This window comes from Grus americana, chromosome 1 (genome assembly GCF_028858705.1).
Source record: "Grus americana isolate bGruAme1 chromosome 1, bGruAme1.mat, whole genome shotgun sequence".
Classification (NCBI taxonomy): Eukaryota; Metazoa; Chordata; class Aves; order Gruiformes; family Gruidae; genus Grus; species Grus americana.
The window spans coordinates 77,597,525-77,719,420 of record NC_072852.1 but is presented as its reverse complement, the minus strand read 5'-3'; the positions used below and the strand labels follow the sequence as shown (position 1 = coordinate 77,719,420).

At 41.0% G+C, this 121,896-nt stretch overlaps 1 protein-coding gene across 1 annotated transcript; it reads left to right on the top strand.

Annotated features, from left to right (window-relative positions):
• Positions 1–2,947: 2,947 nt before the first annotated feature.
• On the top strand, positions 2,948–116,416 carry EFCAB6 (EF-hand calcium binding domain 6). Its single transcript, XM_054817097.1, is given in 29 exon segments — positions 2,948–3,089; positions 4,838–4,992; positions 4,994–5,119; positions 6,245–6,333; positions 8,612–8,675; positions 15,628–15,764; positions 27,627–27,745; positions 28,710–28,864; positions 32,152–32,300; positions 37,853–37,970; positions 43,641–43,811; positions 46,226–46,386; positions 50,123–50,290; positions 57,559–57,730; positions 62,785–62,899; positions 65,833–65,966; positions 67,114–67,349; positions 71,518–71,611; positions 73,793–73,911; positions 75,480–75,707; positions 85,715–85,870; positions 90,022–90,217; positions 93,446–93,634; positions 102,858–103,070; positions 106,524–106,751; positions 108,620–108,797; positions 109,633–109,814; positions 112,330–112,479; positions 114,916–116,416. Coding segments are annotated over 29 exon segments (4,467 nt in total). The 3' UTR covers positions 115,039–116,416.
• Positions 116,417–121,896: the final 5,480 nt, after the last annotated feature.

Here is a 121,896-nt window from a genome sequence, read left to right as displayed (position 1 = left end):
GACCGTTTAACATTGCCTAGCGGGTCACCAGTGAGCCACACTTACGAAACTGTTGCATATGCCGTGCAATACTATCTCTGTCTGATTGTTATTTTCCCAGTTAGCTTTTCTCTTTATACTTACAGTATAGTTTGCCTCAGATTTCCTGGTGCGGAAAATTAATAATAGCTCTTCATAAAACAGAGTAATTAGTGTAATGAGCTGGTGTCTGGTACATGCATTTTTCTCCTGCAAAAGCCTAAAAGTCTAAATAAACATCTAAGCAACTGTACTGCTTAATAAAATAGCAGGCTTTCTTAACTAAAAGGTGGTGTTTTTAAAGATTTTTATTTTAATGAGCATAGCCTTCAAGATAATGGTCAAAACTATTTCCAGAGATAATTCTGTGTTATTTAGTAAAAAAGTCAGTCTACCACTCTAGTCTCCTACTCTAAACTGCATATCTGAAAGTGCTGACATAGGAGATAGTAACGACTAAAACAACAGTGTGTTACGAACATTATTCTCATCCAAAATCCAAAACACAGCACTGTACCAGCTACTAGGAAGAAAATTACCTCTATCCCAGCTGAAACCAGGACAGTATCTGATAGTATCCACCCCTTATTCCATACCATCTATGTCATGCCCAGGTCCTATACTTCCCAATACATTCCAATTAATCACCATCACTTTTCCTGTCTTTTTGATATGTACACACAGATATCATTCCCTTAGTCTATGGGCCATCCCTCTAAAATGTCTGTTGAGTTAATTTAGTCCATGACTCTTGGGCTCCATCTGTCATAACAGTCTCTCAGGGCAGGAGAGATGGTGTGTGATGTTGGATTGTTGCATGCTGCATCTGGAGCTTGCGGCTGGTGTATCTGGCATGGCCCGTGCCCGTCGTCTGCATGTTGAAGATGTCAATCTCAAGGAAGTTGCTGGGTGCTCATTGCTGAAGCCAGTTCCAGTCTCATCACCTCTGCACCTTGCTCAATTTCATCAAAGTTCATTCTTCATTAATCTGGGTGATTCTTACTGCAATACCATTGTTATCGCATATAACAATCATAGTAGTGATGACATATAGTATTATGTAGCAATTAACATCATACAATTTAAATCATTGGGTATTCTCACCCAAAATCAAATCCCCTTGAGGTACACATTGGACTGTCCCATCTGTCTGCATTACCTTCCAAGTGCACCCAGGTCTTTGAGCAAAAGCGATCCCATGGATGGGTTTTCCTTTGCCTGGGGCAGGAGTAGCCCAGGCTGTCTTCCCTAACGTGTTCTTTATGTGCACTCCAGGGACTTTATCCTGTTCTGTGGTTTGCAGAAGTTTTGATTGGGCAGGGCCAGCTCGATTGGTAGATCCCCTCATGTTAAGTGACCAGGTGGCCTTTGCTAAATGTGTATCCCAATGTGTAAGGGTCCCACCACCCATTGCTCTCAGTGTAGTCTTTAACAGCCCATTGTATCATTTGATTTTCCTGGAGGCTGGTGCATGACGGGATGTGATACACCCACTCAATGCCCACGTGGCTCTTTGGTCCAGGTGTCTATGAGCTTGTTTCAGAAGCGAGTCCCATTGTCTGTCTTAGCTCTTTCTGGGGTGCCATGTCACCACAGGACTTGCTTTTCAAGGCCCAGGATAGTGTTCTGGGTGGTGGCATGGGGCACGGGATGTGTTTCCAGCCATCTGGTGGTTCCTTCCACCATTGCAAGTACATAGCACTTGTCTTGGCAGGTTTGTGGGAGTGTGTTGTAATCAATCTGCCAGGCCTCCCCATATTTATATTTCGGCCATCATCCCTCCATACCAGAGAAGCTTTAACCGCTTGGCTTGCTTGACACAGTGCATGTTTCACATTCATGGGTGACCTGTGCGTTAGTGTCCATGGTTAAGACCACTCTTCAATCACGAGCCCATCTATATGTTGCATCTCTTCCTTGATGGCCTGAGGTGTCATGGGCCCACTGAGCTATAAATAATTCACCCTTATGTTGCCAGTCCAAATCCACCTGAGCCACTTCAATCTGAGCAGCCTGATCCACCTGATGGTTGGTTGGATGTTCCTCAGTGGCCCAATTCTTGGGTACCTGGGCATCTACATGACGTACTTTTACAATCAGTTTCTCTAGCCGGGCAGCCCAGATGGGTTTGCCTCTGCACTGCCAGTTGCTCTGGTCAGATCTGTTATCTCAACACTTTGTGCCCCATGTTGGGCACCAAAATGAACTGTCGTGGTTTAATCCCAGCTGGTAACTACGCACCATGCAGCATCTCACTCACCCCTCCCCCCTGGGGAAAAAACTTGTGGGTTGAGATAAAGACAATTTAATAGGATAATAAAGGAAGATAACAACAATAATAATAATATGTAAAAAAAGTGATGTACAAACGCAACTTGCCCACCACATGCAGAAGGGAAAAAAAACCCTGATGCCCAGCCTGTTTCTGAGTAGCAATCCCACCTCCTCCCAGCTCGCTTCCCCAGTTCTATCCAGAGCATGCTGTTCTGTTGTCAGGAACATCCCTGTGGCCAGCCTGGGTCAGCTGCCCTGGCTGTGCTCTCCCAGCTTCTTGTGCACCTGGCAGGGCATGGGAAGCTGAAAAGTCTTTGACTTAGTGTAAGCACTACAACTACCCAGCAACAACTAAAACCAGCAATGTGTTTTCAACATTAGTCTCATACTAAATCCAAAACACAGCACTATACCAGCTACTAGAAAGAGAATTAACTCTCAGCCAAAACCAGAACATCAGCACAACCACAGAAATTGTCAGCTTCTCTCATCTGGTCACTGCTAGTCAGCAAGAACTATCTCAGTCAATTTTTTTATCAGCAAACTAGATCTCGTGTCAAGAAATGAGGTTTTGTCTCTCTTGTTGCTGTTGCCAGTCACACTGTCCTATATTCTGGTGTTTTCTCATAATTCTGCTTTAAACCCAGGGGAGACCATGGCCAGAGTGACAACTGCAGAAGACCTCAGTGCCTTGCACCCCTCCTCTCAAGGCATCACATTTACACCAGGACCTCATTCTACACAAAACGGAGCATCGTTGTGTGGCAGCAGGCGGCGCTCAGTTAAATTGGCTGCAGGTTTGTACTGAAGTCTGAGTGTTCACTGTCTTGAGACTTTAACTTGAAATCCTTCTATTGCTCAGAGGAGAAGCGCTGTGTAACTTGCAGGTGGCATCATCCTCTTGGTCCTTTCTGTCCTATTGTTTGTTTGGGGTTCAGTGGTGCCTTTCAATGTAGCAAGTTGCAGCGGCCAAGGAGCCCATGTGCTATTTACGGTTTGGGACACATTTTTCTCACTACTTTGAGAGAAGTTGTCTGTCACAGATACACTGTGTTTGCTGGATCCTGTGGACATGAACAAAATCAATCTAGTTCTACTGATGGAGAGAGGGTTGAAGAGGGAGCTATGGCCCTTCTCACCCAAATCTTGTTCCTCCTGCTTGTAGGTGAGGAAACAGGGTCTTTATTTTCTTCCCTTCTCTGAAGTCCACTGGAACTTGAGAGAGAGATGCCTTCTTTGGACCACTGTCTCACTTCTGTTCTGAAGTCACTACAAGATCACTGTTTCCAATTATAGCACATTACCATATTTGATATACATCTTATCCTTTGGGAACTCATTTGAAATGACTGTACACTTACCACAGAAAGCTCATTTTCTGGAGCAGTAAGATTTATAGTTTGTTCCAATCAAGTATGAATTTGCTGTTAATCCCAGCGTGGACATTCCTCTTGCAAGTAATTTTTAATTATTATCATGCGAGACTTCCTCCATTATGGTTTATGTCACTTTTCCTCCTCTCCTTGCCACGTAGTTTTAGATTTAGGGTTGGATTCACTGTAGGAGTAAGCTGTGACAGCTCTATTGATTTCACTGAAGCTGTATCCAGCTGTGAATTTGAATGCTGTCTTTTGTGGGAATGGCTTGAAGTTGAAATGAAATGTGTAAGGCATCCACGATTGTGTACTTTCTTTGTAAGGAAGGGATGAACATAAGAAAAAATTTGGCTCTCATAAAACTGCAGCAAAGCTGTAAAGTAACAAAAAGCTCTATTTTGCCATCGTGCTTTTTGTAAACAAAGCTTCTTCCGCAGGCGGTTATGTTTTGTTTAAGAGCAGATCCTATACTGAAGTTTGGAAAAAACATAAATGCCTATGAACTAGCCCCAGCGTTCAGATTTGTGTACAAAACCTCCTTTGATTCAAATGGTAGGTAATTAAATGCTCATAGCTGTGGCTGAATTTGGCTCATTATGAACCCAAAAGAAACATTGGGCCAAATCTTTTGGTCCTTGTTTAGTTCTTATTCAGGTCTAATGAGAGCCAGAGGTGTCTTAAGTAATGTTAGGCATCCCTGAACACTATATTGCACAGTCAGGTACTTCCACTCTCTGTTACTGGGTGTGTTTTTAGTGGGAAAGGGGCTGGCATGCGCTAAAATACTTACCAGCCACAGAAACCGTAAACAGACAATGGATGTTGACCCCACTACTACAGGATATCTCTACCCAAAGCTCAGTAACTGAATAAAGTCTCTAAATTTTACAGGGCAAAGAGATCCTCTCTGTAGTTTGAAGTGGGAGGGCTGCTGTCATGGAACATATCTATGCACCGTAACTTTGTTTAATGTTTTTTAACTTTTAAAATTTAAGTGTATATTCTGACTTATTGTTTTGGCTGTAGTAGCAGAAGGATAAATCCCGGAATATTTTGTTTAAATACTTACAATTTGGTTTGGTTGTTTATTGCTTTCAAATCAGTGGACAAACAATAACCGATTTACTTATATATTTCTGGAAATTAACTGAATCGTGTTGAATTCTCAGAAAAATATGTGACTCTGCCAGGCTTAGAAGTATCTGATGACTGCCTAATATATTTTACAGCTACGCCTGTGAGCTCTGTCCCAGATCCCACATTATTCTCCTGGGACATTGGGCAGATCTTACTTCAAAAGACAGCTGAAAAAGAAGATGAACTGAAAAAAAGCATTTCAGATGCTTGATGTTGGTCGGACCCTGACAGTCACAAAGGGTGAATTCAGGAGAGTGATTGAAACTTTCCTCTTCCATGTAACAGAAGCTGAATTTGATGCTGTGCTGGCAGAGGTATGCTACGTCATTGCTGTTTATAATCATTTAGAGGCTGTTCCTATTTACGTCAAGGGCAAAATTTCGATGGGAGCAGGTTCCAGACCAATATTATTGAAAAGATGCTAGATATGGTCAAAACCTTCTGTGAGTAGTTCAAGTGAAAGTCATAGAAAACTTGCAAAAGTAATGTGAGCTAAACTTGACAATTGGTGTGTTTACATAAGGACTTTGTGTGGCATGTCTCACTATTTGAAAGAGTTGCAATTTACCAGCAGATTTTGTGATTTAAAAAAAAAAAAAAAAGGAGCTCACAGCTTAAATTCATATACATGTGGTGTTATGGATATGGATAGCTTAGGTTGTGAACTCTTGAGTCAGACACCAGCTGCTTTTTGTCTGGATGGGGAGTTTCTTGGCTCACTTTTGGTGTTTGCTACCTTATAAACCATCATCAGATTGGACTTGAAGGAATATTGGGTGTTTAAATGATATCGTGACTGACTTATCAAAAATAGAGGAGGATTGTGATGCACAATCTGCAATGGCATTATTGTATGCTTAAATTTCTGTCCTAAAAGTGTAGATTTTATATATTATTTTTCTAATGTATTTGACTCGTTTGTTTAATTTGGGTGAACTGTTCTATTGCATTTGCATTTTAAACTAATCAGTCTGTAATGGGTTAAGCTATTTCAGCTAAGATTGATGTTAAATTCTTTGCTAATACTAAATTGTCATTAGGGGGACACATAAACACATGAAACACATTAAATACTATTTTGGAACAAGAGAAGGATGCATCAGTGAGGCTGATGAGAATGAATATACTTTCATAGATACATGTGAAAGATCATAGAGCTAGAGAGTTGAGAAATCTTTATCTTACATGATGGAAAGGCTTGTAGGTTGTAACTTTTTGTCAGGTGATTTACCAGATATTAAATTAGTGCTATGCTTAATTCTAGACAAATTGCTGAGAAGTAGTAATGTATAATACACAAAACAAAAGCAAGATTATAAGATAAATTTAATTTTTGCCGCTTAGGAAAAGAATAAATGAGTAATGCAAATGAAGTATTTAAAAATATCTGATATCACTATAGGAATTATTCATGTATATCCATGTATATTGAAATACAGATCCCAAATATTGGCAAAGTTACTGTGCCATATCTTGACTTCCTGACAAAGTTCACTAAAGTTGCCAGAAGTACCAGCACGCTCAAAGAGTAAGTAAGTGTTCCATATTATGCGGTCAAATTGCTCCTAAATTGTAGTCATGAATCACTTGTGAGTTGTCTAGCTCTCAAGGCAGAATCTAGCTGCTAATGTGAGCTTCTAGTGGGACAGAGATATGAGATTTTTTTTTTTTCTAAAAACATTTTTTCTGTATGTGTAATTGGTGTAGTTGCTATAGGAGTGTTGCCTGATTGCCAAAGGGAAGGGAGTGGTCTGCTAAGCCACTGATCTGCTACTGAACCTTTAGGACTAATCAGTCTGTTCAATAAATTAACAATGAAAGTTATTGTGTATGAAAGAAATTATAGCTGATTCAGTTTAATGGGGATTTGAAAACATGCCACTCAGCTTGACATGTCTTTAAGCGAAACATAGAAGCTTAGCCAAGGGACCCAGTAATGGGAAAGTTATAATGTTTCAGGATTCAATCCTTTAGGAGTAAATAATTCACATTCGTCTTCGTTTCCAGTGCAAGTAATTTTTCAATAATAAAGTTGAGAAGACACCAGCTATGTGTGAACTTGTATTAAGTTAGGATTTTTACCTTCAATGTAGCAAAATGGAAAGTAGAGCCATGCTCTACATAAAAATAAAAATTAACCACCGCCACCACCCCAAATCTGTGCTCTCACAGTAGCTTTCTTAGTGGAGCACTAAATATTTTTCAAACACTCCTCCCCACCCCCCAGGGAAATATAAAGGGTGAAATTCTGCAAGGGGATCTGCAGGGAAATTCCTTTTCCTTCAGTTTGTCCTGTGGGTTTGTATGATCTGGCCTTCAATAACGAGTTGCCTCCAAAAATATTCTGTAAATTCCTGACCAACTTTGTTCCCAGCAATTGCAAAGCTAAGAAAACTCTCATACAAAGAGAGAATGAAGGAGTGTAATACTAAGGATACAAAAATGGGATTAGGACTTTGAAAGGAGGCAGGAGGAAGAAGAGGAGCAGCAAAAGAAAAGGAGAAAAAGGGAGGGACCTAAGCCACTTTCTCCCAGAGAGACAGGGGAGCTTAAAAAATTCTAATTAATTAGTGAAAACTAATTAAATAACAAATGAGGGATCTTTCCCGGAATAAAAGGTTAATCTTTTCTTTATTACATGCAATATAATAAAACGGTAAAGCTTTTTGTACGCTTGGGGTTGGATTTTCTTCCAGTGTTCAAGGAGAATATATAAGATGCTGCTCTTGATTTCCTTTTAAACTCACTGAAATGTGCAAAGTAAGGATCAGGCTTAGACGATCTTGTCTTTCGGCCAGCTAATTTGTTAGCGAACTTCTCCGAGACTGTGTGCAGCGTCCGGGAGCACGAGTCCTGGTGTTTGGGAGAGCCATCAGGCCCAGCCCGATGTCATTTCACCGCTGGAGGGCAGTCCGGGCGCTCTTTTCCAGGAGTTCTGCCGGGAGGCAGGAGCAGAGCTGCTTTCTCTCCCTGTTTAAAACTCAGGCAATTCCTCTAAATTCCGAGGCTGAAAATGAGGGCAGAGCTTGGCTTCTAGGCCTTCATCGCACAAATAAAGATATGGATAAAATTGCACGAGGCTTTTCAGAAGCTGAAACCAGAGAAGGATGTGCAGAGAGTGGAATTTGGCACGTGCAGAACCCACTAGTGAAAGTAAACTTGGCTGGTAGTTGACTCTAAAAATGACCCGCTCTGGTGCTTGATGCAAGTCAATAGGATGAGGAAACAAAAGCAAAAGCAAGGCGATGTATTTTTAGAAGAATTTTAAAGGATACTGGTAACAAATGGATCTCAGATTTCTGCTGGGGAGGGGGGGAGGAGGAGACATGCTTGTTGTTCTCTGAAGAACACTTGATGGGAGCAGAGGAGAGGGGAGAACTGGCACTGTAACTTCTGTGACCTTGGGGCTCTCAGATACTCTTGTCATCCCAAGGGCCAGATCAAGCTGCTAATATCTCTTCATGTTCCTTATGGCAACCAAAAAAAAAAAAAAATCCCTCAAGAAAAAATATTTTACAATAACAATCATCCCGCTTGCGGTAGAGGAGCAGCTGTCACATCTCTGTTCTGCTCAGAGATCCAGATTTGCAGTGATTTTCTCCAGGAGCAGTGCAGAGCTGTGAAGAACAGCCACAACAAAGGCAGGATCAAGCCATTTTCTTGCATTTGTAGTTGTTCACAAGCTAGAACAAAACTCTCCCATTGATGTCCATAAAGTGGTCTTCAACAGTACTGTGATGCACCTGTGGTTTATGTTCATCGATGCACTTGTGATTTATTTTCATCTTTATTATATTTATTTTCAGGTTGAACAGCCATAGTCACCAAACAATGACATTAAGTCAGCTGGAATCCCTGCTCAAGGAGAAAGTATGTTGACCAGGGTAAAAACAGAAACCACATGCTGGGGTAGTAATTCATTTCAGATAAGTGGATGTTGCTCTTGATGCACTGATATCACTTTAGTAACATGTTTAAAAGGCTTTTGCCCTGTTGTTGTATCAAAAACATCTGGTCATATTTGTATGCTTAGGTTTTTTGTTGTTGTTTTGGGGGCTTTTATTATGCTAAAGTACTAAGTAGTATTTTAAAAGCCCCTCTTTCCACACTGAATCCCTTTTTAGCATCAAAAACCTAAGCACTTTTCTCTTTCAAGCAGTCTTGCAACAAATCTCTGGTGTAGAACTGGCACAGTCCCACTGTGATTTTATTTCTTAGTTACTGGGTGCTTGCGGCTTGAGTAACAACACTTGAATTATTTAAAAAACTGGTTTCTCCTTGGCAGTACAATTTCTGTAATTGTTTAGTCCTTTGCAAGACTGGTGTAAAACATTCCGTCACATCAGAAAAACGGCATTTTAGGCATTTTGTACTCTTTTTACTTAGAAGTATCCAGCCACCTGAGAGCTCAGTCTACTTAAACCTGAACAAAAATTTGAACAGCACAAAACCACTTTTTTAAATTGAGGAGGAAGTGGTGGTGTGACTATGGGAAAGCTAGATTTTTATTATTTTATTTCTGCACAAACTGAGCCATGAAAATCTGTTTATCAACATCACGATATTTTATTATATTTGGGCACTTGCAAGTTAACCTAATGTCACATATCACATGTAATAATAGTTATTATTTACAAAGACACAAAAGAGTATTCCATGCCTTCTAGAGCACTGTGTGACAGTCTGTTGGCTCTACCCTAAGACTGTTCATAGAAGAAGAAATACATTAAACATAACCTGATGTAAATTCCAAGGAAAATCCAACCTCCTGCTGTGCTTGGCATGGGCTTGGTCTGTAATTTGGGAAGGGGAAATAAAATCTTTCTGATTTCACAGCTGTTATTGCACCTCAGGGCTGCAGTTGTATTTGCAACCCATTTGCTTCTCTTCCACTGAGTAGGACATCTGAATATATCCTCACTCTAGTCTGAATAAAATATTAACATATCGCAAGGCTGTTAGGACAGATTGTATCCAAGACAATCTTTTCTCGCTGTAGAAAAGCCTATCAATCATAACTTGGTATAGTTGTTATTAATGTCATAGCTTTTATTCATTTGGCTATATGCAGCTAACTGAAGAGTAACGTTTACATTTTCATGTTAAGCGTTTCCTATCACAAAAGAAACTGCTGAAATGTCATCTTATTATAGAATTTATGAATTGAAAATAGCCTCCAAAGTCCTAATTAGAGGTCTGGTATATTTAATTTACAAGGTTCTATGTTATTTTTCTTTAATGGCATTGTGAAACAGAGCTGCTACGTATATTTCAGCACATTAACAGAAAACATCATTAACTTAAGGCAAGGTTACTGCTCTATATATATCCCAGGAACAATTCAGTTAAATAAGTACTGCAAGATATGTAAATGCATGATGTACACAGATAATTACTCAGATACACTTAAGAGTTCATATACTCTTCTAAATATTTATCTGTAATGTATCACAGTGGTTATTCCCAAGCCAGACCTTATTCTGCTTTTGTTTGGATGCACTTCATCAGTCAAGGCTACATTTATATTGGTAACTCTGACTGTGTTTTGAATTTGTATGTGCATGTTAAAAAACAAAACAAAACAAAAACCAACCAAACAAAAAACCAAAAAAAAAAAAAAGTGAAAGAAAAAGTTCCTAATGTCCTCCATAGAATAAGGAATAGTAATTTTCTCCTCGTATAGGCAGAAAACCACATTTGGACCACCTACCACATGTACCTCTATTTAGACATCATAACTAGTATAATGGCCAAGATCAAGAAAAGCAGCAGGTGGTTCAGAGCATCTTCTAGTCGGTGAAAAGACATAGGGGAACCAAGACCTGAAAGGAGGCCTTGGATTTCTCATCGCTGTCCTGCACTTAGAAACTTCAGCCGTGCTGACAGATCACTTAATCAAATGATCCAGGGCTCATTTCCTTTCTAGATAAGCTAGGAAAATATTTTTGAGTATTTCAAATGCCAGGGCAAACCTCTAAGTTTATTTTTGACTATAGACGTCCTTCTGTCATTTCAAGTCAAATGTAATAAAATTTTACTCCTGAAGGTCACTGTCTTGGGAAAAGCAAGTTTAAAGAAAAGGGAAAAAACCCAAACCTGATCAAGAAAGAAAAGTAGCAGCAAACTGTAGAAAAATGGCCACAATGTGTAGGAACCCCCAGTGCTGCCTCCTAAGCAAAGAACTTGGCCCAGGAAGGAGGGCCAAACGCTGAACAGATGTCTGCCTGGGAATAGGAATGATGGAGCTCTTTCCTACTGACTCAGTGAGTGTTCAAGGAAGTAAGGCAGCAACATAGCTGGGTCAGTTATGCATTTCTTTATGTGCTGCGGGTAAAGGAACCAGAACTTTCATACCATGCCACAAGTCCAGACCCTTCTTTTCCACGTTCCTGGCCGGCTGGTGCCCTGGCTGCATGCTACTGCCCTGGCGCAGCAAAGGCCTGTTCAATAAAGGGCAGCTTGTCTTCTAAGCACCCAAATTTTTCTTTATGGGGTGCAATTTCACTGACTCGGCTGCTAGGACTCCAAAAATAGGGACAGGATTTGTTCCCCAGTAATACTTGCAAAAGGACATGGCACCATAGCAAGGAGCCTCAACTTCAGTGACACAGTGTTCCTGAATGTTAAAAAATAAAACTTTGTTCAAGAAGAGCTTGCAACCTGAAACACTTTTTTTAATGACAGTAAAAGGACTCTCCCGAAGTGAGTCAGCCTTAAGAAAGGAATCCAGCAATTATGAAAAAGGAAGAACTAAAACTCAATTTGTCGGAGTGCAAAGATGGCTCTGTACTGCATGTGTGCATCCATTTCATAAGGAGGTCTTTCACTCAATAGTTGGCCAGTGGGAGTGGGCATATTATATTAGATATGTTCAGACCCCAACTGTTTCTCTTTAAAGATTACTGAAGTACTGGGATTGATTCGCATTTACAATAGGGCTCTTCATGTAAAGCGCAATGTAAAGGGGACTGAAAATTGATTTATTTTGTGTACTCATTGCACAAATTTCAAGGTCTCTAAAAATTGCTAATGGCTATTGTAGAGGGCTATCAATATGAACAAGCATCAGGCCCATAGATATTTTCCTCACTCCCCCTACTTTTATCTCCCCTCCCCCATTAATTTTTGATTTTATGTTTATGAGGATCTGAAAATAGTCTAATTCTTTTCTATCTGGTTTGGGCCTATCTTTACCAGCTGGTAAATAGGAAATGTTCACTGTAGGAAGCCAATACTCTGCAGAGTGTAAACAGATGGAATCAATATAAAGTGACAAGTTAGACTATGCTACTGAGAATACAGAGCCAAAACTAAGAGCATAACAGTCACGATACTTATTTTGTTCCAATTCATTTGGTACTGAATAGCACTTCATATATGCACAGCTGTGTCCTTCCGTTTTTTACTTTCTTTCTTCTGGTTTGATGATGACAATTTCAAAGAAAAACTTTAATTAAAGATTTTACACAAAATGGCCCAAAGTAGAATATAGGGAAAATGAGCACTGATGTGTTTATAGCAAGAGAAGAATATTTTTCAGGCATTTATTTTCTTTCTTTATTTTTTAACAAAACAAACAAAATCTGATGTGTGTATCTCTCTGCGTGTAATATTCTAGATTGATAGATTTTTGCAGATTGAAATCTTCCATTTGGTGGTAAGGTATATAACCGCAACTCTAAAAACTTCCCCATCATCCCCTTCCTTCCCCCCGGTGCCTGTTACAACAGGGTGCCACGAAGGGCAGGAAATCTGAAGTGTGCATCTCTGCACGGGTGTGCTGGCCGAAGGGAAGGGCACAGTCAGACAGGGACGCTGCGACAGACTGCTGTCAGACTGTCCTGAGACAGACTGGAAGCAGACCGACTGAAGGTCTTCCTTTTCCTGCCCTGGCCAGCTTGCCTCACGTGCACCTCCTCCGCTCTCGAGAAGGGTGTTTTGGAGACCGTGGATCCGATGGGCGGTCCCTTCAGGGACGGTTAGCGGGGTGGTAAGCTTCCAAGCTGTCCTGTGTTGCAGGGTTTGCCTTGAAAGCACATCTGAGCTCTAGTCCTTTTGCCAGAGAGAGTGCCAGGTGTTATACCACGGGTTTTTCTTTACTAATTTATGCATTTTTGACACATTTTCACAAAAATGGAAGAAGGTGGCATGTTTTACCACTCTGTCCCCAACTTATTCCTTACAGCATATTTCTTAATGCTGCCATTAAAATTTTGCTATTTTTGCTTTCTTGGCAAATAATTACCCCAGATTTCCCATATGTTGTTTATTAGGGTGACTGTACAGCTCTAATGAGGGGCAGCAACCACAAGTTTGAACACAGATTTTGCTTCTGATCCTCATGTCAAGGCCAAGCAGCTTTTGTTTCCTGCAGAAGAAACACTGGGTCTGTCCCAGTCTCCTCCACGCATATCGCCCCAGACAGGCAAGCCACGGGAGCGCATCTGTGCAGAACTTCTCTGCCTCCTCATCCAGCCTGCTGCCTTCTCTGCAAAGCCCAATTCTTCTCCTAGCTGTAATGCTAGGGGCCCGTTGGTCTCAGGGACTCCCTAAAACCTCTCTCAGACTCGTTCAGCACCAGAAAGGTGGTGTATGTTATTGCAGGCAGAATTCAGGAGTTTGGTGTGATGGGAATGAGTGAAAACCCCTTTCCAGATTTCCTTCCCACCCTTGCCAAATACCCCAAGCCACCAAGTACCATAAAGGCTGCGAGAGGGAAGCAACGCATGACACAGGTGGCACCTTATGTGCCCAGATCCATGGGAGACACAGTTGCTGAGGAAAATACCTTGATATACAGTGACTGGCAATACTTGTGTGGGTAGCAAAATGAACTTCAGTGATTTGTGGCAGGAAATTGTCTCACAGTAAGCTGCAGCCTGCATAAGGGAGTGTCGGGAAGTTCCTCCCGTTGCCATGCCTGTAGAGGATGTGTTTTCAATGGATATCCTTTGTGCTTCTGAAGTATAAGAAAATATTTAAAATATTCATTGTCCTCCTTCCTCCCAAGGGATCCCCAAGTGCTTCACATGCATAAATGCTGCCGAAATGCAGTCACTGCTGGGGTGGGGAGAAGCAGCCAGCTGGCATGTGTCAGCGACAACAGAGAGCGTTATGCCAAAGACACTATGGCAAGGCCCTGTGCTTGCTAAAAGTGCTGTGATATCACTAATACTCCGGAGAACAAACAGGAACATTGCTTCTGGTGTCTCCGTTGAAAGATTCTGATAGCATGAACTGGTTGGTACGTAGCTTATCTAACCTGTAAGGACAAATGGTCGTATCAAGCTGGCAGAAAAATATATCATTGGTGCCAGGCACCACACTATCCAAACCTTTGCCTCACTCATTGAATAATACATTTCAGTTAAATCTGATGGCAGAGAGAAATGAACCCAGATTGCTGCATTTCTTTCTCCATGAAAAGCTTGGAGTTGTGGTGGAAATGTTTTGGCAATCGTGGCAATAAGAGAAATCCCAGCCTACTCTGGTGAAGTCTAATCCTTTCTTCCAATTTGAATTTCCTTTGTTGTTTTATATCTATCACTATAGGAAAGGACTTTTTTTTAAATGAATAAACTTCTTCATGTCCTTAGCCAGAAAAAAAGCTTTTTTTAGGAAGAGGATATTCCACCCTTTTTTGCCAGGCAGAGTTGCCAAGGAGTAGTCAAATGTGCCCGATTCATAGCTACTTACTTTGGGCAACCTTTGCTTTACATCAGTGGATGGTTATAGCCATAAACAGGCCTGTTTGCTCTGCATAATGCTCTGTAGTGAGAGTACGAGGCTTGGAATCTTGATTCTTTTAGTTAAAACAAACAAAATATGAAATCCTGACTGCATTGGAATACCAACTTCACTGTGATCAGGATTTTCTCCACGGACTCTCCTCCTCCTTACTCCTGGTAGCACTGCAGAGCATATGCAGCTGAGCTGCACTTAATTCTGTCTCAGGCAGCCGTGTTCGAATGAGTGAGTAAGGAGCAGTGGCAGAATCTTTATTATTGCTCCTATTATGTGAGCCAGAAAGAACACAGCCTGACTTTCAAATCCCCACTTGCATTTGCAGAAATAGCAGTTAAAAAGAGTGATATTTTTAAACAAGGTTTTATTCTTGTAAGCTGAGCAAATTCAACACAGAACAGAGTAAGCATGGAAGCCTTCAGTACTACATTTATTGTCAATTTTCAGTTTGTAAGCTTACTTTGAGGTTCAGGTTGCTGAGATTTTAACAGACTTGGAGAAGAGAGATGCAATTGCTAGAATGCTAATATATTCATCAGTTTGTCCCATATATATATATATGTATACTTTTTCTTTCAACCCCTAAATCTTCTTGATTTTGGTAATTTTTGAAGTGAAGTGGAAGAAAAGAATGCTTTGGTATATGTAGAACAAATAATTCACTGACATTCTGAAGTTTACTGATACTTATGAAATGTATACCTACCTTGATCTTTGATATTTGGTTTCCAGCAAATCTCTAGGTTTCAGTCATTGAAGGAAATTCATCCTCTGCCTATTGTTTAAAAAATATGAATTGTATCTGAAATTCATTGTTTTGCCTAAAAGAGTTTTGAAGTTTACTAGTGCCATTTGAAGAGGAAATTGCCTTAGACATTGAGTAAATGCAAAATATTCATTTCTTATGGAGTGTTATTGTAACATTTCCTACTGTGCTGGGGAAGGTTGTCCTGTATTATCAAAATAGGTATAAAATGGCATTTTGTATTATATGTTAGCAAAGTTTTGCAGTGCTTGCATTTGTGTCAGTTGTGTTAGCATTGGTTTCTTGTTCATTGAAATCACCTGTAATTTGTAGATTGCAAAGAATGTGAAAAACATTATCAGGTGCTGCAGACTTTTTGACTACAGCCGTGCAGGATGGATACAGAGGCACACACTAAGGCAAATTCTTGAGATCACCTGTTTTAGGATGAAGGATTCAGAATTTGAAAAGTAAGTAAAGAAACAGCCATGATTTTTCTGTGAGAGTAATAACATTAAATGATGGGGCCTTTGTGATCTTCTGAATGACAGTGGCTGGGGGCTGCTTGCAGCAAGCTAATTTGCCAGTTTATCTTCTGTATGCAAGTTGCAGCCTTCAGCCTTTCTCTGAGTAAATGGATGCAATAGTATGCAAAGATAAATATGTTGGTAATTCATTCCAAAGGGATGAGTCCTGCATCAGAATTAATCCCAATCAGCTTGATTTTCAGGATGGGGGTTAACATACTAGAGGGACAATGTGGGACTTCCCTTACCTGCTGTCTTACAGAGTGACATTGGGGGTGAATGCTCTTGGTCTCACACCCAGGACAGGGTTGAGGAGTGCATGGAGATGCTAGTGCCTACTCCACTCTGAAAGCTGAACAGAAGAGATAGTGAGAACCCCAGAGGCTCTTCCAGAGGAAGAAGTAGTGAAGAGAGGAAAGGATTTCCTTACTCTGCTTATAAGAGGTGTTAGGACAGTCTGTTGCTCCACCTCTTCAGTTTCTTTGGCTGATGTAGGACATACAGCAGACCTTTTTGAAATATTATTCAGCAGAACCAATGTACCAAGAGGACAAAGTGTGTGTGTAGGACATACCTACAGGAGTCAGGTCCTCCTCCTTTTCACAGCTGATTTGAAATTGTTGGCTTCTGAATGAGAAAGTACCTTCCCACTCCTGCTGAGATCAGTGAGCAGAGAAAGCTGAGAGCCATTGCCTCTCACTGGAGACAAGATCCTGACAACCAGGTGACTAGTGAAATCTTGCCTTTGAAAAAAGGCAACAACTCTGATCAGCTGTTTTGTGCTTTTGCTGAATTTCTGCAGGTAGTTTGAATATGACTGGGTTTTTGCCCATGGGGTAGAACAACACTGTTATTTGAAATAAAATGGTACCATGGCACATCTTGACATCCTGTGCAACTTGAGGTGGTGAACAGGGAAATGTTGTATCATGGGTACTATGATCTGCTTACTCTCCCCTTAGCATGGTTTTCATATTCAAGTGATACAGTAAAATGGAAACTCAGAGACTGCCTCCAAGTAGGGTGAAGCCAGAAAGCAAGGAGAGGCTTGATTCAGTGACCCAGTCATCTAGGCCTGGCAGCTGGTTCACAGCAGCATCAGAAGAAACACTTAACCTTTTAGGGCTCTAGTTTGCACAGCTGCATAAGGGAGTAATACTTGTTTACCCCAGAGGTATGATGTGAACCTTGATTAATGTTTGTATAGCATTTGGAAACTAGATTGCTCTGCTTTTCAGTGGAAGAACAATGGGTAAGTATTAATATTGGCAGTCCATATGTACTTCAGATTATAGAATTGTTTAGGTTGGAAAAGACTTTTAAGATCATGAAGTCCAACTGTTAACCTAGCACTGCCAAGTCCACCTCTAAACTGTGCCCCTAAGCACCACATCTACACATCTTTTGAATACCTCCAGGGATGGTGACTCCACCACTTCCCTGGGCAGCCTGTTCCAATGCTTGACAACCCTTTCAGTGAGGAAATTTTTCATAATATCCAATCCAGACCTCCCCTGGCACAACTTGAGACCATTTCCTCTTCTTCTATTGCTTGTTGCATGGAAAAAGAGACCAACCCCCACCTGGCTACAACCTCCTTTCAGGTAGTTGTAGAGAGCAATAAGGTCTCCCCTCAGCCTCCTTTTCTCCAGGCTAAACAACCCCAGTTCCCTCAGCTGCTCCTCACAGGGCTCGTGCTCTAGACCCTTGACCACCTTTGTGGCTCTTCTATGGAGACGCGCCAGCACCTCAATGCCTGTCTTGTAGTGAGGGACCCAAAACTGAACACAGTACTTGAGGTGCAGCTTCACCATTGCCAAGTACAGGGGGATGATCGCTTCCCTAGCCCTGCTGGCCACACCATTTCTGACACAAGCCAGGATGTTGTTGGCCTTCTTGGCCACCTGGGCACACTGCTGGCTCATATGCAGCCGGCTGTCGACCAACACCCCCAGGTCCTTTTCCACTGGGCACCTTTCCAGCTGCTCTTCCCCAAGCCTGTAGCATTGCATGGGGTTGTTGTGACCCAAATGCAAGACCTGGCACTTGGCCTTGCTGAACCTGATAAAATTGTCCTCGACTCATTGATCCAGCCTGTCCAGACCCCTCTGTAGAGTCTTCCTACCCTCAAGCAGATCAACACTTCCACCCAACTTGGTGTCTGTCATCTGCAACCTTACTGAGGGTGCATTCAATTCCCTCATCCAGGTCATTGGTAAAGATATTAAAGAGAACTGGCCCCAGTACTGAGCCCCAGGGAACACCACTTGTGATGGGCCACCAACTGGATTGAACTCCATTCAGCACAACTCTTTGGGTCCAGCCATCCAGCCAGATTTTTATCCAGCAAAGAGTACACCCGCCCAAGCCAGTTTCTCCAGGACAATGCTGTGGGAAACGGTGTCAGAGGCTTTACTGAAGTCCAGGTAGACAACATCCACAGCCTCTCCCTCATCCACTAAGTGGGTCACCTTGTCATAGAAGGAGATCAGGTTAGTCAAGCAGAACCTGCCTTTCATAAATGCATGCTGACTGGGAATGAACGCCTGCTTGTCCTGCACATGCCATGTGATGGCAATGAAGATGATCTGCTACATAACCCTGCCTGGCACTGAGGTCAGACTGACAGGCCTGTGGTTCCCCGGATCCTCCTTCTGGCCCTTCTTGTAGATCGGTATCACATTTGCTGACTTCAGATCAACTGGGACCTCCCCGGTTAGCCAGGGCTGCTGATAAATGATGGAAAGTGGCTCGGTGAGCACTTCCGCCAGCTCCCTCAGTACCCCGGGGTGGATTCCATCTGGCCCCATAGACTTGTGTGTGTCCAAGTGGTGTAGCAGGGCGCTGACCATTTCCCCTTGGATTATGGGGGCTTCATTCCGCTCCCTATCCCTGTCTTCCAGCTCAGGGGGCTGGGTACCCAGAGAACAACTGGTCTTACTGTTAAAGACTGAGGCAAAAGTGGCACTAAGGACCTCAGCCTTTTCCTCATCCTTTGTCACTGTGTTTCCCCCTCCCCGCATTCAATAAAGGATAGAGATTCTCCTTAGCTCTCCTTTTGTTGCTAATGTATTTATGGAAACATTTTTTATTGTCTTTTACGGTAGTAGCCAGATTAAGTTCTAGTTTGGCCCTTCTAATTTTCTCCCTGCATAACCTCACAACATCCTCGTAGTCCTCCTGAGTTACCTGCCCCTTCTTCCAAAGGTCATAAACTCTTTTTTTTCCTGAGTTCCAGCCAAAGCTCTCTGTTCAGCCAGGCCTGTCTTCTTCCCCACCAGCCTGTCTTTCAGCACAAGGGGACAACCACCTCCTGCACCTTTAAGATTTCCTTCTTGAAAGATGTCCAGCCTTCCTGGATATGATGGATCCAGTGTCCCTACTAGTTTGTACCAACAGAAGCTGTACCAGAGCTTGCTCTCTCAGAGCAGGGATGTGGGGATGGGAAGTAGCTGGAGCTTTGACTGCAGTAGGGGTTGCAGGAAGAAGGATGGCCCAAGCATGATGGGGTAGGAGAGTGATATCCAAAGAGCATGTGAAATATTTCTTTAGTATCTTTGCCGATGGGTTCCTGTGAAATTGTGCTTATAAGGCACTATGATGGAAATGTTGAAAGAGGTCAAGTGATGACGGAGCCTGTGAATTGATGCCAATGACATGCAGGGAGATCAGCTACAAACCGCCTTAAACCAACACGAATCTCACGTTACATACTCTGTTGCCAAAGAATGTTTAGTGTCTTATGATTTTGAATGACTTTCTGTGGATTTTGGAGTCTATGAAATCAATCAGGAAATATGGCTGGAGATACTATTTGCTGGATAGGGACCTAGAAGAAAATGAAGCAAATTAGGATGGTACTTTATTGCTTTAGGGGTTTTTTGTGTGGTTTTTTTTTATTATTTGGAATTTTTTTTTTTTCATTTTGAGCAACTTCCAAAATAATTTTTGTTAGTTCATATTGCCTGGCTACACCATTTCACTTTGTGTATTTTTTCTGGTTGGGATACTTTCCAGAATTAGATATCAACAAAACCAATTAAATAATTTGGTACAGGCAATTATAGAACAGAAGCAATACTCTTCTAAAGCAGGCAATCAAAAAACCAAAATGATGCTTTATTTGACAATAAACCTTGTGTTTGGCATTGCAATCTGAAAGGTAATAAATCTATAAAAATGTTACTACATCTCATAAGTGCTGAATAATAAAAAAGAACACAAATTTTTATTTTGGGGGTTTAAAGCTCTAAAATGATGAAGTTTTATCAGGAAAAACTGAAGCTTAACAAATAAAAATAATGGTACCAAGTCACCTCTGTATGAAAGAATATCAGAAATAATACAGAGATAAAATGTAACATTTATTTTATTTGCTCACTGATGGAATATCACACAAACAACTGAGATATTCTTTTGAAGAAGCCTAGTAAAATTGAGAATGTTTAAATATACCTGAACTGTACCTGAATATCTTATTATGGATGAAACTTAAAGCAACTGAAAGTGTATTCACTTCTCAAAGTATAAGTGCAAGATAATTAATGTTCATAATACATTTAAGTAAGCATATTAATTCCCTAGTCAAAGGAATAAAATGCTTTTCAAAGTGTGGTTAAAATCATGGGTCAAATTCACTTCTGTGCTGTAATTTTGCACTGATCCAGTTAAACCTCCAGGACAACATAAAATAGATGACTATACGCTGCTTCTCTGTTTTCACATTTATTAATGTACAAAAGCTATACCTCCTGAAATCATCATGCCCTAAAAGAACATTCTCCAAGTGAGCAACTTAGGTCATATTGACTGGGTTTATTTTGTCTGTTGGTTGGGGAGGCATGGGCAACCCAAGAAATTTAAATCTAAATGTCCTTTGCTGTTTTTCAAGACATGTCCTTCACTGTCTTTCAAGTATATCCTCTTGAATTCCTCATAATTTGGGAAAGCACAATACTTTCTTTTTTGCATGTTGGGAGCCTTATTGATTCACTTGACCACTCCAAAATTCTGCAACACTGACAGCAGTGATAATGGCTGAGAAACAGGAAAAAATCAAAGTGAACAGGAAAACATCTAAATACAACACAGCGGATTTCTGGAATGCCAGTGGAATATTTAGATTCTCGAAATCACCATCCAGGAAATTCCTTGACAAAAATCTATACCCTCAGTCTAACAAAAATCATTGGGCTTTGTAGGTGGTTTTTTTAGCATGTCAGGGGGTAGATAAGCAGGCAGGTGAAGTAAATGCTAACTATCTTTTTAGATTGTTTAGGCCAGGTTGGATGGGGGTTGAGCAACCTGTTGTAGTGGAAAGTGTCCCTGCCCATGGCAGGGGGGTTGGAACTAGATGATCTTTAAGGTCCCTTCCAACCCAAACCATTCTGTGATTCTATGATCTATCCCCCTTTTTTCCCCCTCAGCTCCCCTCCTCAGGCAAAAGCTTGGAATGTCATATTCCAAATCCAGCAGGTTCATCAGAAAGCAATTTTCTTCTATTTTTGAGGTTCCCAATGAGGTTTCTATATATCTGAAGGCCCTCTGCTTCAAAGCTGTGGGTCCAGGGATGTTCTAGGGTATCGGATGCTCAACTGGCTGCTATGGCATGTTTCTTTGATATCTTTGTCTATCACATTTCTCTGGACAATATAGCTTTCATAGCATGGACCTATGCTTGTGACTTTTAGACAAAATGCACCTCATGTGATAGGGCCTGGACCCCTGCTGTCCTTTAGGTTTCTCATTTTGAATTACAGTATACTATAATCCACTTAAAATGCTTCTTTCTACATCGATCTTGGGGGAAAAAAAGAAAAAAAAAAGAAAAAACAATATTGTTCTTTGGACCGAGTTCTGCCACCACTTTTCTTCCTGATGTCCCTTCACAGTGTGGTCTCCTGAATTGATTTCTGGTTTTGGACTCTGCAGCTCTTTCTGATTCAAGCCAAAGCCTGCTGAATATTTGCCTTGGATTGATTAACAAATATTTTATCCCATAATCCTGTTATGTTTGTTCTGGGACACAATGTCGAGTCTCTCAATTAACTTTAATGGACTTTGGACCAGTCCTGTAATTATTAGGAGGACTTTTTCTGTCAAGATCCTGACATAAGGCACTGCCCATACATATCTTTTGGGCTGGGGACACTTTCTGTATAGTCAGGAGAAAATATTAATTTTCAGAGATGTGTTTTGGATCCACAAACTCTGCTAGAGAGCCCTGTTTGCGCTCATAGCATTTCTTTCAGATAGGCCAGCCCAGCTCCAAAGAGACAAAGCAATTGCATTACCTCACCAAAAGGATATTAAAAATTTTCTGAAAAAAACCCAGTAGTCTAACAGTTCTGAAGCCCAGTCACTGCTAGGATGAAGTAAAACCTTTTTGGATGGACCCCTCCATCTAAAGATTTACTTGATTATGTGAAAACTATAACTCTCCTTAAGACCAGATCCCAGGTCTTCAGCTTTCAGGATTTCATGGTTGAGCAGTGTTGTTCATTTAGTCCTAATGGTCAGGAAAGTTATTCAGGTTTCATACCAGGTCTACGTACTCCAGGTTTGTGGGAAAAACCACCTATGAAATACATATATACACCTATTTCCTTAATATCTCAATGATGGCCTGAATTCATTGCACCCAGGCAATACAAACCTTCATTGTTAGATAAATGATTGAAAACATAGGAACAAAAACCTTCTGACTTCTTCCTATATGCGATAAGTGGATTTAATTTTAAAATCAGGGAAAGAAAAGGGATACGGCAGCAATTTTTAAATATTGAACTTAAAAGCTTTTTCTTAAAAGTCACATGCTCAAGACGAAGCTGTCCCTAGGCACCGTTAATGTACTCATGTGGCAGTTATGCAGCAAATAACTCAAGGTTATTTTCTTTGCCAGCAATTTCAGAGCAAATCCTTGTGTAAAGAATGATTTCTTTTCCTTGAACAATGGGCTGGATTCATAAAAAGTATAATGGGTACATTTGTTTGTTTTTCAGTTTTAACAATTAGGAGGTATTCGTATGTGTGTAAAAATAGAAAGTAGGAAAATAATGAATAGTTGTACTTATAATTAGCATATTTTGATACTTAGGAAACCAGAAGCCATTTCTAGGCTTATTAAATGTGCATTGTCAGCTTCAAATTTTTGAAAATTACTAACTAAAGAAATAATTTCAGATGAAGTGTTGCTTAAGGAATATATACTGAAATTAAAGGCAAACCCGGGCTTGAGAATGTATAGTACAATTCTTAGCTTTCTTGTGCCTGTTTGTGTAATAGACTTATCAGCACTGAGATATGTGCTAGCCTTCTAGCTTTTAAGCAAAACTTGTGCAGAGATCTCCCATTGTGGATCTGGGTAGTCCAGCTGTATTCATGCCACTGATTCAAGAATATTACGGCTAGACAAGACTGGATGCTTCAGCCTATCAGAGCCAAAACTGGCAGTAAAATTAAGGTAGTGTGGTGGGTTGACCATGGCTGAAGGCCAGGTACCCACCAGAGCTGCTCTCTCACTCCCCGCATTCACTAGACAGGGGAGAAAAGGTATAACAAAATGCCTGTGGGTCGAGATAAGGACAGGGAGAGATCACTCACTAATTGTTGTCACGAGCAAAACAGACCAAACTTAGAGAGGGAATTCATCTAATTTATTACTAGGCAAAACAGAGTAGAGGAATGAGAAATGAAATCAACTCTTAAAAACACTTCCCCCCACCCCTCCCATCTTCCCGGGCTCGACTTCACTCCCAGCTTCAACCTCCTCCCCCCTCAGCAGCACAGGGGGACAGGGAATGGGGATTACGGTCAGTTCATCTCACGGTGTTTCTGCTGCTTCTTCATCCTCAGGGGGAGGACTCCTCTCATTGTTCCCCTGCTCCAGCATGGAGTCCCTCTCACGGGGTGCAGACCTTCAGGAGCAAACTGCTCCAGCGTGGGGTCCCCCACAGGGTCACAAGTCCTGCCAGCAAACCTGCCCTGGCGTGGGCTCCCCTCTTCACGGGTCCACCGGTCCGGCCAGGAACTTGCTCCAGCGTGGGCTTCCCCACAGGCCACAGCCTCCTTCAGGTGCCTCCACCTGCTCCAGCGTGGGGTCCTCCACGGGCTGCAGGTGGAATCTCTACACCCCCTCATCCTTCCTCCATGGGCTGCAGGGGGACAGCCTGCCTCACCATGGTCTTCACCACGGGCTGCAGGGGGATCTCTGCTCCGGCGCCTGGAGCTCCTCCTCCCCCTCCTTCTTCACTGACCTTGGTGTCTGCAGAGTTTCTCACATCTTCTCATTCCTCTCTCCGGCTGCAAAAGCTCTCTCTCTCTAAGTGTTTTTCTTCCTCTTAAATATGTTATCACAGAGGCGCTGATTGGCTTGGCCTTGGCCAGCGGCGGGCCCGTCTTAGAGCCGGCTGGCATTGGCTCTGTCAGACACAGGGGGAGCTTCTAGCAGCTTCTCACAGAAGCCACCCCTGTAGCCCCCCCGCTACCAAAACCCTGCCACGCAAACCCAACACAGGTAGCTGGGATCTGTGTGCTCTGAAAGACCGTGTGTCTGCAAGAACAGGGTTTAGAGAGCATCTGATCCACCGCCCCTTGAATGTAATGAACATATTGTCATTGTTTTCAACTGGTTTCAATCTAGTCCTTCCATCTTGCGTGTCTAGAGGAAACAGTGATCAAATTTAAGCAGGTATTGAACATAAGCAGGTACTGGAATTTTTTTTTCAGATGATAGCCTATGAATTGGTTTAGGTTATACAAATAGGGAAATAAATAGGGAAGTTAAGGAAATAAATAAGGAATTCATTTAATGACAGGAAGGGCAGGGCAATCCAAAGGCTAACTTAAAATACCTGAGACTCGCTGCCCTTTCTAGTAACTGAAAAGATATTAGCATATCCAGAGAGCAAGCAGATGAGGAGACCATAATTTAGGATTTCTGAATCATCCTGTGGTAGTGCTTGTTTTCCTCCTTCCCTCTACAGAGGATGGAAGAGACTGCTGTCAGTGTTTAGAGCTAGTCTTTGGGAATGCATTCCTTGGTCAATAAATCTATGAAAGCAAACTAATCATTGCGATGATTAGGACCGATAATTTGTTTTTTAAGGCATATTAACATAGATCAATCAAGAATGATGCTACATAATTTGTGTTCTCTTCATATGCCCAGATGAGGGCAACAGCAAGTCTCCTATTCATTTTTATCATGAAAACAGCAGGCAAAAGTGCAATTTTGAACCAGTAATTAATTCTGTATTTTTATTTGTTTATTAAATGGGATTGACTTTCCAGCCTTGATATATGCGGATCCATAATAAGCCATTTTGTTCAAAACAGCAGAAATTGCCCGAGAGTAACAGTAGAAAGTTCCTATGGGAAGCAATGCAACTGTTTTCATGTGCCAGAAAACAGAGTACCCCACGGGTTGCTGAAAACTGTCACTAATGTAGGATAATGACTGTTCCTGTTCTGTAGTAAGACCATGGTAATTTGTGTATGTATCTGGTTTTTGTTGTAGGTTGTGGTTTTTTGGTAGATCAAAAACTGAGCTGTAAACAAGAGAGAATTTCAGACACTACTAAATGTACCAAAGTATCATTCCTGGTGCTGAGATTTACTATTAACCTGATCTTTCTCATGGCATTTTTGTAAAACAGAACTGTCAGTCCCCAAATAATCCAATCACACAAATGTTTTTGAAGTTTTCCTTTTATTTTGAATGTATGCATGAAAAGTTTGTTCAAAGTGGAACTGAATCTATCCATTTTATTATATGTGTTTCTATCGCACTTCACATATGTCAGAGTACTGTCTGTATATCCATTCTGTATTTCCATATGTACAACTCACAGCTATCATAATCTTAATCCCTTTAAAATTTCCTTGAAAATAAGTTAGCAGATAATCCTCACCCTCTAGTACGACACAAAGAGAAGGCTCAAGGGGAAATAGGATGTTGGGGAATTGTTGGGGAAAAGAAGTGAAGTCCTCCATGAATTATGCATATACCCATGGCTTACATGCATCAACAACAGATGTGTGGTTTATTGTGATAACCAGGGTAGCCCCATGGATTGGGCAGGACTACAATTCAATTTTTACAAATGGGAAACTGAGGCAAGAGACAAGTCAATGACTTCCCAAGTTCATTAAGTAAATTTAATATTGTGATTGGGAATTCCTGTCTTTCAGTACCCCACAAAAGTAAAGGAATTATGATGATCCTAGCAGCTAATCATTCCTTCGCATTTTGCCATACAACCCAAAGAATACGGAGGAAAATAGGGTATGTCACAGTGCAGGTCTCTCTTCTTGTCCCAAATGGAATTGGCAACTGACTAACCAGGTTCTCTTTATCACCTAAACGGTCCCATAAATTGCAAGTGGAATTTGGCCTGCCTTACCCCCCATGTTGATGTAAGTAGTGGATTATAAATGGGTGGTATTTGTCTTTTTTTTTCATAAGATCTTGGCTTCTACTATGAGGCTTTCCAAAAGAATTAATGTCCCAAAGATGTCTGGAAAAAATACTGAGCAGAAATAGAACTTTTATTTTCATATATTGTCAAAGTGAAAACCAGAAACACAGCTTCACATCAGGTGCTCTCATTCCCAGGATGTTGGAAAATTGTGCAAAAAAAAAAGCCACAATCGAGATTCAAGAGATGATGTGGATGCTTTAGAGCTTAATGTTAGCAGACAATCTGTTTAGCCTTTGAAAAAAGAGGTGACTACATCAAATGGTGTAGTGTCTTTGCTAGACAGACAAATTGAAATGAAAAAATAAGACAATGAATTCTTCTGTTATTAGTCCTCGGAATAAATTAATCAGTACTAAGTGGATGCATTTTTGTCAGACATGCTTTAGTCAAACATAAGTTTTATTGTATTTAGATGCTAATTACGGGGCTAAATGCAAAGGAAGTTGAGAGAAACTTAGTTGCCTGTGATACACAAGATGTTCTATGGTACAATTTTAGCTTCAGACTTTATGGATCCTCTTTATACAACAGAATTTTAATTTTCATTTTAAAAACTACATCTTTCTAGGTTTCATGATTAGGAAGATAAAATATGAGCATGAGTCACACCAGTGATTTCTGAAGGGGAATGGAAATAAATCCCACAGTAACTTGTGATAAACTGGTCCTGCATTCTCTAACAAACTGTCATTCTGAAAGGTGAAAACTGATCATTTTTTCCAAGCATTTGGATATGATCCAAGGATGGCAAGTGTAAACAGTATTAACAACTTCACTGCCGATCAGGGGAAATATCTAGAAAATAACCGATCGCAATCAAAGATTAATTTCCAAGCTGTGGAAGTTAATACCATGTGGAAATGAGTTCTAATTGCAAAGCGCAGTTCCTACTTAATCCAAATGAAGCTGCTGCAAATTTTCCAGCCTGCTATAAAATCCAGGCAACTTGCTACAGAGTTTAGGTATGACTTATCATAAGTTTCACTGGAATTTGTTTAAGAATATCATAATATTCTTATATTATTAAAAGCAGAATGTCCTTGTGCAGATATATTAAGATTAATGTTCATGTAGGTGGCCAACCAAATGGCACTGTATATAGGATTTGAATGATATTATGCAGGCTCGCATACTATAGACAATCTTGGGCAGAGGAAAGGGATCAAAGAAAAATGTAGTGGGGAGGTAGAAAAGAGTAATTAACTGCTTATTTGTCTTTCACATATTGTGTTTCTAAAGATTTCATAAATTTCCTATTTCTTCAATTCACTACAAGTATGATCTAGAACAGCTGCATTCTCTACAAATATCTCTTTTTCTCTAGGCTGTGGAACCGTTACTGTGTTAGAGAATCTAATATGATGGATTATAAAGAATTTCTGAAGAATTTTGGCATAAGTACAGACACAGTTAAAGAAAAAATCACAGAAAATGAAGCTCCAGGTACTTGCTCAGAAAAGGAGTGCAAACTTGGGAACTTTTCCTCTTTCCAATTATATCAATAGAAATATTTCTTTCTGCCTTGATGGATCTGGTTTGCAACCTTGTAGAACATTGATATCCTCTAATTCTCAGCAGATGCAACTAGGAGAGGGGGGAAAGAAAGCGATTTTCCTTTGGCCTGGGAAATTCTACCAATTGTGTGTGAAAACTGCATTTAAAATCAGAAGGTGACACATTACATGGGCCAAAAAATAAAATCACCATTACAAGCTCATAAACCCCAGACAAAGAATTTGTTATGGCAACTTGGAATCTTGTAGCACTTGGGAACCTCCGTTTTCACCCGGTATTCAATCATACCGAACTTCTCAGGTGATCTTTGTAACAAAGAACTTGCATTCTAAGAAAGTGACAAGATAGTGAACTTGGACGGGGTGAGGACTTCAAGGTGAGAGTAAGACACTTTTTGTCACCATGACAGGGGTAGTTTCAAGCATAGCATAAACCTAACTTATTGGGGTACTAGGAATGTCTTTGTAGGTTGACCTTTCAAAATCAATAGGCACGTTTATTATCAAAGGCCTATAAGGACACCGTCTTCCATTTCCTGAAAAAATACTTTTGGTAGTGGATCATTCTGGAAACATAGTGACAAAAAGAGGGAGTTATTTTCGAGTAGTAACTTCTGATATTAAATGTAATAAAGTTACCTGTTAAGATTGTACATCATGTGAATTATGTTTTAAAAGAAATATGAAATTAAAAACTAAAATGCACAGATTAGCATAATTTTAAACATGATCAAATTTGAAATACAAGAAAATACAAGAAAGTTGTATTTCAGGATTCGTTTAGTCTTTTTGTACATAAAGATTTATTCAAACAGCCTTTAAGAACTTTAGATGGCTTTATTTCTTTGAAGCTGACAAAGCTGCGGACTTGGCTAAATTGGTTTTCTTAACAGCACTAATCTGCCAGAAAATAAAAGAGAAGGAACAGAAGCCGAAAAAACTTCTTCTGCAGTCTTCACCAGCAAAACTTTTTCTACAGCCTTCACCAGCTGAGCGTGCTGTGACAGAGTGCAGTCTGGATAGCACTGAAAGGGCATTTAGAGAAAAGGTAAGGGGGTGCCATTAATACTTCTCAATACTTCAACAGCTGGAGAAGCAGATCCAGGCATCACAGGAAAAGAAAATAGCCAGGCTTTGAGCCCAGTTAATTATACCAACTTCTTTTATGAACAAATACTATGCACAGGGTTTCTTGTTGGCTTTTAAAGCCAGATAGCAGAAGCAGCAGTTCTGTTTTATTTTGTGTGTCCCAGTCTTCCTTATTAGATTCACAGTATTAAAAACGTATGTATTAGAACTACAGATTCCTTAGGCTGAAAGAAAATGAGAGTGCATCAAAGCTTGATGGCTAAGGTGTTTCCTAATATGAATTGCTAGATTGCTCTGTCTGATCAAAGTAAGTAATGACTTACACTGAGTAATGACTACTTATCATTGTCTGACAATTATTTTCTGGCCTGCATGAAATAAATTATTAGTGGATAGGTGCTACTGCAAAAACACTTTTTTTTTTAACATGTGGTGGCAAGCTCTCTTTGAAGATCAGGTCTGAGAATATCTAAGGAACCTGAAGGTGCACAAGTCCATGGGACCTGAGGAGTTGCATCTGCGGGTCTTGAGGGAACTGGCGGATGAAGTGGCCAGGCCACTCGCCATCATATTTGAAAAGTCCTGGCAGTCCGGCGAAGTTCCCGCCGACTGGAAAAGGGGGAACATAACCCCCATTTTTAAGAAGGGTAAAAAGGAAGACCCAGGGAACTACAGGCTGGTCAATCTCACCTCCGTGCCTGGCAAGATTATGGAGCAGATCCTCCTGGAGACTATGCTCAGGCACATGGAAAATAAGGAGGTGATTGGTAACAGCCACCATGGCTTCACTAAGGGCAAATCGTGCCTGACAAACTTGGTGGCCTTCTATGATGGGGTTACAGCGTCCGTGGATAAGGGAAGGGCAGCTGACGTCATCTACCTGGACTCGTGCAAAGCATTTGACACTGTCCCGCATGACATCCTTGTCTCTAAATTGGAGAGACATGGATTCGATGGATGGACCACCTGGAGGATAAGGAGTTGGCTGGATGGTGGCATTCAAAGAGTTGTGGTCAATGGCTCAATGTCCAAGTGGAGAACTGTGATGAGTGGCGTTCCTCAGGGGTTGGTACTGGGACTGGCACTGTTCAACATCTTTGTCAGTGACATGGACAGTGGGATTGAGTGCACCCTCAGCAAGTTTGCCGATGACACCAAGCTGTGTGGTGTGGTCGACACGCTGGAGGGAAGGGATGCCATCCAGAGGGACCTTGACAGGCTGGAGAGGTGTGCCCGTGCGAACCGCATGAAGTTCAACAAGGCCAAGTGCAAGGTCCTGCACGTGGGTCGGCGCAGTCCCAAGCACGACTATAGGCTGGGCGAGGAATGGATTGAGAGCAGCCCTGAGGAGAAGGACTTGGGGGTATTGATTGATGAGAAGCTCAACATGAGCCGGCAGTGTGCGCTTGCAGCCCAGAAAGCCAACCGTGTCCTGGGCTGCATCAAAAGAGGCGTGACCAGCAGGTCGAGGGAGGTGATCCTGCCCCTCTACTCCGCTCTGGTGAGACCCCACCTGGAGTACTGCGTCCAGCTCTGGGGGTCCCAGTACAGGAGAGACATGGAGCTGTTGGAGCGAGTCCAGAGGAGGGCCACGAAGCTGATTGGAGGGATGGAGCACCTCTCCTATGAGGACAGGCTGAGAGAGTTGGGATTGTTCAGCCTGGAGAAAAGGCGACTCCGGGGACATCTAATTGTGGCTTACCAGTACCTGAAGGGGGCCTACAGGAAAGATGGTGAGGGACTGTTTATGAGGGAGTGTAGTGACAGGACAAGGGGTAATGGGTTTAAGCTGAAGGAGGGTCGATTTAGATTAGATGTTAGAAAGAAATTCTTTACTGTTAGAGTGGTGAGGCACTGGAACAGGTTGCCCAGAGAGGTTGTGGAGGCCCCATCCCTGGAAGTGTTTAAGACCAGGTTGGACGGGGCTTTGGGCAATGTGGTGTAGTGGAGGGTGTCCCTGCCCGCAGCAGGGGGGTTGGAACTACATGATCTTTGAGGTCCCTTCCAACCCAAACCATTCTATGATTCTATGATTCTAAGCTTAGAACAGAGAGTGGAGCTGGAACAGACATGGCAAATGGCCTCTCCTCGTGCCCTTAGATGTGATTTTAACTGAAGAGGGTTGGGGAGTGTGATGGTGGAACGTAACTGTGTTCCACCTGCTTTATGGGAAGGTGAAAAGAAACAAAACTTACCAAAACTGACTCTTGTGCCTTCATGTCATGAAAATCCTGATTCTCTAAGAAAAGAGAAGCTGATACTGTGCATCAAGACTGTATATTCTACCACAAGCTCAATTACACAGACCTGTAACTGTGTTTCCTCAGCCTTGGAAAGATGGGAAGGAGGGACAAACAGGGCTCCAAGGACATTCAACATGTTGACCTTTTTCATCTTGTATATCTTTGTACGAAGGTTAAGGCCTGGATTGGAAGCACAGTTTATCTCACCTTACAAGCCTTCCCAGTCCTTGATGTTTATTTTTGGCTTCCTAAAGTCTCTCTATACATTACCTTTACACTGTGATTTCGGCAGTTTTGAATGAACAATAATCAGCTTAGAAGCAGATGGGGTACTTGTCAAAAAATGGTGTGTGGGGGAGAAAAGCCCCAGGGATGCTTGCGGTATTCAACAACCCAGTGTGAGCTAACATTTCAGAAAAACAAACCAGTCTTCCTATTGTTTCATGAGCCTTATCAAAATCTGCAGTAAGTCAACTTTCAGGCATTTTACAAGTCCCATAAGCAAAAACACATCCACATAGCTCCTTTGCAACAGCCCATGAATTAAAAAAATAACCAAAGAAATGTGTGATATGTTTATACAACAGCTATGTTAACTATTCCATGTCTTCTAACACTTTCCAGTATTCATTATGCTAACAACCCCTTTTAATAAAGGGAACCTTGATACTGGGTTATGCAATGGATGGTTTTAAAGTCACGTTAAGGCAGGTGTTATCAAGCAGGCAGATCCACCAAGTATTTTTAGCTCTGAATTTTGAGGCAGAGTTATTATTTGAGAAACTTGTCTGACTTGTCATTTGAGAGCGTGTGATTGGGAATACTGTTTTGTAGTGAGCTTATTAATTAAACATCTGACGGTCAGAGCATGCCAGGGTAACCTATTTGATCAGTTCACAGAGAAGAAGATTTGAAAAGGTCTTGTAAAATATGCATTATTGTTTTAAAAGCTTCATGAACTTGATTTTTCTGAACAAAACACTATAAATTGTATTCATTACAGCTGCGTTCAGCCTATCAGGACATTGAAAAAGCCTTCAGAGCAATTGATGTCAGTCGGAGTGGATTTGTGTCTTTGGATTACTTGAAGTCAGTCATAAATGGCTTTATATTTCCTTTGCCAAATGAAACTTTTCAAGAGCTAATGAATAGGTAAGAATCATACTATTTTCTTAGGGGACGTTTTTTAGCACTGCTGCCTTATAACTTTATTATTGCTTTTTGTGACTACCATCATTAATTCATCTTACTTGTGCCTGTGTTGCAGTATGTATGGCACAGTATGTGAAAGCTGATGTAGCTGGGTATAAAACCAAGTTTTTTGCAGCAAGGTACATAAGTTTAATGGAGTAGAAGCTTTAAGTTACTGCTTTCTTACTTCTATTTGCTCACAAATTTGTATTTAATTTCCTAAAGGGAGCATTACTGTCTTGCATTCAAATGACTAGTGATGTGGGATGGTGTGAATTTGCTGGAAGAGCAGCTTCCCGACTGTTAGCACCATATTTGCATGGTGATAGTGTGACTCTACAAGCCTCCCCTTTTTAAATATGCTGGTGTGGCAAGGAAAAGAAAGGAAGAAGCAAAACTAATGTCGATGAATGAACTAATGCTGAAAGCTTTCACTCTGCACTGCTCATTGTCAGTCAGTGAAAAAGAGAACTGAAGGGACACTTCTGTGCTGCATAGGAAAGCAATTTCATACCCAGAAATTTGAATTTAAACTAAAATGAGGCAAAAATATTTTGAACCTAGGTTTTGACATTGTAAATATTTTTATTAAAACTGCTGTGAAGGTTGAGAAATCATGCCAACTACTGGATTCAAATCAATGTACTATTTAACCAGGCATCTTGGTAGCATTATGACCAAAACTCAAATCATCTTGTGTAAAGAAGATAAATGGATAGAAAATATTTTCCAGCCCAGCTTCAATGATCTCAGCAGAGGTTAGGCCACAGGACATTTTCCAAAATATGATTTCCTGGACATGATCACTTCAGCTTGTGCTAACTAGCTTCCTAAACTCATATTTCCTTTTAAAAGCCAAAATATCATAGGAATGGATGTTTCTGTGGCTTTTGGTTAAATCTAGACCAGAATCTTTCCTGATTAATCTTTTGTACTCGGAAACAAAAAACTGTGAGAAGAAAACTGCCAGAATATACTTTATACTTGTTGGCAACAGTGCCAAGGGCATATGGCCAGTCAAAGAGAAAGGAAGAACAACTTAACTCTTACACAGCATTCTTACTCCAAAATATTCTTGAGCTTACAACAGGACAAGGCGCTCAAATCATACCGTGTGAGGAGGTCAGTAATCAGATCATGCATTACTGCTTAATGATTCCACAATTTATAGTTTATCCATTTAAATTGTTGGAAGAATAGAATCATCCATGTAAATAATCAGTTGAGTTATTTTTTTCTTTATATGCACTAGTTAGCTGTAAAGAGCTCAGTGCAGATATATGTTTTACAGCAGCAGGTGCTGTATGAGAGTGTCATCTGCAGTAACCATATTGCTTTGTGCATTCAGCAGATAAATCTGATTTGCTTCTAGTCATTCACAGTGTGATATAACAATGATCAACTATTACTTTGTCAAAAAATTGCTATTATAGGTTTTTTTTCAATTCATGTCACTTGCTAGTTTAAATCTTAAAGTAAATCTTGCTCTTAAGAGCAGTTGCATAATGGAAAGATTTCTGCATGTATTCTTCCACTGGAGCTTTCTCTAGCACTTGAAAAATATAGTGACATTTTAATGATGCTGTAAACAGAAATGTTCAGGCCTATGTATGCCATATCTCTTAGGTGATATTTCTCAGATAATGTAATTCAAAAGATCCACCAGGTGAATGGAACAACAGCAAAAGTTCCTCATAGTCATCTAATACTAATAATGAAGTAACTTCATTGTAGCTGATAATAAGTGTAATAGTAATTGATGAGCAAGGGACATGATTTCAAGGTTTTTAAGATTCTGTTTAAATAATATGACATGAGATGTGCTAGGGACTAGGGAGCTGTTTATAAGAAATAATACATGACAGCATTTTATGGTTGTCTGAGGTATTTACATCTCATGGGCTCCTGATACAAAATTCAGGGCCTATTGAAGTTCATCCAATTTTGCCTTAGACTTCAGCTAGGATTTCATCCTTGACTGGTTTAAGACCAGATTACCCTCACACTTATCTCTCAGTATATGTCCCCACTGCAACAAGATCAAATACATCAGAGGCAGACCGTTGAGGTGTACTTCATTCAAAGGACATCACTCATCTGAATCCCGAATTCCCTGAATTCCATCACTTCTACTCTTGAAAATTCTTTTGCTCAGAAGTAAAACATGGTGAACTTGAGATTATATAAAGTGTTTCATAAACCGAAGGAATCAATTTCACAGTATTTCAGCATTCCTACCTGGGAAATATTTTGATTGTGTTTTGGAGCTTTGCTGTGGATTGTATCCCTTCACAGGTAGAGGGCTGTGAGTGAAGGTATCCTTCTTGGCAGCTGGGAGCAAATCATGCATGACCAGTATGAAGGCTTTGCCAATGGAGGGCCTAACTTCTAAGACTCTTTTCTGGTGGTGGCTGCTGGGATTTCTAATTGCTGACTTTTATTTGTGTTATGAGGTAAACTATTGTGCTCAGGTGATCAGGACTTTGGTGAACATAAGTTAAATACACAAGGACAGTTTTCAGCAGCAGAGGTAGTTTTAAACTTTTTGTGTTACCGTCATGCTTCATTTCTTTAATTTATGATTTGTATAAAAGTATTAGATGCTAAGGCACTGATGGTTGAAAATTTCTCAATGGGTAGTATTTTGTAAAGGATCAGTACGGGATGATATATCACATGGTTTTATCAGGTGTCCATGTTGTTATAGCTCTAATCAGTCAATTCTTCTGGAAGTATACACTTTTGTACTTGGACATAACCATAAGCATACTTCCAAAAAGCCATGCAGAATTTATTTTTATTACTTTAATTAGTTAGCTGGCCTACTATAATAGATAAAATGCTGGATTACCACTCTCAAAAGGTGCACATTTTTTCTGACCCTACTGTGGAAGATTTCTTCCTATGCCTCAATTATTCCACCTATGGCATCTAAACACTGTACTTATTGCCCTTTTAGCACAGCTTGAAATCTGAGGGCCAGTATTATAACCATAAAGAGGGATCATTTTAAAGTAAAAACAAAATATGGCAAAATGCTTCCTCAGTGTTTATTCCCACTGACTTAGCTCTGTCTGAATAGGGTTTTCTTCAATTACATCCATGAAACTTAATGCTGGGGAGTTCCTCCTCCTCCACTGCAAGGGCCTCATTCATCCCTTTCAATGATAAAACCCACAAGAGAAAGTGCTGCGTTGGCCAGCTACGGGTAGAACTGGAAGAGCTCCGTGATCCATTACCCCTCTGCAGAATGGGGAAAAACCACTGCACCTTGTGGACTGATCAGCGGCACCACAAATCATAGCTAGCAATGCCAGACTGTCACACACCCGCATTAGTATTTCTTCCTAGGTTCCCTTCAGCTCTCCGGATTTTGGCAATTGTCACTGCCAAAGTCTGAGAGGCGACTGTAGGGCTTCTGAGCGAGGAGATGGAAGTGGAGAGGTCTGTTGCGCTGATTGACGCAGCTTTGGCTGGTTGCTCATATTCAGTGCAGAATTGCTCTCTACAGTGTGATTTGAGTGATTTGGTAGACCATAGACACTTGAGTGTGAAGGGATCTCAGTTGGGGGCTCAAAATAACAGTTGTTATCTTGGCCTTAATTTTAAAGATCATCTGTTATTTCATACTGTTTGTTTCATATTCATTTATCCAAGACAATAATCAGATATGAAATATCTCTCCTTCCCACAGCTTTTTCTAATAACCCACCCCTCAACAGTATTGTTGGCAAAGCCCCTCCCTGCGGGGAATGAAATGGCTCCCCCGGTGACACCTGAATGCCAGCACTGCCTCTGTCTTCACTTACCTTGAGTCGTTGGTGCTTGGTCCTTCCCAGCCCCTCTTCTGGGCTCTGGTGCAATTGTGCTGCTTGTGCTGTGGGAGATGCTCGGCCCGCGAGCCTCTGAGCCATGGTGCGTGCGTGCTACTTGCAGGCAGGACTGCTGTATAAAGTCAGGTTCCCTCCCTCTAAATACCCTGTGCTGTCAGGTTGCAGTCGGCCAAAGCCTGAATGCTGTGATTCTTGTAACTTTTGGTTTTAGCTTTGTTGGCTGAGCTTGAGAAACTGCCGGGTAGTCCAAAAAGTGGAGCTGTTCTGTAAAAGATCCAGGAAGTCTTGCATACCTCTGACTGCATTTGGTAATTTTTTAGCTTTGTCCTATGCATCCTGGATTAGAAAATGCTCTAAACACCATCTGCCACCATTTTAAGGAGCATTAGGAGTTTTAAAAGCTTTTCTGAGATGACTCGAGTAGCGAGTCAGCATGTTTCTGATAATATGTGAGGGATGTAATTGCATACAAAGCACCGCCTGAAGTAGGATTGAATTTAGCCATGCTTGTTGGAGCTTTCTGCAGTGCCATTGAAACTGAATGGGAGATGTGCCAATGATTTGGGGGGTCATAGGATCAGGTCCTTATTGATTTTTAAAGTCATTATTCATGGAATATGATACTAGTTAACTTCCCAAGATTTTTAACATAGTTTAACACTTCCAGTACTTTCGAAGTTTTCAAATTTGGATACAGTGAACATCATAACATTTAGAAAACCCCAACATACTATTCCCCTTAGTTAGCTTCTGTACTGTTATGTGTAAATAATGAGAAGGGATGCATTAAATACTATCTCATTCTAGACATCTGTAATGTGAATGTCTACGCCTGAACTGCTCCTCCTAGACTGCATTTTATAGTCACTGGAGAGAAACAACGGGCAGGATTCATCTAACCAGTTTTAGATGTCTACTTTAGGATGAGATGAATCCTGTCCTGAAAGTGCCTGTTTCTCGCCAATGACTATAAAGGGAACTTAGAGTGACTCGCTCAGGTGCAGGCACGTACATTTGGTTAGATGAATTCTCGCTTGGGGTCTAGTTCTTCCACAGCTAGACATTTGGATTTGAGAAAATAAGTTGGCTCAGTTTGCATATTTAGTAACAAAGAAAAGCTATGTGAGCTTACTCTAATTATGGATGTTGCACACATTGATATTATAATGATGATGTGATGTTCTAATTAAAAATTCTTCTTGGAACGTAGAGTGTTTTTATAAGAAAATCTCTTAAAACTGTTTTCTTTCTTTTTAAAAAAAAAAACAAAAAACAAAAAACAAACAAACAAACCAACCAGATTTGGACTGAAAACCAGAGGTAAAATTGCTTGGCAACAATTTTTAGAAAAATTCCAGGAACCTGGGAGCACCTTTGAAAGCAGGCAGAAAATTCCTATGAGAAAAAAATATAAGTAGGAAGTTCCTTTTTTATGTGAGTTACCTGTGGTATACATATTTATTGAAAATGAGAAGTGTATCCACTCAATGGTTGCCCTTGATTAAATTCAGTTAGAAAATCTTTTGGCAATGCTTTCTCCAAGTGCACTGTTATTTTGAATCTTATCAGACCCTGAGTCTTAATGAGGTGATTTATTCTTCCTGCTCTGAGAAGAACATAGTGAGCAAAAGAGAGTGAGACATGAAAGCATTGCATAGACTGTCTTTTTTCCTCTTGCAGAGTAAATCCAGCTAGAGGAGACAAAGCTTTCTCCAGTGACGCTGTTCTCCAGAAGCCGCGCAGATACATCCAGGATGCTTATCCCTCTTTAAAGCAGGCATTCCTTACACTTGATGAAGTAAGAACAATTATCTTTAGGTGTTGCCTTGGTTAATTACTCTTACAGCTAAATATTTGTGTCTCATATCTGCTTCAAAGTAATCTCATGGTTGCCAGTCTTTGTTTTCTGTTACAGCAGCACGCAGAGTCTGTTTTTCAAGTTTCTTTAACATAGATATGTGCAACCAGGGACTAAATAATCTGTAACAACCTCTCTGATAAAAAAAAAATTATTGACCTCCTACAATTTCACTAGAAGTCATGTTGGCCAGTTCTTTAATCATCCCTGTGGCTGCCTTTGAACCCCTGCTAGTTTTTCTGTATATTTCATGAAATGTTATGACAGAAATGAGAATTGGTGCTTTCATAGAAGTTGCATTGGTACCAGAAAAATAAATAATATAACTTCTCAGATACTGCTAAGTGTTCCCCTGTTTCTACATCCAAGGATTGCCTGCATCCCTTGTGCCCAACACCATACTGGCAATTTATTTATGCTTTGATTATATATTATGACCTGCAAATCTTTAAGAGTAACTGCTCCTTATAATTAAGATTCCTCTTCTATTCTGACATATTTTCTCCATTTCTCATTGTAGGACTTTATTAGAAAGCTTATCCTTTGCTGGTGCTTATTCTCCTCAGTCATGCTGTGTCAGTAGTTTGTTCTCTTCATTGTTTTATCATTCCATTTGTCTTTCAGTCAGCTAATGTTTTAAAGTTTTGGGGGTTTTTTTTCAGGTTATTTGCACACATGTGTATGTATATATGTATGTAAATACATATACAGAGAGCGAGCGAGCCGTGTTTACTCTGTTTATCCACACTCACACACACACAGACACATGTGTGTGCATAAAAAGGATGTAGAGCACAAGGCTAGAAACAGACCTACTTGAGAATGGGTTATTATCTAGAATTCTATTTGGAGATTTCTGTTGTCTTTCACACTTTTTGGATATCTGCCATTTGCATCCGTAGCGTTCTCATCTCTTAGTCAAAATAGCGTGCCGCTGGGCATGAGTAAGGATTGCAGCAAACTGCCCCAGGACAGCAGCACAGGCAGGACCCCGGTGCCTGTTTTGCCTCTGTCAGAGTCCTGGGCAGCCCTGTTAGCTGCTGCTTCCGAGAGAGGGATCCAGATGTGTCACTTTGCAGCTGTTGACATCCCTATGTTGACTGGTACCATTGGTTATATCTGTGTTGGGCATTATATCTCGATTACGCAGGGTTCATCTCCAAACCTGGCGCTGCGTTCCCTCTCCGCGCTCTTCCTCCTGCTCAGGGCTGTCTCTGTTGCCTACCGCAGTCTGTCGTCAAACGCGGCAGCTCCCAGAAAAGCTGATTTCCTTATTGGTAAAATGAAACGCGATACCTACTGGCTTTGACACTTAAAGAAGAAGGGATGCGGTGAAAAATGTTCAGTCTCATGTGATCAACACAAGAAAAGTCTTCCTGGATGTCATATTTCCTTTTCACACTAAGGTCTGCATAGTAACATTTAGCAAATACTATTCTCCTACTCAGCTACTGCATGCGATAGTTCAACAGAGCAGTGATGTCACCGGTGAACTCATTATTAATGTCTAAACATGTGTGAATTTATAACTTTCCTAAATATTTACATAACTGTGTGAGTGGGTTTTCAGCTGTTATGAAAAACCCATGTAAACCAAATAAAGACATTTCCTCATGTCTTAGAGTTAACAAAACTAAGTTTCTTGCTCTTTTTTTTTTTTTTTTTTTTAGGAGATAGAAATAGATTTGAACTTGAATGTCTTCTGTTCCAGGACTTAAATACATTCATGTTCTTATCTGAAAGTTTTTAATAGGTATATGCAGCATGCTTCTGATTCTGCGTCACATCACTGCCCAGCACACAAGCAACTGCCTGCTCCCTTTTTCTTCCAACTGACTTTTTTTTCTGAATTGTTCTCAATGTGTTGGAGTTTAAAATGCTACTGGTCCCTACCTGTTATTCCATATTCTGAAAACAAAATCCCAAACTAGTAGCAGTGCTTGCTAACACGCAAGCTAGAAATAGAATGCTCCCTGTAACTATACTACAAATTTGACGTTAAAATGTTGAATCAGATTGATTTTTTATAAAAGGATGAGAGAAGCACCCTTTGATGTTCCTTTGTAAGTCTCGCAATATTTTGTGATTCAGTTTAAAACTCAGATCCTAGGAAAAAATATTTATACAAGTGTTTCAACACCAAAGAATTAATAATAAAACAACTTCACTAGCCTCCTAGAATGTTTTCAGAAAGTTTCTCCGTATATTCTGAAACACTGAAACAAAAAGGCATTAAAAATAATTTGAGTGGGCAATGTTCAGTATAAATTAGTTGAGCTTTTTTATTATTATTAAATTATTATTATTACTATATATTCTTATTTTTCTACATTCCACTATGTGGAATGCATTGTTTGATAGTTCTTATTCTTGGTCATGTGTAGTGTCCCAGTCACTTAAAGCACTGGCATTTGTGTCATTTGAAAGAACTATGATGTCACAACTTCAGAGTCATATTGTTGCATCTCCTGCAAATTTAGAAATTTAGAATTGCAGTATCAAGTTGTAATTTTTCGCCTGCGTTATTTAATTGTTTTTATTCTAGTCTCTTTTAAAAAGAGATTGTTCATCTCAGGGCAAGGAGTTCAAGTAGTTTTGGAAAGACTCCTAACTTAAGTTCTTATTTAAGTGCATCAGATTCATAAGAGAAACTAAAATGTTTTCTGTCCTGTGCTGAACCTAGCATCAGGTAAACTTCAGTGTTCCCAGCACTGTACAAGGTTTAAAGGAATACAGCTAATGGTTGTAATATTATATATTAATACTACAGAACATGAATACCTATTTATCATGACATGCTGAAGGAGACCAATTGGTTGTGATTGACATGTAAATTAAAGATAGACATTAAAATGTGCAGGATAAGGCTACACCTTAATCTGCGACACAGCATTTTGGAAAAGAAGGGAGATGTCGTAAGAGTGTACGTCCAAATACGCTGCTTAGCAATGAACATACATCGCCGCAGTCCCTGTGCACACAGGAGAAATTACAGACAAGGCAAATCTCTTTTGATGAGGGGATAAAATCCGTGTGATAGGTAAAGTTAATGAGAATCAGAACTGTGCAGTAATTATTATAAGATCATATTATATAATATAAACAGAGAGTGTTATAATGTCTTTGTCAAGGGTTTATGTTTGCAGTTTGTCACCTGACGGGTAGACTGTAGCTTATGCGTGACACTGACAATGTTGAGCCTACTGCTGCATAGTTCACTCCAGTTCCAAAAGTAACTTCTGACTTTTTCTAGACTTCCGTGCTTCGTGCTGGAATACGAGCTTTTGACAAAGAACTGTCTATCCTTACCAGCTCTGTGGCCCTCACGATGTACAGAACTGCACTAAAATGCCTTTCTGTCAGTTTTGATGGAATGTCATGATATGTATGTCCTGTGCACCGGACTGTGTGATCAACCCTTCAGTGGGCAAGCTGGATTTTTTTTATTACTTTGATTTGCTACATATTGCGCTTCTTAAATTGTAGACTCTGTATTTCTGAATTGAATGAGCAAATAATAGACTGAAAAAATTAAAGCTCTCAGTCTGGTTGACACAAGCAGAAGGAGCACTGGGCATATCTTCAGAAGTAGTATTGGCATTTTTTATTAGATGGTTTTATATAGATGATATATCACAATTCCTTTCTAATATAATTACATAAAAACTGTTCTTTTTAGCTCTGCAGTATTTCATCTATATACATGTATATATGATCACAAAAAGAAAGAATTCAGCTAGCAATTTATAGGAAAAGAAATCAGTTTCATACATTGCATCACTGTAGATAATAACACCTACAGCATTCAGGCCATGATTCAGTAAGGCACTTTACTACATGATTTTGATTCATTTACTGAACTGGTGCATTACTGAATGAAATTTTTAACAAAGGCAGAGGTATTTGAGATAGTGGAAAGACAGGCTGAAGAAAGAACTATTTAATCCCCAGCTTCTAGAAGTTCCCACAGTGCAAAAAACCCCAAACATGTAAGAATGGTTTATATTTATACATAACATCATGATTTTTTTTGTTGGAATAGACCAGTACATCCCCAGTCGCATCACTGGTGCTGGACTGATTTAGATAACGATGTGGGCAATAAAATTAAATCCTTTTGAATAAATAAAATTAAACTTGCAAGGTGGCCAAATAAGCAAACGCAATCTGCTTAATAAATCCTGATGTAGTATATCTTAACTTTCCCATATTATCTAAGGTTTGAACAAAATGTAATTTATTTTTATCGTAACAGATATTTAATCTTCATGGGTAAGACCTAGTCATTCTGCACAATTGTTTCTTGTGAAGTACAAGCTATCTTTGTAGCTTCAGTACCAGATTCCCTAACTTGTTTACTGGGGGAGGTAGGTATATTATCAGGTTTTGCTTCCATATGATTTAATGCAGTGACAACAGTCTCTAAAGAAAATTCAAATACCAGATAGTAGTTTCACAAGGCCATTATCTTTTGATTGCAAAACTTTAAAGTATTTCCCAGACCAACTGATGAAGTAAATAATTGCTCATCCTCTATATTATTACTGCCACCCTGGATCTCTGTGGGGGACTAAAGGGAAACAGAATTTTCTTAGGGTGAATTTTATGAACAGAAAGATATTTGTCTAGTGCTTAGCCAGGAAAACCGAATCACTGAAGGAACTATTTACTCCTAATTTTTCTGTTATTGTTCCAAAGCCTTTATTCCACTCTTTCTTCTTCTTTTCCCCCATTATCTTTCCTCAGGTTTCTTTAGAGAAAATAAAGAAACAATTAAAAAAAAAAAGTAAAAGTTCAGGAACAAATTTAAAATTATAAAATGCAATAGACAGTCATAGAAAAGAGTTGGTATAAACCCATATTTAAAACTCTCCTACATAAATTATGGATATTCCTTGCCATGGGAACTGAGAGAAAAACTATGCCTTAAGTGTAGTAAAATAAAAATATCCTGATTCTATCGCATTCTGAAGCTAATCATGAAGAAAACCCTGCCACAGATGAGTGAGCACTGATAAATGTAGGCTCATGTGCTATCTATGACTATGCCGAGAGCTATATTAGAATCTACGAACAGACATCATTTGATGGACTTTTGCACAGACTTAAGGCAATGTTTGGGGTACATGATAGCAACAACTTTTAGACTCAACTTGACTCAACTGAGTCACATCCACTCAGACCCAGCAACTGTTCAGTCAGACACAATTTTGTGTGAACATTGATTCCAGACCAGGTAAGGAACAAAATGCAGCTGATAAACGGACCTCAATGTGAGCTGATCTGTGCAATGCAAGGTTACATATCCATTCGTTTGTGGCATAGTTTACCATCAAACTAAATAATCTATCCCAAGGTAACAGAAAGGCCATTGTAGTTTCATTCCCATAGTTTTAGTTTTCCATCCAGGAAACATTGCAATTGTATGTTCACTGAGAACTGAAGTAAAAGTACTAGATTCAGTATACGCAGACTATTGAAGCAGCAACAGAGCTCTCAGTTACTGTAGGTCAGGATGATCTAGTAGTGTAGAACGGCATGTTGGAATCAGCATTGCTATAGTAAACGTTTGCTCTTTTTTATGCATGCTTTTTTTTTTTTTTGTCTTAGAAACGAGATGGAAAGATCACAAGAAATGACCTTTGTCATGTTCTACGTAACTTGGTACTTCAAATGAAAGATAAAGACTTCCAGGAGTTAATTGAGATACTTGATCCACAACAGACTGGATACCTTGACTACCATGAATTTTTATACTTGTTTGAAGAAAAGGAATCAGTAGTGAGTGTTTACTTTTAATTCTCTAATCATAATCTCTTTTATAATGGCTGTGCAAAATGCTGGATTGTGTTTTGGTAAAATGTTATGCTCTGCGTACAGTTTTTATCAAAGTTAGTAAGTTCACATTCTTTCCAGCAATGGAATAATCATAATCAGCACTTCTAGACTCTTCTTTCTGAAGCATCAATTGGAGAGCAATCTCACGGTTACTAGAGGCTTTTGAAAACTCCAGCAGAATCACTAGTTCACCCATGTGTGTACAGCAGAGGAGGAGTGGCAGTAGTACTTCTTAGCTTTCAGTTGTCAGATCTGTTTTGCTGATATTTTGCTGTTTCTTGTTTTATCTATTATTCTTTATAATATACATTCATTCAAAATATATGCTATATACTACACAGACGTTGCATATTTTCCTGGGTACAGCTTTGACACCTTCTGAATTTGCAGTTGTCTTATAATGTTTTCCTTTAGAACCATTCACTGAAGGTACAGAGAGGTTATATCCTGCAACACATAGTCAATATTTCTGTGCAGTATGTCTGTTTCCTTTGACAGAAATAAGTCACTACTTTTTTGCTTGCTGAATTTCAAAGAAATAACCTAAGCTGCAGTTTGCAAATCTACTTCCTAATCTTAAGAAGCTGTTCATAATTTTTCATAATTTTCAATATCAAACCTCTTTTAGGTTTGCATTAGTATGTCAACTGACTAACTTCATATTTAGCTTTGTCTCAGGTAGTCTGGATAGTGGTTTTGAGAGATATCAAAGGAGAGCAGTAGCGTCGAGAGAGATACTAGACACACAAAAAGAAGGTCCCTGAATGAAGAAGAGCCCTGAATGGTGTGCATTGCTTTGAAATGCTTTGATGTTAGGAGCTGAAACAGGCTGCTTTCCACTCTGATGGCTCCAACAATAGCAACATTTGATGCAGCAGCTCAAGTCCCTTCCAGCTGGTTTTGAGTAGAATAATGGTCCGGGTGAAATTCTGGGGCAAAGTTTAGTAGTTGTAAAATTAACATGCTGGGGGAAATGCAAATGCTGACAGTGCCTACGTGAGCAACGGATGTGCACACTATGTGGAATTTACAAATTAAGCTGGTTAGGCTTATATTAGAGATGTGCACAGAGAAGTGCTCATTTTTGTCATTTGAAATAAGCATCCCAAATGAGTAAGTGCTAGTAGGAGAGAAGGCAGGTAAAGGGAATGTTAAACATCACAGACCATTGTCACCCTGGGATGAAATACCACCAGGGATGACACAGTAGCCACACACGACCCTAGTGGTTGTGGTTTCAGACTTTAAGAGTGATTCTGCTCTGAGGAGTAGGTATCTTCTGGACTCTGTGGTTGGGCTCGTACCCAGATCTTGATGAAAAGCAGCTGCAAGGAAGTCTGAGTGTCTGGGAATCCTTTTGGTTTGTGTCCTGAGTGGTGATGCCAGCTCCATCAAAGTGGCTCATCCTGTGGAAGAGGGAGATTACAGGTTGTACAAATGAAAGAGGACAATTTTTTCAAGAAATCTCTTCATTTTTATCAATTCTTAGGAATAATTTCATCAGAGGAGTCTGAAAAGCAGCAATGGTCAGAACCAGGATCTGGAACCAATCTAGGCCCCCAGCCAGCTAAGACAAACAAAGGGGCATCTCTACCTCCTTCTTTTCACCTGAAATTTTGCATAGTACAGGGCTTGGTCAAATCCACAATTATGCTGAGATTTTCTGTCAGAATGTGATCCTGTGTTTGTTTCTTCTCAGAACCTTCTGGTTTTAATGCACTCAATTTACAAATGAAAAACACTTTTATTCTAACTGCCAGTGCTACAGACAGATCCTAAAGCAGGTTCAGTAAGCCAGATTTCATCATTATTTTCCCCTGTGCAAGCCCATTGTCTTCAAGTTATGCCCTGAGTAAGCTGAGTGCCACTTGCAATTCATTCAGTCCTAGCGGATTTTGTTTTACAGGACTGAGGGGAGAAACAACAGCAAAAGCTCCACGTCATTATCAGTCAGTAGACATGACTCCTCAGTCACTTAAAGAAGCAGATCTATGAAGTGAGGTACACGCTTTCTTGCCATTGGTGTTCAGAACAAACATTTTCAAGGGTAAATTTTGGGCCTGATGTTGCATCATGCTTTGAAATTATTACACTAAAATTGTTTTAGTTGAACATAACTTTGTTTTAAAACAGATGGTTCACGAATAGCGTAATGGAACAAACCACAGAAAGAACCCTGCTCTTGTTGTTCTAGCCTATAATACTGTAAGTGATAATTGATTTTCAGTAAATGTTGGTCTTCCAACTTCAGGTTTGTCATTTTAGTACATTTTTTCATGTGGTAACACTATCGTAGCTTAACCTCAGGGATGCTTTTTTTTTTTGTTTCCTGCATGACTAATGCATTTGATTGTTAGGTGGAGGAGATCCTTTCACATAAGATCACAGAAAACTGGAAAGATTTTCATAAGGCCTTGCAGTCCTATGATCCTAAGTCTACTGGCACTATTAACAGAAGTCATCTAAGGAAAGTCCTACAGCTGTGTTGTCCCTCTTTGTCAGATCAACAATTTATGAAGTAAGTTGATGATGTGTGAGTTGTAACAGATTTAAGGTAATTTCTTTTCTTACCATATCTTTCTCCCTGTCTTTTAATATGACATCTGTAGTTGGAGGCATTAAGTATTTTGGTTTGCCTTAAGCATATGGAAAAGAAAAGGTCAGTGGAAGAGACGCCCCATTCCTCATGTGATCGGCTTGTAAATCTCTTATTTATTTTCATAACAATTCCATGTTGGAAACTCTTGTGAGTTTGATGTTATTTCAGCATTTCAAAGGTGAGACAAGCTTTTTCTACAAAGGAGCAACTGATGTGCTGGAGCTCTAACACATTACCAAACATTATTTAGTATTTCCAAACACAATGTAATACAAAATTAATTAAATTAATGTTATGTCTTTCCTCAGTAGACTATTGTTGTAAAGAACAAGGAATTGAAATTTAATATTGTCAACATGAAATCTCATTTTCAATAGGAGTAGGGTCCCCAAAGTGGGGAGTCAAAAGAGCTACAAGCATGGAGAGCACAGGGTCAAAATATCTAAGTCTATAGAAGAGGGAATTGTATTAGGTATTTTATTGCAATAACATTTCAGTCAGGTTATAATTGGGTCTAATCTACTCTCTCAGGAGCTCTAGTTTTCTCTGCTTACAGGCAGTGACTTTCAGAAAGATGTGGAATTCTTTCCTAGCTTTGAAAACATAATAGGAAAATCAAAGAAATCAGTTCCAGTCTGACCCTTACAACCCAGTGTCCTGCTGATCATTGTGTGTGAGGAGCAAACACAACAGCATCAATAGGAAATGGCTTTTGGAAAGTAATCTTTGATACTGAAATATGAATGAGCATGAGCGTGATCAGTAAAACCAATTCTACTGTATGCATTTTCCTTTCTATAAATGTCTTAGAGAAAACTTTGGGTGCTATGCATTGGGTTCATAAAAGTCACGTTCCCAGCACAGTGTGTTATAACTATGTGCTTTCATCATCTGTCAGTTTTATAGCTCTGTGTTTTGTAGTACATAATCAGTGGTCATTGATCATGAACAAGTAATTATCCTTTGAATTACCTGGGACTCGGCAGTTATACAATTTTCTAAATAATGTTTCTACCGTTATTTGTGTCAATGAGAGATCTGTACTATAAGAAAAGTCAGGAATTACAGCCACTTTGAATTGGAAACTGGTCTTTACTTGAAATTCTAAACATTCCCTATAAGAAAATAATATAGAGTAAAGCAATGACAGACAAACTGTTAAGGTTGAGTTCATTCATCATTGTGGTCAATGGCTGTTTTGCTTTTGTTTTAAAAGGATGCAAGAAAAGCCTTGTAAGATCAGTCGAGTGAAATGCTGAGCACTGAGGCTGTGTTCTAGCAAAGCACAGGAAGAAGTGGGTGTAATACTTGTAGGATTTCCGTTACAGTGAACATTGAGCACGTTTGTGTATTTGCATTATTGAACCATGGCATTGCTGAAAAGTGTAGGTATCTGTTTAGCAAAATGAGATTTGCAACACTATAGATGGGATGAGTCTTTTTATAGGAATAGCATCTAAAATACACATCTAAAAGATAAGGTTTGGATTCCATTGTCAAAGACATTCAGGGACATGTACTTTTGCATTGGCCATGTTCAGTTCATGAAAACAGGGTCTCATTAACTCCGTATTATTAATTCTTCTGTAGTAAACATTTCTAAAGGCACCTGTTCTTAGCAGTATCATCCGTCAGGGTCATGTTCTAGAGAGCTGATGACCACACTGGAGAAGAAACTTAATTCTTATAATAAGATGAAGAGAGAATTTATACTCAACGATGCAATAGGTGGCCTACTTGATTGGAGAAGTGTTTGGGTTTAAGATAAATGAATAATGATATAGCTAATTAAATTAGAATGGCTCATCCACAGGTGAGGAGATATTTTGAAAAACCTCCTTTCTCGTGATCTACTTTTAGAGTTGTCATTCTATGATTTAGCAGACTCCTTAAAAATCTGTTTTGACCCGCTTCTTTTCATCAAATCTCTATTTCTTTGTTTCAAATGTGGCATTAATTTTTATGTTAATCTTATTTAAGACCATCCTAAGAATATGTTGTGGATTATGCAGAGAAACAGTGGATGGCACTGTTCATTCGCTGCTCTGAAGTGGTAAGAAATGCCAGGTTTAAAAAGGCTGTATTTTAAAATAATAAGCAAAAAAAAAGTAATTGACTCCTCTAAATGCATACTCACTGGGCTTAAGACTACCACATCTGTGCTGGGAATGTCATAACCAGATTGGGGATTTAGCACGGGTGCTTTAAGGGATGCAAGGTTTTTGAGTAAAAGGTGATGAAGTGACTGAATTACATTCTGAATTCCAGTGGTTCAGCTACATCAGTCTTATTTATTTGAAATGATACTTCTGCTTTCGGGGGCTTCTACTATAATTGGACTTTTGCATTGATGTGACTCATCCTGAGGCACTTGAGGACAATACCGCTATCGCTGCAGCAGAATAGCTGGCATGCTTGTCCCAGATGGCTTCCTGTGAGATGACATTCAGACTGGGGAAAAGAGGGAACAATTTTTAAGGGCATTTGGAAGCCTTTTATGGATTACACTCACAAAGCAGATGTTGCTCTGCAGTGTTCACAGCCATTTTCTGTGTGAAGGCTACACTTGTTTTAGCAGAGCAGGGCTTCACAAATAGTAGAAAATGGAGATTCTTTCCCCTCCCTCTCACTCCCCGACACTTTCTCCCCTGCAATGTATATGACGTGCATTAGATTTCCAAAAAGAAATGAAAGCTTTGATTTCTTTTTTTTTTTTTTTTTTTTACCAGAAGGAAGGCATTGAGGCACTTTATATGTTAAGTTACAAGTGTTTTTTACCACAGGTATTTTTTTACTGTCATTCTAAATAGAACAGGCACTTGGGGTAAGCAGAGTGCAGAGAATGCCATGCGTCCCCAGCGCAAGGACAGGAGCCTTCTGCTTTCATCCAGGAATGTCCCAAAGCTTTATGGACATGAATGAAATCCTGGAAGGCTGAACAGCTCAGCGAAGCAGTGACACAGTGATGACAAGGGCTCTGATTCATGAGCTCTGCTAATTTATACAGCAGTGATTTAAGAGGGTAATTTAACAAGCCCAGGGAACTACCGACTCGACCTCTTTGCTGGAAGTTACCCTCAGAATAACAGAAGGGGCTGAACAAACAGCTCCTGGGCTGCTAAGGTTCACATCCAGGAGTATTAACTTAGGCTGCCAGTGATTTCATTTTATTCATATGCCAGGCAGCAAGTTAAGGTAAACAAGGGCTTTCATTCATGGTTTCTGACAGATTTAGTTGTGCAGTGGCTGTGATCTTAGCTCCCTCTTCCACCAATGCAGCTGAATTTGATAGGTCAGTGTCGGGTGATCCAAGCTTCTTCCAAGTGTTCACTATATAATTCAGGCGTTAATTACGCAGGGTATTCACAAAGGGTAACTGTAGGTAGGGGAGGCTTGTGTCCTTAGGCTCCTTCTAGAGTCAATGGAAATCTTCCAGGTAATGATACAGTGTTTAAGTGAGGTTCCTGCTTTCTCTGTAGGCTGCAGAAGGAGCCTGGAAAGACTAGTTTGCAGTGGCTAAGGATAGCCTTCTGAAGAATGCCCTTAACTGTATACAGAAAGGAAATGTGTTACTTTGATCGTCTTTGCCTTAAGACATTTGTATTATGCATTATTCTTAACCTCCCAAATTATTTTAAATTCTTATTTTATCCAGGTTATGCTATAAATACAAGGATAACTCTTCTGATGGAATCTTTTACAAGATGCTTTTGGATAACTTAAAAGTTGCTGTTCTTTCTGGTGACTTAAATGGTATCAGCTCACATATATCAAAGGAAAAACAACAAAGAGAAGAAAAAAGGCAAACAGAGCTTTCAAAAAGGTACTGTTACTATAGACAATTTTCTGTTTAATGTAAAGAAAAAATATGTATAGAAAGGAGACTTTCAGACAGACTGAGGATACATGCTGTTTTTCTAATGGGAAGTACTGTCCTGGGCTGATCTCTCCTTACGCAGAGATATATTCAAAATTACACAACACTCAAAGCATTGCATCAGGAGAGCAAACACACATGGACCATTCCTCAAAGACTCTAGGTTTCAGGTAAAAATGGTTGAGCTCACTTTACAGGGTCCACAAGGATTATATCTCACTCCATCATTGAAAAATTGGGGTTTTGCCCTCTAGATAATGTCTCAAAAATAAGTTTGTGATCCTCTGTAGAATCAGTCCAGGTCATTATTCAGGAACTGGATTTGAACATTCTCAGAGGATCAGAAACTCTGGTATATCTGATGGCCATGACCACTGCAGGTCATAGCTACAGCCTCCAACTGAACCAGCATCATTGACATTGGCATCCAGGTTACAAAGATGTACGATCTATTGATTCTCCTCACTTTTTACTATTGAATATATGTAAATGCCTGCATAATCTGGAGGGGAGAAACAATAAACTTTCCCTTGTAAGGGGATGAGCTTCTCTTAAAAATATTTTTTCTTGTATTTGCATGATAATCTACACGTATGGTCAGACCTGGGACACATATATTTCCTTTCACTTGAACCCAGATAATGCTTTACTCTAATATGTCCATGGAGGCATGCTCACTGCCTATCTTCCCTCATTTTTAGACTGGTATTCCATGAAACAGAATGCCTTATGCAAATCTCATATTTCTGTCAACAGCTCTCAAGACAGGAGTATGGCCTGTATTACCGCAAATTCTCCTCAGAGTTCTTCATTTCCCCTTCAGCAATCTGACCTTTTTGTGTTTCTTAAGTCCCCATCTGAATCACCTTCAGAGCAGCTCTAAGGATTGCCTTGTCTGTGCATTCACACGTCAGAACTGGCAGCTTATTCCTATGGCTCAAAAAGCCCATTTCTGTTGCCTCTGTTCTGTTGTCTCAGAGCCTTGCCACAGGATCTCCACACACTTTTCAAAGGAGGCCAAATGTTGCAGGGATACCAAACATAAACAATGGTCTCTGAGCTCCGATCCTGAATACCAATTTCAGTGCTGCTCTTAATGCAATCTGCAGCCAAGCTCTTGCAAAATGGTTTGTAGGCCCACCAAGACCTTCATGTTTCTGTCACGAACACAGAGAAACTGGCAGCAGATATTTAGCATTTGAATGAGCAATATGAGGATTCAAATGCCTGCCAAAGGAGAGCTTGCACTCACCAGAATTCACTTATCACTCTTTGCCAAGCTCTGCAACGGCAAAGCAGAGGAGGAGCATAGTATCCATCTTCTGAAGGCCTCTCAGGCACTGGGACATCCTTCTGTCTCTTCTAGCGAGGTCTTGCAATGATACAAGCCTTCTGGTATATTTTTATAACGACCACAATGCCCTTTACCTTCTTGCCAAAGTGACTGTTGGCTATGAGGCCTTTGAACCGCTTTATACAATGCAGTCAGTCGCTGGCTGTTGGGAGGATGTCAACTGGTTGGAAGTGTTACCTGGCTACCTGCCAGCAGTTCATGTGAGACAAGTTCTCAGGCACATAGATTGAGTCATTTTACTATGTCAGGCCCACAAAGGAGCAAGTCAATCCCTTGTGCAGAAAGCTGGGACCATGCTGCAAACACACCAAGTCTGACCTTTCATTTATGTTGACAAGAACTGCTGGTTTAGGCTTTCTGACAAGTTTAAAACAGAACTTTTGGATGTTTGGTTCCTGAATTGGTCAGTGTCTTGGAGCTATATCAGATGAGTTGCTCCTTCTGTAAGCATAGGCAATGGTTTACATCTTCCCTTCAGTTCCTCTTGTCCCAGTGATGTTCTGTGGTGGCCAAGTCAATTCTTGTACTAACACCTTCTAAGCCTTCTAGCCTGGAGTTCAAGGCTTCTATCCCTCCTCCTGAAACTGCTAAAATGAAACTTCAGTATCCTTATGAATCTTAATGTTACCTCTTTCCTTGTCATATAATGGGTGCTGTGCAGCTCTCATTTGCCAAATTATGTCTGCTCCTCTCTTTAGTGAGAATTTGTGACCAGTAATGGAAAAGCAATATTACATGAAGTCTCTAGGAAAGCAAATCTGGCCTCTTTCTTACCAAAGTAGTGATTTTGGACCAACAATCTGCAACGAGTGGAATCTTGATATTTCCACATCTTTCCACCTGTAAGTTCTTTAACAGGTTGGGGTGGTTAAGGTGTCCCTACCTGTGAAAGATCCTGTTCCACAATGGCCTTTGTCTTAATCCTCAGGACCTTTAGCAGACTGCCTCTGCCTCTGAAATTCTTTCCTCATTTGCTTTTGCGAGACACTAGGAAATATCTAAGACCTCATGGTTGGCTCCTTCCATGTAATATTTTTTGGGAACAGAGTGTTCCTGCAAATGCATTCCAAGATTGTAATATGACCTGTACTTCAATCAGGAAATCAACCTGTTTGTTTTCTGCATGCTGAATTTGTCCCTCCTGTTCTTGAGGTCAAAAGACCTTTCAGAATTTCCCCAAAGTTATTTTTACTGATGTCCAATGCCATTTCTACTGAAAGACTGTCAAAGCAGAGACCTGGCAATATACAAAAAAAAATGCAGATGACTCACCAACATGGAATACAGTACTGTCAATAGGACACAGCTAAACTCAAGATAAATCAGTGGCCTCACTAATAAATATCTCTGTCCCTAACTTCTGCTGAGCCACCATCTGGAGCTTTATCCATACCTTCAACCAGCATTCTGGCACCCAAAACTGATGTGTTAGAGTAGAGGGTTAGGTTAAGTTCGTCAGGCCTGAATGAAGAACTTTGAGACTCGGCCCCAGTGAGATGGGAATGTGCAGAAGTAGGTTTTGGTGTCTCACACAGTTGGTAAATGTGCTTGTGGCTTCTTACTTGAAGGTAGAAAAAGAACATACTTCTCACTGAGTACTTCAAGCTGGCAGCAGGGCAAAAGACAGTACATGGCTAGCCCAGAGAAGCACATACGCTATTGCTTGGCTAGCTGCTAACAAATGGAAAAGATAATGTCTCTGCCTTCCCAACTAGGACAATCACAGAATCACAGACTGAAAGGGCTTGGAAGGGACCTCTGGAAATCATCAAGCCCAACCCCCCTGCTCGAGCAGGATCACCTAGAGCAGGTTGCACAGGATCGTGTCCAGGTGGGTTTTGAGTATCTCCAGAGAAGGAGACTCCACAACCTCTCTGGGCAGCCTGTTCCAGTGCTCGGTCACTGTCGTGGTTTTACCCCAGCCGGCAGCTGAGCCCCATGCAGCTGCTCACTCACTCCCCCCATCGGGATGGGGGAGAGAATTGAAAAAGTTGAAGTGAGAAAACTCGTGGGCTGAGATAAAGACAGTTTAATAGGTAAAGCAAAAGCTGCGTGCACAAGCAAAGCAAGGAATTCATTCACCACTTCCCATGGGCAGGCAGGTGTTCAGCCATCCCCAGGAAAGCAGGGCTCCATCACACATAAGGGTTACTTGGGAAGACAAACACCATCACTCAAAATACTGCCTCCCCCCCCTTCCTCTTCCCCAAGCTCCTTATAAACTGAGCATGATGTCATATGGTACGGAATATCCCTTTGGTCAGTTGGGGTCAGCTGTCCTGTCTGTGTCCCCTCCCAACTTCTTGTGCATCCCCAGCCATCCCGCTGGCAGGGCAGTGCGAGAGGCAGAAAAGGCCCTCGTTCCGTGTAAGCACTGCTCAACAACAACAGGTCTATATAACGAAAACATTTCTATATTATCAACACTGCTTCCAGCACAAATCCAAAACATAGCCCCATACTAGCTACTATAAAGAAAATTAACCCTCTCAGCTGAAACCAGGACAGTCACCCTCACAGTAAAGAAGTTTTTCCTCATGTTCAGATGGAGCTTCCTGTGTTCCAGTTTGTGCTCGTTGCCCCTTGTCCTGTTGCTGGGCACCACTGAAAAGAGTCTAGCCCCATCCTCTTGACACTCACCCTTTAGGTATTTATCTTGATGAGATCCCTTCTCAGTCTTCTCTTCTCCAGGCTAAACAGACCCAGCTCTCTCAGCCTTTCCTCATACGAGAGATGCTCCAGTCCCCTCATCCTTGTAGCCCTCCGCTGGACTCTCTCCAGTAGTTCCCTGTCTGTCTTGAACTGGGGAGCCCAGAACTGGACACAGAATGAAGATTCTCTCTCCTTTTCATGACTGTCAATTTCACAAACCTTGTAACTGCTGTATCTGAAGACCCCTACCCCTCTCAAGTTTGACTGAAATTGGAAGATGGACTCCAAATTTAGGGGAAAGGCTGACAGATGTGGATGAAAAGGCTGATTGCATTATTCTCATTTCCCTATGAAACCAAGGTAAAAGCAGTGCTGGTTGGAGGGGAGTGTAATTTAAAATATAGCTTGCCTGAAATCAGGGTAGATCTCAAGGATCCCTAGTGACTCTTGTGTCTCTTAACAGGCTTTGAACTCTTTGTGACTCTGTAATTACTGCCTGAAAGCAGGAATAGATTTCTTAGAAATATGTCAGTAACTCTCCAGTTCTTCTCCTTCCCTCTTTTAAAAGCTAAAAGTAGTGTGTTTGCTTTTCTGCATAAATTTGGGAGACAATTTTAGCCAGTTCTTTAAGAATCAATATGAATACATAGCAATATTCTGTAATTTGTTCTTTCTTTGTTTGTTATTAGTATTCATTGTTCAAGCAGCCAGCTTACATTTGACTCTTTATCAAAGACCGATTCAAAAAGAGGCTTTAAGTGCTTCATACCCTTAATGCAATCTGTTGGTAGTTTTCTTTCTCTGTTAAATAGAAAGCCAAATTTTTTCTTGATCCCTCTTATACTACTGAAGTGTTTATAAAGTGAGTTCTCATTACTCTTGAAATTTTTTATATTGAATCTCACATTGTGTTGTGGCCTTTAAGATTTTGGTTATATATACTCATACTTCTCTCTTATACTGTGATGGCATGTTTCACTGTTGCACTGCCAGTTCTCCTTAAGTTATTTTCCCTTTAGATACATTTCCCATGAGACTTCAGTTCCTTGAGAAAGTAGAAATCTAGGGTTTTTTCACTGTTCTCTTGCCTTCCTTTTACAAGTGTCATAAACTCAGTCATTCCATCATCATTCCTGCCTAAGCTGTATTTCACCTTTTCAAGCAGTTTCTCTGTGTTAATTAGGAAAAAATTTAGACTTTCCCTTCACTAGATTTTGCAGCAGCAACAGGATATCACTGACACATTCTGATAATCTGCTGGACAACCTGTGTTCTGCTGTAATCATTACCCAACCACCTACAACCACATCTCTTACCCTGGATGATTTTACCTCTTTTTTTTTTTTTTCTTTTTTTTTTCCCCCCTCAGAAAAAAATCTCAAAATCTCCAAGAGATTAAAATCCAAACCCCATTTTCCCTGTTGGTGACATATAGTAGGCATCCTACCATTGTAGCACTCATGTTCTCATAATTTTTTATTAATAGCACTCTAAATAAGGTTTCATTTACTGACCTGTAAGACTCAAAGATCCGTAAGGACTTACAGGTCCCCTTCTTTATACCACATTTCTTATATTCATGCACTGACAACCACCGTGCTTGATCCATTCTGTCTGGCTTTGTCTCTTCTATGACCCTGTAATGCATAACCCTATTCCAAGCAGTTTTAGGTCCTCAGCTAAGTGGCTGTGGTTAATACCTTCCTGTGAACTTTTATGTCAGCTCCTTTCTTCAGTCTAGTCTAAGGCTTCCCTACTAGATTATAAAGCTAGTAGATAAAGAGAGCTTTTTGTGAATAAGCCCCTGATAGGGAAGGTGATCTTTTAGATGACATCCTGCAAGTAATAATTAATTTATTTCCAGGGCACATCCAGTCTTTGCCTCAGTCTTGAACCTCAATAAGGAGGAAGGTTATAAAGAAGGGTATATTTAAGTTTACCTTCATCACCTGTCCTGTAATTACTTTTTCATTTTCTCAGGGTCATTCATGTCAAGGCCTATGTTGATAGGCAGGAGAATATAATAATCAGTGGGATGGGGCAGGTAAAGTTGGTAATGTTTTGGCAACCTCTTGCGTTCAGGCAAGATAGCAGGTATCTCAGAAGACCAGATGCCTTCAGCAGATGAGTCCATCTGAGATCCTCAGGACGGAGTCACCAGTTACGGTCATCTTTTGATCCTTTTGGGAGGCTTAGAGTTAATCTTCTGTATGCTTCTCAGATCAAAGTAAAACTCTTTTCATTAGCATATTTTTAGAATAAGAGTTAAAATGTTAAGATTATCTTCAAATTTAGGGAATACTATAAAACACACTTAATAAAGCTATAAAATAAGATTGCTGAATATTTCTGCATTTTGCTTATATGGAAATACATGCTCTAAAATTTAACAAAAATAATTGTTCTAACTTTTCTTTTCATGGGTTATAGTAAATCCATAAGAGATGTAAAGTAGGTACAAGTGGGATACATTACACACCCTTTAATGTAATTTCTGTTCTGTCTTTAAAAGTTATTAAATATTTCATTGTTATTTATTTTAATGGCTTATTGATGAAGGTCGTGGTATTTCAGCAAGAAGAGTATATAGTCTGTATCTATGGACTTTCTCATAGGGCCCGAGAAAGAGGTATTCTGGCCATTCCTCCAAAGGGAAAAAGCATGGAAGTGATTTACTGGGGATCCGGGAAGAGAGAAAACGTCATAAGATTTTTTTTTTCCTTTTAAAATCAATGGAAAGACTTTCATTAACTTCTTTCATGTTAGCTTAGCCATCTCATGTTAACTCAGGAGGTATTAAAGGATAAAGGTGGCTCCTTAGATGATGTAGAAACTTGGGCTCGTTAGAAATTAAGCCTGTGATTTGGAGGTCTAGGATCTCCATTTGCAAAAGAAATATTTCGGAGCAATATCAGTCAATTTTTATTTTGTTTTGGTCCTTCCCTTTTCCCTTCCCCCTTTCCCTTTCCCTTTTCCCCTTTCCTTTCCAGCTGTATGTAAGAAACATTTGCACAATATAGGCCTTGGAATCAATGTGTGCTCTAACTTGATCAACCTATCATTTTGTTTTGCATCAAAGAAGTGTCTTCCATGTCTATGTCTTGTTTGTCATTAAAGCAGTCTTGTTCATTACTGCTGAATCAAATGTTTGAAACTACAAAAAAAAAAAAAAAGCAACTTGTCTTCATGCACAATCTTTCAATTTTAGAATCAAGCAGATTGAAGATCAAGCTAAGAAATACGCCCAGAATAGAACTGTTGATGAAGTAATAAAAAGGCTGAAGGACAGAGAGATACAACAGGCAGCAACTATTAAAGACAGCTTTTTTGCCTACAACAAGCAATCACACAGGAAAATTAATAAAGCTGGCTTGTGTAAGGTAGGAAAACTGTTAGCTATTTTTCTCTCTCCTGTACTTTTCCCAGAAAGATACTTAGTCTTAGCAATGTGCCTGCTCACACAGCTAGAGTTAAATCCTCCAGGACCGTTCCAGTTACTGATGAGCTAAACAGATCTCATGCAGGTTATTGTATGAGAAAAAAATCTCAACTTGTCTTTAAAGACATAAAATTGTCATTCTGTAGCAGCACTACACCTTGAAAGCTTCAACTGCTCCCAGTTGTCAAAAAGAACATGTATGAATTGGGATTGGCAACACACAGTTGGGACTTGGAGGTCTAATGTCAACCAACAACACACCTCTTACATGAAGTGAGTGGGCATACCCTAAAGAATCACTGGAGCCTTAACTCAGAGTCCTTAAGCCCTCTTTGCAACTCCACGTTGGTTGCTGGAAGGAACTGGATATAGGTAGGTGAAGAACAAGATCCTTACAGATACAGCATGATGCTTCAGGGAGAATGACGTAAGCTAATTTTATGCCATCTTTCAGATTTCTGAGCCTCAGCTTCCTCTGAACCACTCTTGGACTGCAATGTGGCTCGTAGTCACACTGGGACTGGGGGACACCCCCTGGGGTCACTGGCTGTCTTCCTTGGTCATTCTTCCTCTATTTTCAAAGGAGCCTGCAGTGATTGTGTCAGGGTAATCTCCTCCGGACGTCTAGCGGCATTTCAGGGCATAGACTGGTCCCCAACAGGAGAGGAGAACGTTTCTGTAGCTCTTATTTGAATTCAGTGAATTTGATCGTGTTGTAAATTTCCAATGTAATTATTTGATGTTGGGTGGGTTTTCATACTGGGTTAGCTGATTTGGGCACAGCATCTCAGTGCTGAGAGGATCCACAGTAATACGAATGTATTGAAACTGTCTAGTTTTTACTTGCCAAGGCTTCCAGTTGAATTTTGTAGGTGTCTCTTTTTGAGGTAGGATTTTCTGTGGTGTTCCCAGGGCCCATCACAGCCTTGACGGCTTGTCTGACTGCATGTTGTGCTTTGGACAGACTTGTGAGGTCATGGATTTGGGATTGTAGCTGTGATGCTGATGGCACCCAGCTGTACATTTCTTTTCACGTTTCAAAGCAAAATCCTCTGCTGAAAATTGAGACTGAGCAGGAAAAGAGGCACGATGGCAGTAATATTTCCCCAGTCTACCTAGGTTTAAGCAAGAGCTGCTGCTGAATAATGTTATGACAGTAATGCATGCTCTGCCCTTTGTCCAGGCGCTGAAGTAAGGTGAAAGTCAGCAAGGGTCAAACCAGAACTGTACCTTTGAAAATGGCCTGTATACTCTCTTGAGAAAGTTTGTCCCGATCTGGTTTTACTCTGGTTCAGTGACAAACATCATCTTCCCATCCATGTACCGTGGACTGTACATGGTTTTGCCAGCTACTCGTGCAGGGCCAAATGCACTGACTGTAAGGGGGTGACAAGCTGTTGCCTTCCTTTCTCCCCATCTTGACGTAGACCCATGAGGTATGTGCTCCACATCGTATGACAGGACGAAGGCTATAACTATAGAGCCTTCCCCCACGAACACTGTAGCTGCATTCAGCCGCACATCTTCTTCCCCTCAGGTGGATATCTTTCTGCAATTGCATGCAGGAAGTGAAATTGCTTTGAAATGAAGGGGAGGGAAAGAGGGAGGACAAAACACATAAAATGTTTTCCATTTTTCTTCATATTTTCTGGTTAATAATACACTTATTAAGAATGTGTTAAGCTGCAACCCTTCCTCCCATACCGATCTGACATCTGTGGCACATACCTTTGGGACATTGGCTTTGGTCGCTGTGATTTACACTATAGTGTGATACCTAAGAGGTTTATATGTTGCCTGCAGCTAATGCAGTAACGTGCATTTTGTCACTGTTAGGCAGAACAAACTCATTCTACCTGCTGCTTTTTCTTCTGCATTGGCTGTCTGTGTACAACTCACATTTAAGGTATTTGTATAGCACCAGAAGCTGTTGAACAGTTAGTCTTTGTGATTTCATTGTTCTTTTATTACACCACGGATGATGCACTTCTCAAGTTTTGGCAATGCACAAAGGATAAAAAAAATCATCATGTACCTGCAGCCAGGCATATGCATCACTGCACTGTGATGTTCTTGGACCCTGCAAGCTCAGCAGAGTCCAGCTGGGTGGAATACTGCCTGGGAACTCTGCCCTGCTGCTGCTGCTTATAATCATTCAAAAGAGGCATGCTTCCCTGCAATAGTCCTGTTACACCCTGCCTTGTGCTGAGTGAAGTAACGCTACCCTGGATGAATAAGCATGAGAGCTCTGTGCAAATAAGGGTGATTAAAAGGGATTCCTCGTCAGAACTGAAGCGACAGACTACCTTATGTCTCTGGGAACTGGCTGGGCATGTGTGTTTTCAGGTGAAATGCAGAGCGAAATGGATTCTCCATCACTTGTGGTCTTTAAAGATCTCTGCACTTTTTGCAAAAGAAAAGGGTTTTCCACCTCATTGTCTAGGTAGAATTCCAACTGGGAGTTTTCACATTCTTCCTGCTTTAATTTCTCTGACACTTCTACCAAGATGTTCATCAATGCCTGCCCTGGGAGCACAGTTGCTTTTCATCCCAAGGCTCATGGAGTGTCAGTGGTAGAAAAAGAACATCTAGAAATGGGTGTCTAGCACCATTGTAGGCACTGTGGGGAATCTCTCCTGTCCTCCAGCTGCTGCTTCAGAACGATGGAGGACTCTCTGTATCACATCTGCCAGCTGCATACGGATGTTGTGAATAGATTAGGTTATCGCAAATGGTGCAGGCAATATGACGTGTCCCAAGTGCTTTTAGGTGGGTAGGTTGTGAGCCATTTTGGGGTGCCACCGAAGTTCAAGCGATCTATAGTGGTATGCTGTTCTTGAGTGGATCCTGACTGTGTAGCTGGGCAGGTGTGCGAACCCCATTGCCCACCTTATTGGCACATTTGAAACTGCTTCTCTGATCTACAGCTTCATTTCGAGCAGCCAGGCAGAGAGCGTACAGCTGGGCAGAGCTGCTTCTCCTAGAGGTGGAATAGGTTACTCAAACAGTAACTGCGTAGTGTGGCCGTGGTAAGCATAAAAGCACACTTGTTATCTGATCTGTTATTCCAGACCGAGCCATAGGAGTGGACAAAAGCTGTCTGCCCAACTTGGAAGTGGATAAGCTCTGTTTATTTGTATAAAATTATGTTACAGCGGCATTAAGGGAGTGGGCAGAATGCACTCTTACATTCGTCTGAAGGGTGATTGATCTTGGTATGCCTGAATAACGCAAAAATGCAGACATAAAGTCACCAGTTAACCTCTGCAGGGTTATACCAACACTGTCGGTTCTCTGTGTTTTTCTTTACAGCTTACAGCATAAGGACGCCTTTTAGCTGCTTGCCTGTGGAGTACCAAAGGCAGGAGGCGGGTTAGGGAAGGGGGATGCTGAACTCCACCTCTTGTACCAAAGAGTAATGTAGTACCTCTGGCTTCACTGGCCTGGCTCTCCTAGGAACTGGGCGAGTAGGGACAGACCCTGCCTTTGCACCTTTGGGCTTGTCTAATTTTTATTATAGTTCAAAATCAGGAGGATGGTAACTGAAGCTCTGTCAGGGGCCCTGGGGTAACATCCACAGTTTGTATGTGTGCCTTCGCTTTTGTGAAGGATTGCAATATCTCCTCCCTGTAAGGTTGTCATCATTCTTCTTCCTTTAAATAAGACTTAGAAACTACGCCTTTTGTGAGCCATTCAGCACAGGACAATGACCTAGTCATACAATTGAATATGACTTAATCTTGTATGCAGTTTTGGCAGAGTTTTATCACTTTTTTTTTTTCTCTAGATGAAAGTGCTAATAGTTGAGACTGTAGTCACCAACATTACTATTGTGACTGATTCTCTCCAGCTTTGATTGGATTTGTGCAGCCAGATTTCCTTATCGCTACTATTAAGCATTTGATCTGATGGTAAATACTTGTTCAACTGAACATAAAATGTGCTTGCTTATCCAGAAGCTTTACATTCATAGAAAGGAATGATAATTTGCTAATTATTCTCACTTTTTTAATACTCCTTATGCTGTTCAGCTATTTAATGATTATTTTTTTCTTTTAATCTGTACAGTTAACTAAAATATAATGGTAAGAGTAATCACTGTAGGAACACTTGGAAAGTCAGGACAGAGCTGTGCAGGATAGTTATAAAGAAATACACCCAAATCAGGAGTTACGAAGCAGCTGAAGGAAATGAAAAGGTTTGGAGAAAGCCCTCAGCAGCAGCAGGGGCTGCAACTACAACTTTTCAGGGAAATAGGAGGTGGGAAAAGTAGAAGAAAACCAGGGACCCCTCCACAGTTGACTGCCAGGTAATGTTAAGAGGGGCGCAATGGGAGACTGCTGCCGCTCCAGACTGCTGCACCTCTCAGATGCAGAGAGGTAGAGGGTCTGCAAGAAAAAAAAAATAAAAAAAGAGAAGGGGACATGGAAGAAATGTAGGAAGATCAGAAAGTTCCTTGCCAAAATAGATTGCCTAAAATGGATCCTCAGATCGGCTTTGAAGAGCAGCAAGGCAGAAGGAATCATGCCTTCCACCTTGCTGAAGCTGTATGTGGTTCAGGGGCCTGAATCCATTCTGCAGCATTTCTTGTCCAGGAGGTAGTTGTGGCAGGCTTGTGAGGAAAAGTGGTAGCAGCAAATTCTACAAATGACAGTTTTCCTCCAGTCTGCTAAATGAGCTAATGTCATTTCTCCTGGCACTTTTTACTTTCCAGGTGAAGTTTAATCTTAGCCTGTCACTCGGTGCTTTTGCTTAAAATGCCAGTCTCAAAAATAGTCAAATTTTGTTCTCTGTCTCTTTCTGTATAGAACTGAAGTTGTACAGAATATATCTGTATTTAAATGGCTTACTGTAAATGTAAGGAAGAGCGATCGATTTTCAGAGTAATTTCAAGTTGAGCCATAGGATAAAACTCCCAGATATTTAGTATTCAAAATGGCATATTAAGCAAGAAAATAGGCCATTATATAACTTATTTTATTTTTCTTCTAACAGGTGTTGGAAGATCATGGCATGCCAATGGATGACAGTGAATTTAATCTACTGACAGAAAAGCTAGGGTTACCAGATGGAGAGTTGAGTTATCTGGATTTTGTGGCAATACTGGAAGGTAAAGGAATTTTAACAGCAACAAAGCATGAAACAAACCTTTCCTGGAAGATCCAGAACATTTCTCTTTCGAGGAAAGGCTAATTGGTGAAATTAAGAAGAGATCAGTGATACGATTTATAGCACACGGATGACCTTCCTGTCTGTAGTTCTTTGGCTCCTGATCCAGCTAAGCTGCTGAGTATCTAACCCAGGACAAGAGGGAAACTGGAACATGTGGGATGTGAACTAACTAAAGGTCCACAGATAGGTGCCAGGGAGTTGTCACTAACAGATTGCAAAAAGTAACTTGAGCAGATCCTTGTCCTCAGCATTTCTACCTCTTATTCACAGTCTTGGAATTATGTTGTATCCTAAATTACAGTGGATGATTTTATAGTAGTGAAGTCCAGCAACTTTTTCTATTCCATGTGAAAAGCCAGAAGACAGTAACTAGTCCTTTTGGGAAAGAAAGATCTGTTAGTAAGCCATTAGTGATGAGTTTTAGCAGCAGTATATACAACCGGAACTCTGTGGTGTGATCTGGTTACATGTTGGTTTATAGTTTTAATTTGAAGTACTGCTTTTGAATGTTAAAGCTGTTAAGGGACATTGCTACTAGAGGACCCTGAAATGTGATCATCTATAACATAATTGCTAGTTTTGTTAGAGTATCAAGAATCCCAGTGAGAGAGAAAGGTTTGCTGTTTGTGTACATATAGGTGTACTGTCCACCCATATAATGAGGATGTGGTCTTCATTGATTTGCTGTTGCTGAGAAATGAATACCAGGGGAATATATTCGTAATTTGGGAGCACATTTTTTCACCTCAGCTACTTGCCTTACCCCATCAGTAATTTCACTGATTTCAAGGCACTGTAAGGGGTTGATTTTCAAATCTTAAAAATGAAGCTGATCAAATCTGAACTGATTTCTTAGGGTGGAACCCTGAGTGCAAACTAAAGCCAGTAAGTAATTACTCACTTCTCATTTCTTTTATACTTTTGCTTTATGTTTAGATTTTGTGGCTAAAATTCTGATGCCATTGAAGTTAATGGCAGTTTTGCCGTTGGCTTCAAGGCCTGTTTTAACTTCCATATTATGCCTCTGTTATTTTTCTCAGAGGTGCGCATTTACTTTTTTCACACTGTTACTATTATTTTCTGCTGTCATTACATCTCTTAGAACTAAGACAAGAGGGAGAACTGACTTGTAGCTGGCTGACACAATATTCAGGTTTTTCTTCTTTCAGGCCTAGAAGTTTAGAAGCTTGTGAATATAGCCAGCTAATCATCTGTCCACCAAAATATGTGTGCCTTCACTCAGTAGCCTAAAAAAAGATGTTTGAAATAGGCTAACCTCATGGAAAATCAGTGTGCCAGCTCTTTGATTTAAATCAAGAATCAACAGTGTTTTGCCTGTATTTAAAGTTTTTGCTTTTGCCAATTATGAGAATCACAGCTTTTCTTTCCATACGTTACTACATCTTATAGTTGTAAAAGGAAGCGCGACCCACATTTAACATAAAGTAAGTCTCAGAAACCAGAAGACAAAGAAAAAACCCTCCTAACTTTTCTTTTTCAATGATTTGTGATTCACTGAGGTGGAGGGTGGTCTATAGTTACGGAAAAAGAGACCTTACTTTCTTATAAGCTTTAGTGGGAAGATAACACGAGTACAAATTTTCTTGACTAGACTTCAGTAGAAACTGGAATTGAAAAAAGGAAAGTATAGTGCATGTCGGTAGGGGGGGTAGGATTTAAAGGGTAAAATGAGGAGAAGTTAAAATGATGCAGTGAATTGAATACTATTTAGTGATTCTTCGGAGTAGTTGTACAGACTCTTGTGTGTCAGTGTATACAAATCTTTTAAAAAGAAAAGAAACGTTTCTTTAGAATAGACCATTAACTTAGCATTTTTCTTATCAATCAGGAGTAGGGTGTAGTGAAATGTCAGTGTGTATATTGTTCTTTGCAAGTTTTTCCCATTTTAAAATCTGACATGAATTACTTTACTCTTCTATCTGGCTCATATGTTCCAGTAAAATTCTAAAATGCTCAAGAGGCTACAGAAGATGCTTATTCTCTTTTTCCCCAGAAGCAAGGCAAAATAGGTTCCTAGAGTATCACTGCACAATGAGCAGAAGGAATCAGATCTAGAACGGTGACCAAAATAGCTTTTCTATGGCCTAAACGTACCTTAGCCCTTCAGGACTGGAAGTACATGGGTGTCCTGCTGGGAAGCTGGCTGTCACCCTTTCCTGGTCCTGCCGGGCTGTGGGATAATAACCTCGTGACAATATGAAGTTGCTGTTTGTGCAGGACTGAGTCTTGCCAGAACAGAACATCAGGCAAAATAGTTTCAGAGGTGATGCTCTGTTAAGTCAGGAGTGTTTTGATGGCAGATCTCCTGAAATAGCTCACAACCGTTCAAACCGGAGGAGGGCTTAGCCAGGATAGAATTGCTCCAGGGGAGATGGTCTAGCATGCAGCGGTTGTGCTACACAGTCAAAGAGATAACAAATTACTTTCTCTGACACTGTCTGCAGCTCCTGTGTTCCCTCACTGAGACAGACAGGCACTATGACAGCAAGCCACAGCTTTCACGGTGCTCCTTTTCTCCTCCTCCAGTCTGATACCTTCCTTCCTCAAAGCAACCAGGCACCAGACAAGGCTGAAGCAAAAGCAAAAGACCTTGTTTCAGCTGTGCTTTCTTCAGTTGAGGTTATGTTCTTCACCTTGTGCTGGGACAGCTATAGCAGCTGAGGCCATTACTGTAAATTGGGTGGACACCACTAATACTGCATACAGTTATTGGGCTTTGTCATGTTTGGGGTGTAAAGAATACAATTGCAGGGTTTCTCATTTTGTTTATGTTATATTACTGCGCTATTTATCAAATATGTTTAATATCATCTCTTCAATGTTTGGTATACTTTGATTTCATTATTGCAGATGCCAGATTGAATGGGCCAGGAGCTACATTACGTAACAGCCCAAACCACAGAGTAAATGATGCTAAATATCACTACGTGACTGCTGAAGAATGTCTCAATCAACTTAATGATAAGCTGCAGGAAGTCTATGGGGTAAATACACCGAGCCATGGTTTGCTTTTGGCCGTGAAGCTCATTGTTATTTTGATGCAAACATTTGTTTTAAAATTTGGTTTGGAGGAGCTGTCAGGAAAGTGACTCTAAAAATTATGTTGGATTTCATGTGTTCTGTGTTCTCAGAAAATTCCAGTTCAAATACATTCAATATTTAAGGCAAAATCTTTTTTTTTTTTTTCTTTTTTCTCCTAATTGTCTTCTCTGCAGCCTCTGCCAGGAAAATAAGATCTGAGTTATTTTTTCCCATCCTTTTGTGATCATAGCTATTAAAGATTCTGCAATTAGAAAATAATAACTCTGTACGACTCATTCATGGAACAGTCCATCTATATAATGAGAATGATCTTTCAAGAAGACGTTCTTAGTCCCTAAATTTTGCAACACAGTGATCTGAATCAAGACTTGTCTTCCAGCTTTTCTATGTTTGCTTATGATTTTCTGTAATTACCATTAGACTGTATTCCTTGAATTCCCACCATGGATTTGCACAGACTAAGAGAGATCACATTTGACAAAGGAGAGAGGATGCTGTCATTACCCTTTTGCTCAGTTCATCCCATCCTGTCCCGTCCCGTCCCTGTTCCCTGTGAGATTCCATTCAGGAAAGGTATCCTCTGTTCTAAGCAGCTTGGCCACCCCTAGCAAAGCTGATCATATTGATCAGCATTACTTCAGATTTCTGAATAACTGCACCATTTTAAAGGTGTTTGAACATTTTGCGTCTATTTGAATGGGAAAAACTCTTCAGCTGGTAGATCAATTGCAGTAAAGTCTCTCTTCATTACAGGTTTTCTAAGGGTGTGCAAGGGTAGAAATGAGGTACCTCTCAGTATACTACGATGGAAAGTGGAGGTAAATTGATAAATTTGTATGAGGGTGGCTTTTTGATGCTCCCTACTTTTCCTCAGTTCTGTACATGCTTGAGATGAAAGCAGTAAGACTGCAGTTTACTGAGGACTATCCCAAGTGTTTAGTAAGGCAGTACTATAAATGCTTTGTATTCTCAAACTGCGCTAAAATATTTGCCTGTTGTCAAAACAAGTCTAGAGCAAACATTTGTTATTTATGTTTAAAAATGTGTAGTTGACGTGTTAAATATATTTAGTTAAATATTCCTTGTTAGGACACCTATTCTGCCTTCCGTGAAACAGACAGTAACCATGACGGTATCATCAACATGCTTAACTTCCGGCAATTCTTGGACAGCTTTCTGCTTCGTCTGAGAGACAAGGAATTCCAGCGTCTACTTGGTTTGTTGGGAATGAACCTGACCTCCACGTTAAATTACCAAGAATTCTGTCAACTGTTCCACACACAAGAAACAAAGGAGGTACCTCCTCGGCTCGTGCTATCTCACAAGTAAGAAAGAAAAAGTTGTGTAGTACCTACAGTAATCTGATGTGTTTACAAAAATGAATATGCTGTGTGAAAATTTATATAGGGTATAATTGAGAAAAGATAGTATTAAAATTTGTCTTTATCAAGCTGAAGTTGGGTAGCTTTACCAAGTTCTCAGTGATTTATGATTCCATTAAATCAGATATGGAATCCACTGCTAGCTTAAAATGCCAGAACTACCCCTGGGGACTGCTTAAATCTGTAAGGTCAAACATGTATACTGGTGCCTGAGTTGGAGCCTTAAAGCTGAGCTAGCCTCCAAACTGGACAACTTTGCTGCTTCTATAGGTATGTTAGTGATAAAAGGAAGATGAGGGAAAATGTGGGTCCCCTCCGGAATGAAACGGGTGAACTGGTTACCCAGGATATGGAGAAGGCTGAGGTACTCAACGACTTCTTTGCCTCAGTCTTCACTGGCAAGTGCTTGAGCCGCACTGCCCAGGTCACAGAAGGCAGGGACTGGGAGAATGCAGAACCGCCCACTGTAGGAGAAGATCAGGTCTGAGAATATCTAAGGAACCTGAAGGTGTACAAGTCCATGGGACCTGATGAGTTGCATCCGCGGGTCTTGAGGGAACTGGTGGATGAAGTGGCCAGGCCACTCGCCATCATATTTGAAAAGTCCTGGCAGTCCGGCGAAGTTCCCGCCGACTGGAAAAGGGGGAACATAACCCCCATTTTTAAGAAGGGTAAAAAGGAAGACCCAGGGAACTACAGGCCGGTCAATCTCACCTCCGTGCCTGGCAAGATTATGGAGCAGACCCTCCTGGAGATTATGCTCAGGCACATGGAAAATAAGGAGGTGATTGGTAACAGCCAACATGGCTTCACTAAGGGCAAATTGTGCCTGACAAACTTGGTGGCCTTCTGTGATGGGGTTACAGCGTTGGTGGAAGGGCAACTGACGTCATCTACCTGGACTCGTGCCAAGCATTTGACACTGTCTTCGCACACCATCCTTGTCTCTAAATCGGAGAGACATGGATTCGATGGATGGACCACTCGGTGGATAAGGAATTGGCTGGATGGTGGCACTCAAAGAGTTGTGGCCAACGGCTCAATGTCCAAGTGGAGAATGGTGACGAGTGGTGTTCCTCAGGGGTTGGTACTGGGACTGGCACTGTTCAACATCTTTGTCGGCGGCATGGACAGTGGGATCGAGTGCACCCTCAGCAAGTTTGCCGATGACACCAAGCTGTGTGGTGTGGCTGACACGCTGGAGGGAAGGGATGCCATCCAGAGGGACCTTGACAGGCTGGAGAGGTGTGCCCGTGCGAACTACATGAAGTTCAACAAGGCCAAGTGCAAGGTCCTGCACGTGGATTGGCACAATCCCAAGCACGACTATAGGCTGGGCGAGGAATCGATTGAAAGCAGCCCCGAGGAGAAGGACTTGGGGGTATTGATTGATGAGAAGCTCAACATGAGCTGGCAGTGTGCGCTTGCAGCCCAGAAAGCCAACCATATCCTGGGCTGCATCAAAAGAGGTGTGACCAGCAGGTCGAGGGAGGTGATTCTGCCCCTCTACTCCGCTCTGGTGAGACCCCACCTGGAGTACTGCGTCCAGCTCTGGGGGTCCCAGTACAGGAGAGACATGGAGCTGTTGGAGCGAGTCCAGAGGAGGGCCACGAAGCTGACTGGAGAGATGAAGCATCTCTCCTATGAGGACAGGCTGAGAGAGTTGGGGTTGCTCAGCCTGGAGAAAAGGCGACTCCGGGGACATCTAATTGTGGCTTACCAGTACCTGAAGGGGGCCTGCAGGAAAGATGGTGAGGGACTGTTTATAAGGGAGTGTAGTGACAGGACAAGGGGTAATGGGTTTAAGCTGAAGGAGGGTCGATTTAGATTAGATGTTAGAAAGAAATTCTTTACTGTGAGGGTGGTGAGGTACTGGAACAGGTTGCCCAGAGAGGTTGTGGAGGCCCCATCCCTGGAAGTGTTTAAGACCATGTTGGATGAGGCTTTGGGCAACGTGGTCTAGCGGAGGGTGTCCCTGCCCATGGCAGGGGTGTTGGAACTAGATGATCTTTGAGGTCCCTTCCAACCCTAACCATTCTATGATTCTATGATCTTCCAAGCATGCAGAATTGGGGACATGGTTTGGGAATCAGATGTCATTTTGGATTGAGGAGCAGCCAGGCTATTACCTGTCAGGCCCAGTGTCTGTCAGTTCTGAGACTAATATTGCTGTTAGTGTATGTGACCGAAGCCCGAGGCCTCGTGCTCCAGACCTTTATGCCGCCAAGGCACTGAGAGTAGATAAGATCAGGTGAGGTGCACAGGAGCACTGAGGCACTGTGGAGTGCATGGAAGATCATTTCCGGCAAGAAGCGATGCTGCTTAAAATGTCTGGAATTTTAAAGTTTGAGCTTAACTTTAATGATAAATAGCTTTTAGGCACTAAGAAAATAATTCTAAAAACTCAGTGTGAAATTCTGTTTAACTACGCAAACAGAGATAAACTCATAAAAATAATGACAAGATACAGCAGGACTGAAAAAGCTCCTGATCAGAAGCTCATCTCTACCGTGGCAGTGAGGATGTGATATATACACATAGGCTTACTTCCCAGTTTTTATTTCTCTCTTACAGCATTACTGTTGGCTCTGATGTTAGTAATATTTATCTGCTTGGGTTGTTTTTCTTTTTTCGTGAATTGGACAACTGAGTGAATCAAGGACATCAGTCTAAAACAAGAAAGGAAACTGATGATGATTGAGTCTTGCTAACAGTTGGAGTCTGAAACCGACGACTGTCGTGCTCTCATTTCTGTTTCAGGTTGGACTTAGCTAGAAATTGAAACATTTTGAATTTAGCTCCAGAATTTCCTCATTTCAAATACTATTACTATTTCAGAAGTCCAGCAAGGAAAATATAGTGATCAAAAGCCTTAAGAGCACTTGCATTTTCCCAGCTAAGTTTTTAGGTTATTTTTGTTGGTCGATTGTTTAGGCTTATGGAATCAAGCAGTAGGGGAAAACTCAGAAGGTTCCCAGGCACCTAAGGTAGATCAATGTGGTATTCAAGGCTGTTGAGGCCCAGAGCCCTGGGAGCTCAGAAGTGGCTGAGTTTGCAGTGTTGCAGTTCTCCAGGACCTAAGTTCTGGTTTGCACATACCATGGGTGGTACAGGAACTCAGCAGGTAGGTCAGATGTATGTGCCACATGTTGCCTGGTCTGCAGACCCAATATAACTCTACCTCTTGTTTGAGAATCTTGGTCCAGGAAGCATACTCCTGGAGTGCGGCTGAACCAGTCTCTGAAGCCATATATCTGCAGCATTTCATTACAAAGCAATAACCGGAGGAGAAACGGGTGCTAGGACATAGCGTGAGGTGGGCAGCTGTGTGTTAAGAGAAATGACCAGCCTTTCCTCGTTTTTCCAACTAGAAGTGCTTAGAAAAGCTAAAGAGAATTGGGCACCAAAAGAAGGGCTGCTGGTCTTAGGCGAAGGAAGGCGTACTATTTCAAAGAATGGTGAGACGTAAGGTCCCCTCGATTCTCAGCTAGGTGTGTCCTTGCATAGCGCAAGAATTTAGTCAGCTCTCTGTGTAGTGTGAGAGCTGTGCTGGATCCTAATCTGTGGCAGGCATATTCCCCTGCATGCTTGGATTCAACCAGAAGCACCAGGCCCCCAAAAGTTAGGCACTTGTAATGGTGGCTGAATTTGCAAATGTGGGTCTTACTCCCCAGACTTACTCATCATGCCTTGGTGACTCACAAAGATAGTTTTGATCTATGTTATTGATGTAAATCAAGGATAATCTTCCTGGAGTCACTCCAGGATATAATTGTTTCTGCGATAATTAACATCTCCTTCTATGCGTATAAATGATCCATGCTTGCTCTTGAGTTTGAGGGAGAATTGAACAACATTGATTTGAAAATAAATAGGGAATTACAAAATTTAAAATATCTTCGCTAACCTGCAGCTAGGGAAATAAGGCAGTATTTAAAGAATTAAGTTTACACAGATGTGAAGTAAGTCTTTAATGGGTATCTTGGAAACTAGGAAACAAAACCACCACTACCATGAAGAACAACAAAAAGGAAGGAAACTTGTGGAGATTAAAGATCTCACTAATGTAAAACATAGTTAGTTGTTATTTTATTTTTTTGTCTCTTCTGAGAAAAAAACAGATAACGGATGCAGAGCTAGCTTGTGATCACGCTCATTACTACCTTGTTATCAAAGCAAGAACCAGATGGCATGACCTAGCAAGGGTAAGAAGAATGTTTTCTTTAAATGAATAAGCAGCACTAATAGATTTCAGAACATTATGCAATGTTGATCTTCAGATTCTATAAATATTCAAAGAGACCCTTGCAAAATAGCTCATTAATGATGAAAACTTACTATGTGATTTAAAAAAAAATCAACAGTTTGAGTAATATTCAATTTTTGTAATGTTGATTATGTAGTAGATGCTATCACAGTTATTTCTAAAACTTTCTTTATATTTTACTATTGTTGGTTTTATTTAATGTTTCTGTTGTAAGAGTAGCAATGGGCTTCATCTGAGGCCTGTTTGACTACATGCTGTACACAAACACACGCCTACTCCTACGCTGATACCCAGCGTCGCCCAGCATAGCAAAGCGTTGACGGCGACGCTTACACCATCCACAGAGACTCTCACAAAACCGTCTGTGGGGGGCTCACCCTGGCTGGATGCCCGGTGCCCCCCAAAGCTGCTCTGTCACTGCCCTCCTCAGCTGGGCAGGGGAGAGAAAATATAATGGAAGGCTCGTGGATTGAGATAAGGGCAGGGAGAGATCGCTCACCAATTACTGTCACGGGTAAAACAGACTTGACTTGGGGAAATTATTTTATTACCAATCAAATCAGAGTGGGGTAATGAGAACTAAACCCAAATCTTAAAACACCTCCCCCCACCCTCCCTTCTTCCCAGGCTCAACTTCACTCCCGATTTCTCTCCCTCCTCCCCACCAGTGGCACAGGGGGACGGGGAATGGGGGTTGTGGTCAGTTCATCAGACGTTGTCCCTGCTGCTCCTTCCTCCTCAGGGGGAGGACTCCTCACACTCTGCCCCTGCTCCAGCGTGGGGTCCCTCCCATGGGAGACAGTCCTCCACCAACTTCTCCAACGTGAGTCCTTCCCACGGGCTGCAGTTCTTCATGACCTGCTCCAGCGTGGGTCCCCTCCATGGGGTGCAGACCTTTGGGAACAGACTGCTCCAGCGTGGGTCCCCCACGGGGTCACAAGTCCTGCCAGCAAATCTGCTCCGGCGTGGGCTTCTCTCTCCATGGGGCCACAGGTCCTGCCAGGAGCTTGCTCCAGGGTGGGCTTCCCACGTGGTCACAGCCTCCTTCAGGTGCCTCCACCTGCTCTGACGTGGGGTCCTCCACGGGCTGCAGGTGGAATCTCTACACCCCCTCATCCTTCCTCCATGGACTGCAGGGAGACAGCCTGCCTCACCATGGTCTTCTCCAGGGGCTGCAGGGGGATCTCTGCTCCGGTGCCTGGAGCACCTCGTGCCCCTCCTTCTGTGCTGACCTGGGTGTCTGCAGGATTGTTCCTCTCACATCTTCCCACTCCTCTCTCTGGCTGTGATTACTCTCGGCAGTTTTTTTCCCCTCCTTCTTAAATGTGTTATCCCAGAGGCGCTACCACTGTGGCTGATGGGCTCGGCCTTGGCCAGCGGCGGGCCCGTCTTGGAGCCGGCTGGCATTGGCTCTGTCAGACACAGGGGGAGCTCCTAACAGTTTCTCACAGAAGCCACCCCTGTAGCCTCCCCCCGCTACCAAACCTTGCCACACAAACCCAATGCACTGTCGTATAAAAATTTTTTCCATCTTTTTAACTCGTTGAATAGTTGCAATATTTGGACAACAGAGTAGCACAAGGAAAAATGAATATAATTTTTTTCATTAAACATTTATGTAAATCAGACAATAGTACTGCTAGTCTCAGTTTGCAAGATGAATTGTAAAAACCCCAACAAACCAAATCAACCAACCAAAACCCAAAGCAAAATCTAATTCATATGAGGTATAGAACAAGTTGGAGAGAAAATCCATAGGTCTGCCATTTTCCAGTGCCTTCATCTTCCACTGGCACGCTTCAGCAGTGGGCATACCCACAGCTGCACGCACTCTTCTCGTGCTCATATCCCCTGTGTTTGCTGTCAGTCAGAAACTTTCCATGCAGAGTACATCACCTAAACACCTGTGATGACAATCCCGATTCAAGCTTTCAAGTTGCACGTCCATAGCAGAAAGTAGGAAAGAGTAAAAATCAAATGAAAAAACATTAAAAGATGAAATTCAGACATGCATGATTTTCTCTTTCTCAATTCCCATTAGTCATTAAGCTTATAGAGAGATCAAACGTTTTGTCAAACTTGTTGGTTCTTGTTAGTGATGATTTCTTTTACATTCCAGAATTTTCAGGAATTTGACAGTGAAGGAAATGGCATTATGCAGCCAAGGGACTTGAAGAAAGTCTTGTTCAGATTTGGCATTCCAATCACCCCGGAAGAATTTAAGCAGCTTTGGGCAAGGTATGACAACTCTAAATGATTAGCTCTTGCAATAATGTATCTTTTATAGGATTACAGAACCTTTGGTAGTGCAGCGAATGACAATAGATTACACTGCACAAGAAATCTTTTGTTATGATTATGACCTCAGATCATGACACTGTGTTACAGGACGCTATGTCTTATCATACTAAGCTCAAGAATACAATTAGAACCATCAGTTTCCAATAGGGCTTTCTCTTGGCTTCAGTATTACTAATCCCTTTAATTTAACATGCATTTTCTTCTTGGACAGCACCATAGGTCACTGGTTAAATTAACTTGGTTTTAACCAATTTTGTTTATACACGCAAACGCCTACCTTAGTTTGTGATGGGTGAAAGTCAGTTCCAAGCGTCTCTGGTCAGCTGGGAACTGCAGACAAAACTTCCATCAAGGAGCTGCGTGGAGGAGCTGCATCACATACCTGTCTGAAGGCAGTGCTACCAGCCTCTCCTTTCCAGAGCGCTAAATTTACTTACAATATTTTCAACATAAATACAAGTTATTCAGTCAAAAGAAAAATGCTACATACCAAATACATAACAAAAGAAAGGTAATTTCATGCTGTGTAAAGATGGCAAGTAATATCATGAAATGTTTTTATAGACAAGTAATTTGTTGTGAAGAGGGGGAAAATACCTGTCTGCCTTCGACAAAGAGGAGCTGTGCTATAAACTGTGTGTGAAATGGCATAGATGTCAGCTGTATGTGACATTAGATAAAAAGCTACCTTCATTACAGGTCTATTTAAAAAAATAATCACTCTCTCTAACATATAGAACCCGAGTGTATTGCATTTTGGTTTCAAACTGCATTAACTATATAGTTTTTTTCTTAGCACTGATTCATCTCTGAATTATTTTCTACTCCATTAGACTTTACTTTCCATTCTTATTCCTTATGGATGCCATGGCACATTGAAGAGTTTCCTTTTCATGCAGTTATCTGCTGCACAACTTCACTCCCGTCAGCCACTCCTTTTATAGAATAGCTAAAATCTCTTATGTGCCTGATATGTCTGTAACCTGAATAAAGGAATTAGAGTGAAGCTGAGGCTAAATTAGGCATTACCATGCGTCGGAGCACTGGCAGGGGGAGGAACTGCAGGAGAAAAAGCCTATGGAATGGTTTACACCTAAGAAAATATGAAAAGTGTTTATGAAGCTAAACCTATGTTTCTGAAGGATGATTATAATTCTGAGCATCTCAGACTTGTGTGGCCAGTTTGAGACACTTCAGAATGAATTTTTAGGAGCCCTGTTCTCTGCATCTCAAGCCAGACACTGAAATGCAGCAGTACTGAGAGCTGGAGAATACTCCTGACAATTTGGTCCTCAGGATAGCATTTTCAGAACCGACTCTGTGATTACAATGCATAAGCCTTATCTTTCGAGTCTCATATAAAGTCACTCATTCTCAGTGTGGTATGGTACCTCTATAAGCAAGGGAAGTCAGTGAGATTTAAGCTGTTAAGTCACTTAAGGACATCTGTAATGCCTTTCTAAGAAGAACACATGAATATTTTAAAAGAGCATTTCTTTTTCAAGGTATGATACAGATGCAAAAGGATATCTTACTCACCAAGAATTTTTACAGAAACTGGGGATAGAGTTTGCACCCACTGACACAGGGCTCAGCAGACACATCACGGGAGACAGCTCTGCACATTTGCAAGCACATTATAATAATCGACAAAAGAAGCATTCAAAGCTGGAAGAGCAGCAGAAACAGCAATCTAAAGCTCCACATGTAAGAGAAATTAAAAAGCAGATCAAGTAAGTTATTTATGAGCTTAGCACATAACTTTCTATGTTTGTGTTTAGTTTGTTAAGATGACACTGTGTACAATACAAATGTAATTTTACAAAAAAAGAAAAATACCCAACTGAAAAGGAGTCTCAGAAGGTACTGGACCAAGCTTATCCATAGTGTTATTCCCTTGATTTGCTGGAGATAAGCCTAGCTCAGTGTGCACTGTGAGGCTTTTTTTTTATAGATATTCTCCATGGCTTATATTACTTATTTTACAGACTTTATGGCAACATCTATACTGACAAATCAGAATGTCCAGAGACATTCCCAGACTCGGTCATCTACGCTGCTAGACTGCCAAAACAGTCCTCGTCATGCTTTGGCCTGTGTCAGCTCATGTTTTCCCTGATCACTCCCAGCACCGTTTGGGAGCAAGAATGCTTCAAGGACCGTTCCTAACAGGCAGTTTGCAGGCAGCTGCTGCCTTTTGGTGGCTAAGAAGGTTCACTAGCAGAGACGTGCCAGCTGGCCTCTGCGCCCGGAGCACTCCCTGGCCGGCTTATTGGTATTGTCTCAGCTTGTGGTTCCAGTCCTAACGCTGCTGTCAGCTCAGATCGAGGGAGGAGAGCAAGTGCAGTTTTTGTCACCCTGCAGGTCTCTTCTTCTCAGGCTGTTTTGGGCAACGTAGACTTAAAACTACCTGATTACACTCAACAGGGGCTTTTCTCGCAGCTGGAATGGCTGGGCATGTAGGAGACAGTGGTCCCATATCCTACCCTGTCCCTTGGATGAGGGCCAAGTAGCAATCACAGTTGGTTTCACATCCCTCTGGTTAAATTGTTAGTAAATGGCTTTGTAGATGCAGCAAAAACCAGCCCTGACAAGGATGGACCCAGGCTCCATATGACAGAAATAAGCATCTTGTCTCCAAGCAAGAGGAATCTCTGCCTCAAACAAAATCAACACTCACAGAATTAATAGGTCATTGCTCCCGAGAAGAGCATTTGACAAACAAATGACAAAATGCTCTCCTACTCAGAGTGGAGTCTAATGATCCATGCTTGCCCTAGTGAGTCAGCAGTGATTAGCCTGCTGCTGCTATAGGATTCCTGCACCTGCCAGTGGATTGAGGCAGCAGGAGAATTCTCTACCCCAGTACAGTGCTGTTAAAACTTTATATTTCTAGGCTGTGGATAGACACCACCTGGATGCTTATCATGTTTTCACTCTTCTCCTGAACTGTTTTTTAATTTTTTTTTTTTATTTAGGAATGTAAACCCTCAGGAGCAAATAACATGTAAAAATATACCCCCAAGTGCACAGATTTGCTTTCTTTTGTGCTCAGAAAGTGTCTGGAAGTTGTAGGAACTAATAAATTATTATTGATAAGAATGATATTTCCCCATGACATTGTTGGTAAAGGTGATACACTCATAAACAAACAAGAGCAGCCTTGACTTGCAGATAAAGAGGCAGCTTGGGAAATCATTAGACAAAAAAACCCACAAAACGCAGAGAGAAGTCTGTAAGCCAAGGCTTTTGCCTTTTTACCCTGCTTTTTTAAATTCTGTTTTTCAGTATCCCGAATAGGCTGAAGGAATCAAGGGCAAAACTGTCCTTTCTTTTCAGCATCACAACTCTCCCACCTGCATTGCAGCTCTCCGGCATAAACTGCACTTATGACACCCACAGGTATCAACGAGCGTTACACCTGTAAAAAATTGCATAATATGCAACAGAGATAGTTAGGCAGCTGCTGTGTTGTAGGCATTGCTTATTACTGTATTTGTAACTGTCTGATGTGAAACTTAGGCCCTAATTGTCACATACTGGGCTCTTCCGCTCCATTTGTTGTACCAAACAGTTGTCTCTAGTCTTACACTTGGATGAAGACCTCTTTTGGTCAGGAATCTTCTATTTCCTTCCTGTTAGTGCCATGCCAAGTGCAAGGCGGTCCTGTCTCCAATGCTATAAATAAGAAGTAGCTCTGCAAGTAGAGAAGATGCTGTGCTGCAAGCAGAAATTATGCAGTGTGGCTCAAAGATGCAAATACTCATCCTGAAGCAGCTGGAGAGTAATTAAATCAATGGGAAAGACATGCTGGGTAAAAATAAAATAGTCATGATGTGACATGCTGGCAGGTCCACATCATTTAGAATTACTTACCTTTGAGAACCTACCGTAACAAAAACTATGTATAGAACTATGTATATGGCAACTAGACACACAAATGCATACATATGAGTGCATCATGATTGCTTAACCATAATTTGGAGGAAAACAGAAATTGGCAGACAGGGCGAAGTATACCTGGATTCAGTTACCTGCTAGCAACCAGAGCCAGATGTTTCTGGTTGAGGTGGAGCAGCCTTCTAATAGATGGATGTGGAATATTCTGCCCCCTGCGCTGGGGCTGTCTCATCCTGGGCAATGACAGAGTTTGATTTCATTCTGCAGAAGGGATTTTTATATCCCTTTCAAAAATAAAGTTCTAATTGTTTGTCAGATTCTGGCTATTCTTGGTTTATATATGTAAGACATCCAGTTCTGTTCTTAATCTTTTGGAATTTCTAGCATCTGCAGCTTCCTTTGGGAATGAGTTCAAAGCTTAATCACTCGTGGTCTGTAAACGTATGTCTTGTTATCAATTATTGCCACCTTTCAGTTCTCTTCTCATCTCCCCCACATCCTCACCCGCCTCCTGGCCGGTGGGAGCAGTCCTGTGGTAGCAGTTCCTGTCTGGTTTTCTCTCTCGGAAAGTGCAAGAGGATTTGAATCCAGGCCTCTCAACTCCTCAGATTTCACGTAAGACCCTGGAAAGCCGTAAATGACTCTTAAGCCGTAGTCATTGTCTGATGGATGAAATCCATCCGCATGGTGGCTGTGAAGGCAGCGATCCAGCTGAGTGTCAGCCTTCCACTCCAGGACCACGTAAGACAGCTGAGATGCGGGAAGCACAGGTGGGCACCATGCCCTTCTACCCTAAAGGTCAGCATAAGGAGATCTGCTCTTGGTCAGGAAAACGGACGCAGTGGCTGCAAAACCTAACCCTGGTGAGCCACGCGGGTCTCAGCCCCCACTTCAGTCTCAATTGGTTGGAAAACGGACTCCTTTCACCTGTCAAATTCGGACTGGGAGGAGGTATGTGCCTGAGGGGTGAATTTGCTGGTTATAGGACCCATTTCAGCAGCACTGGGAGCAGCACCCACTCCCCGTTCTGTGATCTTGCTTAAGCCCTCTCATTTCTGTTTGCACACTGGCTGCATCCAGCCTGTGCCCTTCCTTCTGGCTTTCTGCAAGGGCTGTGAACCTCACCCTAAGAGCTTTGGAGCAGTTTCAGTGCCCTGTGATTACACACTGTGAGGCAGACAAAAGCTCTGGACATCTTACAATTCAAAACATACTGCTGTGCACTTTTTTTTTTTTTTCTCCTTTTGCTTTTGTTGTAACTCACAGGAACAAATCGCCCAAATTAGAAACAGAGACTGAACAGTGGCTCTCCAGCTCTTCAAGAAAAATACAAAACATTTGCAAGAAAATATTATATTTTGGCAATGTAACTTGATCTATAGTTTTAATCCTCATTTTCTCCGTGCACATATTTACTGCTGTGAGTGGAATAATTACTGCTCGGAAATCTTTTATCAGTGCAAAAATGTTGAATGCCTCAATTTTCCAAAAATATGACTCTCAATAACTGTTTTGATTTTACTTCAGCCTTTACTTTCATTGGGAAGATTTAAGTGGAAGATGATAGTGGTGATGAAGAGTGGTACTGAAAGTAACATACAGTTGAAAAGGGTTCCAGAAATTTTCTGCAGTGAGGGTACAATGTAGACCATATCGCACCTTCAAAATACGACCTTGCAAGATGGAAGGAGCAGTGATAAGTAGCCTGGGGCTGGAGAAGGTCAATCTTTCACTAAAATCACAAACTACCCTTAGGGTGGTCAGCTGGTTTTGGCTTTTAGGCTGCTGTATCCTGCTTCCTAGGTGCGAATCCCTTGGTCTCTTGCTGGACCTCAGCACCCATCCTCCTCCACCATTGCCCCTTTGCAATCACTGTAAAGCCATGGGGTTTAAGCTGTGGCATATCAGAGTAATTCAATAAAAGCAAACCCTCTGTCAGGAGATTTTAGATTCATGTCTCTGCTGGAAAGTCTGTAGACTTCTGAACATAATAAAAGTTAAAACTCAGAGATGTAATTAGCAGATGTTGGATCTCTAGGGTCTCATATCTAAGAGGAGGTTGAAGGAGTCTGAGCTGGTTAGTCAGTAATTAGATACATGGAGATTCAAGACAGGAAAGCCAGCCTGAGTGCAACGCAAGTGCACTCTGACTGACGTGCACCCTCTGCAGCATGCTTCTATGCTCTTTCCAACACACGTCTTTCTTTGAGTGTAAACCAAGTACCACATGGTTACAGGAGCAGAATGTGAAAAAGAGGAAGGAATTAACTAGAAAAAAGAGATTTGAAAGTGAGAGAAAAGGTGATAGCTCTTTAGGGGCTTCTACAGACTCTAAACCACACTGGCAATATTGCAGTTTCCTTGAAAAGATTCACATCATGCTTTTGAAACCTATATGCAGTAGCTAGATTAATCATAAGGAAACTCACAACTATTTTCTGGAATATTACAGGAGTAGGAGCTATCAAAGCTTTTAATGGCATAAAACCAAGCCAGGGTGAGAGGGCAGCCCATGCAGCTACAGTAAGTTAGTTGAAGGAATATTGCACTCCCAAAGAAACTTGAACTTTTGAAAGACACGGGTTTCGTATGAGAATGCAAAAGGAGGAATCCTTTGAAGAATTTTTAGCTGATCTTAAAATAACAGATCAGGCAAGTAGCTATGATGTTTTCAGAAATTCCATTTTAAGGGATCAGATAGCAATTGACATCAAAGATCTCAGGAAGGTAGGATCTGAAAAAAAAAAAAGTCAAGCTAGGATGGTCATAAGGGACAGTATGGAAATACCAGAAGGGGAGCAGGACATGCTGTCTGTCAGGAAAGGAAACTAGGAGAGCTTGGAAGATACCCTTCAGAGCTATCTGCAAGAAGTAGCCAAAGTGAAATATATGAGAACTCAGAGATTCACATTATGTTCAGGAGTTTAGAAATTCTGCAGCAGCTACAAGAAATACAGTTACTTTGTGAGACTTTGCAACTGGAAAAGCAGAAGCAAAAGAAAATACCCTCTATATCCCCAGATCTATGTGATGGTGCACAAACCAACAATACAACAAAATACCACATAGATATTCTATGCAAAAGCTGCACAAGGGGGCTGCAGACTAAGAATAAACACCTCAAAAACTGGTCCTCAGTCATGTTAGCTCCAAACACACTATAAAAAATCTGGCTCAGGAATCTCTACATATGATGAAAGACTATTGAAACTGAGGGTGTCTACCAAGAACCTAATTCCTACTAAAGGATTTTGTGAACTTAAATTGAAAAGTGAAGATAAACACAGTAGTTTAAGTTTATAGACAGAAAGAGCTAATATTTGGTGTAAAATGTGCCTAGCCCTGGGCTTGGTTAAAGCAGTGAATCTGATGAAGGAACTATAAACACAGGAGATGAGTACCCAGAAATCTTTTGTGTCAGAGATAAAGTAGACACAGAATATAGAGCTGTATTCTCACAGCAATGTGTGCTGCTAGGAACATTCCTCTAGTTGTGAGAGAGAAGCTCATAAAGGAGCTAGATTATGTAGGAGTAATGGTGGGAAGTTTAAAAATGGAAGAGCCAGTTAGCAACAAGAAGATCAAAAGACAAGTCACTGAGATCGTCCTTACATCCAATGGGGCTAAGTACATGTTTCAGGACAGACACTATCCTATAAAGGATACTTTAAGGTAAAAGGACTGCGTATGTTTTTACAAACATTAATTAATTTTTACAAAAATTACAAATTCAGATTCTTCTGCTGGATCCAAGCATGACGGGAGTTTAACACTATGCATTTTTAGACCACTGTACAGGAGATTCTGTTTTCAAAGACTTCATTTAGGCTTAAAGTCCATTCTTGTGTTTTCACAGGAAAGCGTAGGAAAAGCCATTCACTGGAAGCAACTGTGGCTGCTTAAATAGATACTGAAGATGTCAAGTAGAGAGAAAACCAGGAGGGAATCTGAAAAAAAGTATCCAAGAAGGCCTGAGAAGTAGGATTAGACAGAAATGCAAATATAAGGGCAGAGAAATAACATAAAAGATTAACTGTCAACAAGATAAAACAGAGTCATTACAAATATGCCTGCCACAAAGATAACAAGGGTGTCCAGAGGCCTGTTAGCACATGAATGTTACATGAGAGTTCATATCACACGGGCAATCTGTGCAAGTAGCTTTTGAGTTACTACGCAAAATGGACATACTGGGCTGTAAATCTGGGAAAAGAATTCCCATATTAAAGGCATTAATAAAGACAATTCCTGGCCTTACCTATATTGGCACGAGAAGACAGACAAAGTCTTCAAAAGATGGCTTACAGGCAGTATTATTGAAAAAATAATCAATGAAAATGTGTGGCCTGTGTTTCTAGGGCGCTCGTCAACACCATGATTTGAGGCACAACTCTCTGATTGGAAGAAATGTCACATATTTGTTTATCGATCTGTTATGGTCAAACCTGAGACAAACAACTTTGTAGACAAAAGAAAGATCAGCTTCCAGAATATAAAAACAGGGTGACTTTTTAGTGTAGGGTTTTTTTCAGGTAAAACCATTCAATTTGACAATAAAGTTTAAGTTGGAGAAATAATTACTGGTCAAAGATATACTTACTAGAGCATTCAAGGAGTCTGCTCCTGAAAACACGGAGAATGACATAACACCTTGAAATATAATTTTTAAAAAAGTATTATCCTATTTCTGAAGAAAGCGGGCTAGGTTTGGTGAGGCTGTACAGAAGATGACACAATGCAGAGAATCATGAAGGTTACCACCTGTTGGGTAGCGAAGGCATTGCATACCAAGCCCATATAACCAATTCAGATTAGAGTTTTCTGCGTTTAGCAGCATACGCTTCAGATGTAACAGCATAGTGATGTCAATGTGTTATGATCTGACGTGCCTCACAGAATACAGGGTGCTTACAAGACTGTGGAAAAATGTGAAAGATAAGACTGTATGTTGATTCATCTAAATCTGTTGTAAGTATCTGACTTGGGCATTAACCTCAAATTGCATTTGGATTGAATTTAACATCAGAACATGTTATAGCATACACTAATGCTCTATTTCTTTGGGTATAGAGTCCCAGAAATTTTGTCTAGCAACAGTGCCCTGTTCAGCAGCTCAAACCTGAAATGATTTGTAAGGAATGAAGGATATCCAGATATCCTGAATACAACGGTGAGCTGAGATAAAACTGTTAAAAGACAGTTCAAGCAAGCTGTGAAACTGAGTAGTGATCCGTACTTTCACTGAACTTGAGAAGAATATCATTGAAAAATGGTTTCTTGCCAGCTGAAACTTGGTTAAGCAGAGAGTCCCAGCACTCCCAATTTAGTCCATATAACAGTAGAAGGTACAGTGGGTCTGAAGCACATAATAAATTGCTAACAACCCACTTAAGTCATATCATAATTCAGATTTTTAAAGTAGGTGATGCTGTTTGCATACACAATTGTATTTCCTGGGCCCTGAGGGCTGTGGGGAAGTTGCTCTTTGATTATATGAAGTGCAAAGTCCAAAAGGACGAATTCTTAGGAGAAACGATTGGGAAGGAAAATGTATTGTTCTTGTAAAGGCTATACTGAACTTACAGATTCTTGAAAACAAATGGAAAACCAAGGATTCTGCAATGCTGCGAGAGGAAAGACAGCACCAGTAACTGCAGCTGAGATCAGACACCTCTGAAGAGATCAATGAGAGTCTGAAAAGACTTATTGAGTATTTCTAAAATACATATGAGATTTAGCATGTCCCATGTTAGCCTTATAACAACTGAGTACATGCCTGAGGGACAGGATGCCATCCAGAGGGACCTGGACAAGCTCAAGAAGTGGGCCCATGTGAACTTCATGAGGTTCAACAAGGGCAAGTGCAAGGTTCTGCACGTGAGTCAGGGCAACCCCTGGTATGAATACAGGCTAGGGGATGAAGGAATTGAGAGCAGCCCTGAGGAGAAGGACTTGGGGGTACTAGTGGATGAAAAATGTGCGCTTGTAGCCCAGAAAGCCAACCATATCCTGAGCTACATCAAAAGAAGTGTGACCAGCAGGTTGAGGGAGGTGATTCTGCCCCTCTACTCCACTCTTGTGAGACCCCACCTAGAGTGCTGCATCCAGCTCCAGAGCCCTCAGCACAGGAAAGACATGGAGCTGTTGGAGCGAGTCCAGAGGAGGGCCACAAAAGTGATCAGAGGGCTGGGGCACCTCTCCTGTGAGGACAGGCTGAGAGAGTTGGGGTTGTTCAGCCTGGAGAAGAGAAGGCTCTGAGGAGACCTTAAAGCAGCCTTCCAGTAATTAAAGGGGACTTATGAGAAAGATGGGGGCAAACTTTTTAGCAGGGCCTGTTGCAATAGGACAAGGGGTAATGGTTTTAAACTAAAGGAAGGTAGATTTAGAGTAGATAGAAGGAAGAATTTTTTTTACAATGAGGGTGGTGAAACACTGGAACAGGTTGCCCAGAGGGGTGGTAGATGCCCCATCCCTGAAAATATTCAAGGTCGGGTCGGACAGGGCTCTGAACAACCTGATCTAGTTTACGATGTCCCTGCTCACTGCAGGAGGTTTGGACTAGATGACTGTTAAAGGTCCCTTCCAACCCAAACTGTTTTATGATTCTATGATTCTGTTCCTACAAAGGAAAAAAATGTAAGGTTTGGGTGCTGGCTGATTGGCGGTGGCTTAATAAGGAGCAGAGTGAACTGGTCTGAGCTGTTAGATCCACAGACAGACTTGGTGAGAGGCTGAGGCAGTGAATCATGCTTGATTATGTCGGTTACACTGTTGAACTGTGTTATCACTGTAATACGCCTTTTATACTACAAATCCTGACTCTCTAACGAACCCAGCCTCCATGCTCTGTACCCTAGGGCTGTCAGAAAGAGCAATCCCAGAGCTAATGGAGTGCAGCTGTAGGTATTAACCCAGATCCAAACTTGACGGTTTTGCCATAAGGGTATCATCTTGTAAGTGCCGAATGTACATAAATAATTTATGTATTCTTGGTAATCTGCATCAAGACATAATTCACTACTATTTTAACTTACATTAATCTTAAGAGACTTTGCTAGTTGAAGACATGCAGTAAGGAGAGATATTTGTGCCTGCCTTGTCCTCTTAAGCCAAAATGCAGAGAGGCTTGTGTTGAATCAAGAGGTAGAGAGGGATATTGCTTGGGTCTCCAAAGTTTGATCAAAAGGTCCCTGATGTCAGTCAAGTATAAGTAACAAAATAAAGTGGGAGGAAGAGTCAAGATTTTGAGGGCTGAATTTGATCGTGTGTAAGAAATGATAAATAGAGATGTTTTAAGGTGCTGATCCAAAATCCACGTGAGTGAGCAGAAGCTCTGCGCTTCTTTCCATAGGCATGGACCAGGCCCTGCGCGACTCCAGGTTTTGCTCAGGTGTTTTTGTTGAAATAATTCTTATTATGTCAAAGTTTCAGGAGCCTCAAATTGCAGAAAGTATGCTGCCAGACCCTTACCATTTTAACAGCTGTACTAAATATTTTGTAATTCTAATCTGTACAGGCTTTAAAAGAGAGCACTGGTTTGTAGCTGCAGCTCTGAACAGGGAGAGGAACCAGTTAATTGCCCAAGGAGCATTTGTTTACAATGAGAGGCTTCAGCCACGCAGTTCCATGTGCAAATTAAATGGGGCAGGGAGGGGAAGATGTTGGGTTTCAGGTGTATTTCTGAACAATTTGGCAGTCTTTGAATAAATTATATGAACTTACCACACACAAATAAGTTCAAAATCTTTCTCTGCCCCTCCAACCCTATTTTGTACATTTGTTTGTATCCTTTTTATCTGATTTAACAAAGGAGCTAAAATAAACATCTGCTCTCTTTCAGGGATAAATTTAGGGATTACTTCCAAGATTTCAATAAGGCCTTTCATAAAGTGGATAAAAATAGAGATGGCTATGTAACAGTATATGACCTGCACAGGATACTACAAGAATTCAACTATTACCTTGATCATGACCAGTTCAGTAGTCTTCTAAACAGGTTTGTATGATTACCTCCTAAGCACCTCTTTAGTCACACCCAGCAAAGCCTATAAGCTTCTACTTAGTGTTAAGCATATAAGAAGCTCTGTTAAAACTAATGGAGATACCTATATGCTGAAAACTGCGTATAAGTGAAACATTTTTAAGTAATGTATTGGTTCTGCAGGTAATGAGAGTGAAATGGCCTCTTATGTAAAAAGGTATGCTTTGAGTATGTGTATTTGTTTGCTAGTTTGGTTTGTTTATTTAATTTCAATTTAATAGAGCAAGTGTGTGAAACAGATCCTCTTCAAAATAGAAACAAAATTAAATTGGGTTATAAAATAGCAATAATTTTCAAACAATCCAATGCTGCTGCCCTGAAAAACTATGCTTTTAATTCTCTGTGTTAATATGAGTAAGAAGAAAAATCTCTTTTGTAGTGGCTGAAGAACACAAAGGACCTGCTCCGATATTAGGTAGCTGGGGTTCTCTGCCCCAAACAGTCCCCAAAAGGTCATAGGCCTGGCAGCACTGGGTTTTGTGCTCCAGACCCTGCCAGGCCAGGCTTTTTTTTTTTTTTTAAATAAAATTTAAAAGTCTTTTCATAGTTCACCTTTAATTGGGTGATCAACTTTTTATGAATTGAAACCTTAATAGGAATCTGCTGCTTGTTTCTTTCTCAAAGACCTCTTGATGATAAACACCTCCATTCATTGTAATTTTGTGCAGATTATTCCTTTCTTGATCCAAAATAGTCTTTTCTAAATAATACAGAGTAGATTAGCATATGCATTTAGTTTTATTACTAAAATTTTAATGCCCACTTGGCAATTTATTTCTCCGCTGAAATGGTGTTGATTATTTCCTTTTCCACACACTGTCTCCAATATTGGAGCCAGCTTGACACGGGTAGTATGTGGGAGTGCTGTGCAGCTGCAAGATGCAAAATCAGGGCTCTTGACTATTTTTTTTCTTACTAGCAGATATGGGGTCTATAGTTAATTTCTTTTCCAGCCTGTTTTATAAAGCTTCCTCTTTGTTTTACTGGCTCTCCCCATTAATTAGACATTCTTGAAACTGGATATTCTGGTGATTGGTAGCTGAGGCATTGGTCCCCAGTGATTTACTGTGGAAACAGATGATAAAACTATGTTACAGTAATTCAGTTTTAAATAAGAGAATCAGGGTTGTGTAGTGGGGCCATCTCCTCTGTCAAGTTTTGGCTTTCTAGGACTTGCCTTGACCATAATTCTGACAAAAAAGCTGGATGCAAGACTAAAAAAGTCCAGCCTTTCCCCTGCAGCATAGGAATTGTCTACCTAATACATGTGTGTAAAGAATCTATGGTTCTGATAACTGGCTAGAAAATTACTAAAGTCTATTAAAACCCTCTCCATAGATGGTAACTCTAAGGTCAATCTGGAATAACTCGATGGGAGCCAATGGATCTGTATCAAAAATGCCCAATGTGTACTGTAGTCTGGAGGCTCTCTGATTGTCTTTCAATGGTAGGAAATTCCATAAACTGACTGCACTGGCTTTGTACTGGGTAAGCGAGAGCAGAGCAAGTCCCTGCTATTGTATCCCTTGTGGTGGTGAACTCTACAGGCTCGTTAGAAACAGGTTTGAAGTCCTTGTTTAAAACATACCAGCTGTCTTTTCATTAAGTGGTCACAAGGTACAGGACATTAGAGGAAAGTAGTTTTTCATGGAACAGTTAATGCTATTCATGTCATCTTAGTCTTTCATGCTAAATAACTTTTATTTTCATATATTTTCTGCATATGTGAGGCTTGCTTTAATTCCGGTCTTTTTATGGTAAAACATCTTTGAATAAAAATTAATTTAGTTTGGTAACAAAGTCCTCTGCAAAAAAAAAAAAAAAAAAGAAATCCCCAAATTACATGCAAGAGCTTATATTTCCCCATGCTGATATTTGATGTAAAAATATATTCACTGTTGTTACCTGGAGCTATCTGTAGTCAGCTCTGTAACCCACTGAATTTCCGATGTGACGGAACATGAAATTCCCCAGTGTCTGTAATCCAGCAGATGTTTCAGCTGACAGACAGAAGTTCAGCAAAGTTGTGAGCGCAGCGTGCAGAGCCCGTGGGCTGGGCTCCCAGGTACAGCCTGACCACAAGTGATCAGAAGAGAAACCCTCACTGGACACAGCGTGCCGTGGGTCAGCGGCAGCAGCTGCTGGGCCAAATGTGGCAGCCCTCTGTGCAGCTCAGTGGACACACCAAAGGAGGGAGGGCCAGTGCCTGAGACACAGTGAGGCTGAGTCCTGGCAAGAACCTGTAAAATAGTTCTCTAGTGGCCTGCCAAACCATGCAGAGTGAAGCACAGGTTGAGAGGGAAGGTAAGCTCTTTTATCACAAACGTAAGGAGAAGCATTGTATGGAACCTGGTTTGGTTTCCTCCCGTGTGGTAGAGGAATTGTGAGTGAGTATAGACCTGTGCTGGTACATCCATGAAATGTATCACGGAGCAGTACTGGATGTCCCATCTTATGTCCGGTAACAGCTTCCTGGGCTGCATGTGGTTCTGCTTTTCTCTCAGAATTGTAATGATCACGATATATTGGGAGGCTTAAGCAGCACTTCAGCATCTGCGAATCAAAGGTATTTTTGTAAAGCAGAAAGTCAAAGGAAAGTACCAGCACTTAGCACAAGGAACATCTCCGCCTCAACAGAGTCTATTAGATTGTGTTTACACTGTGACATGAAAAGGAGATTCAAGGACAAGTTTCGGAGCCTGCGTGTCCTCTGGTCACATTGGGGACGGTGAGCTCAGCAGTAGGTTGTGATCAAAATACTGTGTTGTGTTTAAAAAGCACAAAATTAATGCTGATTGACTGGAAGGTTGTGCACTTTGGCCCAGGCTAAAGCAGGTCTCCTCCTGAGGATCTCGAGATTGACCTGGATCTGCATTTGAGAGTGTGGTTGCATCTAATTGATTGGATTCATAGAATGATAGAATACCAGGTTGGAAGGGACCTCACGGATCATCTGGTCCAACCTTTTTTGGCAAAAGCTCTGTCTAGACAAAAGCACCATCTAGACAAGATGGCCCAGTACCCTGTCCAGGCAAATCTTAAAAGTGTCCAATGTTGGGAATCCACCACATCCCTGGGGAGAATATTCCAACAGCTTATTGTTCTTATTGCGAAAAATTTTCCTCTAGAGTCCAATCAGCAGCTCCCCAGAATAAACTTGCACCCGTTACCCCTTGGCTTTTCCATGTGACCCCTTGTAAAAAGGGAGTCTCCATCTTCTTTGTAGCAATCCTTTAAGTACTTGCACATGGTGATGAGGTCACCCCTAAATCTTCTTTTCTCAAGGCTGAGCAAACCCAATTCTCTCAGCCTTTCCTGATGTGGCAGGCTTCCCAGTCCTTTGATCATCCTGGTGGCCCTTCTCCGGACCCTCTCCAGCTTGTCCACATCTTTTTTTGTATAGCGGGGACCAAAACTGAACACAGTATTCCAGGTTTGGCCTGACAAGTGCTGAGTAGAGTGGCATAATGACTTCTTTATCTCTGCTGGTAATGCTCTTGTTGGTGCAACCCAGCACCCTGTTGGCTTTCTTTGCCGCTGCAGCACACTGTTCACTCACATTGAGCTTGTTGTCCACCAGAACCCCCAGGTCCCTTTCCACAGAGCTGCTCTCCAGCCTGGTGGATCCCAGTCTGTGCTGCACTCCTGGATTATGTTTTCCCAGGTGCCAGACTTTACACTTGTTCTTGTTGAACTTCATAAGGTTCTTGTTAGCCCACTCTTCCAGCCTATCCTTCCTGTGGGGTGGCTCTCCCTTCTACTTCCCCACTCAGTTTGGTATCGTCCACAAACTTCATCACGGTGCACTTGATCCCATCATCCAGATCACTTATAAAGATATTAAACAGTGTTGGGCCCAGTATCAATCCCTGGGGGAACCCCACTTGTGACGGGCTGCCAGTTTGAAAAAGAGCTATTGAGCATTGGTGGCTTAGACCTGAGAAGGAGCTTGGGCTGAAACTAACAGGATTTATACACTGACAGCACAAGCATACCCTGAAGTGCTGCTGCAGTACAAATAATACATCATCATAATTAATCAGTACAGACAACAGTGAGATAATGATTTAAAATCATTGATATCTCATTCTGTGTTTTTCCCTTAGCTTAGGAATCAGCATTCATGACAGCAAGCTCTCTTATTTTGATTTCCTGAGAGCAATTGATGATGGCAGAGCATCTAAATACCAACAGAGACAAAAGCAGGCTGCACCACCTGCAAGCTTTGCAGCACTCAGCTTAGAACAGACCCTAATTAAGATAAAAGAAATAGTTGCATCGTCTTATGATTTGCTGTACAAGGTAAGTTTCGTGTGGTCATAGCATTTTATTTAATTTCTTTTTTTTTTTTTTCCCTGCCTGGCTGGGGACTAACCCAAAGGCTTTCATAACTTTTCTGCTATTAATTGAGTGCTGCCAACAGCCTTGGCCTATGTAGAAATAGCGTCTTCTGACAACTGCAGACTTTTAATTGATTGTATTCTAGTAACTCCACAAAACAAGCATATCAAATCAAGCCTAGAGGTCTTCTGAAGGAAAGGATTGGAAAGGAAAAAGCAAATAGCAAATTATCAGGACCTTCCTCTCTTCCCCAAGCTCCTTTTCCTCCTACAGTTGTCTGTAAATTGTGTCCCAAGCATGTAAATATCACATGTCTTTCAAATAGCTCTGAGTTTCCTAAGCTGAGACTTATTCTATGTAGATATAATGTGCTGCTGCAGGCAGGCATTATGGTTTTATCAGCGTGAGATGAAAGGATCATGTAGGGACTGAGAATACAGACATATGGTCAGATATGAGTACATTATAGTGGCTGCAGAAGTCAGCACCGGTCAGCGGGGGCTCTGTGACTATCTCCATTTTATGCTCTTGGCCACTTCTGACTCTGACACAGATAGATAAGGTGCATTAGCTGCTGAGCAGCAACTTTCCTGGTTTTCTCACCTGTAAAAATAGAACAATAAAAACAACCACTTCTCCCTAGAATTTTGAAAGCCCTGAATGAAAAAACACTGTACATTAAGCAGTCTTAGACTGTTGTGTTGGAGTCTACGGAAATGCAGCAGCTTCTAGACTAAATCATTCTTGATGCCACAGTAAGATTGTTTTCAAGCATGGGAAAGAATAATCGAAAAGGCTTTGAAGGAAACATTCCTATCAAAGAACTATACAGCCATCTCATCTGCACCTGCAGCTTCAGGTCCAGTTTAAGCTCATGGCTTTAGAGGCAGGCTTATGCCTGCAAAGGTGGTCTCGCTACCCCCGTACCCCCAGCAATATGGTCCACCTGCCTTCTGTCAAAACCAGTACTTGACTTCCTGCCCAATGACCCGGGTCAGGGAACTTTAAAATGACAAAAGCCTGATCCGTTGTGCGTGGTCATGGGAGAGCTGCTGCCTGCACAAGGGAGGGGGGACTAGGAAGACAAGGGGGGGTAGAAATTCCCTGTCATCAATGGCTGCATTTCTGAAATCTCAATCTGTGGACTGTTTCCTGCAGTTAAAAATAACACAGGCTTCCAACAAAGACATCACTAGTGACGTCACTGGTACAAGCACCCAAAACAAAGTAGTACCATGGGAGCTGCTGATTCTTTACAGAAATCTCTTTTCACGCTATTTGGAGACTCCTGTGATGTTTATAAACTTATTGGGGCCACAATGACATTTTTGGCCAGATAGAGTAACTATTGAACAGGATACTGAAATATTTATATAATCACTTTACATTTTTCATAGTAAGGGGAAAAAAATCCTTCCTATGCTCTGCATTATTGAAATAAGAAATGGATAAATTCAATAGCACAGGTCAGTGTTTGTTAAATTTTAATAGAAGACAATATCTATCCTCTCATCCCTGCGTGTCTTGGGAACGGAGAAGGTCACGGTTTTGTATGCTGAGGGTGTGATTTGAAAATGACTTTTGGCATGAACAAATCATCCATTTAATCTTTTAGGATACCATTTGGTGGTTAATATAACTTCAGAGACCAAGAGATTTTCTCCATAGAGAGCCAGACTTTGTCCACCATGCTATGAAAAAGCAGAACTTTTTCTTATTTCCCTTACATGAGAAAATAAGGAAGTGCTCCATTTTCTTCTGAGCCATTTTTTGAGTAATAGTTGCTGCCACTTATGTGATGGGGGACTCTAAAGACATAAGCTCATAGCAAAATATTTTGTTAAAGCAGTAGCTCTGAAAGCACAGTTCCTAGAAAGTTCCTAGCTAGTTGAAAAAAATAAAAAAAATAAAAATCACATCCTATCCATGATATTTCTACATCTGAATACAGATCCTTGAAGTTTCATAATGAATAGTTGAAGAGTTCAGGTGGGTCCTCTCTGTCGGTATAATAATTTCCCATTCATTTTCATGACGCTTGGTACAGTGCATAGTATATACTCAATGCTTTGTTTTACCCATATGACTTTCAGTATGTTAGCAAAGATGAAACTTTCATATTAAGAAGTTACAGAATCCTCTGTAGTGATCAAAGGATTCCTTTCCAATGTCCTTTGGATGTGGTAGCATTTGTTTTGCCAGTAGACATGGTTCACGTACATGAAAATACACGTTTTAAAACCCATTATTTAGAACAGTTCTAACACTAAAACAAAAATTTCTGTGTTACGCCAATATGCTATAGTGTTAGCCAATTAATAGGACTTTAACTTGAAGTTTTGAAAGTTGTAGTATTCATTTACATTTATGGAATCAGTGATTTATATGTGCAGCATCATAAATAAAGGGGCAGAATAAAACAAGGGGGCATGGTAAGTTAGTATCAGCCAGGCAGAATGAGAGTGGATATGACCCACAACTTTTCTAGACCTTGGCATTTCTGCCACTCATTTGGACTATTACCTTGCATGTCTTCTGCTGCAACTATGCTAAACCTAATCTGTTTCCCCTGGGAAACCTTTGGAAAACTCCCACAAAGAACAGGTTGGATGTTTTGTGCGAGGCAGGACGAGAAGAGAGCAAGTAAGCCTTGAGCTTGAGCTAATGAGGATGACGGATTATCGAGTCCTTTAGGGAGCAGAAAACAAACTTGCCCTGTCAGGGACAATCATTGGAGGGAGGGAACAAAAGGTATATTAAATATGCTCAGGTGAGTTTAATTTAAAATATTTTAATTAAAATTATTTAAGGCAGCCCTTAAATATTTTTATGTGTCTCCTCTCTTGTCTTAACAACTACCTTTTCTGGAATGTTTGGATATTTGATATAATGCCATCTTGCTTTTACCGTAGGTTGTTGTTTATTTCCATAACTTATATTTACATGTGGTACAGAAATACAGGGTATTTGGGGCTTATTTCAACAATTGCATCTCATTTTTGAAAGAAAGGAAAGCTTCAAATTAAGGTTCTGAGAAATGTGTTTTGTTTCTTCATGTATGAAATACCCTCAGGTAAAAGGCATATGGGTTTCAGGCATTTCCATGTGAACTCCTAAATGGTTACTAAAAAAGACTTCTCTTTTGGAATGTCTAGGCTGGCTTAAATAATTTGAATTCTTGCTTCTCAGGCATTTTCTCTATTTGATAAAGATGACACTGGAGTGATTAAAGCACTGGAATTTCGACAAGTGCTTGACCATTTCTGCTTTAAATTATCAGACAAGCAGTTCAGGCACCTTCTCAAGAACCTTAACCTTTGTGAGGACTTCACAGTAGACTGGAAAGTTTTCCTGAAAAACATAGACCACCTCATAGAGGTAAGAAAAGCTACAATATATTTCTTTAAAATATACAATCTGATGTGTTAGAAGTGACTGACTAACTAAGCAAGCAGATTCACATATCTTTCTGTTGATCTCAGTTGAACTCCATGGAAGCCCTTGTCTCCTTATAAACTGCTCTCAGAAGTTAAGTCTTGCACTCATGTTTATCTAGGTCTGTACATGTGGCAAGCTGAAAGCGTGACCACAGATACAGCCAGATTGCCTCAACGGGGTGATGTAGGCTGTGGGATATCCAAATATGCCCAATGATCCCTGACCTGTCTAGATGGGCTGGTAAGGGCTGGACAGAAGACTGAGTGGAGTGGGAAGCCCTCGAGGTTCTTGGTGACAAACAGTAATAGCAGTGTAGCTGTAGCAGGAAGGTTAAACACAGAGATTAGTCAAGAACAGAGAAAATCTTGACTGCAGTCGTGGACAGAGCCTTCTGATGCATATTCAATGCATGCCGCAACAACTCAAATAAAACTAGAGTTGCTGTTTCTCTGTCACAGAGGTTTGTGTCCATAGTGCCTCACTTGGACTCATTCACTTGGCGCAGACCGCAGGAACAGATCCTTCAGTTCATAATTGCTTTCTTTTATCAGTGCAGCAATCCCTACTGTGTTTGTAAATAACAGGAACTTTATCAAAAGGTGTAAGTAAAAGACATCTCTGTCCTATTTTAATGTCACAATCCTTCCCTTTCCTCTGGCTTCTCCCCTCTAAGTCTGCCTTACCCAGCGGGAAGTGGGTATAAGCATATCTGAGGGTGTAGGAGTTCACATGACATTACCTTACAGCTCATTTCTGAACTTGGCTAAGGATGTGAAAGCTGGTTACTAGCTGGATAAAAAGCAGTTCTAAAAAAAATAAAAAATAAAAAAAGAATTAACTTGCATCTTATATTCTAAGAAGTAACTATGTTTCATTTTCAAAAGTATATGCTCAAAGCACAAATAAAATGAGAAAAATAATAATCATCACCCAATGGAAAACCATATAAAAAGCCTACCACTTTATTGCCATGGCGATAATAGAATGTTGTGCTAAACAAATCCGTATAGAGCTATATGGTGATTAAATCTTGTGTCATAAAGTAGAAGCTGGAAAACTAGTGAGATCTGTCTCAGCCTCTTCACATCCCGAGTCAAAGTCTGTCAGGCTTCAAATAATCGCAGGGCTTGAGTGATTCACTGGAGGAGGAGGAGGAGGGACCATAGGTTTCGAATGAAGGAGGACCCATAAACAGCTCCAAACGCTTGTAATGTGTTATAGGCTTTTGTAGCAAGTTAGAGACTTTATCTATGTGTGTCAGTTACCAATAAGCATAGCTTTACCAAAGTGCTTATTATAAGTGTAGCTTTATTCAAAATTTTATAAAGTTGCTTAAACGTATTTTATTCTCTGTAAATTTAGCATTAATATTTATAGTAGTGCAACTGTTACTTTGTCCTTAGTGGCAGGACTACATTTAATTATAGTTATTTAAAAAATAGTTGGGGATTTTTAAATATTTATATTTTCAGCTTATTAAAATTAAAATGCAATCTTAACAGATATCATAGATTACATTGTTCTCAAGTGTAAAACAGTGGAATACTTTGTATAGGTTAGAAAATGCCGCATTTCCACCTTTCCTGCTTTTATGCTGGTATAAATTCAGTAAGTTTCAACTGAGTCATACCAGCAGAAAGACCAATTGTAGGAAATATAACATAGCTGTCTAATTATTTTAAGAATGTGTTTGTGTGCTGTAATATTGACCCACCAGCAAGCTTTTCCTGTTAACTTTAGAATAGGTAGCTGCTTTTGTTTGGGAAGGTTTTGCTGTAATGTCTTCTCATCCTCAAAGTAGGTGCTAAGCCTCCTTTAACAACTTGACAAGCTGCACAGTTACTGGGATCAAACACTGCAAGAGTGTACTTTTAACGCAAAATCTCTTTAACAGTTGGTCCTCCAAGACCCTGAATACTTTCCACCTCAACTTAGCAAAAAAGTAAGCTACCTCCATATCTTTCAGGAGGTACTCGGTCCATGACAGGACTGGAGACTGCTTTTTTCAATATTGTGTGTTCACCTTGAATAGTTTTCTGTGCTCTGTTAGGGGTAGAAGGGATAAATCCATCATTAAAATCTCAAATTAATCCACAAGGGAACATTTTTGAAAAGACAAAACAAATACAAACCAGGTTCACAGTGCTAGTTCAGCTTCCAGATGCTCTCAAATCTCATGTTTTCATTTTGGGTTCAACCCAAAATTTCCCACGCCTTTGCAATTTCATCCCACCCTGGGTTCACACGTATTCCTGGGCTCCTGTGCAGGTTCTGAGAGAAGGCCGGTTGTTAAATTATTCACTTCATCCAAACGCACTACAGTTTTGGCCTGTAAAGTACGTATCTAAATTAATGAGGTATGCAACTCACTCAGGCACGTTAGGAAAACTGATCATTATGCTATACAATTTGATCACTGAAGTATATTAAAAAGTAACAAGTAAAGTATGCAGCTTGATCATTAAAGTATGGAAAATTTACTGAACTAGTGAAGTATGAGCCTGGGATGACTTTTGTCTCAAATGGCACCTCATAAATAAAACCCACAACCACAAAGGCAAACATTCACAAACCCAAAAGCCATACAGGTTTAAGTTGTATTTTTTCCTTAGAAAACAGCTGAATAAGGGGAGATGAAAAAAAATCTTGCGGAAATTATTTCTAAATGTTTTATGCGTCACATAGATCTTTTGATAGCTTTGACATATGTTGATGAGCTTTACATTCTGATTGACTCTATAGAATAGGCACTACAGCAGCTGTATATGAGCAGGATGCCACTGAAATACAACTCTGTAGAGCTATACTATACAAAAATAGAGTTAAAGAAATGTAAAGTATTTTAAGCAATATTCAGATAAGAAGAAACCAAGGTTATGGCGCTTAGCTTGGATGTTGCTAACCAACTGCAGAAGAGCTGAGGAAGGAGACAGGAGGACATTGTCTTAGGTGGGATGCTGTTAACCACCAGGGTACTCTCTGAGAATAGTTGTAAAAGTCCAGACCCTGGAGCTGCGAATACGCATCATGAACTTTTCTTGACTGACCTGCCAGTCTTGTGATTAATAAGGCCAGGGTGGAGCTCTTCTGCATTAAAATAAGTGGCTAATGTAGTCCAGCCTAATGAAAGCCGCACTTGGGAATCATACCCCCACAAAAGAAAATGCACTCGCATGTCCTTCCCCACTGTGAGCTATTTCAGATGTGGAAAGGAAAAAAAGTAAAGAATGTGTTAAAAGCGATAGTTCAGGGCATGCTGATCAGGTCTGGAATGGCAAGGTGTCCGTACAGGATCAGCACAGCTGCACTATAGTGGGGAGTATATGGGGAAAGGAGGGATTATGATCAGGGCCAAACAATTTGTTGTTTAGCCTTTCTGGAGCCGAGAGCACTGAGTGATTTGCTGCAAGCTTAGTAAAACTTCACCTGTCAAGTCCAGCAGTGAGTAGAAAGACAGCAGGTCAGGCTGAGGAGATGACAGAGAGAAGGGACAGATCATCGCTTGTGCCTGTTCAAGGGCAGAAACTGAGATAACAAGGGGTTTGCTGACATGTGTGTCTTTCAGCTGACAAAGGGGATTACTGGAGTGAGTAGAAACATATTCAGCAAAGTTGTGGGGGTTTGGGTTTTTTTTTTTAAAATGTGATTTCATCTAAAATGATGACATTTGGAATTCAGATTGACTTCCAGGACTTCTTTGCAGAAAAATTTGCAGAACCTTTGAATATGAAATCAGGCATTTGATTTAGCTTCACCCTGAACTTTGTTTCCACACTAAATTCTCCAATTTTGCCTGTGTTTAGCTTCCCGTTCTGAGTTTCTCTGCAGTCTGTCTCATGCTGCAGAGTGCCTTCTTCACCAGCTGAGTGCTTTTTGTTTTCAGCCAGTTCCATCTAATCAACCTGCCTGCAAAACTGTGGCTTGTTCGTTTATCCTTGATACTCTTCCTGACAGAGAGCATCCTGCTTCTCCTCGGACCAGTACCCATGAGAGGATTCCTGCCGGTATAGCAAGTTCACATCACTTCTTGAAGCCTGGCGCTGTGAGAACTGTACCTCCAGGTCCCAGGACTGAGGTCCAGGACTAGTTTCTGCTATTTGCTAGTGAAAAGCATGGGTACATCATCACTGTTTCTGTCTTTGTTGGGCATGTTGCTGGTGGAGAGTCTGCAGAGCTAAAGCCACTTGCTCTCACATCACATTGCTCTCAGCAGTGGCTGCTACAACCCTTTCCTATAAAATGCAAACAAAACAGCATCCTTGTGATCTTGGAAACTATTCCTAAATCAACAGAGGGAACAGCACTGCCACAGTTTACCAGCTCCATGAACTGAGGGTAGCTATGCTGTGACTCCCCAAAAGCTGATTTGCCTGCAAATGATGAAATCCAGAGTGCAGCTCTACAGTGTATCTGTTGTAACCATATAGTTTCGGAGCTCAAAAAACCCCCCTATGCAACAGAGATGTTGACATCCTCAGTCTTTCCACAACCTTGCTTCCTAAATTCAGCAGTGTTACTAACCCAGCCCTTGTGCACTGTGTTCAGGTGTGGGGAACTGAAGTTCGTTTTGCTGCCATGATCTACCTGTGAAATTGCAGCAGGAATACCTAAGGACCTGCTCTACAGAGGTGGTGCTCTTCCCTGTCTCGGGAGTGGGAGTTTTACAGGTTTATTCATTACTCGCTGTCCTCATCTGTTGAATCTCTGGGCCCTACTGTTCTGGGCCACTTATTTGATCAGACAACTCACTGTTATCAGTCATGATCCATTGCACCAGCAGCAGAGATCAGCAGGCCTGCTGATTATGACCTTCAGCCAGCAGCACCACAAACTTTGTCCTCGTGTAGAACAGCTGTGCTCCAGGGAAATACCCCTTCTGGGATACCTGCATGTTTGCACCTGTTTTCCAGTATTACATCTGCTTCATGCTGAGAAACGTTAAAGCTTTCCTTACACCATGATCTAACTCCATGTTTCTCTTTATCCATATTGAAAATTCCCTGTCCTTGCCCCTGGTCTCCTGTGCAGTGTCCTCCCCATCACTACAATGCACTGTCGCTCATTGTGCCAGGATATCTGTTTTGGGACAGATTCCCCACTGAGAAGCCTGCCAAAGCCGTACCTCCCTTTCCTTCTCTGTTCTGAGTAATGAAGAAAAGAGTTTTAAAATGGCAAATTGTTCCTTGGGATGGAAGTCTTTCACTCTATATTTACTAAGAGTAGAGGAAAAGGAGAAAGTAGGGGACACAGTATTAGACCATCAGGCGTACTGCTGCTGAGATAGACGCTGCTGGGGAGACAGAAGAGCAGGGAAGCCTCGCTGTGGCTCCTGCTTCTTTACCCACTTCTACCTAGGCTTAATATTTCATAGTTATCTAATACAATAGTTATTTTAATTACATTTAGAGGAATGTGGCTTTTTTCTAGACAAGGAGAGATTGGCATGTGGGCCACCTTTGACTCATTGTGTCAAACCATTTTGGCAAACTACCGTATACCATTACATATTCTAAACACTACCAAGAGTATTTTATCCTGCAAATGTGACCTCAAAACTTGAATCTGTCTGCTGCAAACACTTGGTCAAAAGGAAAATGGTACATTACAGAATGACCCTCAATGGAATTTTCATCTTTTATTTATAATTGGGTTTATTATTGCAAGCTGCTTTTGCACACCAGCTATCAAATCCTCAGCAGGCGTAAATCAGCACTCAGGTTAATGGAGCTAGACTGATCACTGCCAGATGAGGATACAGCTCTACTTGTAACCCAGGGATAAAATACAAGGTTCTGTATAGTGCTGAGACTCTGAGAGCTAGAAGAGGCTGGCTGATGAATTACTGGTTATCTGACCATGAGAAGAAAATGCATTTTCACCCCAATCCACGCTGAGGCAACTAACTCTGCTGCTTCCATGTATCTTTAGGGAAGAGCATTTATGGAAAACAACTTGAAGAGATGTGTTGTTAGGGTAAAGGAGGGCCCCTGGGCCAAGCACAGAAGCCTCTAAAACTGTGTAAACTGTCAAAAGGATGATTACTTCTGGCAAAGGTCATTCATACAAAGAGGAAACCACATCCTTTTTCAGGGGAAGATATAAGGGTTGTCTTGTGTAAGCTGCTTCCCAACAGAAAGGGAGGGAGGTCAGACTCGTGATAAGGCAGGGAACAGGACCAGAGAAATTGTAATTTATCTTGATGTACTGATTTTCTTTCTAATTAAGAATTCCTCTTAATCGAAAAATCTTCCAGAAACAGGAAGGAGCTGCAGGAATAGAGCTTCACTGAGCAGGTGTGGGTGGCAGAGCCTTCTTTTATTACTAATCAGCATAGTTATGCCATTTATAGAAACGGACATGAGGCTGTGCAAGGAACTTTCTAAAGAAGAAAAATACAGCCCTGCTTTGAACAGCAAGCGAGCTACATCGGGTGGCCCATAAGAAAAGCCTCGTAATAATGCCTCCCCTCTCTTGGTGAAAGCAGGAGGTGAAAGTGGATTTACATGGTCCTCCCAAGGCGCTCTCAAATTCTGTTAGGAAGGGCAAAAAAGCCTGTGAAGAGCTGAGCAGGACAGTCAGGTAATCTGGACTTCATAGCCTATGGTGGCAGCTGGTGTTTGGCCATGGTGTGGGGCAGGTACTGCTCAGAGGCCACGTGGTAGTCTAAGAAGCTACGAAGCAGGAGCAGAGTCCTGGCCCCTGAATTCTGAAGTGATGTACGTACAGAGCTTGATGGGACCAGTGGAGCACATGGCAGCGAATATCAGGAAATCACTAAAAGAGAAGTAACCCCTCTTCTATTCAACAGAAACTCTTCTATTAATGGTCTCTAAGCACTGCTGGGGCTTACGCTGCACAGCTCTGAGGCAGCTTCTTTCCTGTTGCTCCCTTTCACTCGGGAGATTAAAGTCAGACACAGCAAAGCTAAGAAACGTACCCACACTGTGTATAAGGTTGGTTTCAAATTGCAGAAATGGCATGTAAATGTCCAGATGCCCAGTCCAGAGTCTGCGATTTTAGGCTCCAGATCTATTATTTCAGCTAAAGGTGATTATTTTATCTGTGGATGATACAGTCATAGATACACGCTGAATGTGCTAACTGCATATGGTAGACAAATGTAATGCAATAACTGAATAGGTTTTTTAGTTTTCAATCTGTGATTTGCAAGAAGAACAAGTGATTTGGGTTTTTATTGGCTCTCTAACCATTCTAAGATCAAAGTGCATTAGGTCTTATGAAATAAACAAAAAGCTCATGAAATTAAATAAATTAGGAAAGCTCGCACTTACAAAATATGTTTCTTTAAAAGATTGCAGGGCAGTAACGCTTTCCCTAAGTCTTTGGCTTCATTAAAATAATTAAAAGCAGCAGTGCAGTGTGTTTTAGTTGCAGTAATGGCAGGCAGGCAGAAGGTGTGCCCTGTGCTGGGCCGTGCCCGGCAATCTTTATTTCCTGACTATGGCACAGCCTGACTTCTGCATCTGCATGCACAATTCCACTTCTCATATTTCTTCTCTTAATAAGAACGCAGCCGTAATGCCTATCCTGCATGTATGTTTTATGTAAAGCATGGTTAATATTGAAAAGTGTTATTTGCATTTGAAGATAGTAGAGTCTTTTCTGATTAGGAGACAGGTTTCTTGCAGTTCTGTAAGAAACATATTTTCTTTTCCATCCAGTTATAATGATCATGTGAGACGTGACAAGGAAACAGGAGCGCAGGACCAAAAGCCATCTGTTTCTTTTTTGGTATTTCATATTGCATGGAGCAAGAAGGTGGCAAAGCTTATATACTTAAACATGGGGGTATAAAATATGATAGTAACATTTAACATGCTGTAAAGAAATGTCTTTGAACCAAAAACAGACTATTTTTTTTTGTTTTTACCAGGACTTCTTACCACAACCATAGTAAAACTGGCTGCCCCTTGTGTTTCTGAAAACTTTGCTTTCGAGATATTTTACATATTTAGTTTAGACAGTGCAGTGGGTGGAAAGTTGGCTTCCATTCCTGAAAATAAGTTGTTTCTTCTTCAAAATTCTGATACTGCTTTTTCATTATTATTATCATTATTATTATTCCACTCATTATTATTATTTCCTGAGGCTAATTTTATAAGTAAAACTTGGTTTCATTTTAAAAACCTGAAGTTTACTGCTAATTCTGGAGGTAGAATGTAAATGCTGAATAGATTTCATTGATATTTAACTTTATGAAATGTAGCCTTTTGCATGCACAGTTAGACCTTTGGCATTCTCAGGTATGTCCCTACCAAAGCCTAGCAGTGCTTTACTCTGCAGTTTATTCCAACCAACTCTATGTTGTCCTTTTTATTTCTGCTTGCCATATGACCTTCCACTGTATTTACCCAAAGTGTGGATTTCCACCCCGCAGAATGCCTAATGGGAGTTTAGTCAGTAATAAACTCCAGTGCTGGATTTTAAAAGCCATACACTGGTGTTAGACTGGAAAGCAACACACTGGAAAAAAAAAGGGGGGGGGTGTGTGTGCACATCTCATGTTAGCATTAACACATTTGTACCCAACCTTTCTCTGCTTTCCCCTCACACATTCTGTACCTTTGCAGCCTTCAACTGCATCATTTAGCTGCAGTATCCCTGCTGTGGATGACCAGATTAAAAAGTACCGCCATAAATATACCTGGAATTTAGAAAGGAAAGGGAAATAATTGCCCTCTCTTTCATCACAGGACTGAAGTGCCTTTTCAATCAAAGAGATTTCCACTGCTTGCTAAAGACTATTCAGATGAGAAGAATACGTTTGGGATATTTGGGCTAGTTAGCTCTCACTTCCCTTTTTTCTGCATTAACAGAATAGCCCTCTTTGTAAGATCACCGAGTTTTTTTAGACCTTTGTAAAAGTTTAGGTCAGTCTTGGAATCCTGTGCTTTTGTTGGCCTGTCACCAGTTGGATCACATTTATAGAGAGTCTATTTTTTTCCCTTAACTACTTGCATAGTCGCTTTTCTCTTTTGTGGTGCAAGCCAGAATTCCTGGAAGCAGGTTTTACTGCCTGCGGGATCTAGAAGGCCGCCTTCTCCACGGACACTTCCCTCTTCGACTGGCTGAATGCCACACCGCAATTTATAATTTATTCAGTGGATCCATTACTGATTCTCTGTGTATGTTTTTTGTCTAGACTGAGGAAGGGCAAAAAGTCATTCCGCCTAAATCTTCTTGGGAACTGTCAGAGAGAGGCATCCTCTCACAGATACAAGAAGGCGTGACTGCTGGCTTTAACACAATTGCACAAGAGTTTAAAGATATTGACTCTTCAAAAGATAATACAGTATCAAAAGAGGAGTTCTGGGATATATGTAACCAACATTTTCAGCGGCTGACTGAAGAACAAGTAAGAAAACTATATTATTTTGCTTGTTAGTTTAAGTGTACAATTGGGTAAATTGGCTATGGCTAGAGACATGTGTTTGCATACTGTTGTGTATAGGCAAGTAGTTTAAAAATTTGGATGACACAAAAATGTTTTAAGACTATCTTTCCATGAACATTTGTTGCTACATTTGTGGGAGATTATTTTTTTCCTTATCTCTGAGTATGGTTATGAACTATAATAATCGCAGGCTTTCTAAGGCAAAGTCACGGAGATGCTATTGCTAATAGCGAAGGTGTGAATTTAAAGCACAGTAGTTCTCTTTCACTAGCTCTTTATCTGTATATTTGCTATTTTAAAAGTTTCTTTTTTCAGTTTTAAGTTAATCCACTTCCAGTTGATGGGGAAAAAAGCGTTCTCAGCATGGAATAAAAAGTACTTCCATGGGGAGCTAATGCAAATTCCTTTTTCTCGGTAGCTATTTTGTCCTGCCCTCCTTGGACAAAGAAAGGGGCAAGCATTTGACATTTCCCGGCCACCTCTCAGCTACTTTTCTGGGTTAAAGATTCCCCCAGATTAGTGTCAGCAGAGTTTATGTAACCTTGAATTTAGCTTGAGTGACTGAAGTCATGGCATGAATCTAGCAGTACAAACCATCCGATTAGCCCAGTGCTAATCTCAGGGGAACCTGGGAGGCCAGTCTTTCATAAGATTCTGCTTCTGCTGAACTTAAAATTAAAAGAGCCATGTTTTGATCTTTGCTAATGCTGGTTCAATGTGATTTTTTACTAGCCCAAACACTAGGTGAATAACAAAACAGAGGGAACTTTGACTAAAAGATTTCAGATTTTACTTAACAGCACTCTAACCTTCATGCTCACGGTAGCATCAATGCCATTTGGCAGCAAGCTGAAAGACAAGACGCAGAGCCTCCAAACTTGTACGCATGTCTGCACTACAGAAAATTATTTCAGTACTTTGCTCAATCAGACATATCCTCCGATTTCTTGGCCCTGTACTTCCCACCAGCATTTTTTACTATAAATTGCAGACAGAAGCGGGGCCTGCTTGTAATTACAGCAAAGAGATTGCAGTCTGCCATGGTATCGGGCACTGCTATGCATGTGTGATACTGCAGATGAAAGCACTGGAAAAAAAAAAAATCAAAACATTTTCTACTTCCCCCTTGAAAATAGCAGAAAAAACCCAAATGGCCTGTGTGCTCTATTCCTAGTAGTCACACTTCTGGTGAGGTATAAAATGCAAATGCCAGATCTGAACCTGGAGCCTCAACACCAGGTGAAAGCAGAAGTGAAAACATGGTGATACTCTCCTCATCCCTGTGAACCGCTGAGCAGAAGCGCCAGGGTGAGCTTGCAGCTGAGCCCTGGCCAAGACAGGAGAATGCACACCTTCCTGAGGTGTGAGGAAAAAAAAAACAAAACAAAACCCTCTTTTTTCTTTTTTTGGAAGCAGTCAGGCAAGCATCTCCAGCTGAAGAGTCCTCCAGACTAGATCCTGTCTACTTTACACTCAAGAAGAAGCGAAGGGACACAGGAGCTGTTTTATACTTAAAAGACTCTCAGACAAGTGAAGGAAAAAAATCTTGATAGAAACTGTCATCCATAATAGGAACGAGAAGCAGGCCTGAGGAGCCTCATTTATATAAGCAGCAGCTTCTGTGTGAGTGAGACTCAAGCCCTGTATCTCCAGAGATATTTTGATTTTGACAGGCCTCTCAAAGATATGCCTACGTATATCTATATGAAGATGCCCCAGGAGAGCCTTCCAATCTGGGTACAGGGTTTGCCACTGCTAATCCAAACCCCTGTCGTTCAGGCTGTTGTCATGGCTCAGAGTTGTTACAGAAGTGTTACTAATAGTCATAGTCTGGATGACTTCACAGAAAATGTCTTCTTTTATCCTTTTCTGGATGATGGCCACTTACTGTTTGCTATTAGCAAGGCTCAGCTGGAATCTGTGTCGAGTAGTAGATGAAGAATTTCTGCCTGAAGTTTGGCTTCTTGGTTTTCTGAATTTCTGATGCTGTGACCTTTTTCATAAAAGGCTAAGGATGGTAAACACGCTGCAAGCAAGGTGTTGATTAATATCTTGCCGACTGATATCTCTCCTTTTATCACAGGCGCTTTTCTCCTCTCTGCTTGAACTCCCTTGACTTGCTTGAACTATCTGCAATCCCCCAAGTGGCTACACTTCGTTGGGTGTTGAAATAGTTTCTAACTATAGCTAACCCAGCTCATCAGGGTATTGTTCTATTTAATTGAAGTTTGTAATACACTTTGAGATCCTCGTATGAAGTGTGAAGCATAATCACAAGCGCAAAATAGAATTGTTTATAATTCATAATGTGGTAGCAGCCAGGCCAATGGGGGAAAGTTGAAAGGAAATTCGAAATGTATCCTTTGCCCTTTGAAGTTTGACTGCAACTTGGCACATGCATCAAAGAGGTGACTAGTTTCCTTTAGGGTTTAAGTCTCTGCCGAAAAAGATCAAATCAAAAGCAATCTGAGGTTTCCAATTAGATTTATATTAAAAATCAATAACGAAGACCCTAAAAAAGGCATACTGATGACTCTTTAAACACTCGCAAAATGAGTGCAGCTCATTTAAGGGCCGGCCGTGATAATCCTTGCTTTGATTAGTAGCTTATATCATGAGTAGTCCCATTTAATTCAGTGCAGCTACTTACTGAATAAAGTGCTGTTCAGTGGGAAATCAGCCCAGCCTCATCATTACAATTCCATATGTAGCCCAGAGGGTGGGCTACCTACCCTGTGTCAGGCCAAGCAACCACACAGACCTCCATGGGCAGGAGAAGCAAGGGTATCAGCAGCTGTACCCAGGTCTTCTGTAGGCTGGCTGAATTGTAGAGGTATGGTTCCTGGCCATATATCGTAACTATATGTGATTCTAAAGGCTGTAAAGATAAGGTTTCCTGCTATGTTCTTTTGTGTTGATTTATTTTTGCCCTCAGGGTGAAATAATTTGTTGATGCAAATACAATAACTGAGGAACCTGAATTGCCTTTTGAGATGGTGGTATAACTTAGGTGCACCTGATAGCATGAGAAATTTGCCTCAATGGTACTTAGCCAGGATACAGGTGCGCCATCTATTTGATTTACATCTCATGTTAAAGCGTTATTCTTCTATACTGCAGCTCAATCACTGTGTCTAATCACAGGGTTTAGTAGTTTAAACAGCACGCTAAGGGCCCAATTCAATTAAGAAATGTCCTGCAGAAATCCTTCTTTCATTGTTTTCCCAGCCTTGTGTACACTTCTGCAGAGAAGCTGTGATTATTTTTTTTAATAAGATGGGTCCTAGGAATCCTTCTATTCCAAGTCATCCTCTCCCTTTATTTTTGATACATTTTGTCATATCCTTAGTACATAAGGGGATTCTGGTTTTTTAAAACTAGCATTTAAAAAGTAATCTTCTGTTTCTTCATTAGTTTGAAAATCTTTGGAACACAATGGATGTCAGTGCTAGTGGACGGCTGAAGTATCAGGATGTTTTGAAGAGGTTCAGCCCCAAACTTGTAATGATGCCATCAAGTGCTCCCAGTGTAACTGGTTCTGCAACTTGTACCAAGCCAGCTACCTGTGCTGTGCAGAAGCCACGTGACTGTTCTCATCTTGAACGTCCCAAGACATCATCTTCTCTACAAGTGCAAAAGAGCGTAAGTGTGGTTGTTCTATGAACTTTCTGGATTTTCTTTTTTGTCCACAGGCTGAAAACACCACCTGTGAAACTCAGTGAAGGTATTCTATTGATTGCCAATGAAATCAGGCACAACCACCATTCAAATGAGGTAACTTGTAAAACTCTGTTACAATAACAAAAATTGGGCCGGAGAGTAACTCCACTGAAGTCAAAGGATATATGTCAATTTATACCAATAGCATTCTCAGCTTTTACCTTACACACATCTGTCAGAGCTGTATGGCAAATAAAATTTCTATGTTTAAGCACAATCAGATTTCCGAGAACAAAGTAAACAGCCCAAATTACAAAAGCTCAATAGCTGCAAAAGCAGTGTAAAAAATATAGACAGCTTATATCTGGTCATCTGCCAAAGCGAGGCAGGATTGGCAGTTGCAATTTTCCAAGAGGACTTTATTGGCCCATCCAAAAACATTCTGGTGGTCTTGTCTGCTTTCTGGTGGATGCCAAATTACAGCTGTTAATGCCCAATTGACTGATAGACTTGCCATGAAGGCCAGTGATCTGAGAGAGGTAAGAGAAGTGGATTAGGAATGCAGTAGCTTTGCTTCACTTCTGCATCCATATCTATACCTCATGTCAATAATACACTTTGGTCCTCTCCACTGCCATGCTGGCCTCTTATGCTGGAGGTAGAATTCACAGAAAGGTGGGGAAAGCATGACAGACAGAAAAATTATATATCACCCTTGTAGAGCTGCACCTACCTATTCCACGTTCTTTGGCTACAACCAAACCTACAACAAAAAAATAAAATATTTAGAATTATTCAGTGCCTGGAACATGCTTGGATTTTCTGACTACTTCTACATGAAGATGTTTAGCTACTGAAAAAGAAATAACAGATTGAGCAAATTAAAGATGCAAACAACTTGTCAGGGCTGGTAAATCTAAACATTGGCCCATCGTTAGCTTGATTATTGCATGAACTATAGGTTCTTTCTTGATAAGCCCAGACAATTAGCTACATGCATTCTTTGTGCTTTGATCCCATTCCCAGAGAAAGCAAGTGAAAATTCCTCATTACTGTCTGTGAATGCTAGATTGGGCAGTATAAGACAGTAGGAAGGGAACTTAAATCTCCCCAAACTTATGGCTGTTGGAAAGACCTCAGCCAGCCTGAACACCAACCAGGATGAATGATCCTGCAGCATTCATTGCATGGAAATACTTGAGACCTCAGCAAGTCTGCACCAGTGAGACCCCCAAGAGAGTACTGGGAAGTCTCACTTGATATGAGATTATACATTGGATCTAGAAACATAAATACCACTTGTGCACGTATCATACAGTGGTAGGCTGAGGCTTTACTTCCAGCTCACCCACAGTACTGCTGAGGCAGCAATCAAAAAGACACTGAGCTCTGGGATCCTCTCATGTAATTCCTTCTGTGGCTCTGCATAGGACCACTGCAGACCTGAGTCCTCTCAGTAACAAATCAAAGCAATGTTATTTTGTAGTTCAGTGCCTTTGCACTGGTTTGTGTTTGGTCTAAGATTGTTATACGTAGCTTTTTTTGAACACGGTATCTGTTGTTTAATAAGAAACAGTTTGGAGAAACTATAAATGATTCACAGGTTAAGCCAAATTAAGAAAAAATGGTCAAGGCCCATCAAATGAATAGTGTCGTTTTGACACTAGGAATGTTCTCACATTTTTGCCTACAGTTTTGCAGACACAATTCAAATTAGACTTAGAAGTGGCTCAAATGGTACATTAATCTCATGTCTGGAAGACCAGAAACTGGATTTGTCATTGGTGGTTTGTCTACACAACCAGTAAAACTTGATAGAAAAAAAAATTACCATTATCTCTTGCTTTTAGATACCAGCATCCAGACGTCCTCAGACAACAGCAACTTGTTCTGCACCTGTGCTTAACTGTGAAACAATAGAAAATAAGATAAGAAAGAACATCCAACATACGTGGAGAGGCATACTGAAAGCATGCAAAGAGAAGGATGTCGGCAAGCTAGGAGAAATCCCAGTGTCAGACTTCCTAGGTTTGTAACCATCTGAAAAGTGCTTTATTCAACAGATGCATTCTGTTTTCTTTCTGGTGTCCCAGCCATAGGAACATCTGGCCTCTAGTAAGTGGCATTCCCTGCATGATTGCACCAGGTACCACCCTGCCATTGCAGAGCAGAATAGCTTACAGTAGCCTTGGGTGCAATACATTCACGTCTCTGTTCAGAATTAGCTGCTCCTTGGAAAAGGAGCACGTGGCTTTGCTTGTGGGTACGCATGGCACATGTACAAGTTTCTCGTCACCTTCCCAACACACTGCCCTTTCCGTACCCAGGGGTATTTGAATAAATAGATTCACCAGTCTTTTCCTTGTGTGTGCTTCTGGTTCCACTGGTCTTGATGGCTGTTGATGTGAAAGGACCCTGGATTTTACTCTTAAAAGAGCTGAGCTATGCTGCTTTTCTGTTGTGTTCTCTTCTAGAGAGAGGATTTTCTGTGCCTTTGTTAGGACATTTGCATGTGTGATAAGACAGTGCACGCCTGTATAATTAAATGTAAAGTCCTGGCTATAAGAACATGTTAGCTTATCAGATCTTTTATATCAGTTAATGTCAAAGAGTACTTCTTGTGCATTTAAAATCAAAATGACATGTTATCAGTCCCCTGAAACCCTGTAAAATCTGAACTGCCACCCCGTAAGTATAGGCATATGCATATACCTGCATATAGCAAGATCTGCATAACACACTTATGCAGCAGTTGCTGCAACTGATGACCTGTCAATATATCCCTGCTAAAACTTGTGAACACAGGACAATGATTGGCTATTTTTAAGAATGACAAGATGAATACTCTTTCTTTGCATTTCAGATATAGCAGAGAAGTTCAATTTGGATTTAAGTGAAGGGGAAATTAACCAAATAACAACAAAATATGATTTAAAGAAAAATAGAAGATTTGCATACTATGACTTCCTTCAGAACTGTATCTTGTTAAAACCACAGGAAAGCTCACTGCTACAGAGGGTAATTATACAGAAGCCACAAACCCGGGTATGCACAAAGCTTATAAAAATCAGAATGACAATTTTTTTTTTTTTTTCAGTTTCTGTTGTACTGACAGGATATTTCATGGCCTGTTTCTATAGTCACTTTATGCAGGGATTTTCCAGTATTCTTTTATTTACTCGTATGATATTAATCACCTGTATTCATTTTGTATCTCCTTCAGTTGCAGGATTTAACTCCTTGAGAACATGTTCTATGTATCCAGGTTATATAGTAAATGGGCTACTGCTAAAATCTGGATAATAATTCCGAATAGAAAACACAGGAGCTTTAACACAGGATGATTTAAGAGCTTTTGTTGAACTAAATAAAAATCCAGCTAGAAATAAAAAGTGCATGGGATGTGTCATAGGATGGCCCTGGCTAGGGATCTTGTCAGCAAGCTGTGCCTCTGCTCCGTATCCAGCACCATACGAAAAGCCCAGAGGAAGCTCTCACTTAACACTGCTGTTAGTGGTCGCTTAAAACATCTAGTAGCCAAGACCGGTCAGCACACATTGTGCCCTTGCAGCTCTCTCTGCTGCACATATCTGCTTCCCCAGCTGCGATGAAGAGGCCAAAGAGCCCCAGCAAGGCAGCTACACACAGGCTGTTCCCCTCTGCCCACAGTACCGCTCTAGGGCAGAAAAGATCAGAAGAGACACAGAAATCTGGCTCTCCTGGCCCAAAAAGGAAGGCATCGGTAATAGCATCCCAATCAAGTTATGTAGTAGGAACAGTGCCAAATTCCAAATCTGCTCATTCAGCGAGCCTGCTACATTTTTAGGCTGTTTCTGACTGTGCCTAATTAGTTTAGATATGGTTAGTAGCAGCATTTTATAGAGAAATTACATTACCGAACTGTTTTCAGATGTGGAACGAACAGATTGCTACCAAGGTACGAAGAGAGTATCATTAGGAATTATCAAGTATTCACTACCAGTAGGGAGAGTAAGGTAAAACTATTGTTTTGCATCAAAGAACTTCATTATCTTACATAAGGTTTCTTTTATACACAAATTTGATGCTGTAAAATTCTATCCCAGCAGTCTGGAGTGGATAAAGCAGTAATTTTTAAGTGCCTATGTAGTCGTCTCAAATGATTTTTATTTTATTTATTCTATTCAGAAAAAATAATGAAGGTTTCAGTTCATGTTCTGAGGACTTTTATATAATGTAATATTCAAAGTGAAATTTCCTCACAGATTGCTCAGCCCATTTCATCTACTAAGTGTACTGATACACATCAAAAGGAATAATAAAAAACCCAAATAAACCCTTTTTTTTTTTTTCTTTTTGGTGGCAGGCACAATTCCTTCTCTTTCTCAAAAGCCTGAGAGAATCCAGGGCCTAGGGCTTCATGGAAGCATCCAGGCACTGAGCTATGAAAATAACCCAAGTTGAAATCATCGTAAAGTGCCCTTTCCTTGCCTTCAGCCCACAAGGATACTCAGTACTTTGGGTTGGAAACTGCATTATTCACGTACCCACTCATTCCTCAGCTACGTAGTCTGAAGGAGGACTACCCCAAGAGCACAGAAAGAAGGTGCAGCTGCCCGCCAGGCCTCTTACGACTCGTGTAGGTGCAGCATGGCCTCTATGTCCACATAGTAGATGTACAGAGCCAACCGTGCAGTTCCTTCACAAGGAGATGCTTGTAGGGACTCCTGGCACAAACGGGGCACTGTAGACTTACCCAATTACAATAATAAATACCAGGAGAGTGTAGGGGGAAGCTGAGATGGAGCTGTATTTTAAGAAAATAGTAGAGCAGATCCAGACCCTGCAGGTGGGTTGGGGCGTGCTGACCTTTCCCAAAGTCCCTTACTCATCGCTCCAGTGTTAGAGCTTTGGACAAGTGGAATTTATTTTGCCTTAATGAATAGTTCTGCAGTGCACGTGTTCAGGGTAGACCAATGTAACAAGTTTAGCCAGGCTAAAACAAGAGGCCACAACATGTCCCAAAGAAAATGAACCCTATGGTCCAGCTGTTGAACTGCAGAAAGGTTCAAAAGCTGGTTACAAGGTATTTTAGGTACTTGGGAAAGCACACAGTAGAGTTTTGTTTTTTCTTAAATACCGTACTGGTCCCACAGTTGGTTTATGCATTCAGTCACTTTTAAGCAAAAATTTCACTCTGAAAAATGAATGCTGCAGAGAATTAAAAATGACTGAAAGAGGGAGTTGAAACAAGGACAAGCGTAATACATGTGAAAACACTGAGATCAGAGCAGAAGTAACACTGACTTCAGAATTAGTTTCAAATAATAAAAAGTTAGGGCTTCGACAGTGATTAAGTAAATATACCATCTGCACTTCCCAAGAATATCAAAATGTTATAGGTTAAAATAGTCTTGTGTAAACAGTATCTTGCAATAATTTGTAAACAAGTATTCAGCGGCCAGTCGCAGATTAAGGCAGCATTAAAGTCCAGCACCTTTTCATTCTGCATTATAGTAGCACCCAGTTGTGTTCATGATGACATTAGTAAATGTGAGTCTTTCTCATCCAACTTTGTTAGATGAGTCCTGGACCACAAAACTCGTTGTTCTTCAGCGCAATGCTGAGGATTCAGCCCCAGATCTTGCACTGCTGGAGACCAATGAAGCGAACTTTTAAATCCTATGATGAGAGTCATACTGGACTGTTATGTATTGCAGATTTCAGACAAGTAAGTTGCATTTAGCAATTAATAGTCAGAAAATTACAGTAGTCTAATCTGAGCTTCCTGACTGAAATTTTTCTGAAGAATGGTACTAAACCAGAATGCATAAACTCATCCTGGCCCCTCTTTGTGACTTCAGCTCTGACCATTACTCACAGTAATCTTTCTCCACATGTGATTACACTTCCTAGAGGTCTGAAGTCTTGGTGGGGTCCTGAATAGATAGAATGGAGAAAAACCTTAGTCCCTCTACAAAGTTTAAATGTGAATCTTTCACAAAGATGTGGGAAGGGAATACAAGTGTACCTTCTGGTAGGTCTCCCTTCAGGCACTGCTACAGCTGCAGGATCCTGCGACCCTCCAACTGGTGTGGTCCCTTCCAAATGTGGAATGGGCTCAAGCAATCCCCACTCGAGAATCTCTGTCTCTGGTTTCTCTCTCTGCTCTTCTGCGTGCAGCATAGTTTTGTACTAGGCAAGGGATCCATATCCTCTGCAAATATTATAGTACCTTGTATCTCCTCAAATACACACATGTGTATTCTGGGTATCAGTGATTCTTCATCTAGACCCACAGGGAGTTTGATTTTTGCTTAGCTGTACTGGTTTCAAAATCTTCGATATTGTTTTAACTAAGAATAATAAACACTATCTGTTCTGGAGTAATTCAGCATATTTGCTATTCAACTGCCAGAAAAAAAAAATAGTGTGGGGAGCCTAAATGCATTTAATGCTGTGTGCATTAGGACACCCCTTGGTATCGCTGCTGCTTCAAAGAACCAATTAACTAGTGGATGGGATGCTCGGTCACAGTAAGCAACTGCTTGGCTGCAATAAGCAGCGATAAGGTGTGCTTCTGACGCTCCCTTTCCCCTGGAGCTGCAGGAAGCCAGCTTGTCGCCTGGTAGACTATAAACCTGGTCAATTATACCAGTCACAGAAGTGCTCTTTTAAATCTTTACTTCTTTAGGCCTGGTGGGAATGTGCTATGTTCTGGCATTGCCACAAAGCTGAAACTGAAGTCCCTGCCTGCTCCTCTAGGACAGCAGAGGAGCAAGATGTATCCATGTGGCGGTATCAACTTCACACCCCAGGCTCCCTGTCTACCTCTGCAGCTTTCTGACTGCTCAGGCACTGCCTCGGCAGACCAGGCTCGGGGGAAGGAGGACTGAAGATCAGGCTCCTTTGCGTTTTATTTTAATTTGTCATATTCCTCTAGGACATACAATGATTACCACTTATAGTTAAAGCAATGTCAACCATTTTCAAATCAAGCTTCCTAACATGATATGAAAAAAATAAACAAAAAGCCAACAACAACAAACCTACAATCAAAAAACTAACTCCTCGTGGATCTAGATCAAGAAAAAAAATCCCAATTCAAAAATTCTGCTACAAAGGTGTTAATCTGCTGTTTGACAAGATATCAAGTGATTTGTGGAGGTACAGATCCCTTTATCTCCTAGGTAACTTAATTTACTGAAACAGGGGAAATTAGCTCTCTGCTAACTTCAGTAACACTGCTATTTATGGCTGTACTGTCTGCAAGGGGTCATTAGCGATTTCTGATGCTGAGCCTTTAAGAGGGACAGGGGAAGACTAATCTGAGTTTGCCAGAAAACTAATGGCACCTGGCATAGCACACAAGGACACACCATGTTGCTGGTCACCTTCAGAGTTTAAATTCCCAAGTGCATCCAAAACCAGAAGCAATCCTCAGAAATTAATGCATTATTTTCTTTTATGTTAGGGCATCGAGAACATTTAAAACTGTTGAAGTGCTGAAAAAATGCAGCAGGTGAAATATCTGAAAGATGTAGGTATCTAACCTGGCTTTCAGCATCAGGTGAACCAGATGCGTCTTGTTCAAGCTGGGTTCTCACTGAAGCATTAGGAAGGCATGTTTACAGGCTGAGCATTTGTCCTATGGAAATTAAAAGCACAGAGCACATCATGGGCATTATTATATACATAGGGGTTTGCATAGTTTGCATGACTGGATTATTCCTTCTGTTTCTCCAGATGCAAAGCCTGCAGATCATCCAAGAAGGCTAGAAAGGAAGATATTCCACCTCTTCATCTCATCTCCAGATAATAGTGAAAGCCGCCTAAACATGTGCTTTTTGTAAAGTAGCTTCTGTGCACATGGGTGCTACCCATTTCCCAATGCTCCCTCAGGCAAGGGCTAGTTAGGCTACCAGACAAAACTCCTGCGTGTGCAGGTTTTCAGATACGTGTCCCAGGGACCCAGCACTGGCACGGGAAGAGTAGGACATAATAAAGGAAGGTTTGATTTTCTAATATTCTGAGAAACCTAAGACAGAGTGGAGCTGAATCATCAAGTTATTTTGTAAAGAAATTATAGCAAGATAAACTAATGTTTTTACTTCTTGCTCATCCAAAGTACTGGTTTAAGTTTTAAAGTTGTCTCTATCTTTTGTAGGTCCTTCATGAGTACAGCATCAACCTAACTGAAGAGGAGTTATTCAGCATTTTGGAATATTATGATAAAACTTTGTCTTCAAAAATATCCTATAATGATTTTCTCCGGGCATTCATACAGTAGGATTTGGTCAAATGCAGGAAGCTGTAGATAAAGACAGTGACTGATTTATAATTTCAAATTTCAAACTAATAAATTAATTGAGTATGGCTTTTTTGTATCTATTCATTAGAAAACTCAAAATACTTTAAAATTCTGACAGTGGTCCTGTGTTGTGGATTAAATCTACATAGTGAGGGAATTAATTTTGCATAATCCATTTATCAAAAAAGAAAAAGACAACAATTAACATTGTCAAAATAATGCTTCCTAAGACGTCTCCAAAAGCAATTCATTTAAGGAAATTCTTTTTTTAATTTTATGCATTTTATTAATGACATACTCTTAAGTTCAGTAAAAAGGTTTACAGACATACTGTTGAATTTCCTCAATTGTCATTTTCCAAATGTATTAATACGTTAGCCTTCATTGTTCAAAAACCCCATCCCATTTCTGAGTGCATCTTTTTCCTTTACTTGTGGTGCCATATGTGTATTGTCAGAGACAGGTGAATATGGACCAGGCACTGACATTTGTACAGATGCCAACTGTATGTGGACACCACACCTTTCTCTGTTAAAACTGTTCTTCTACATCCTTCAGCACAGTTTAGAAAAGAAGCTACTTTACCAATAAGCATTGGCTTCTTAACTGCAGAGAAATATTCCCAGTGTTAGCCATGAGGTTTATTCTTTTAAGGCTACAATATATATATTTATACAATAAACAGCAAATTGCAAGTAAAGCCTCTGATTAGATTTCACAGTTCTAGAAAAAAAATTTGTTTTAACATCTTGTGAGGTACTTAGCTCTTAGTGAGGAAATGAAAAGATAATTGTTTGACTGTTGAACTCTTGTGATAATTAAAGGATAATATGATCATCAGAGCCTGCTTCCTGGGATTATATCAACAATTAAACACTTACCTGCTCTGAAAATTTGCTAGCTAAATATTTCACTGTCTGGTTCCTGATTTAGTTTTTATTGGTACACCAAAGAGCCCTGTCCTCATCACCTGAGCTGATTTGGTATCTTTCTTTCTCTCAAGTAACATAGAAAGATAAATCAACACAAAAAGAGAGCAAGTTATGGGTGTACAAACACGCACACACACACACATATATACACATGTCTGTATATATATATATATGTATCAAGGGAAGGCTTTGGAACAGGAAGGGCTAGAAGAACATAATCTTGTTTTTCTTATTATTTCTAGTGAGTGTGTGAACCATTGCGATGAATCCAAAAGATTCCCAGTGCAGAATACTTTAATGCCTGCTTTTTCTGAGAAAAATGTTTCTTCACATTTGGAGCTTTTCAGAAGATATTTTGAAGATTTTGAGTAAAAAGCATTGGGGAGGTTTCACGTTTTATGTTCTGTGTTGTATCTCTTTTAGCTTCTAAGATTTGTGTAATTTGTACTCTACTATGAAATAAATACATTTGGAATTGGAAATATTTGAAATAACATAAAAAAATGTTTGCTAGACTTTTTTCCGAAACTGATGGCTATCTGTAAGTCCCTGAAATTGCTGCTGAGACATTTGATTAAGAGAGGAGACTGAAACTACTGTTATTTAAGGATGTTCTCCCATACTAAATCAATAAAAAATACCTAGTACCATTAATAGAAGACAGTGAGGTTTAGGAACACATGTACATATGTCAGCAAGTGACTAAAAAGGGCTAGTCCTGGTTCAGTCCCACCTGGCTGCCCCAGCAGGTCCTGTGTTAACTCCATCCAGCCCCACGGGGATGTCTCCAGCATTGGAGGGCATCTCACGCTGCAGTAGGTAACTGAGCTGAGCCCAAGAGGGGTTCCATTTAGCCCCACTTAAGATCCAGTTGGCCTATTTTTGTTTAATTTTAATTGTGGAACTGGTGTGAAGCCTCAAACTGCTCTCTTCCTTTATGGCAACTTCTTTCCTCCTCCCTAGTCAGGTGCAACATGTCTGATTTAATTTGTGTATTATTTCATACAGTTTATGTACCGAATTAATCATTCATATTCATTAAAGAATTAATTGCTATTTGGAATACCTAGGATTATAACACAAATATTACATTAATTATTTTTTAAATAGTAGATTTCACTGATCTAATTGAGGAGAAAAAACTAAACTACTTGATTATTGGGTAGTGTTGTTTAAGGATTTTTTGTCCATTTGTTTTTTTTTTTCCTCTGAATCCTCCTATACCTCCTGTTTGATAATTGGGTCCAATTTTATATCAAGTACAACAAGACTTCCACCCCTGTGCTGCTTTCCAGCATGGAACACAGCTACCGTGTTTCACGAAGGGATGCAGGAGTTGCATTCTTTCCTCCACCGTTTTCAAGATACCCACCGCCTTCAAGAGAGGCGATGCGGTGAGGGGATGGATGTCTCTGGCTTTCCTGACACATCCTGCCAGAGGATTTTTCATTAGTTCGACTAGCAGGAGTATCAAATCCAACAACTCCAAAGGGATTAAAGAACAATCTTTTCGCTGTACAAACAAATCAAATCATGCTGGTTTTTTTAGTGAGTTCTTAAAGGCAGGGATGGCACTTACCAACCATTTATCCAACTTCAAAAAGAAAAAAAACCCCACAACACCAAACTGAATTTCAACTGCCAGTGGTTTAAAATATCCAAGGTAATTTTCCATATTAAAATTGCAAACTGCTGGATGGATAAACTTTTTAATAGAAGAGGGCTTTATTTTTTTGCAGCCATTCCCCCTAACCATGGGTTGGCCACCCAGCTGGGAGGGGCTGGCAGAGATCCCCTGTGTTTCCACTGAGAGGCAGATAATGTCAGCGGGATTGAGCATTATCCCAGGGTAATGGTCTCCCGCTGCTGTACATAAATGCTGCGGCAAAGCCGAGGCGATTATGAAAATAAAAACATCAATGCAAAGCTCAGAAATTTCAGTTCCAAGCAGAGGACAGCGATCTGCATCTGCTCCAGCAGGATCGCCATTTGCTCTGTCGCCCGCAGAGCAGCGGTGCAGGGACACTGCCCTGGCTGCTGCCGCCATGCTGCCCTCGACCCACTGGGCCTCCGCTTAGGGTGGGAGACAAGAGCGCAACGCCTTGGGGGGGATTTTGGCAGCACAGGTCCCTGCCAGCGCTCCCTGTGAGGTGGCATCTGCTGCCACCAAAACACAGCAGCAGGTGACAGCCTCCTCCCTGCCCCATGCCAGCCATCAGGCTGCGGGGACTCGTTGCTGGCTGTTTGCTCCAGACATGCCTCTTAGAAGCCCTTAAGCAAGGTCTCTCACCTCCCTCCCCAAGGGTCGCGCGGCAGACATTGGGAAGGAAGGCGTTCGCCTGGGGCATAGCCTCCTGGCTGCAGCCCAGCCCTCCCGCTTGGCTTCGCGGTGGGCAGCTGCCAAGCATCTGACTGGGCTAATCACAATTAACGCTGTCAGGCCAAGCACACCCCATAATCAGGGCAGACATCCCTGCCTTCAGCAGGCTCTCCAGCAAAGCCTGGAGAACAGCAGACAAGGATCCCCAGGGGTTAAGTCAGCTGTGGGCAACAACCTGCTCCCTGTGAGAGCGCTGCCAGGCCCCTCCACCCTGCCTCAGTGTTGCTCTGCTGCTCCCTCCCCAAAACCGGCAGGCCCTGTGACTGCTGGCGTGCCTCTTCTGAGCTGGAAACAAAAGCTTTGCTGAGCCTAAAGGAAAACAGTTCCTTCAGCAGTGTTTTAACGTCATTATAAGCTTTGTTTCCTTCACTCCGGAGCGGAATAAGCTAAATGAAGGAAACTGAAGTCACTAACAAATCTGCTTCTGCACAGGAGCGTCGCCTCACTGCCAGGCCACCCGCCCACCCAGCAGAACCCTTGTTTCCCCACCTGCGCGTCCAAGTTTCACTCATCACTACATCCCTCAACAAAACATCCGCTCACACATGGCACCTCTAACAGGGGGTGGTGAGCCGGCGTCTCCAGCTTGCCACTGCCGAAGCACATACCCTGACTGTTCAGGAAGCCATTTACAGAAAGTCACCGCACCAGCATGGGGAGAAGCACCCCCAGAGCAGCACCTGCCTGCAGGGACCAGGTCACCACCAGCACAACCCTGCAAAGCAAGAAAGCTCACACCAACAAAGCACCATAGGGCTTCCAGGCAATTAAAACACAATATAAATATCCCTCACCACACAGAAAGTGAATTTAATGTATAAGAACACTATAGAAGAGGAGATGGTGTCTTTCACTGCATTTTCTTCCTCCCCCATCCTTCTCAGGTTTATCTCCCTTCGAAGCCCCTGTAAATATGGGCACTCACCAGTAACATGTGCTGCTCATTAGCACATCTTCAAGCCCACCTGAGCTACTTGGCCTCTCCAAATCCCCTGCCCTGGGGCCAGCTTGCTGCCATTGCCAAGAAGTAGGGGCTGCCTGGGGGGGGGGTGGGGAGAGAGCAACTCCAGGGGACCCCTTTTTGGGGCAGGGTAGAAAGGCTAAGGCACAAAAGCTGCTTGCTAGAAGCATGAGGATAGCAGGGCAAGGGAAATAAAAGATGGGAATCAGTCAGAGGAAGGAAGGAAGAAGAGGTTTGTAGATTCTGTACCAGCTATTTCTATCCTAGGGCTTGGCGTGGAGCCTGCGCGAGCAGAAATAGAGTCTCTCTGCGCTCAAAGGATGAAGAAGTAGGGAAGGGCAGAGAGGGCTGAGGCTAAGCAAAGGGACAGAAGAGAAAGGAAAGAAGAGATTCATACGAAGAGATTCTGCATCACCAACTGGCATAAAGCCTGCAAGGAGAGAAATACAGTGCTCTTCAGAAAAAAAAAAATCAAACTTTTTCAGAATGCAGTCATTTCATTTGTTTGATTAAGGCATTACTGTGCAAAGTGCCTATATCTCTGTGCAATTACTGTTTTTATCTGGATGATACGCAGCAGGTCATGAGCAGTAAGGGATGCTCCAAACATGGGAAAATGAAAATTAGATTAAAAAAAATCTATTTTCTAAAAAATAATTTTCTCCTATTTTTTTAATTTTTCTATGCTAAAGGCTGTCATGCAATGGAAAGAGCATTATTATGCTGTGAAGAGTCATAAAAAGAATTTTGTATTATATCAATACTTAAAATATGCAAATATGATATCTTCACAACGCCCCAAAATTATGCTTGGCATGAATTCTTAGCAACAATACAAATATCATCATCTTCAAATAAGCAGGTATAATACACTGCTCAAATAACTGTAAAAACAACCTCATCACAGCTCTGGGAGCATCCAGATTTCATCTTTGATGTAGGTAGATTTTAAGTACAAAAGGGAAGAAAGTTGTCTTAAACATCAGGGTGCATTGGGATGAGCCTTAGTGGAGCAACTGCATATTTACTGTGGAAAGGAGACTTGCCAGCATGCATTTACAGAGCTGTTGTCATTATAAACCCCCAGTTTTGGTACTGTGCGGTCAGAGCCACGGGGCTGAGCCCTGCGGCGCAGCCTCCTCTGTCCCTCCCAAATCCCCACTGAAACAAGGGTATCCCCAGGCTGTCGTCCAGTGTGTTTGAGCCTTGTGTTAGATGGTGTCTATCTGTATCACTACACATAAATTGGCTGTGATTTTTTTAAAAAAAGAGGGGGAAGGAAATAGTAAAAATAGTATAACACAGCCATTTCATTGTGGGGTGGAGACCCTTTCGCACCTTCTTTCAGGTTAAGTATTTTTACAGGGCTTCATTCTGATCTCATTAAATCAATGACGTACCGCGATTTCCCCTGCTTCGGTAGATTTATCCTACCCAGCATCTGAGATCAGGATCAGACCTCAGAACTTTATTTTCTTTTTTCTTTTTTTTTTTTTTTCCCCCCTGCAATCAGGTTTTCAAAACAGTAGTAGCTATTTCTGCGCACTCCAGAGCAAGAGTGGCGGGAGGGTTTTGCCCGAGGAACAGTGCATCTTTCTCCGTACACTGTACAGAATTCCCATCTTGTGCATTAGAATAGATGTTGAAACAGTTCTAATTAACATTTTTAATTTGCATTTTAATTGCCTGCCAGGGTGTGAAATGACATGTCTGGGTAAAGGGGTGTTTTTCTTAGTTCCAGTGGTTTGCACAGTCCCAGGGAGGCAACGGGGTGGAAGCACCCTGGCCACTGGTCATTTTGCAGAATTCCCCATAATTAAGGCAGAGCCTGATTCAAAGCCTAATAAGGTAAGCTGCAAGGCTTCACATGGGTGTGTGTTCATTTGTTTATTTTTAATGAATGGGACTCCCATAATTAATGTTTGTCTGAAGATACACATCAGATCTTGATTTTAAAATTTCCAATTACAAAGAATCAGTGCAATCATTTGAAGGTTGTTTTACTGGCTAATTACTCTCTTTGTAAAGAAACCACCATATACATACATATTAATACATATATATGTATTTTTAAGATGATGTTATTTCAGATACGAATTTGCCTCTGTGAAGCTTCCAGTTTGTGCACCTTGCAGTTATGTAAAGGTCATGGTGAAATCATCCTGAACCTCTTCTTTTTTCAGCAAGACACAGTGGGCTCCCCAAATTTTCACCTCTCAGGGCAAGTTTTCCAGTCCTTTTCCCATTTCCACAAGTCCTTCTGGAGCCGATTCCAGCTCCTCAAAATTATGTTAGAGTCAGAAATGTCTGAACTGGGACATTTTCAAATCTCAGCTTTGCCCGCTCAACTGCTGCATTTGCTCTTCTGGCTGCGGCACCGGCTGGGCACACCAGGCACTTTCTGCCAGCCAGACCCACATCCAAGGGCTTTTTTTTTTTTTTTTTTTCAGAGCTCTTCCTCCCAAGACAAAGTCACTCTGACCCATGTCCTTGTGTTTAGGGATACGACTTCATGCGTGGCCATACTGAAATGGAGACCAATTTGCTGTACCTTGTTTTAAAAA